Raw genomic sequence first — 144,179 nt, forward strand, 5'->3', positions numbered from 1 at the left:
CAGCTTAAGCCAGGAATGGTGGTTTGTGACAATGGCACCAACCTCCTCTCCGCCCTCCGACAGGGACAACTGACCCATGTGCCCTGTGTAGCTCACGTCCTTAACCTGGTGGTGCAGCGGTTCTTGGGCAGGTACCCCGGCTTACAGGATGTCCTGAAGCAGGCCAGGAAAGTCTGTGTGCATTTCCGCTGATCATTTAATGCCTGTGCTCGGCTGGCTGAGCTCCAAAAGGAGTTGAACCTGCCCAAGAACCGCCTTATATGTGACATGCCCACCAGATGGAACTCAACGTTGGCCATGCTGCAGCGGCTGCACACGCAGCAGAGGGCCATCAATGAGTACCTGTGCGACTACGGCACCAGGACAGGGTCAGGGGAGCTCGGTTTTTTCTCACCACGCCAGTGGGGCATGATCAGGGATGCATGCACTGTCCTGTCACCGTTTGCACCCAGTATGTACCGCTATATCCACCTACATAGCTCTTCTCTATTTGAGCCCACTTGCCATCTGCAGGAGTTATTGGAAGTTGTGTGTGCCTCCAGCACAGCACAGTATACATCTGTATATACCCCTTTATCTCTGATGTTCTATAATAAAGGCATCTGCAGGAGTTAGTGGGTGTTCTGTGTACCTTCAACACAGTACACACCGATTGTTTTCGGACGATTTTCGATCTTGCTGTTGTGTAGTGGTTGTTGTCTGCGTGCCCTGACCGCAGTATACACTGCTATATTCACCTCACCTATATAGCTAGTGATCTATCTTTTATAATAGAGCTTGCAGTCAGTAGTGTTAGGAGCTTGTGCGTGCTGTCTGTGTGCTCTGTACCCAGTACATACCGCTATATCCACCTACATAGCTCTTCTCTATTTGAGCCCACTTGCCATCTGCAGGAGTTATTGGAAGTTGTGTGTGCCTCCAGCACAGCACAGTATACATCTGTATATACCCCTTTATCTCTGGTGTTCTATAATAAAGGCATCTGCAGGAGTTAGTGGGTGTTGTGTGCCTCTAGCACAATATACATTACCCAACTGCTTTTTTACCCAACTCCCTTCAGGCCATTACCATGTCTGGAAGGCCAGCAAGGAGAGGCAGACAGGCGCGAGCCGATAAAAGAGGGCAAGCAGGCTCTGTGTCTAGAGACAACAGTGCTGGTCGTGGACGCGGTGCATTGTCATCAGCACGTGGCCATGGGACACGCTTGTCCTTCTTTTCGGCAGCTGGACATGTTGAGCCGCAACATGCCAATGACTTTGTAGAGTGGATGACCAAGCCCTCTTCATCCTCCTCATCCTCTCTCACCCAGTCTCAGGGTACTAACAAAGCACCTGCCAACGCATCGTCTTCCCTCCTCTCAATGTCATCATCAGTGACTCCTTCCCTAGACCCACCACGTCCTCCTGAGGAGTCTCCTGAACTCTTTGAGCACAGTGTTGGGTACATGCTCCAGGACTATGCCCAGTGTTTTGTAGGCTCTGATGATGACACTCAGCTAGAGGAAGGCAGTAGCGTGAGCGCAGAGAGAGGGGATGCTCAAGAAGGACAGCAATCTGGCAGTCATGTTCCACAAGCTGCAGCATACTGCCAGGTTTGCTACAGCGATGAAGAGGGAGGGGATGATGAGGGCACTGACTCCACGTGGGTGCCTGGAAGGAGGGAGGAGGAGGAGGAGGAGGCACATGTCCAACGAGGCAGGATGCTCTCCGGGGGCCAGCTTAGGGGCAGCACACCGACTGAATCACACCGCAGAGCTCCGCGTGTGCAGGGCGCTGCCTCTGCGCGTTATTCTAAAAGTTCTTTGGTGTGGGCCTTTTTTGAGATGAGTGCATCAGATCGCACCGCTGCTATTTGCAACATATGTCTCAAGCGTATCTCGCGTGGCCAAAACATCAGCTCCTTGCTCCTCATCAGCTGGCATCTCCAACCCCACTAGACCTTCAGTCCTCTCTGAAACCTGCTCTGAGAGAAATGAAGGTGTAGAATTAGGTGTGTCACAGCCAAGTGCTTCCGGGAACTCTGCTAGCGGTACACCCACGTCCGATTATAGCAGGCAAATGTCCCTGCCCCAGCTGCTGGACCGGCGAAAGAAGTTCACTCCCAGCCATCCACATGCCCAGCGGTTGAATGCTAGCTTGGCTAAATTGCTAGCACTTCAACTGCTGCCTTTTCAGTTGGTAGACTCGGCCCCCTTCCGTGAGCTTGTACAATGTGCGGTTCCTCAGTGGCAGGTCCCCAAACGCCACTTTTTCTCACGGAAGGCGATTCCGGCTCTCTACCGGCATGTGGAAGGCAATGTCCTTGCCTCACTGGACAGGGCGGTCAGCGGTAAGGTGCATATTACCGCTGACTCATGGTCCAGCAGGCATGGACAGGGACGTTACCTGTCTTTCACGGCCCATTGGGTCACTCTTCTGGCAGCTGGGAAGGATGCAGGACAAGGTGCAGTAGTTTTGGAGGTTGTTCCACCACCACGCCTCCAAAATGCTACTATTGGTTGTGACACACCTCTCTCCTCCACCCCCTCCTCTTCTTCTTCCTCCATGGCCTCTTCCAGTGCTCTGTCCTCAGAACCAGCGGTGCTTCGTAGGCATTCCAGGGGCTACGCAAGTACGCAGGCAAAACAATGCCATGCCGTGCTTGCGCTGGTTTGTTTGGGGGACAGGAGCCACACTGGGGCGGATGTTTTGTCAGCTCTGCAGGGGCAGGCCGAGAGGTGGTTGACGCCACGCCAGCTTAAGCCAGGAATGGTGGTTTGTGACAATGGCACCAACCTCCTCTCCGCCCTCCGACAGGGACAACTGACCCATGTGCCCTGTGTAGCTCACGTCCTTAACCTGGTGGTGCAGCGGTTCTTGGGCAGGTACCCCGGCTTACAGGATGTCCTGAAGCAGGCCAGGAAAGTCTGTGTGCATTTCCGCCGATCATTTAATGCCTGTGCTCGGCTGGCTGAGCTCCAAAAGGAGTTGAACCTGCCCAAGAACCGCCTTATATGCGACATGCCCACCAGATGGAACTCAACGTTGGCCATGCTGCAGCGGCTGCACACGCAGCAGAGGGCCATCAATGAGTACCTGTGCGACTACGGCACCAGGACAGGGTCAGGGGAGCTCGGTTTTTTCTCACCACGCCAGTGGGGCATGATCAGGGATGCATGCACTGTCCTGTCACCGTTTGAGGAGGCCACAAGGATGGTGAGCAGTGACAGTGCATGCATCAGTGACACTGTACCTCTTGGAGCATACGCTGCATGGAATAATGGACAGGGCACTAGAGGCAGAACAGAGGCAGGAAGAGGAGGACTTCCTTGCCTCTCAAGGCCCCCTTTATCCAGACAGTGTTCCTGCTGTGCCACCCATCACACAGGAAGAGGATGAGGAGGAGGAAGAGGAGGAGGAGGATGATTGTGTCAGCATGGAGGTGGAGGCTGGCACTCAGCATCAGCAGCAGCAGCAGCAGCAGTCTTGTAGGGATGATTTACAGTCCCAAGAAACAGGTGGACTTGTACGTGGCTGGGAGGAAGTAGCTGCGGATCATGTTGTCCTTAGTGACCCAGAGGACTCCGGACCGAATGCCTCAGCTAACCTACGCTGCATGGCCTCCCTGATCCTGCAAAGCCTGCAGAAGGATCCTCGTATTCTTTGGATCAAGGAGAGGGACCATTACTGGCTGGCCACTCTCCTTGATCCACGGTACAAGGGTAAGGTTGCCGACCTTATCTTGCCTTCGCAGAGGGAGCAGAGGATGAGACATCTCCGGGAGGCCTTGCAGAAAGGTCTGCGCAACGCGTTCCCAGAGACTGGGAGGTTACAAACTCCTGGTCCTGGACAACGTGTTGCTGAGGCATCGGTCAGAAGGAGCGGTAGAGAAGGTGGCCGTCTGACTGATGCTTTCAGACAATTTTTTAGTCCGCAGCCCCAAGGTATGATCGGTTCCAGCACCCATCGCCAGCGTCTGATTTACATGGTGCAGGAATACCTAGGGGCAAGGTCAGACTTGGACACCTTTCCCACCGAAAATCCTCTGGCTTACTGGGTCTTGAGGATGGATTACTGGCCAGAGCTTGCACAGTATGCAATTGAGCTACTGGCCTGTCCTGCATCCAGCGTTCTTTCGGAACGCACCTTCAGTGCTGCTGGTGGCTTTGTTACCGATCACAGGGTGCGCCTGTCCACCGAATCAGTTGATCGACTGACCTTCATCAAGATGAATCAGTCTTGGATCACCCACAGCTACCAAGCACCTGAAGCTGATGTAACAGAATAATTTTTTTTTAAATATCACATCCCTTCAAGACTGCCTATGCTGATGCTGAGTGACTGTCCTGTTATGTTGATTGTCTATCCTCTTCCTCCTCCGCTGATATGTTGGAAGAACATTTCTGGTTCTGGTTGATGCCATCAGCCCAATTTTTCTGCCCCTGTTTAACAGGGGCGTTTAAGTACAATTTTTGATGCAATGCTTTGCAGCAGGGCTAATTCCTGCAATCAAACAAGAGTATATGGGAGAGGTTGCAGTGTGGTGGCACCAGCACCAGTGCCTAAGGCCCAATTTTTATGCCCCTGTTTAACAGGGCCGTTTAAGTACAATTTTTGATGCAATGCTTTGCAGCAGGGCTAATTCCTGCAATAAAAGTAGAGTATATGGGAGAGGTTGCAGTGTGGTGGCACCAGCACCAGTGCCTAAGGCCCAATTTTTCTGCCCCTGTTTAACAGGGGCGTTTAATTACAATTTTTGATGCAATGCTTTGCAGCAGGGCTAATTCCTGCAATAAAACTAGAGTATATGGCAGAGGTTGCAGTGTGGTGGCACCAGCACCAGTGCCTAAGGCCCAATTTTTCTGCCCCTGTTTAACAGGGGCGTTTAAGTACAATTTTTGATGCAATGCTTTGCAGCAGGGCTAATTCCTGCAATAAAACTAGAGTATATGGGAGAGGTTGCAGTGTGGTGGCACCAGCAGCAGTGCCTAAGGCCAAATTTTTCTGCCCCTGTTCAACAGGGACATGTAATTACAATTCTTGATATAATATTTCACAGGAGGGCCCCTTCCTGTGCCCACCCAGAGTAACGGTGAGGACTTATAGTGTTGTGGCACCAGCACCACAACCACCAAAGGTCAATTTTTCTACCACTGTTCAACAATGGCATGTAATTACAATTCTTGATATAATCGTTCACAGCAGGGCGCTCCAGCGCCCACCAAGAGTCACTTTGAGGGCTTACAATGTTGTGGCAAAACCAACACCTTGTTCCGCCATTTCTGCAGAGCATATAGGGCAGGCCCCTACTTTCAAACATCCAATTTACAAACATCTCCTACTTGCAAACGGAAGGAGACAACAGCAAGTGAGATGAAAAAAGATGGACGACAAAACATATTATACAGGGGTGATAACCCTTCCCTATGTTTTCCAAAAAGCTTAAAAATAGTTTTTTTGACTGGAGCTACACTTTAAAAATGTACCAGTTGAAAATTACAAACAGATTCAACTTAACACAACAAACCTACACAGTCCCTGTCTTGTTTGCACCGCCTGTATACTGCTGTTCTGAGTATATAGGGCCTGGGGGCCACACGCATTTCCTTTTTTTCATATGGGTACAGGGTTCCCCTTAATATGCGTACAAGACCCAAATAGGCTGGTAATGGGCAGGGAGGGCTACCCATGCCATTTTTTTCAATGATTTTCAACCATATTGCAGGAACCAGATATAACATTAAAACCGCAAGCAGTTTTAAATGGTGTTATTTCCGTTTAATGTCATTTTGTGCAGGGACTGTTCTAAACACGGGAAACACGTGGCACTTCACAGGCATACTACAGGCACCATATTTAAAGGAATATTTCACTTTTTTTTCACTTTAATCGTCATTAAAATCAGTGCTCCTGCCAAAACTGCCATTTTTAAAAACATTTTAGGCATTGACCCATGTCCCCTGGGGCAGGAGCCAGGTCCCCAAACCCTTTTTAGGACAGTATCTTGCATATTAGCCGTTAAAATTAGCACTTTTAATTTCGAACGTTCGAGTCCCATAGACTTCAATGGGGTTCTAACGTTCGTACGAATTTGGGGTCCGTTCAAAAGTTCTGGTGCGAACTGAACCGGGGGGTGTTCGGCTCATCCCTACTGTAGATACTGGTGCACTGTATGTACAGGAATACCGGTAGATATTTTACTGGTTCTGTACTGTATGTGGTATAACAGCCACCTTACCAGCGATTTGCTGGTTGCTGTAAACAAATGATAGTCTGGTCAGCTCTCCCTGCCTGCCCAGCCCTCCCTGTCTCCAAGACTAATGCAAAACACGCCCCTTTCACTTGTCTGGCCCACTCTTGTATCCTATTACCGTACATCTGCCTCTCAGAACTAGCACATAGACGCCTGCGCCTCTTCACTCCAGTCCTCAGGAGCAAAAGCTCATCAGAGAAGAGGTATGGTAATAGGATAGAAAGGCAGGCCAGACGGGTGAAAGAGGCGTGTTTTTTGCCGCTGTATGTCTTTTTTTTTCAGCATCCCAGACGCCTGCAGCTTGTAGCTTGTAGCTTGCATACAGAGCGGATGCGACGGCGGCCGCGGCATTTTGGAGCTCCCTCCACGGCAACCGCAGAGGTTTCCAGTCCGCCCTATAAGATGACACCCGACGTATAAGACGACCCCCGACATTTGAGAAGATTTTAATGGGTTAAACAGTCATCTTATACGCCGGAAAATATGGTACTTTACAAATCAGGATCATTTCATCCTAGGAGAAGAGTGAGTGGGGTATGGTGGTGGGCAGAAATTCACAGCAGGAAAAGCAACTTCCTGTAGGGGCATGATATCATTCCTGTGTGCTGTCTGCCGCTTCCAGAACCAGACATGTGCCACGGGCACATACTTACACGCACACTGAGGTCAGGGATTTAGTTGCATTTGGCTGCAGGAATTTATTTTTTTCAGGAAATTAATAGTAAAGCAGATGCAGATTTCCAGCACTAGACTAACAAATGTTTCTAGTGAAAGGCAACTGGTGTTTGATAATAATTAAGGCCTTAATGTGTCATTGACATGAATCACTATTGAACTTAGGAATGTGTCTTTGCAAAGTTAAATTAAATAATTTCTTGGTTTTGCTTGGGGATAGAGTGCAGAGTGATTTTAAGTCTGGGCATTTTTTTGGGGATGTCTGCACCCCTGATAGAGTAAAGACACCTCCCAAATTTGTCCGGTTTCCCCTTCAAAATTATTCACTTCCTGTCACATAGCCAAACAGGAAGTGAGGGTAAAAACCTACCAATGTCCTTCCTCGGGGACACACAGGTCAATCTAAAAGTTTTGCCATTAGGTAAATTGCACTCTAGCATTTTGCTGTGTATACCCCAAATTATTAGGCATCTTGGACTTTGTGGTTTATTTACTAAAGGCAAATCCACTTTTCACTACAATTGCACTTGTTGGATATCTGAGGGGACATGCGAGGAAATTAAAAAAAACAGCATTTTTCTTCTACGTGATTGAATGATAAAATCTGCAGACCTTCCCCTCAGATTTACAGCGAGTACACTTGCATTGCAGATTGGATTTGCCTTTAATAAATCCAAAAATACCTAATAATTTGGGGTGTACACAACAAAGTGCTAGAGTGCAATTTGCCTAATGGGGACACTAGTTAGATTGACCTGTGTGTCCCCAAGGAAAGACATTGGTAGGGTTTTACTACTTCACTTTCTGTCACATAGCCAAACAGGTAATGAAGCCAATTTAGCAAAAAGCGACACAAAGCCAAACCTAAAAAAAGACAAGCAGGGGCTCTAACACTCACTTAGTTTCCCTCAAATGCCCCAATTAGAAAAGGATTGTCTTGAACTAGATTTTAGTTCAGTACTCTAAATCAGAGGTTCTCAACCCTGTCCTCAAGTACCCCCAACAGGCCATGTTTGCAGATTTACCTTCATCTTGCACAGGTTCTTTAAATCAGTCAACGGCTTGGTATTTTGGACAGCTATTTAGTGAAGATATGCTAAGACAAAACATGTCCTGTCGGGGGTACTTGAGGACTGAGGCTGAGAACCATTACGCTAAAATGGAAAATTGAATACTTACCTCTCTAACTTTCCTGTTTCCTATCCATGACAGCATATACACAATCCATGCATATGCTACCATAAAGTTTCCAGGAAAGTAGCTTTTAGACAAATCACACCTTTTTTTGTTTTGCCATGCCAATCAGCCTAGTTAAGCGGCAGCTGGGAAATATATTGCATGAAACTTGTTGGGGGGGGGGGCAGTGTAAAATGCATTACTTGGATTGTACATGCATCTGCAAAACAAATTAACAAAACATAAATTTGCTACAAAGTTTATTGGTCAACAAAACAGGACTTTGAAAAGAGCAAGGAAAGCAAAAAACACATGTATGTTAATTTGAGACACTAACAGAATATGGTTTTTGATGTCTGACCATTTTGCAAAGGAAATTTTACAGGAGTTAAAAGGACTGCACCCAATTGGACACAGTCTCTTAAGGATTTAAACATTTAGTAGTCACAACAGTTTGAGGAAGATTTTGTAATATAATGCAGAACAGACAATAAATCAAAGTGAAACTAACAACCTACAAACACAGATTGACAACATCAAAAATATTTCAGTGAAAAATATCCCCCCAATTAAATAAAATACTTGCTCTAATACATATCTGTTTTGCAAAAACATAAGGAACAAAATACAAAGAGAACACACACACACCAATGTCACCAATTTGGACAACCCTAAAAACGAAACAAGGAGAAGTGCCTTTAAGAATTCAAAATTGTTTAAAGGTTGTAACATGCGGGGGGGGGGGGGGGTCTTACTCTGCCTGTAAAGTGGGGCAACTGTGTCGCATGTATCCAAAATGCTGTTTCAAAGGTGTGTACGGCTTTAGGAGAAAACGTACAAATCTACATTGCAGCTGCAATGTTTTAACCCAAAACTAAAAATATTATGCCCCTCCCACACACTAACAAACCCCTAGCAAAACACACAGCAAGCTAGTCCATGAAAGAAGGGTGGATGCTTGAGGGCAGGAGGGGCTCGGGCACCCCAAAAGTCAACTACTTTGTTCCCATATTCAGGGGGACAAGGGCCTCTTCCACACAACCCTAGGCTGGGGTTGTGGGTGGGCTGCAGACAGGGGGCTTTACGGAATGTAGAAAGCCCCTTTAATCTAGTGGGTACAAGGTGGTTTGTGGTTGGTATTGGGCTGAGCCCAACATGCCCCAAAGGCAGCCGGCTATGTTGAGTGGATGTGGCCTTGTATGGTTCAGGAGGGGGGTTGAGCATTTGCTCTTCTCGCCCCTTTCCTAGCTGGCCCTGTTGTATGCTATGAAAGAGGATGTGGTTTGGATTGTTGAAGGCAGCTTACAGCCTTTGGAGAACAGAGTGGAGTGTGGAGTTCCCCTTTAAAATCAAAAGTTAGCCCATGGAAATCCAAGGGATTAGAGGGGGGAGACAAGAGCATCAGAAAATGGAATGTGGAGTTCCCCTTCCAAAGCAAAAGTTAGCCCATGGAAATCCAAGGGGTTAGATGGGTGAGACAAGAGCATTGGAGAATTGAGTGTGGAGTTCCCCTTTAAAAGCAAAAGCTAGCCCAAGGAAATCATATGTATTAGAGGGGGAATGTTAAATGCCCATTTAGGAGGAGCTAGAGGAGCGAGAGTCTTTTTACATAATTTTAGCAAGGTGCATGTCACATGTTGGCAACATAACTGCTAACATGACCTGTGTGCAAATCTCCTTAAAAAATACATAAAGGTGTACCAGCGTAAAAAAAAAAAAAAAAAAAAATTTACAAGTTTAATTCAACACACGCAATTGTATGTACGTTGCTTAACATTTACTACGATTTTGGCCGCGCAGTGAACAAACGCATTTGAACAAGTGCAAGAGGCGCTTGCACATTCACACTGCTTACATTGATCTCACGCAGTTCTAAACGTACTTGCAGGCACAGCAGGCAGGTATTTTGGGCATATTTGTTACTTGGGCAGTTGTTACTAAACTTCCTCACCTCACCGCATAATATTGGCACCTACATCTTCTGTTAATATTTAATTGAAGATTCTGTGCGCCATGTCCATAGTGGTGCTCAGATTTCATTCTCCTGTGCTCCGAGATCACTATAGTAAGTGGGGGATTCACATTCTGTTCTCGGTGCACTTTTTCGGAAATATGAAAATAAGCATTGCGCCTCGCCGTGCGCCTCTACTGATGGCACACTGCTTTTGTAAATCAGCCCCCCGTGTCACTTTCTTCTATGTTTTCACAATGACAATTTTGATTAACTGCTTGCCACCCGCCCACCGTCAAATGACGGCGGAGCGGCTCTCGTTCTGGGACAAGAACGGCCGCTCTCGGACGCGCAAGGCAACGCCTTGTTGCTAGGACATGGCGCGACCCCGGTCTCTGGAAAGAGCTGCGTCCGTGGCTTTTTAACCATGTGATCAGCTGTGTCCAATCACAGCCGGTCACATGTAAACAAGGAAGTGCCGTAATCCGCACTCCTCGCCTCACACTGATAGCTTGGGAGGAGAGGAGACCCAATCAGCGGTATCTCCTCACAGGGGACAGCTAGGAATGTAATCAGGGCACTGATCATCAGTGCCCTGATTACAATAATATAAAATAGTGTCACAAATCAGTTCCCACCATTGCCAGCTATCAGTGCCCACCAGTGGCAGCAATCAGTGCCCACCACTGCCCACAAGTGCCACCAATCAGTGCCCATTCACTATGCCAGTCAGTGCTGGCAATCAGTGCCACCTATCAGTCCCTGCCCATCAATGCCCATCACTTCTGTCACTCAATGCCCATCAGTGTCGCCCATCAGCGCCACCCATGAATGCCCATCAGTACCACCTATTCGTGCTACCTATCAGTGCCCACCAGTACCACCTATTCCCATCAGTGCTGCCTGTCAGTGCCACCTATCAGTGTCCATAAATGCAGCATATTAGTACCTCCTCATCAGTGCCATCTAATCAGTGGCCATAAGTGCCACCTCATCAATGCCCACCAGTTCAGCCTATCAGTACCGCCTCATCAGCGCATATCAGTGAAGGTGAAAAATGGCTTAGTTACAAAATTTACAGACAAAAAAAAAAGTACAAAACTTTTTTTTCCAAATTTTTGATTTTTTTTTAAATAAAAAACACTGCAGGGATTAAATACCACCAAAAGAAAGCTCTATTTGTGTGAAGAAAATGATAAAAAATGATTTTGGGTACAGTGTAGCACAATCGCGCAATTGTCATTCGAAGTGCAACAGAGCTGACAGCTGAAAAATGGCTTGGGCACTGGGCAGGAAGGGGGTGTAAGTACCCGCTAGGCAAGTGCTTAAAGGGTTTATTATATCTACTAAGAAATATCCACACTGGGCTTGTTGCTTCATTATTAAAACACAATCCTCAATGCTTACCATTAGTAAGAAATGGATAATGTAAACGTTACGGAAGACAAGAGTAGGTTAATGGTTTGCAAAGTGTTGGACTTTTGCCACTGGTTGTACCAATTTTCTATACACTGAATGCATGGATTAAATTATTGAACACTGATTGTCTTGCAAAGTTAAATATTCTCTGTCAAAAAAAGGGAGTGCAACAGAGAACCCTCTTGGGATGACATAGCATGACTTTGAGAGTCATGAATTTGAATTGACAACCATTTCAGCCTATGGAATATTTATTAGTTTTTATTTCATGGGTCTCTCTCAGATACTGTTATGGTAATACTGTTAGATAACATTGTTGGTTTCACTTTTGGAAACTTGCAAATATTCATTCATTTGAACTTCGCCTGCATCTTCTTGACTAATACCACTAGAACCTGTTGAGAATTGTTTTACATTCTGAGGATTCTTTCGCCTGCAAAGCATAAGTAGCCATGATTTGTAACCGTGTCCTATAAACACATACAACAGAGGATCCAGGCAGGTGTTCAGTACAGCTAAACATAATGATGCCACAACAGTCGTTTGGAGGACCTTGTGTAAGCTGCATTCATCTGGGTGGTGGACTAAATAATGGAGATGGACAGTTCTCTGAATGTGGTATGGGAGAAAACAGATACAGCAAACAAGCAGAACTAGGACAATCATAGTGACCTGCTTTCTGATACTTCTTTTCTCCATAGGCAAAGACTTGATGTGTCTGATGAGTAACACATTACTAATTGAAATTATCAACATTGGAAGAATAAATCCAACAATAACCGCATAATAGTTCATGTACATTATTCTTTGCCATGCCTGTACCAGAGCAGGCTCAAAGCACCTTGTTACTCCATCACGGTAAACAGTACCTAAAAGCAGGAAGGGAGAAGTGCTAGCACAGGTAAAAACCCATACGCAAGAACAGGTGATAGTTATTTTTTTCTTATTAACTGTTCCAGGATAAGCTACTGAGATGTACCGAAACACACTCAGGCAGGCCAAGAAGAAGATGCTGGAATACATGCTGAAATAGAAGGAGAATGATACAACCCGGCAAAGGAAGTCCCCAAATATCCAGACTGCCCCCTTCAGAAAGTAGATTATTTTAAGAGGCAGGAAGATTATGAATATTAAGTCAGCTATGGCAAGATTTAGTAAACAGATAGCAGAGGTGCCTTTCTTTTTTCTGATCTTGTAAAAGAAATATATAGCTGCTCCGTTAAACAGAAGTCCAACAAAAAAAACTATGATATAAATGGAGATGTACACCGGGTGCTTGAAATCATCTTCAGGAGGGCAAGGGTGACTGGTGTTGCTCTGGTTGCCATCATCAATGTCCATCTAAAATAGGAAAATATTATACAGAAGTTTTGTTCAGTATGCAAATGCCATGTAAATGCTACATCATCATTACACTTCATACAGTGTTGCGCTATCCAGATAGTGCATCAATACTTCAATCAAATTAAAACAGATAAAGTGTTTAAACAAACATGATCCATGCAAATAAAATCGATTCATAAACATCCAAGGAAAATTCATATAAAAAAAGTGCACAGTGCAAAGCAGTCCATTTATATCTAGTCAGTGCAGATAGTCTATCGATTTGTATATGTAACGCCCAAATCCTATGATCCTGTGTGTGTGTGACCACTTCACACCAACAGGTAAAACCTCAAAAATGAAGGTCTGGCTGCGCTCTTTAGAGCATGAACACTGTAGCTCATGGCTATTTTATGTAGTTTGTAACACCTGATTTTTTTTTTATCCGGCAGTAATAGGCTCGAATTGAACAGCGGAAGTTGCAGCCTAAGACCCCTTTCACACTGGGGCATTGCGCTGGCAGGACGTAAAAAAAAAAAGTCCTGAAAGCAACTTCTTTGCAGCGCTGCAGGAGCGGTGAATACACCGCTCCTAAAGCACCCCTGCCCATTGAAATCGATGGGCAGCGCCGCTGCAGCAGGGGTTAAGAGCACCCCGCTAGCAGCCTAAAAGCACTGCAAAAACTACGGTAAAGCACCACTAAAAATAGCTGCGCTTTACCGCCGACGCCCGGGCTCTGGCAGTGTGAAAGTGCCCTTAAATCTATAGGTAAGTTTACTTAAGACTATCCACCTGTCAGCACTGCCCAAAATCTGGGTCAGACCCCTACAACTTATATGTTCCATGCTTTTGCAATCACTTCTGTCAGGACATTTTTATCAAGGTTTTTGCCCTTTATTGTTACGTCAACACGTTTCACAGAATATACCACTTTTCAAGACAAGAAGATGGTAGAATCATATAATGGAATGGCAGCATGATAAAATGGACAGATGCACTTACTAGGCCAGAGGAACAGGCTAGTCCAGCCTCTGAGGATATATAGGAGAACCCATCTAGATTTGTTATGTTTAAATGTTGGGCTATGTTCCTATATGCTGTATAGAGCCTGGACATCACTGGAAATGACCCTAACAGCTGACCTCCAGGGAATATAAGGTGCGTTTTGGGGTGCTCAATATTAAGCCCATATGGGGTTACCTTCACCATCCCTCTTCCCTCCTAGTTTTAAACGCTCCTGTCTATGGTCCACCTTTATGTGTTGGTGCACGAGTTTCTGTGATCCGTGTCCGCCTGAGAGACTTTGTACATGGTTGTTATACCCAACATTATATGATCCCACCACCGTCTTGTCCTGAAGAAGCTGTATATTCAACGAAACGCATGGAAGCAGCAATATGGGGAGGGGACCTTGATAGAATTTCCTCACATAAGCGATTGCAAAAGAATGCAACATATCAGTGCTGCAGCAAAATTACATTTCTAAAGGAAAAAATTTCATTTAAACTTGCTCATGGCTGTAATGTATTGCCGGCTCCCGGCAATATAGATAAAAATTAAGGTAAAAATAGGCGTTCCCCCCCCCCCCCCCCCAGGTCCTTTGGGTCTGGTATAGATTTTAAGGGGAACTCCATGCCAAAGTAAAAAAAAATAAAAAATCAGCATGGGGTCCCCTCCCAAAATCCACACCAGACCCTCATCCGAACATGCAGCCTGAAGGATAGGATAGGGGGGTGTGCGAGCCCTCCCTTCCTGAACCATACCAGACCACAATCCCTCAATATTGGGAGGGTACCTTGGGGTCCCCCCCCCCCAAAGCACCTTGTCCCTATGTTGATGGCAACAAGGGCCTCATACCCACAACCCTGGCCCGGTGGTTGTGGAGGTCTGCGGATGTCAGGCTTATCAGAATTTGGAACCTCCCTTTAACAAAGGGCCCCCAGGTCCCACCTCCCCCCAATGTACCCCTACCCATTGACCAAATGTTAAAAAGTAAAAACTGCAATAGACAGTTTTTGACAATTCCTTTATTAAAAAAGGTTAAAAAAAAGTGTCCCGAGATGTACATCCATCGTCAATCATGAAAAATAGAGAACATTTTTTTTAAATACTCTGCCTCCATGGAGCTCTTGCTGACTGCTGTCTTTTTGCTGTTACAGCTGTTATATAGGCAAGGGCGGGACCACATGACGTCAGAAGGGGTGGGGTCACTCGGTTATGTCACCAGGTGGCCTATAGAGACAGCAGTCGGCAGGACGCCTCCCATCGAGGCAGAGCTTTTTTTTTCTATTTTTTTGGGCCTGTGGGGCAGCGTTATTGAAGATAGATGGACATTGCAGGACAATTTTTCTCTTCTTCTTTTTTAATAAAGGAATTGTCAAAAACTGTATTGGGGGTTTTTACTTTGACACTTTTCTTTTGGTGAATGGGTAGGGGTACAATGTACCCCTACCCATTCACATGGGTGGCCTTGTTAAAGAGGGCTTCCAGATACTGATAAGCCCCCTACCCACAGACCCCCACAACTATCAGGGTAGGGTTGTGGGGACGAGGCTCTTTGGGAAGGGACCCCAAAGAACCCTCCCTATGTTGAGGGCAAGCCGCCTGGTATGGTTCAGGACTGGGGCGCTCACTCATCGCCCCCCCTTTCCTGTTCTGCCAGGCTGCTTTCTCAGATAAGGGTCTGGTGTGGATTTTTTTGGGGGGACTCCATGTGTATGTATGTATGTATGTATGTATGTATGTATATATATATTTTTTAATTTTGTTGTGGAGTTTCCCTTAACCACCTCGCGCCCGCCCTATAGCCGAATGACGGCCGTAGAGCAGGCGCTTTCGTCCGGGAGGACGTCCTTTTGTTTACTTCCGCAATGCGCGCCGCCGCGGGCGCGCATCGCGGAAGTTTTGTGTTCGCTGTGTCTCCCGGAGACAGGCAAACACAGATCGCCGTGAACGGCCAATCAAAGCGGCCGTTTACAGCGCGATCGCAGCTGCCAATGGGAGAGGATCTCAAATGTAAACATATGAGATCATCTCCCATTGTTGTGTCTCTCCCTCCTCACACAGAGACAGCGTGTGAGGAGAGAGAGGATCTGTGAGTGTGAAATTGTTACTGTGAATAAAATCTGTCAGCCCCAGTGCCATCTGTCAGCCCAAGTGCCATCTGCCAGTGCCACGTTCCAGTGCCATCTGCCAGCCCCAGTGCCAGAGCAATTAGCCAGAGCAAATAGCCAGCCCCATCTGTCAGTGCCATCTGCCAGTGCCACGTGTTGTCAGTGCCACGTGTCGTCAATGCCACCTGCCACGTCAGTGTCACCTGTGATCAGTGCTGTCAGTGTCATCTGCCAGATCAGCGTCACCTGTCAGTGTCATCTGCCAGATCAGCGTCACCTGTCAGTGTCATCTGCCAGATCAGAGTCACCTGTCAGTGCCATTTGTGATCAATAAAAATGTCACAAAGATTATATTCAGCTGAGAAGGCATATGATATTCTTGCAGCCGACGAGAGCAACAGGGAGGTTTCTGCTTCGGATTCCTCCTCATATTCAGATTGAGTCTGACATAGACTACGAGCCTGTCTTCAGCAGCAGTACAATGACAGCCTCAGAGGAGGAAAATGATAGTCCGCCTGTCAGACGAAGGCATACTGGTGAGGAGGCGGTACCATCCACCAGCACCGCAGAGCCATCCACCGGCAACCCAGTGCCATCCACCGGCACCACAGTACCTCGGCAAAGGCCAAGTACCAGTGTGTCAACTCGGCCCCAAAGGGTTAGGCCCCATGCCAGCCTTCCCTATTCCCTCCAGAACCCCTTGTGGCTTCCTCCTAACTCAGGAGAAGCTAACGTTCCCCCTTTCACTGCCAGTCCAGGTGGACACACACAATTTTTCCCTGATGGACTTTTTTACAGAGGACATGCTTGAATCCATTGTGGTCCAGTCCAACCTATATGCCCAACAATTTATTGAAAGCCACCCAACGTCCTCTTATGCCCGTCCCTATGAGTGGAGAGCCCTAACAGTGGAGGAGTTTACAAAAATGTTGGGCCTCACATTTTGTATGGGACTAAACAATAAAAATAAAATACGTGCATATTGGTCATCTTGCCCCATCTATCACATGCCCATCTTTTCCTCAATAATGCCCCGGACCAGATATCTCATGATAAGGAGATTCCTACACTTTAACGACAATACCCAGTGCCTTCCCCGGAATGACCCAAATTTTGATAAACTTTACAAAATTCGGCTGCTAATAAATTATTTTTCTGAGATCTTCCCCCAGTTGTTTACCCCAGACCAACACATATGTGTGGATGAGTCCCTGATCAAATTTTCTGGCAGGCTGGGCCTAAAACAATTTATTCCCTCCAAAAGGGCCCGCTATGGAGTGAAAATTTATAAATTGTGTGATCGAGCCACAGGGTATACATATTCCTTCATGGTATACAAAGGGAAGGCCACCCAGCTACATCCCCCTAATTGCCCCGAATACATCGGATCGAGTGGGAAAGTTGTTTGGGAACTCATAAACCCACTCCTGGAGAAAGGCTACCATCTTTATGTGGATCATTTTTACACAAGTTTACCCCTGTTCCGCAACCTCCATAGAAAGCAAACTCCAGCATGTGGCACCGTAAGGACGAACCGGAAGGGCTTTCCTCAAAGCCTCGTCAACAAAAGGTTAAGAAAAGGCGATATGGCCCAATACAAAAACCCACTTGTATCCATGAGTACAACATGTTCATGGGGGGTGTCGACTTGAACGACCAGATGCTCGAACCCTACCTTGCCACGAGAAGAACATACAAGTGGTATAAAAAAATTTCAATTTATTTCTTTAATTTGGCCATATACAACACGTATGTAATCTATCGTAAATCCACATAAAGACCCATACCCTTCCTTGGCTACCAGGAGGAAATTGTCACTGCCCTTCTATACCCCAATGGCCCACCACAAAACATTTGATCCGATGTAATTAGCAGACTCTCTGAACGCCACTTTCCTGATAAAATCCCTCCCAGACCAACAGGCCGAAGACATCAGAAAAAATGTCGGGTGTGCAGCAAACAAGGATTGAGAAGAGACACCACTTATCATTGTGCCCAATGCCCTTCCCAACCAGGCCTCTGCATAGGTTACTGTTTCCGCCGTTACCATACTTCAGTGAATTATTAGTGAAGTATGGTAACCATAACCCTCACTTCCTGCCATTTACCTTCACACCCCTTATGCCTCTGCTTGCTCTGTAACTGACCCTGGCTTGTTATTCGACCACGCTTCTGCCTACTGATTCTGTTCATGCCTCTGCCTGATCTGGAACTGACCCTGGACTGTTATTCGACCACGCTTCTGCCTACTGATTCTGTACATACCTCTGCCTGATCTGAAACTGACCCTGGACTGTTTGACCATGCCTTTTGCCTGCCTCTTGGACTGATCTTGTACCCTCTCAGTGGACTAGTGGGATTCATAACAGGGGTCTCACATATGTGAGGGGCTCCAGAATAGTTTTTTTAGATGAAGAAAATTTCCTTTGTTTTCTCATTCCTAGATTAGGGTCTGGAGACTCGGAGGCTTCAAAGAGATTTGGGTGGGAGAAGCCTCTACCCCTATCCCCATTCTGTCATGAACAAGGCCCTACTTCTGCCTGCTGCCTGTAGGACCTATACCATCATGCCTCTGCCTGTCGCATGAACTGACCACACCACATGGATGGACCATGTTCCTGCCTACTACCAGGACCAATATTTTGGCAATGCTGACGATCTCTGCCTGCACTGACCTTGGACTGTATATGGACAGTATCCCTGCCTGCTGCCTATATTGACTATGGACAGTATACCTGCCTGTTGCCTGGAAAATTGTGTTTACTTTTGCTGACCAAGTCCCTGTCTGCTGCCTGGACCAGTGCTATCATCCTGTGGACAACTGCGCTGCTAAAACCACAGGTAATCTTTTGTTTACTCTTTTCTCAGCAGAATGTATTTTGGGGTGTAATTCTTGGTATGTGCATGCTATGTGTCCCTGGAATACCTGATGGTGTTCCTTGCATGTTGGGCCTCTGTATGTGGCCAAGCTGTGTAAAAGTCTCACACATTTGGTATAGCCATACTCAGGAGGAGTAGCAGAATGTATTTTGGGGTGTCATTTTTGCTATGTACATGCTATGTGTTGGAAATATCTTATAAATGGTAAACTTTGCGTAAAAAAAAAAAATGCGTTTGAATTTTTTTCCACATTTTCCCGAAACTTCTGGAAAAAAAGAAACCATTCAAAAGACTCAATATGCCTCATAGATTATACATTGGGGTGTTAGCTTTCCAAAATGGGGTCACTTTGTGGGTATTTCCATTGTCCTGGTGCTCCAGGGCCTTCAAAAATGTAATAGGTGGTTGAGAAATTAGATGTGTAATTTATGCTCCTAGAACGCCTGATGGTGCTATTTCAATATTGGGCCTCTGTATGTGGCCAGGCTGTGTAAAAGTCTCACACATTTGGTATCGTAATACTCAGAAGGAGTAGCAGAACGTATTTTGGGGTGTTATTTGTGGTATACACATGCCATGTGAGAGAAATAACCTATTACATTGAAAATTTTGTGAGGGGAAAAAAAAAAAAAAAAAAAAAATCTTCATTTTGCAAAGAATTGTGGGAAAAAGATGACAACATCAAAAACCTCACCATGCATCTTAGTAAATACCTTGGAATGTCTACTTTCAAAAAAGGGGTCATTTGGGGGGTATTTGTACTTTCCTGGCTTGTTCTGGTCGCAAAAAATGAGATAGGCCACCAGTACATCAGGTGTGATCAATTTTTTATGATTCGCACCACAGCTTGTGGACTCTCTAACTTTCACAAAGACCAAATAATATCCACTAATTTGGGTTATTTTTACCAAAGATATGTATCAGTATAAATTGTGGCCAAAATTTATAAAAAAAAAAATTATAATGTGCAAAATTTTATCACAGAAACAAAGAAATATGTGTTTTTTTTCAAAATTTTCGGTCTTTTTTCATTTATAGCGCAAAAAATAAAAACCCCAGAGGTGATCAAATACCACCAAAAGAAATCTCTATTTGTGGGAAAAAAAGGACACAAAATTAATTTGGGTACAGTGTTGCATGACTGAGTAATTGTCATTCAAAGTGTGAGAGCACCAAAAGCTGAAAATTGGTCTGGGCAGGAAGGGTGTTTAAGTGCCCAGTAAGCAAGTGGTTAAAATCTATGCCAGACCCAAAGGGCCTGGTATGGATTTTTTTTGGGGGGGGGGGCACACTGTTTTTTTTTTTAATTTTTGCCATGGAGCTCCCCTTAAAAGCTATACCCAAAGGGCCTGGTATGGGCTTGGGGGGGAAGTGGGTGGGACCACCCCTAATGGCAATATGGGTGGGTGCTAAAATCTACAGCCAAGTTGCCCAAAATGTGGCCATTGAAGGCAAATATGAATTCTAGATGTTTACTGCAAATTCTTCATTGCACAATTTCAAATCTCATGCCTAATTACTGGTATGTGGACTTTTTAGCTTAAAATAATTCATATATATATACATTTGTTGCATTCCAACAACCCATGGAACATATATTAACCACTTCAGCACTGAAAGGATTTGTCCCCATTATGACCAGGCCATTTTTTGTGATACTGCAATAATTTAACTGACAATTGCACAGTCGTGCAAAGCTGTACCCAAACAAAATTGTCGTCCTTTTTTACCCGCAAATAGATCTTTCTTTTGGTGGTATTTGATCACCTCTGTGTTTTTTACTTTTACAATTTAAAAAAAAAAAAAATGTTAAACTTTCTGCTATAATACATATCCTCCAGCGGCTTCTCTCGCTAGCATTTTGCACAGCGGGAGCTGATCAGTGGGTCCGATGTCTGTCAGCACCCACTGAACAACAGGCAGATTGCCATTCTGTCATTACATAAAACATGGATCCTGTGTTTCTGAAAAGCAGGAACATAGATTAATGCCTTTCACTAGTAAAAGCACCTCCCACACTACAATGAAACATTAGCTAGGCACACAACCCTTTGGCTGGGAAGGGGTTAACATCAGGGGTGATCAGTGTCATTGGTACAGTAACAATGCATATTTCTAGCACTGATCACTATATCAATGTCACTGGTCCCCCAAAAAGTGTCAAGAGTGTCAGTTAGGTGTCCGATTTGTTCGCCGCAATATCGCAGTAGAGCTATAAGTTGCTGATCACCACTAATACTGGTAAAAAAATAAAATCAAATAAATAAAAATATCCTATAGTTTGTAGACTCTATCTTTTGCGCAAACCCATCAATATAGGCTTATTGGGGGTTTTTTTTCTCACAAAAATATGTATCAGAATACATATTGGCCTAAATTTATGAAGAAATTAGATTTTTTTTTTTAAAAATTTATTGAATGTTTTATAGACATAAAAAATATTATTTTTTTCAAAATTGTCAGGTTTTTTTGTTTATAGCGCAAAAAATAAAAACCGCAGAGTTGATCATATGCCACCAAAAGAAAGCTCTATTTGCTGGGAAAAAAAGGACAAAAATTGTATTTAGGTACAGCATTGCATGATCGCCCAATTGTCAGTTAAAGTAATGAAGTGCTGTATTGCAAAAATGCCTTAGTCGGGGGGGGGGGGGCGGGGGGGGGGGTTAAAAATAATAATTTTGCATTATGTTTTAAAGAAAATGTACTTGAGTTCCTATGTCAACTCATACAGCTATCATTTTGAGAAAATTGCTTCAATGAAATGTTAATTGTAGTTAAGATTTGTTAATTATAGCCTCTCCAAGCCCTTGAGATTTTTCTCAGGAAGTTTTTCTTAAAATAAAATAGGAGTTTAAAGTGGTTGTACACCCTGTACAACCACTTTTACCTACAAGTACCGTAAGCCTATATTAAGGCTTACCTGTAGGTGCTGGAAATATTTCCTAAACCTCCACAGTTTAGGAGACATTTACAATAAAGCCATGCGCCATTGCTTTTCTTTAAGTCAAACCTGAACACTTCAGTGTTGCACAGCAATTTTTTTTTCATAGTATGCATAGATGTTGCTATTAAATAACATTTCTAATCATATGAAGTTAATCACAAGGGTCCCCCTTTACACTAGAGTCCACAGAGTTCCCCTTTTTCATCTGAATCTGCAGAGCTCCCCTTTTTCATCTGAATCTGCAGGAGCTTCCCTTTTACATCTGAATCTGCAGGAGCTTCCCTTTTACATCTGAATCTGCAGGAGCTCCCCTTTTTCAGCAGAATCTGCAGGAGCTCCCCTTTTTCATATCAATCTGTAGAGCTCCCCTTTTACATCTGAACTCGCAGGGTTCCTTTTCACTGTAAGGGGAGACTCTGCAGACTCTGATGTAAGGGAGAACTCTGGGGACTCTAACATAAGGGATGCTCTGGTGTACGAAGAGGACTCTGATGTACAGGGGAGCACTGTGGACTCTGGTGTAAAGGGGAGCTCTGATGTAATGAGTGCTCTGAGAACCCTGATTTACCTTAGCGTACTAACTTAGAGGCAGGAGAGAGAAGGGGGGAGACTTAGTCTGGTATGAATGATGTGCCCGGGTCTCAGACAGTCTGAAACCCGGACACATGATTCCAAACCCAACCTGTCCGGGTGAATCACGAACAGGTGGCAACCCTAGGGCATGCGCACTTTAGAAAGGGCAGATCCCGTTACGCGACCCTGGCCAGTCACAGATCCGGAATTCGCGGCCCCGGAATGTAGAGTGGTGAAGATGGTAGCTTGCTGCTAGTGGGGACAGCGGTGACATTGCAGGCTTTGGTTTCAGATAAGTGACACATAATGGGCTACTATGCGATGCACAGTAGCCCATTATGCTTTAGCTTTGCAGGGAAATAAAGAGGAAGTAAAACTTATCAGGATTTACTTCCTCTTTAATTGCAGGATTGACCTGTTAAAATTGTACACTTGTTTTGTGCCTGTTATGCTTTTATAAAGATACGCAGTATAATAACTTGTGACTAGGGATGAGCTTCGTGTTCGAGTCGAACATACGTTCGACTCGAACATCGGCTGTTCGTCCGTTCGGCGAAGTCCGAACATTTTGGTCCGTTCGCGCCAAATTCGTGTGGCGCTCACGGCCCACAATGCACTGCGATGGCGCAGTGCATTGCTGGCTCATGATTGGCCAAGCATGCACTGTGACCCCGCATGCTTGGCTAATCGCAGCGCCAGCAGCGAGGAGAGCCATGATTGGCCACAGGCAGGATACCTGTGGCCAATCATAGCTCAGGCTGTGTAGTGCACGCCCCACACTATATAAGGCTGCCAGCGCGGCGGCCTTGTGTAGTGTGTTGGCGTCTGAAGCAGTGGGTGTTCTGTGTACCTTCAACACAGTACACACCGATCATTTTCGGCCGATTTTCGATCTTGCTGTTGTGTAGTGGTTGTTGTCTGCGTGCCCTGACCGCAGTATACACCGCTATATTCACCTCACCTATAAAGCTAGTGATCTATCTTTTATAATAGAGCTTGCAGTCAGTAGTGTTAGGAGCTAGTGCGTGCTGTCTGCGTGCTCTGTACCCAGTACATACCGCTATATCCACCTACATAGCTGTTCTCTATTTGAGCCCACTTGCCATCTGCAGGAGTTATTGGAAGTTGTGTGTGCCTCCAGCACAGCACAGTATACATCTGTATATACCCCTTTATCTCTGGTGTTCTATAATAAAGGCATCTGCAGGAGTTAGTGGGTGTTCTGTGTACCTTCAACACAGTACACACCGATCGTTTTCGGACGATTTTCGATCTTGCTGTTGTGTAGTGGTTGTTGTCTGCATGCCCTGACCGCAGTATACACCGCTATATTCACCTCACCTATATAGCTAGTGATCTATCTTTTATAATAGAGCTTGCAGTCAGTAGTGTTAGGAGCTTGTGCGTGCTGTCTGTGTGCTCTGTACCTAGTACATACCGCTATATCCATCTACACAGCTCTTCTCTATTTGAAACCACTTGCCTTCTGCAGGGGTTATTGGAAGTTGTGTGTGCCTCCAGCACAGCACAGTATACATCTGTATATACCCCTTTATCTCTGGTGTTCTATAATAAAAGCATCTGCAGGAGTTAGTGGGTGTTGTTTGCCTCTAGCACAATATACACTACCCAACTGCTTTTTTACCCAACTCCCTTCAGGCCATTACCATGTCTGGAAGGCCAGCAAGGAGAGGCAGACAGGCGCGAGCCGATAAAAGAGGGCAAGCAGGCTCTGTGTCTAGAGACAACAGTGCTGGTCATGGACGCGGTGCATTGTCATCAGCACGTGGCCATGGGACACGCTTGTCCTTCTTTTCGGGAGCTGGACATGTTGAGCCGCAACATGCCAACGACTTGGTAGAGTGGATGACCAAGCCCTCTTCATCCTCCTCATCCTCTCACCCAGTCTCAGGGTACTACCAAAGCAGCTGCCAACGCATCGTCTTCACTCCTCTCAATCTCATCATCAGTGACTCCTTCCCTAGACCCACCACGTCCTCCTGAGGAGTCTCCTGAACTCTTTGAGCACAGTGTTAGGTACATGCTCCAGGAGGATGCCCAGTGTTTTGTAGGCTCTGATGATGACACTCAGCTAGAGGAAGGCAGTAGCGTGAGCGCAGAGAGAGGGGATGCTCAAGAAGGACAGCAATCTGGCAGTCATGTTCCACAAGCTGCAGCATACTGCCAGGTTTGCTACAGCGATGAAGAGGGAGGGGATGATGAGGGCACTGACTCCACATGGGTGCCTGGAAGGAGAGAGGAGGAGGAGGAGGAGGAGGAGGCGGCACATGTCTAACGAGGCAGGATGCCCTCCGGGGGCCAGCTTAGGGGCAGCATACCGACTGAATCACACCGCAGAGCTCCGCCTGTGCAGGGCGCTGCCTCTGCGCGTTATTCTAAAAGTTTTTTCGTGTGGGCCTTTTTTGAGACGAGTGCATCAGATCGCACCGCTGCTATTTGCAACATATGTCTAAAGCGTATCTCGTGTGGCCAAAACATCAGCCGCTTGGGCACCACATGCTTGACCAGACATATGTTGACCTGCCATGCAGCTCGTTGGCAAGCGTACCTCAAAGACCCACACCAAAGAACAAAGCGGACCTCTCCTTGCTCCTCATCAGCTGGCATCTCCAACCCCACTAGACCTTCAGTCCTCTCTGAAACCTGCTCTGAGAGGAATGAAGGTGTAGAATTAGGTGTGTCACAGCCAAGTGCTTCCGGGAACTCTGCTAGCGGTACACCCACGTCCGATTATAGCAGGCAAATGTCCCTGCCCCAGCTGCTGGACCGGCGAAAGAAGTTCACTCCCAGCCATCCACATGCCCAGCGGTTGAATGCTAGCTTGGCTAAATTGCTAGCACTTCAACTGCTGCCTTTTCAGTTGGTAGACTCGGCCCCCTTCCGTGAGTTTGTACAATGTGCGGTTCCTCAGTGGCAGGTCCCCAAACGCCACTTTTTCTCACAGAAGGCGATTCCGGCTCTCTACCGGCATGTGGAAGGCAATGTCCTTGCCTCGCTGGACAGGGCGGTCAGCGGTAAGGTGCATATTACCGCTGACTCATGGTCCAGCAGGCATGGACAGGGACGTTACCTGTCTTTCACGGCCCATTGGGTCACTCTTCTGGCAGCTAGGAAGGATGCAGGACAAGGTGCAGTAGTTTTGGAGGTTGTTCCACCACCACGCCTCCAACATGCTACTATTGGTTGTGACACACCTCTCTCCTCCACCCCCTCCTCTTCTTCTTCCTCCATGGCCTCTTCCAGTGCTCTGTCCTCAAAACCAGCGGTGCTTCGTAGGCGTTCCAGGGGCTACGCAAGTACGCAGACAAAACTATGCCATGCCGTGCTTGCGCTGGTTTGTTTGGGGGACAGGAGCCACACTGGGGCGGATGTTTTGTCAGCTCTGCAGGGGCAGGCCGAGAGGTGGTTGGCGCCACGCCAGCTTAAGCCAGGAATGGTGGTTTGTGACAATGGCACCAACCTCCTCTCCGCCCTCCGACAGGGACAACTGACCCATGTGCCCTGTGTAGCTCACGTCCTTAACCTGGTGGTGCAGCGGTTCTTGGGCAGGTACCTCGGCTTACAGGATGTCCTGAAGCAGGCCAGGAAAGTCTGTGTGCATTTCCGCCGATCATTTAATGCCTGTGCTCGGCTGGCTGAGCTCCAAAAGGAGTTGAACCTGCCCAAGAACCGCCTTATATGTGACATGCCCACCAGATGGAACTCAACGTTGGCCATGCTGCAGCGGCTGCACACGCAGCAGAGGGCCATCAATGAGTACCTGTGCGACTACGGCACCAGGACAGGGTCAGGGGAGCTCAGTTTTTTCTCACCACGCCAGTGGGGCATGATCAGGGATGCATGCACTGTCCTGTCACCGTTTGAGGAGGCCACAAGGATGGTGAGCAGTGACAGTGCATGCATCAGTGACACTGTACCTCTTGTCCACCTCTTGGAGCATACGCTGCGTGGAATAATGGACAGGGCACTTGAGGCAGAACAGAGGCAGGAAGAGGAGGACTTCCTTGCCTCTCAAGGCCCCCTTTATCCAGACAGTGTTCCTGCTGTGCCACCCATCACACAGGAAGAGGATGAGGAGGAGGAAGAGGAGGAGGAGGATGATTGTGTCAAAATGGAGGTGGAGGCTGGCACTCAGCATCAGCAGCAGCAGCAGCAGTCTTGTAGGGATGATTTACAGTCCCAAGAAACACGTGGACTTGTACGTGGCTGGGAGGAGGTAGCTGCGGATCATGTTGTCCTTAGTGACCCAGAGGACTCCGGACCGAATGCCTCAGCTAACCTACGCTGCATGGCCTCCCTGATCCTGCAAAGCCTGCGGAAGGATCCTCATATTCTTCGGATCAAGGAGAGGGACCATTACTGGCTGGCCACTCTCCTTGATCCACGGTACAAGGGTAAGGTTGCCGACCTTATCTTGCCATCGCAGAGGGAGCAGAGGATGAGACATCTCCGGGAGGCCTTGCAGAAAGTTCTGTGCAACGCGTTCCCAGAGACTGGGAGGTTACAAACTCCTGGTCCTGGACAACGTGTTGCTGAGGCATCGGTCAGAAGGAGCGGTGGAGAAGGTGGCCGTCTGACTGATGCTTTCAGACATTTTTTTAGTCCGCAGCCCCAAGGTATGATCGGTTCCAGCACCCATCGCCAGCGTCTGATTTACATGGTGCAGGAATACCTAGGGGCAAGGTCAGACTTGGACACCTTTCCCACCGAAAATCCTCTGGCTTACTGGGTCTTGAGGATGGATCACTGGCCAGAGCTTGCACAGTATGCAATTGAGCTACTGGCCTGTCCTGCATCCAGCGTTCTTTCGGAACGCACCTTCAGTGCTGCTGGTGGCTTTGTTACCGATCACAGGGTGCGCCTGTCCACCGAATCAGTTGATCGACTGACCTTCATCAAGATGAATCAGTCTTGGATCACCCACAGCTACCAAGCACCTGAAGCTGATGTAACAGAATAATTTTTTTTGAAATATCACATCCCTTCAAGACTGCCTATGCTGATGCTGAGTGACTGTCCTGTTATGTTGATTGTCTATCCTCTTCCTCCTCCGCTGATATGTTGGAAGAACATTTCTGGTTCTGGTTGATGCCATCAGCCCAATTTTTCTGCCCCTGTTTAACAGGGGCGTTTACTTACAATTTTTGATGCAATGCTTTGCAGCAGGGCTAATTCCTGCAATCAAACAAGAGTATATGGGAGAGGTTGCAGTGTGGTGGCACCAGCACCAGTGCCTAAGGCCCAATTTTTATGCCCCTGTTTAACAGGGCCGTTTAAGTACAATTTTTGATGCAATGCTTTGCAGCAGGGCTAATTCCTGCAATAAAAGTAGAGTATATGGGAGAGGTTGCAGTGTGGTGGCACCAGCACCAGTGCCTAAGGCCCAATTTTTTCTGCCCCTGTTTAACAGGGGCGTTTAAGTACAATTTTTGATGCAATGCTTTGCAGCAGGGCTAATTCCTGCAATAAAACTAGAGTATATGGGAGAGGTTGCAGTGTGGTGGCACCAGCAGCAGTGCCTAAGGCCAAATTTTTCTGCCCCTGTTTAACGCTCCAGCGCCCACCAAGAGTCACTTTGAGGGCTTACAATGTTGTGGCAAAACCAACACCTTGTTCCGCCATTTCTGCAGAGCATATAGAGCAGGCCCCTACTTTCAAACATCCAATTTACAAACATCTCCTACTTGCAAACGGAAGGAGACAACAGCAAGTGAGATGAAAAAAGATGGACGACAAAACAAATTATACAGGGGTGATAACCATTCCCTATGTTTTCCAAAAAGCTTAAAAATAGTTTTTTTGACTGGAGCTACACTTTAAAAATGTACCAGTTGAAAATTACAAACAGATTCAACTTAACACAACAAACCTACACAGTCCCTGTCTTGTTTGCACCGCCTGTATACTGCTGTTCTGAGTATATAGGGCCTGGGGGCCACACGCATTTCCTTTTTTTAATATGGGTACAGGGTTCCCCTTAATATGCGTACAAGACCCAAATAGGCTGGTAATGGGCAGGGAGGGCTACCCATGCCATTTTTCTCAATGATTTTCAACCATATTGCAGGAACCAGATATAACATTAAAACCGCAAGCAGTTTTAAATGGTGTTATTTCCGTTTAATGACATTTTGTGCAGGGACTGTTCTAAACACGGGAAACACGTGGCACTTCACAGGCATACTACAGACACCGCCCAGGCACCATATTTAAAGGAATATTTCACTTTTTTTTTTCACTTTAATCGTCATTAAAATCAGTGCTCCCGCCAAAACGGCCATTTTTAAAAACATTTTAGGCATTGACCCATGTCCCCAAACCCTTTTTAGGACAGTATCTTGCATATTAGCCGTTAAAATTAGCACTTTTAATTTCGAACGTTCGAGTCCCATAGACTTCAATGGGGTTCTAAAGTCCGTTCGAATGTTCTGGTGCGAACCGAACCGGGGGGTGTTCGGCTCATCCCTACTTGTGACTAATAAGTAATTAAATAAAGCATTTTATGTGAAAAGGAAGAATACTGCACCTCCAGTATGACAAAAAAGTAAAAATTTTTATAATATACCATGGTTGCAATAGATCAGTATACACAAAGCTAATACTTCATTTTTTTGCAGATTTTGTGAGTTGAATCCCTCACTTCATCATCTCTTTTCATAGGCAGCAATGGGGAGATTAGCCTCTTTATGGTCATTATGAAGTCATTCAAAACTGAACTCTCTATATGCAAAAAGAGGGTAAGAACCCCTGTAATGACTTTGCAAGTAGGTGGAAATAAAGACCAGAACTCCCAAAATGTCACTCTCAGTAGCTGGTGCAAAGTGCTCGCTGTGAAAACACAATTCTTAGTTGGGATTCACAAAAATGCTAAAATTACCATTAAACTATAATATATATGTTATTCTATAACTATATATATAATACATTTATTTATTGTGTGTGGGGTTTTACTCAATATTACAGTATGCATTTTTTTGTTTTTTAAACTCATACTAAACTCCCAAACTTATTTGAATAATCAAATGTTTGTGTAATTATTACATACACATCTTTATATTCACAGTTTATATATTAATCAGCTTTCTTATGTTGTTAATATCCTATACTATATACTGTTATTATTCATGTCATTGAACATACAATAAAAACTTTTGACAAGGAAAAAAAAAAAATTACCATTTAACTTAAATTGCATAAATATAACATAATAATAATAGATGCAGTCATGAAGGAAAAAAGAAATCAGCAGGTAAACATTAATTGAAAGACCGCATTACAAAAACAGTATTATATAGAAGCCGTTTCTCAGTAATGCTTTTAATAAATTAGAGACTTACTTGTGCCCTCTTGTGGAAGTAATGGTCTGTCTTCTATCGATCACTAGAAAGACCTGTTTAAAGAGAAAATATTATTAATTTTTTTTTTTGGTCAAGTTATACATTAAAAAAAATACCTAAAGAAGTTCTTAAGAGAAATGAGTGAACCTCCAAAATTGTGTGGTTCCTTGGAAAGTATCGCACAAGCAGCGGTGCTTTAGCTGAGATGTGACAAATCAAATGTTCCATAAATGTTTGGAGGAAGAGAAAAACAAGTATGAGGAAATCGCTTTTTAATATATTTATATATCTATCATTCGAGTCCACATATGGCAACTTCCTCTTCGGGGAGGAAATTACTTAAATTCCTTTTATACAATACCACAAGTTTTTAATTTTATTTCCAAGTCTGTATCTGTAAAGGGTTATGGGAAAAAAAAAAAAAACTAGTGCTGACACATCCTGCTTATTAATAGAAAAAAAAAAAACCAGCGTGCACATTTCTTTGGAACTTCCAGAAATAAATAAAATCATTCAGTGAACCACAACATTTTAAAATGTGCTCTCAAATTACTTAAATCGAGTTTAACCACTTAAGGACCGGGTCTCTTTTTCAGACTCTGTGTATACATGTTTAAAACAGTTTGTTTTTTTGCTAGAAAATTACTTAGAACCCCCAAACATTATATATTGTTTTTTTTCTAACACCTTAGAGAATAAAATGGTGGTCATTGCATTACTTTTTTTCACACCGTATTTGCACAGCTCTCTTACAAGCGCATTTTTTTTTGGGAAAAAATTCACGTTTTTGACATCAGTAAAATTAGCCCAATTTTTTTTAATATTGTGAAGGATAACGTTATGCAGAGTAAATTGATACCCAACATGTCACGCTTCAAAATGACTCACTCGTGAAATGGCGTCAAACTTTAACCCTCAAAAATCTCCATAAGCGACATTTAAAAAATTCTACAGGTTGCGTGTTTTGCATTACAGAGGAGGTCTAGAATTATTGCTCTTGCTCTACCGATCGAGGCGATACCTCACATGTGTGGTTTGACTACCGTTTTCATATGCGGGCGCTACTCACATATGGGTTCGCTTCTGCGCGAGAGCTCGTCGGGACGGGGTGTTTTAAAAAAAAAAAACATTTTTTATGAATTTTATTCCTATTACAAGGAATGTAAACATCCCTTGTAATAGTAAAAAAGCACAACAGGTCCTCTTAAATATGAGATCTGGGGTCAAAAAGTCCTCAGATCTCATATTTGGACTTAAATGCAATAAAAAAATAAATAAAAAAAAATTGTCATTTGAAAAAATGACATTGAAAAAATTAGCCTTTAAGAGGTATGGGCGGAAGTGACGTTTTGATGTCGCTTCCGCCCTGCTATGGTATAGAGACGGATGGGGGCCATCTTAGCCTCACTCATCATCTCCATACCACAAACAAGGCAGGTCCCGATCGCCTCTGCTGCTACAACGGCTCCGGTAAGCGGCGGAGGGCGTGGGAGAGCAGCGGGGGGGGGGTGCCTCCTCTCCCACCGCTGATAACGGTGATCTCACAGCGAACCCGCTGAGGAGACCACCATTATCGTACACACGACCGGCACCTGCAGAGATGGATATCTCGATTGTGGCAGCAGCTGCTGCAGTTACCGAGATATCCCTCTTCAAAAATTGGACGTACATCGGCGTGCGCCGGTCGTAAAGTGGTAATACAATTTCACATTATTCTGACTCAAATTGTAATAGTGACTTCCTGAGACCTCCATACTTTGCCTGAATATTACAAAGACAATCACTGCAGACTATCTCAGGTAGCTGAACTCACACCACACTACGACAATAAGAAAGGAATTAAAGGGGTTGTAAACCCTCGTGTTTTTTCACCTTAATGCATCCTGACAGTCACCGGCCCCCTAGCCCCCCGTTTTACTTACCTGAGCCCTGGAATTTCACCTGGCGGAGCTGCGCTCTTCCTTTGTCTGGGGTTCTCGGCTCTTGATTGGATAGATAGCAGCGCAGCCATTAGCTCCTGCTCCTGTCAATCAAATCCAATGATCCGGGGCCAAGTGTGACATTCGTGTCTATGGACGCAAATGCTGGACTCGGAAGCACGCCAGCAAGTTAACCCCCCGGTTATCTGATAAGAGGAGGAGCTGCGAGAGCCGCCGGGGGACCCCAGAAGTCGGTGTTTGGGGCACTCTGTGCAAAACGAGCGGCACAGTGGAGGTAAGTATGACATGTTTGTTATTTAAGAAAAAAAACATGAACCTTTACCATCACTCTAAATTACATCATACAAAAGAGAAGGATTACAGAAAACTTGTACAGTTAATACAATGATCACAAGGTGGCTGCATAGCCACAATTAAATGATAAGGTCACCTTTTAAAGAAAAATAATAAATGCACATTTTTTTGCAGATAAAAAAAAAATGTGCATTTGTTATTTTCTGTTTCTGGAGCCTCTAAAGCAGGGATATGCAATTAGCGGACCCAGCTGTTGTAGAACTACAAGTCCCATGAGGCATAGCAAGACTCTGACAGTCACAAGCATGACACCCAGAGGAAGAGACATGACGGGACTTGTAGTTTTGCAACAGCTGTAGGTCCGCTAATTGCATATCCCCGCTCTAAAGCATTGCACCAGCGATCAGCAGATTGCTGCTGCCATACATGTCTCCTGCAGATGCCTGTACATCCCTTACGAAACAAGCAGATACAATCTGACAAGAAGAGAAAATGAACTACCACAGCGCTCTCCAGCACCGTGGTAATTTATTGAAAGCTACAAGCAAACACTCGCAAAGGGGGGTACCTCAGTTTTGTAGCAAAGCAATAAGAAACCACGTAAAACCCAAGAAGGGGGGAGCTCTGTGTCCCGTGATGTACTCTCAAGAAAAGGATTTTACAGGTAAGCTGTATATAAAAATCCTATTTTCTTGATCATACATCACAGGAGCTTCATTACATAGTGGGATGTCCCAAAGCAATGCTCAGTTTGAGGGGAAGGAGACATAGATCAGAATTATAGACAGCCATGGACCAGAGGATCTAAACTGCAGCCTGCAGTACACTGCGCCCAAAGGCGGTATCCTCTTGCCCTCTGACATCCACCTGATAAAATCTGGTGAATGAGTGGACTGATGACCAAGTCGCAGCCTTACAGATCTGAGCCAGAGAGGCCTGGTGATGCACTGCCCAAGAAGCACTTACAGCCCTAGTTGAGTGCGCTTTCACTTGAAAAGGAGGACTCTTCCCCTTTACACTGTAGGCCTAAAGAATAACCTGTCTAATCCATCTTGAGAGAGTGGATTTTGATGCCGCTTTGCCTTTCTTAGGGCCTTCTGGCAAAATAAACAATCAGTCTTTCTTATCTGAGCAGTTGCCTGGAGATAGATACCGATTGCCCTTACCACATCGTAGAATGTGCAAAGACTCTTCTTCTGCGGACTGTGGATCTGGAAAAAAGGATGGTAGGATTACATCTTGATTCAAATGGAATCCTGAAACCACTTAGGTAGAAAGGACCTTGCTCGAGAGAGCTGCCAGCTCTGACACTCTTCTAGCCGAGGATATGGCTATCAAGAAAACAACCAATTTTTTAGTCAAAAGAACTAACGAAGCCTGGTGCAATGGTTCAAATGGTTGTCCCTGCAATGCCGAGAGAAACAAATTTAGATCCCATGGGCATACCGGAGGTTTGACTGGCGGCCTTAACCGCATAGCCCCCTGAATGAAAGCCCGCACAAGAGAATGTGATGCAAGTGGCTTCTGGAAAAACACAGACAAGGCTGAAATCTGCACCTTGATAGTGCTTACGGACAAATTTATTTCTAGGCCTGACTGGAGAAAAGCCAAGATACTGCTAATGACATACCTTCTAGGATGCCATCCCCTGGGTTCACACCAGGAAACATATGCCTTCCAGATTTTGTAGTAAATAAGCCTGGAGGCCGGCTTTCTGGCATTGACCAGAGTAGAAAGGACTGGCTCCGAGAGTCCACGGTCTCTCAGAATGTGGGTCTCAGCAGCCAAACCGTTAAATTCAGACTGTGTAAAGCAGGATGGTAAATTGAACCCTGCAAGAGCAGATATGACCGGAGAGGAAGGATCCAAGGTCTGCCTACTGCCAACTTCATGATCTCTGCGTACCAAGCTCGCCTGGGCCAAGCCGGGGCTACCAATAGAACCGACTTTGTTTCCCTCTTGACTCTTCCCAGGAACCGTGACAGAAGTGGGTATGGTGGGAAGGCATAAATTAGATTGTACTGATCCTAGGGAATTGTCAGAGCATCTGACCCCTGAGCAAATACATCTCTTGTCCTTGACACAAACTTGTCCAGCTTCCTGTTGAATCTGGACGCAAACAGATCTACGTCTTGAGTGCCCCATTTGTGACATATGGTCTGAAATATGTCAGGGTGTAGAGCCCATTCTCCTGGGCATAACTGTTGGCGGCTTAGAAAGTCTGCTTGCCAATTTTCCACTCCTGGAGTGAAGACTGCAGAAAGGCATGGAACATGCCTCTCTGCCCAAGCAAGTATGCGATTCACCTCTCTTTGTGCATCCAGACTCCTGGTGCCAACCTGGTGATTCATATAAGCCACAGCTGTGGCATTGTCGGACTGTATTCGAACAGGGAGACCCTGTAGTCTGTAGGACCAGTTCATGAGGGCCACATAAACTGCCCGAATTTCCAGAATATTTATGGGCAGTAGTTTTTTGGTCGCAGACCATTTCCCCTGCGTGCATACTTCTTCCAACACTGCTCCCCAGCCTATCAGGCTGGCATCTGTAGTTACAATCTTCCATGGAAGAGGAAGAAAAGTTTTGCCTTTCAGCAGATTCTTGTGCCTGGGGATGGATACATAGGAAGGTCCAAGGCCTGGGGCTTCTTGTTCCAAGCCGCAAGGATGCATCTCTGCAAAGGCCTTGAGTGAAACTGGGCGAATGGAACGGCCTCGAAGGAGGCAACCATTTTCCCTAACAGTCTCATACACAGCCGAATGGGAGAAGTCCTTCTGCCCAGTATTAGGTGCACCAGAGCCCCTATAGCCATGGCCTTTGGCCTTGGTAGAAACACCCTGCCCTGAGCAGTGTCAATGACCATGCCCAGATACTCCAACCTGGTAGCAGGCTGCAGGGACAACTTTTCTAGGTTTATAATCCAACCTTGGTGTTTCAGTTGTTCTAATGTTTTGATAACACTGTGGTTCAAGAGTGCTACTGTTCGCTCTATGAGTAGCAAATCGTCTAGATAAGCTATCACGGTTATACCCTGAGCTCTTAGGTTTGCCAAGAGAGGGTCTAGAATCTTTGTGAAGACTCGAGGAGCTGTAGCAAGACCGAAAGGCAGGGCCACAAATTGAAAATGGCGCTAATCTACCGCGAACCTTAGATACTTTTGGTGTGCGGGAAATATTGGCACATGAAGATATGCATCCTTGATTCTATTGATGCCATAAACTCCCCCCCCTTGCAGGGAAGTGACCACAGAGTGTATTGACTGCATTCGGAAAGACCAAATGTGCAAAAAACTGGTTCAAATCCTTTAGATCCAGAATAGGTCTGACGTCTCCATTTGGCTTTGGAACGGTGAAGAGATTTGAGTAAAAGCCTGAACCCTGTTCTTTAGGGTCCACTTCCACTATCACCCCCTGGGATAGTAAGCGATCTAAGGCCAGAAGTAGCGGTCTTTGCTTTACTGGATCCTTGGGGATCCTTGACGTTAGGAAGCGAGATGGTGGAATCTCCTGGAACTCTAGTTTGTAGCCCAGAGATATTGAGGAGGTTACCCACTTGTCCCGAATCTCTTCCTGCCAGGCTTCTGCAAACTGCAGGAGCCCTCCCCCCACTCGGCCGAATGGGGGCGCCCCTTCACAAGGAAGCTTTTGGGCTCTGCTTGGCAGGCTTTTGCCCCCAATTCTTTTTCTGCTCCTGGGCGTGACCTTGGGCCTTTCCTCTAGAGGGAGGTTGGAAAGGCTGTCGCCACTGCTTAGAGCTTGATGCTCCGGGAGAAAGAGAACCCCTAAATGATGGAAGTTTGTTCTTTTTGACTGGCAGGAGAGTAGATTTACCCCCTGTAATCTTTTGGACGAATTTATCCAATTCTTCCCCAAATAAGTGTTCCCCTTTAAACAGGAACCCAGTCAAATATCTTTTACATGGCAGCTCAGATGCCCAATTCTTGAGCCACAAGGCCCTTCGCATGTGTACCAATAGGAGAGACAAACGAGATGCTTGTTGGACAGAATCCAAAACCGCATCAATCATAAAACACTGAATTTGAGGAATTTCTGCATAATTCTCCACTTCCTCACTGGGAAGAAGGCCAAGCATCTGCTTAACCTGTTCCTTGAGGAACTGACACAACCCCACAGTTGCGACTGTAGGTTGCACTACAGCGCCAGTCATGGAAAAGGAGGCTTTCAATAACGTTTTCAGCTTCTTATCAGTTGGATCCTTAAATACCTCAGCATTATCCAAAGGACAGTTCAGGTTTTTATTCACACAAGAAACAGCCGCATCGACAGATGGGACCCCCCATTTCTTGGTGAAACTTTCCTCCAGAGGATAAAGCATAGAAAACCTTTTAGGAGGAGCAAACAGTTTATCAGGATGTCCCCAATCCTCATACAACAATTTATCCATTAAGGGATGAATTGGAAAGGAAAAGGCAGTCTGTGGGATTTACTGACCCCCAGGGAAGAAACAGAGGATGTAGCGGCCTCAGCAGTGGGCATTCTGAAAGTGGTACGCACCAATTCAGTGTAATATTGAACTTGCTTTCTAACTGCCTGGGAGGAGTGGACTCTCTCCTCTTCCTCATCCGACTGCTCTTGATCCCTATCCCATGACGGGGATCTCTCCTCATTGTCAGAGGTGTCATCTGAAAGAGGAATTTCAGCAAAGGGAGGGTATCTACCCCTTTTTCTGCTATCTTTCAGGGAAGCTGAAATAAAATTCATAATTCTCCCTTCAAAACCCTCCAATGTAGCCTTAAGGGAGTCTTCAGTGACATACGCTGGGGCTGAAACATTAGGAGAGGCTGCAAAACCCGACAGGGGCACTGACTCATCCTGTGAGGCTCGCTCCAGTCTTGCAGAGGGGGATGGTAATCTACAGGCATCTTCAGGACCCCTAGACCTAGGCGGTGATTTGCCAGTGCCCTTGTTACCTCCCTCTGAGACCCTCTTACGAGGAGACATAGTCCTAAGCTACAAAGCAGAGATACTAGTACAAAGTGCAATCACTGTTGTGCTACAAGTCTCACAATAAATATATATGCTTAAACTGCACAACCTGATGCTGAGTAGGTGTCTTAGGTTTGCCTGGATCCAACCCTTTAGGATGCTTACTGCCCACAGCTCTGTGTCCTCCAGTTACAGCCTCCTGGCGTTCTGGTCTTTTAAAATTGCCGCTTTGGCGCCTGCGCAGTAAGCTACGGCCCGCAACCACACCCCCCTCTTCATTTAATATGGGAGTGCGCCCAGCGCGCGCACACAAGGACTGCCGGCGTTCGAGGGAGGGGGAAGAGGACCACCTACAGAGCTGCGCGGGACCCCCAGACTACGTGGGACCTCTTTTTTTTACCTGTATTGTGGCAGAGTCTGCAGCGGAGGATGTGAGCCATCCGGAGCCTGGCTTCACTGAGCATGTATACTTGGAAAGGCATGTAAGTATGTATAAGGCTGCTCTTACTCCCTATAGTGGTGGAAACCAGGTAAGACATTCAACTACTCACATGAAGAAATCCATACCATATGATTTATATAGGATTAACTTATCTTACCTGTCCTCGCCGCAGGAACTGCTGAAACAGACAGATTCCAGCCTTCACCCAATCACGGCGGGCAGTGTTGTGCCAAACTTCAGGATTTTTTGGGTTCCTTCTCAGAGGAACCTCTTACCTGAACCTTGTAAAAGACTCTGCCAGAAACTTTCATGCCACTGTTTAAATAGTACACCAAGTCTGGTTTTCCCAGAGCCCAGTCTTCCAAAGGAGAGGACTTACAGGCAAAACCTAATTTCTTTCGGATGACGAGGCCCAAGTACCAGATCATCTTGGGAGTCAAATATCGGCCCGAGATATGGATCCAGTTATCATAGCTCTAGGCCCCTGCAGGGACCTGCATAGAGCTTTCTTCATAGCACATGTTTTACGTGACCAACCACCTTAGACACTGGCGAAAAAACTGGGGTGCCTCCCATATGGGAGGGGTTATATAGGGGAGGAATTCTCCTTAATTGGGGTTAGCCAGTGTCCAATCACCGAAGGTGCCTATATAGCCCACTATGTAATGAAGCTCCTGTGTCCCGTGATGTATGATAAAGAAATGTATTTTCCAACTTCCATACAGCGTCAGTAACCAGCCCATGGACATGTTTTTGTTGTTTTATTGGGAAAAATCAACTTGGATAGTGATGAGGGATTATGGGATGCCCAAAACTGAATTTAGCAACAACTTGAAGGACAACATCTTTATGTACACTAGACTGTACTGCCTCCGGAATAATGGCAGTCCTTATTGGATAAGTAGAAAGATAAGTAGAAAATCTCCCCTGTATGTAGAAGCTCTATGTCCCCTGCAGGAACACTGTGTCTCCTTGGTAGAAATAGCAAAGTCCCAGGCTGTATGCAGAAAATACCAGCCAGTCTGGCTGCCCTATAAAGTGTCCCAGTGCAAGGAATTCAGGTTAGCTGTGACACTGTCCCAAAGAAACCATGATGAATATTGTGTCTGGCAGCCTTCTACCACGTAGGGCCTGGGGGTGTAGAGGTACTCATACTGTCCCTTGAATCCTACTGCTTGATCTTGGTTAAGACTGTTGTTCAGAACTTGTATGGGACAGATCTTCCCATGCTAAACAGGCTGTCTCTTGGGTAAGACTGAAGGGTAGTGAACAGGGGCGGACTGACCATTGGGGCACTCGGGCACTGCCCAAGGGCCCCATGCCACTAGGGGGCCCCATCAGGGTTGCCAGCCTCAATAAAACCAGGGACAGTATGTGTCTGTGTGTGTATACTGTATGTGTGTGTGGATGTGTATACTGTGTGGCCCCATAATCTCCTATTGCCCGGGAGCCCCATAATCTTCTATTGCTGGGGGCCCCATAAACTTCTATTGCCTGGGGGCCCCATGAGTTCTCAGTCCGCCCCTGGTAGTGAGGATCCCACGCTCCAGCTTCCTCTCCTTCCTCCAGCTCCGGCCTAGAGGCAGAGCCATAATGTACAGCATTTCCTTTGAAACATGGCCAGAAAGCATAGAAGGGTCAATAAGGGGGCTTTTGGCTAAGCCAGCCCTCTCACTATAGAAAGCAGCCATGTTGTAAATGTAAAGAAACTGCTGTAGGGAGAGGATATGGAAAGATCACACATCACATAAGGAGTGGGTCTTTTAGAAAATTGAAACAGAGCTTTACTTTTCTAAACTGTGGAAGTGAGGTCTTATTTGCCACCCCACCCCAAAGTTTCACAGTTCTTCTCTTAACCCAAAAGTCCTTATTAGGACTATTACTTGTTGCAGTAATAAATTAAGAGCTCTTTAGCTGTCTTTTTTTTTTTTTTTTCTTTTTTTGCGAGTGTGCCAATTTTTGGATGCTTTCTTTTTTTTCTAAAACTTTGGCTTATGGTCGAGTTAATGAACGCAGTCACTTTTATTTATTTATTTTTTTGCTGCAAGGACTTCTGTTTCAGGGTGTGGTGTTTTGAGGTTTTTTTGTTTGAGGATGTATTGTTTTTTATTTTATGTTGATAGGGCTTTTTTTTAAATTTTGCGGAGGGAGCTAAGAGGGAAAAAAATAAAGGAAGTGTATGTGGACAGATTAACCACTTGCCAACCGCCGCATGCAAATGTACATCCCTACTTTGGGGACGGATATCGTTGTTATGGCAGCAACTAGCTGCCATAACCCCAGTATCCCCGTGTTTGGCCGGCAGTCGGCTACAGGATAAATGTGGTCTCTGCAGAGGATTCCCCACGAGATCACTTTTATCGGTGCCCTCTGCCACTTACTGGAGCCAGTGGCAGCAGCGGAAGGGATCACATCTGTCTCTTTGCTAGGCATCTTCGCTTTGACAGTTCTTTTATAACTGAGGGCGGGGCCACACAGTGACGTTGCCAGGTGACCTCTGACACACGGGGACATCCCTATGGCTTCCCTGTAGCATCAGAGGAGGCGGGGCCACCTGGATAAGCCCCCACCCGCAGACCCCCACAACCACTGGGCAAGGGTTGTGGGGATGAGGCCCTTGTCTTGTCCCCATCAACATGGGGACATGGTGCTTTGGGGGGCTACCCCAAATCACCCTCCCCATGTTGAGGGCATGTGGCCTGGTGTGGTTCAGGAGGGGGGGCGCTCTCTCACCCCCCCTCTTTTCCTGCAGCCTGCCAGATTGTGTGCTTGGATAAGGGTCTGGTATGGATTTTTGGGGGGACCCCACGCCATATTTTTTTTACATTTTGGCACGAGATTCCCCTTAAAATCCATACCAGACCTGAAGTGCCTGGTAGGGAATTTGGGGGGACCCCCAAGCTTTTTTTTTTTTTTTTGGTTCAGAGTTCCCCTTAATATTCATGCCAGACCCAAAGGTAATGGACTGTGGGGGAATCCCATGCTGTTTTTTTTCAATGACTTTTATGTATATTGCCGGGACCGACAATTCGTTATAGCCAGAAGTACTTTTAAATGATTTTTTTCCTTTAGAAATATCATTTTGTGCAGGGACTGTTGTAAACACGGGAAACATAAGTCACTTTACAGGCATACTATAGACACCCCCCAGGTACGAAATTTAAAGGAATATTTCACTTTTATTGTTTCACTTTAAGCATTATTAAAATTACTGCTCCCGAAAAAATTTCAGTTTTTAAAACTTTGTTTTGCATTGATACATGTCTCCTGGGGCTGGACCAGGGTCCCCAAACACTTTTTATGAAAATACCATGCATGTAAGTCTTTAAAATTAGCACTTTCGATTTCTCCCATAGACTTTTAAAGGGTGTTCCGCGGCTTTCAAATTTGCCGCGAACACCCCAAATTGTTCGCTATTGGGCGAACACCTGATGCTCGACTCAAACATCGGGCTCATCCCTACCTACATCCTCAGCCAATCCCCAGATGACGTCCGCTTGTGACAAAACGCTGGCGTAGGGAGGTGCTCTGACGTCATCACATTTGCCTCGTTGGAGGTGTAGCTCTGCGGAGGACAGCGAGCAGGGAGAGTGTTATGGGACACCGATGATTTTATATTGCACTATATTGCAACTTTCTTGTAAGTGCGATTTATTTATTTCTATAAAATTCTTTATTTACCGTATATACTCGAGTATAAGCCGAGATTTTCAGCCTCTTTTTTGAGGCTGAAAGTGCCCCCTCGGCTTATACTCGAGTCACCGCTGTCTGACTGCTCGATCAGCGTATCGAGCAGACAGACGGCGGACATTAAAATTTAAAAGCCGCGCCTCCTTCTCCGCCTCCGCCTGTGATAGGCGGAACACTGAATTTCCCAGCAGTCAGTGTTCCACCTATCACGGACATCCGCTCATTCTCATACTACGGACGAGTATGAGAGGATGTCCGTGATAGGCGGAACACAGGCTGCTGGGAAATTGAGTGTTCCGCCTATCACAGGCGGAGGCGGAATTTTGAATTGTAGAATGGCCGCCGAGAAGAGCGGCGATCCATCGGCACGGCACGGGACGGAGGAGGCACGGGACGGAGGAGGCACGGCACGGGACGGAGGAGGCACGGGAAGGAGGAGGCACGGCACGGGACGGAGGAGGCACGGGAAGGAGGAGGCACGGCACGGGACGGAGGAGGCACGGGACGGAGGAGGCACGGCACGGGTCGGAGGAGGCTCGGGACGACGGCGGCTCGGGACGGAGGCTTGGGACACAGGTAGGCTGGACACACACACAAGGCTGCACGGACACACACACACACACACACACACACACACACACACACACACACACACAAGGCTGCACGGACACACACACACACACACACACACAGGGATGGATGGATGGATGGATACACACACACACACACAGGGATGGATGGATGGATGGATACACACACACACACACACACACACACACACAGGGATGGATGGATGGATGAATACACACACACACACACACACAGGGATGGATGGATGGATGGATGGATACACACACAGGGATGGATGGACACACAGGGATGGACGGACACACACACAGGGATGGACAGCCATGTCTCACCCTCGGCTTATACACGAGTCAATAAGTTTTCCAGTTTTTTGGGGGTAAATTGGGGGCCTCGGCTTATATTCGGGTCGGCCTATACTCGAGTATATACGGTAAATACTACACAATGGGAGCTTTTATTATTTATATTCCCTGAGTGGTACCGATCCAGGATCAGCTGTATTGCGGCATAGGTTTTTGGGAGACTGAATTCCCTGGGCTTTCTGAGACCATTCTATTGGTCTTTGGAGTCGGTAAGGAGAATATTTGCTCAATTCCTAGGTGTTTTTCCACTTGGAAAAGGGATTTCATACTCACTGATCTTCATTGGCAATTCACCTAAGGACTTGTATCTATGGACTGATTTTCACTATACTTTCACTTTTTGGAACTCTGCCTTAGTTTTCACTTTTAGCATTTTTTTACCAGATATATCACTTTAAATAATTATTTCTTTGATATTTATTATATATACTTAATTCCAGTGTGCAAATCTATTATATTTAAGCAGAGTTTGTTAATTAATCCAGCATATTTCTTGATATATTATTATTTATGTAAATTTTTCTTTTCACTTTTGTTTTATCACTTAGCGCTGCACTTATTTTTTATTCATCCCTACCCCTGACCCTTGCACTCTGTGTATTATGCACTCCTGACCCTTGCACGCTCTGTGATAACCACTCCTGACCCTTGCGCTCTGTGATAACCACTCCTGTGTTACACAGTCTTGTCCCCTACACTTTGTGTGCTACACACTCCTAATGCTTGCACTTTGTGCATTACACACGTCACACGCCTGATATCTGCACTAGAAGGATTGATTCCCACTCAGAGGTTAGTTTGGATACCTAGAAATCTGAACACAATTTTGGACTACAAATTATACAAATTAGTAGAATTGGTGTAATTGCAAATACTGCTAGCGTTATTTCTACTTTATTTTATGTCTTTGTATTCTGTTTTGCTCTTTTTTCTTCAAATTATAACATGTTTATAGATGTAGATTTATTATTAGTAGTACACCGTTGTAGACTTCATTCAGTCAAAATCTGGATCTTGTTTAGATCTAATGGACAGCAGAGTAGTTTTATAACTTTGACACATGTTACTAATATTGATGTAAATAAATGATTATCTAATCAAAAGAATTTTGCTTTTGCTGTACAGATATATCTGAGGAGTTCTGCTGTGGCCAAGCATCCATCAATGATATTTATTTTGGTAGTCTCTGTATTCCTTTGGCATTTCAGAAGTTTGCCCCCTTTCATGCCACATTTGGCATATAATATTTTGTGGGGGGGGGGGTACCTGGTTTTTACAGGTACTTCCTGTCCCACATTCTTCTTCTGTTACTTGGGCGAACCCTCCTCTCCCTCTAGGCGGCCCCTCCCTCTCTGCAATCTTCTGGGACACGTCACAGGTCCCAAAAGACTAGGAGAGCGCAGTGCGCCCGGCTGCAAAGCCTTAAGCTATCACAGCTGGTGTGCCCACAGTAGCAAAGATGGCACCACGGAGAGGAGGCGGAGAGGAACGAGGCTTCGGGCGACCGTATCGCTGGATCGTGGGACAGGTGAGTGTCTGTTTAATAAAAGTCAGCAGCTACATTTTTTATAGCTGCTGACTTTTAATAAACTTACAAAACAGTGGAAATCCGCTTTAATCATCAAACTGGGGATCAAGATGGTGCAGCACTGGTCTCACACTACCATTCTGATTGGGTCCCAAACATGTGATCGCTATGACAGGTATTCACATGTGTTTGTTTACAAACAAGCCTGTCAGCAGCTACAGCCCTTTCCCACTGTGTGCGGTGACTGTTTTTTTTCCCCCTCACCAGATCAATGGCAGTTACCATTGGCAGTTATCACAAGGGCACATAGAAAACCATTTCTTTATATGAGCGCCTTTCACACCACAATTCTGGTGTGATGTGAGGTGTTGCCCGCTGCAGAGAAAAGCAGATAATGTACTGGTGTTCACCTGATTTCAGCACTGTTCTCTGCACCGTGGCTCCACTGTAGTTGATAGACATAAATGAAACGTCTCTGACATTTCTATAGAGTTGAGATAAAACAGCATCTTGTGTTACAATGTAAGGCACTGCTCTGTGGTGCTGGCACAGAACAGACACCAATCTGCATGCCAGAATGGATTGTTTTAGCTTGCAGGCATATGTGAATGAGCCCTCATTGCGTCTTCCACAGTGATTGGCACAGTGATAGCTGCAGCTAAAGCTGGCCAGGCAAATTTAAATTTAGCTGGTTTAGAAAGGACTTCATTCAGTCTGTGGCCATCACTGTTTGACAGAAGTTGATCATTAGTTCAACTTCTTTTAAAGGGACGTGCTGCAAAACTTTGTAGATCAGCGGCTGCAGCCCCTGATCAGTGAATTCTTTCTGTTTTGTATCCTGCTGTCAGAATACAATATCCCGCCGGGGGAGATTCCTCAAACCTCCTTGTTCGTGTGGATGGAGGAATCTGTACGTTCTTTTTCATTCAGCAGACTGAATGAAATGAACCACCTATGGCCAGATTTACAGGCTGCAGCTGTGAAAAGGAAAAAATATTCAGTATTAAACAAATAATCAATGAGAAACTGTTACTCCAGGAGAATTTTCAGCATCCAAAATTTCTGGATGTGTTATTCCTGCTATGTGTTGGTGTTCCTTTTGCCAGGCCCTGTTCTTGGGCAATCAACATCTAACTTGACACATTCCATGATTAAGGTAACTGAGTTGCCCATGAGGATACTACAGTATTGCTGGTTGTGCTCATGACATTCATTAGAACAGAACAACTAAGCTGCTTGGATAAGCTGTAAAACGTCTTAATCATTACAGTACAGTACAGAAGTCCAGCTGAATGTCAGTCACCATAGCTCCCAACTGTCCCCCATTTTGAGAGACTGTCTCTGATTTGGAGCAATGTCCCTCTGTCCCTCATTTGTCCCTCATTTTAGTCTGATATATAGAGATGTATATAAAATTCCAAAAGCCAATATAAAAAGGAATACAGGGAAAAGGAGGGAAAGCTTGTTTTAAAGAGGAAGTAAACCCTGATGAGTTTACCTCCTCTTTGATTCCCTGCAAAGGTAAAGCATAATGGACTACTATGCATCGCATACTAGCCCATTACGTGTCACTTACCTGACACAGGAGCCAGCAAAGTCACCACTGTCCCCTGTAGTCCAGAGCATCCATCTTCTCGGTGGGTCTCGCTGCTCTGCCGCTGTCATTCGGCGAAGCTGCGATGACGTCACTCCCGCACGGGAGCCGTCACTCGCGGCATATCGCTGTTGACAGGGGCACGCTCAGCGATGCCTGTCTTTCGGCAAATATCTCCTAAACCGTGTAGGCGGTACCATTTGCTATGGGGGGGCGCACTGTGCAGGTGAATTTCTGCCGCGGCCGCCGCCCACCAGTGTTTACAAATGAATTCACCTATGTCAGCGCCCAGCAGCACTGTACAAATTGTGTGTGCTGAGTGTGTGCGCTCCTGGCTGCATCCTCCAGTCCCCTCCCTGAAGCTCCCTCAGCTTCACTGTTTACTCCCCCCCTACGGAGGAGTCTCGTAGTCCCTGCCAGTGGCATGATGTCACTCACGGCCGGAGGCGAGGGAGGAGGAGAGGAAGAGAGGAAACGCAGGGAGCTGTGTAGGACTCAGCATGCTGTGACCGAGGAGGAGCTGCTGCCTGACTAGCTAGAAGGAAGCTAAGCAGCTTAGTGTGCTAGCTACAGTCCAGTGTCCTATCATATTGTGTCCCCCATTGGATAGTGTCCGCTGTGTACTGCACATGCGCAGTACACAGCACAAACATATTCCGAAAATAGCCAAAGATGAACGGCGCCTACGCCGTGAGTCCAGGTTCTAGCCCCACCATCCAAGTGGACACGGAGTTAGAATATAAAAGAGCCGAGCGCAGCGAGGCCGTGCCCAAAGCGTGGCGAGCGAAGCGAGCCCGTAAGGGACCCTCTAATATCGGCAGCTCTATGTCCACTTAGATGGGGGGGTTACCACCTCCACTCACGGCGCAGGCACCGTTCATCTTCTGAGATTTTCCAAAGATCCTTCTGCTCCGTACTGCGCAAGCGCTGCGCCTGCGCAGTACGGGGCGGACACTATCCGATGACCGGACTGAATATGCCAGAACACCTGCCCATAGGTACTTTTTTTTTTTTTTTTTTACATAACAGACTTGCTGTTCACATAATATGCCTCTCCTTTTATGTGCCTCTGTTAATGTCAGTAATTTAGCAACAAAAGTTTTAATTACTGTGAATCCAGATGAAGAATGTCATATACAACCTGAGACTGCATTAAAGTATGAAGTGTTTTGTGCTGATACAGCTATTAATCAGAACAAATCTAGAAGAAGACATTTAGAAAAAAAAGTGCAAAGTGTTCAGTGGCTGTGGTGGAATGTACAGGACTAATAAATCTCAATTATACACATTCACAGCAGGCACATATACAGCTCTCCCATCAGAAGCCATGATGCTGTCTCCCAACCAGACACAGCAATCAAATCATTCTTTTACCTGAATACAGCCACATATAGATAGATACAGTCTCTTGCAAACAAATTAGCAACAAATTTGGACACAGGTCAGGCCGCCTGTCAGCAAAGTCTATTTATTAGTTATTTGCGACCTGTGTGCCTGTAATACTAAGCAGCAAACTGAAACAGATTTGCGCAGTTCTACATCAGAATAATCACTGGCGATGAGGCTGATTTTTAACTTGTAACAGCTGCACAATTACATCTGAAATGTAAATATGACTTTTTTTTTGCCATAGTTTTATCAGTCTAGTGTGGACCAATGTAAGCATGTATATGTAATTCCTAGCAGATCCCTGTGAAAGCTGGAACTCACTGTAGGAGGTACCGCTACTTCAGTGTATGCTGCCAGCTTCCAGGGTCAAGTGCTGAGTGGCTGCCTTGCTGCATAGTGATAATTAGCATTCACTGAGAATAAGGCAAAGTGTTCTGTGAATGGAGCCTGAGCCAATCGGGCAACCCTCTGTGTTCACTGTGCAGAAGCCGCTCGGCATAGGATCCAAAAACATGTGCCTAACACTAGAGTAGCGGTGCCTATTACAGTGATTTCCAGCTTTCACAGCGATCGGCCAAGTATGCTACATACATACTTTCATTGATCCAGGCTGGACCTAAACTTTAACTTGAAGTGACCAGGGGCAAGTTTTATTCTGTTTTAACAAATACATTTTAAATAGTAACAAAGGATTGTAGCTACTTGCGTATATGGTAATGTGTAAAGTGCAATAACTTTCATATACTGTTGGCAGTCGCTTGTGTGTTTGTCATTAAGGTTTACAGTTTTTACCTTGGTTTTAATACATTTTACTGCGGAGTAGATACTAGCATTCTCAGATTACATGCCTTTACTGCACCTTCTCTCTCAACCTATGTGATAACATTCTGGAGTAAGGTGACCAGATTTTTTAAATGAAATCCAGGGACATACTTTTTTTTTTTTTTTTACTAGTAATGGCAGCAATCAACGACTCATAGCGGGGCTGCGATATTGCGGTAGACAAATCGGACACTAATGCCACGTACACACGTCCGGTTTTCCCCCCCGGAATAAACTCCGAAGGTTTTTCCAACAGAGTTCCGATAGAGTTCCACTGAAACTGTCTTGCATACACACGATCACACCAAAGTCTGACCATCTAGAACGCAGGGACATACAACACGTACGATGGGACTAAAAAAAGGAAGTTCAATAGCCAGTAGCCATCTCCTACTTGCTTCAGATTATTTCTTAAAAATGGGGGGGGGGGGGCAGTTTTCCATCTCCGCCCTGGGCACCAAATGGCCTTGTCCCAGCACTGGTGACAGGGGTAGTTTCAAGGCCTCCCTCCTGCTGTAACTAGTGAGTGGGTTCATTATAGGTCAACTAGGTCAGAGGGTAAGCTGGAATATTCTAGTTTTAGGGTTCTGGGTTTTATTGGATAAAAAAGATCACATGACCCATGGAAGCTTCTGGAACCTTGTGGGTCCCCTATAAAAAGGGTTCCCTCACATGGTTTGTGGCCAGTCGCCTGAGGGAAAAACATCCAGCGGAGCTTGGGGCTATAATACTGAGTTTTAATACATAAGCTGGTTGGATTTTTTCCTTTCAGCGACATGAAGACGCTTTTAAGACAACTTCTGGAGCACGCGAAAGCCGAGAAGGGAGGAGAGTGGCTGCGGCAGTGCATTGCCTTACCTTCCGATCAAGTGATGAATGATGGGTCTTCCACGGGAGAGATGACAGAGCCAACAGATGCAGCCGCCATCCTACATGAAGAGAAGTTGTCTGAAGTGGAGTTTCCGGTTCCAGGACGGAGGGGTATCGGCGTCACCGAAGATGTAATAGAAGGAGGAACAGAAGGCAGAGCAGAAGACCGAAGACTGGGAGGAGCGGTGGGTGGACTGAAGGGCAGAGCAGAAGGTGAACGACTGAGCAAGCGACAGCGTGTTCGGCGCCAAAGATTCTCCCCTTCTCCACCCAGACGCGTGTCATCTGTCAGAGCGGAGCCGGCCCATCACAACAAGCGGCGCCTCGCGCAGAATGATTTGGTGGGTGGAGCCAGCAGGGGCAGATGGTTGCCTAGTGACAGGATGCTTTCTGCCTAGCAGCAGATTTCTAATTCTATTTCCACAGGTTCAGAGCAGGGAGTTGGCTACACCAAGTAGCTCAGCAGTGTCCGCCCAGCAGAGAAACACTCCAGTTGGGTACAACATTCCAGTGCTCTGTTCACCTCAGCAGCCAAATCCAGTTGGGAATTTGGTTTCCTCAAATGCTGGTGAGTCTCAGCAAATACGTTTATTATGTGAATTGTCATCCTCTCTTTCTAATCTAGTATATAATTACATTCCAAATCTGCTAGTTTGTCTTCTCCAGAAAAGGGGTCTTCTGATCCTGCTGCTTCAGTTTGGGCAGCTGGCTCAGGTAGCAATAATTAATTTTTATATCAAGGTTTAATTGCTTGCTCCCACTACTGAAAGTGAGAAAGTGGTGTCTTTTAATCATGGTTTAATCCCTGAATCTTGTTTAAAGAAAATACCCCCTGTGTTGTCTCCTTTAGGTTTCCACCTTCCTTTTTAGGTATAAAAGAAAAAAATATGGAAGGGTGAATTTGTGGATGTTTTATCCCATTTACCATCAGTCAAAGAATTCATTTTAGAATTAGAGAAAAAGGACGATTGAAATGAGGAAGGTAGATGCAGGCCAGTAGCAAAATATTTTGCTAATCGGTTACAGGGGATGTGTATATATGCTAGTGTATTATGTGAGAGATTTCCGGAAAAGAGCTTTTTTTGGTACACTTATGATGAAGCATTCTGCCAACAATTGGCAGTACAGTCGGGTTTACAGTGGGGTACAAAAGATGTTGGTCTTTGGCTTAATCTTTTTATTCCTCCTTGACCCAGAATTTCTAGACCATCATTACCTCCTACTAATACTAGCACACCTATGTAATACAAAAAAGGCATATGTTTTGCTTTCAATGATAGCATGTGTAAATGGCATGCTAATTGTAAATATAAGCATGAATGTGCTTTACACTCCGGTTCACATCCAGTGTCTAAATGCTTTAGAAAATTTTCATACAATCATCAGTCACAGTCTAATAGGGAGCTTTTTCTTAAAACCAGCCACCCCAGTGAAATTGGAAAGCATCCTCCCCTGGCTCCAATGTTACCCAAATCAACAGAAAGCAGCGCTACTAATTGATGCATTTTCAAATGGTTTTCTTCTTCCACCATTTAAAGATTCAGGGTGTTCTATGGTAAAAAAATCTTTCTTCAGTTTTGGATCTATCACAAGTAGTGGCAGAAAAGTTAGAAAGAGCTACGGGAGGGCAAGATTTCAGGTCCCTTTGATTATCCGCCCTTCAAAGATTTTCGATTATCCCTTCTGGGGCTGGTACCTAAAAAAGAACCTAATTCTTACTGTTTAATCCATCATTTATCTTTTCCTCTGGGTTCTTCTTTAAATGACCAAATTGATAATGATCTTTCTTCAGTTAATTATACCTCTTTTGAGTGTGATACAAAAAATGTGACTATTGGGTGACAAAGGTTTATTAGCTAAGGCTGCTGTAAAAGCAGCTTTTCGGGTTGCTCCCGATACATCCCAGTTGTTTCAATTCCTTGGGTTTTCATTTTGGCCGTAAGTTTTATTTTGACAGAGGTCTTCCAATGGGGTGCTCCCTTTCTTGTTTTTATTTTGAATTATTTTCCACCTTTTTAGAATGGTTGGTTTTGGTCAAGTCAGGTTCTCCTTTTTTAATACATTACCTTGATGATTTTCTCTTTATGGGGGCCGCAAATTCTATTTCCCTGTTAACGTTTTTTGTGAAACTGGTGCTGAATTCGGGGTTCCTTTGGATGGGGAAATAACAGTTTTGCCCACAACTTGCCTTGACTTTTTAGGTATTACAATTGATACTGTGGAAAAAGAGTTTAGGCTCCCTTAAGAAAAAATTAAAAACATTACCAAGCTGCTGTTGTCATTAATCAGAAAAAAAAATGTTGTTTAAAGACATGCAGTCATTATTAGGACATTTAGCTTTTGCTACTCGGCTATGGTCAATAGGTAGAATATTTTCTAGAAGGCTTTATATCGCTATTTCCATTTTCACATATAAGGTTGACCACCGATTTAAAAGAGGTTATGTTGATTTGGTTTAATTTCTTAATTGATTTTAAGGGAAAGACATTTTGGAAAGAATAATTCATTGTAGATAGTGACTTTCATTTGTTTACTGATGCTGCTGGTTATTTCTTCTTCTTTGTTTTTTTTCTCTTCTGTGCTACTTGGTATACCGGTGTTTTTGTTTAAACTTTTGGGTCAAGGCACAATATATTCTAGGTAAGGAGAATAGACTTGCAGATGCACTTTCTCTTTGCAGATGGAATGTTTATTTTTCCTGTTGCCGACGGCAGATACCCAAGGTACGCCATGCCCTCAACGTCTATGGGAAATTAGTTTGTTTCTGACTGTATTAAACAATCACTAGCTTCTTCTTTGTGGGTTGGTTATAAATCTCCTTGGATGTTATGGTTGCAAATTTTGAACACTAATAACATGGACATGTTTTCGTGTTCTGAACATATAGTTTTGTTATTTTTGTAATCTCTAATGAGCAAACATTATTCCTGGTCTCATATATACAAGACACTGTCAGGAATTTCCATTCTTCAAAAAAGAAACAAACAATCTGACGTCTTGTTTGAGTTTCTTTACAGTTCGTTAAACATTGAAGTATACAAGATGGGTAATTTTTCCCCTGACGACAGGAGTCCTGTTACCTCTGATGTTCTTCTTTATGCATGAGGCTATACTTTTTAACGCTGTTTTTACTTTAGCTTTTTTCGCAGCATTGCGCATTTCTGAAATAATTTTAGTTAATAAAAAGAACCCTACGGGGTTGCTGCAACGACCTTTAGTTATGGAAGAAGGTAAGCTAAAACTCTTTATATGTTCCAGCAAAACTGATCAATTGGGCAAAGGGGCCTGGCTTAGTTTACCTTCATGCCCTGGTTCACCAATTTGCCCTGTGTCTGCGTATGCAGACTTATTTAGCCACTCGCTCTGATTGGGGGAGTCTTCTTTATTCATGCAAATAGTTCACCTTTAACAAAAGTCCAATTTAATAGGGATTCATCTAAATATAGCCAGTCTTTGCAGTTAAATGATAATATTAAGATCTCATTGCATTTTTTCAGAATTGAAGCTGCTATAGAAGCTGCTAGAATTGGTCTTGATTGCAAGGATATTAAAACACTGGGCAAATGGAAATCTGATTCCTATAAATTGTATGTTTGGCCTTAACATTTTATTTGATTGTTTTATAGGTCACCCGAGAGTGGTCTTCCTGATTTATTCATTTATTGGGCGCACAAGAGAGCTGCATCTTGCTCATAATCTACTAATCTAGGATTGGATCCTTCTTTTCAAGTTTATTGGTTTGGGAGACTGGGTATGTTATGGGAGGAATTGGTAATTGAATTTGGTAGGATTCTGTTAGTTGTCCTGCCCCAGATATTCTTTTAATATATTTGGGAGGCAATGATGTTGGTCATCAGAAAACCCTGGATTTAATTTTGAATATTCAGCAAACTATCTTTTCCTGATTTAGTGGTATCTTTTTCAGAAATTCTACCACAGGTGCGGTGGATTGAATCCTTAATGCTAAAACCATTAGAAAGAGTATGTAAGAGAATTAATAAAGCCATGGTAAAGTTCATGTTCCCAGTCTACGGGTTGTCGTTTAGACACGTTGACCTAGAGGGTGGGCTTCTGGGCCTATACTGGAATGATGGGGTTCATTTGTCGGAAATTGGCCTGGACATACTGAATTTAGATTTCCAAATTAGTATAGAATTGACCGCAGGCTTTGGAGTGGTGTGACAGGTGGGGTGTCTTAAGATAACACCCATCTTTTGGTTGGGGAAAGTTGTTGATGATAAAAAATGAAATATAAAATTTAAGTATTGAAAGTTTATTTCAGCTTGAGTCAGGGTGGCTGAGCTGGGTGTTTTTAGAAAAAGTGTTATATGTATTAATGCTAATATACAATTTTATTAAGTTATATGGTATTAAAATAAAACAATGATAAATAATCCGTGGCCAACATTATATATTACAATATATATATAAAAGATCTTAATCAATTTTTGGTGTTGTGTTTATTTATTATGTCCATGTCATACTGTCTACGATCCCATAGTAGTGGTAAAAAAGCACTTGTGTGTTTAACCAATCTTGTTTTTTGTACAATTCTCCTTTAAGGGACGTGTCAAAGGGTGTGTCCTATGCATGCATACTTTTGCTGTTAGGTGTCCCTCATTCCCATCTCAAAAAGTTGGGAGGTATGGAGTCACCACCACTTGTTTAGTTAACATACGTAAAGTAAATCAGTCATACAGTAGAGTGATTGTCAGGTTAACTGATACATACTGACACTGCAGATCACAGAGGAAAGGGGATATGAAAAAGAGAAGCACTAATATTTTTTATACAGAAAATTATGGGAACCTTCAGCTGGTAAAGAGAAGTTAATGGGTAGACCCCATGACTTCTGTGGTAGCAGCAGAGCAGACAATTGTAATCTTAGCATCCCTGTAGTTACACTCAAGCTCAAAATTATGATGGTATTAATTTTATTTGATGCCTAATTGTAGCCATTGTTGGATAATGTGGGGAAGAGTTAACATTTCTCTCTTATTTCTGTCCATAACCTAGTTACAGAGATTTTTCCTCCATGTACAGGTAACACCAGGAGTAAGAAATGAGGGGAGCAGTTGTCAATGGAACAGGAAAACATACACATCAATAAAATCATTGTCAGTAATTCTAATCCTTACCCCATCTATTAACAATATTGTTGTGTAGGCAGGTGCAACCTGGCCTCCATCCAGTTGGTGGGGCTGTGCCACTGTACAGATGAAGTGTAGTCTTAAAGTGGTATTAAACCCCAAACCAAAAATGTGATATATGGCAGCTTAACAAACATTATATGTGGGAGCTGCATTAGTATTTTTTTGGGGCGTCTTTTCCTCCTGTTTTCACTTGGAGGTCTGGCCAGTAACATACTCCCTGTATTAGACTGCCCCCACTCTGGATGAAGGAGCACTGGGACAGCATTGTACAACTGGATGTACAACTTGATTTCAGTACACCAACAAATTTAACCCAAACTCACACTCCAGTTAGTTACACAAGTAGTTACAACAGAACGTCTAAAGAAAAGAAAGTTTAAAAAGGCAAACTAATACAACCATCACATATAATAATTGGTACGCTGACAAAAAATAAATGTTTGCTTTTGGGTTTAATACTACTTTAAGAGGAAAATTGTTAATTTACAGACTCGGCAGTTGCCACTGGGGTTGTAGCTGTCTGATTGGGCACTGCTATTTCTGGTGACCCCTGGCTGTCATCTTGGTGTGGGACTATAAATTAAGGTGCCCGCACCATTTGGGCACCCCTGGAGCGAGTTGATAGGTGAGGAAGAGACACCACTTGGACAGGTTTAGTTATCAGTGCAGGGAAAGGTTCCTGCATGAGTAGCATCAGTGCAGGGACACCACTTGTTCTCCACGGGCATTCTGGTATCTAGAATCGAAATCGGGGAGTCTCTTCAGCAAAAGACTCCCCGATTTCTGGTCTACTTGACACCGGAGTTTGCCATCCCTCTAGCAAAAGCTGTCCTCTGGTAAAACAGGCTAAGGCCCCATACACACTATTAGATTTTCTGCAGATTTTTGTCTTCAGACTTGCCAAAATCATGTAGTGCAAGGGCCTGCCTGATTGCATACAAATTTAAACTCTTAAGGTTTGACCTCATATTATATGGTTTTGGTAAATCTGAAGACACAAATCTGCAGAAAATCTAATAGTGTGTATGGGGTCTAAGTCTGGAACAATAAAGCTTCAAAACTGTACAATTTCTACATAATCTGTAAACTGTGTGACATTGCTGGGTGGGTAATCTACTGCTGCAGTACTGTGCCACTGCCAAATAATCTGTAGCTGCAATACTGTGCCTTTGCTGTATGTTATATTACAACTGAATGAACATCCTACCGCTTGTTAAAGTGTTACTAAACCCACAGCAGTAAAATCAGTGTGTGTGTATGCAGTAAAGCACGAGAAAATGTGTTTAGCTGTTTTATATTTACTAAAGCTATTGCATTCCATGTTCTCTGTACTGTGGGAGACCAGATATAGTGAATGCAGGGTCTTGTGTTTAGTAACACTTTAACTAACAGTGCCTATAACTACTATCTGCAAATACCTCTGTTAACCCTATTATAATATACACAATATTATTCCACATCATGTGTGTGTGATCTCTCCCAGGTTGAGTACCACAGTCCTTGGCCCCACATACATTTGTGTCCTGCATAATGAGAGTAGTAGTTATAGAGTGCTTTATTAACAGGTTCAAGTATCCATAAAACATGTGCAGCCTTCTGAGTATATCATAATTAGAACAGGAACTGGAACTAACTTGTACAGAGTATAGAAAGTATTATACATGTAATAGATTTAAATAGTGACATCTACAGGCCAAAATTATGAACAGCACAAATGTGTTTTGTTTTTGTCTGTATCCCTGTTGGAAAGGTTTATAATTTTATGTTCTGAAATGTTTCCAAAAGGGACACAGACAACTAAATAAACTTGAGAAGAGGCTGTAGCCCTTCTCCACTCTATCCAAAGTGTAAGGATTAAGGGGTGTCTAAACAAAATGGTTGACCGTATGTCTTACTAAATACTTGTATTTCTCTATACTTCTCAGTAAAATAAGGACTCGTCATCTATTGTCACGTACTCATCAAGAAGAGGCCGCATCAGCCCTAAAAAGCAGTCTACGCCCAGAAGATTGTCTTATCAGCTGATAACACCCGGAGAATTGTCTTTTCTTTGCAAAAATGTTTTTTTTTTATATTGCTGATGTTTGCCCTTTTCTGTCTATAAAAGAGAAGTAATAAAGAGCTCAGAGTCAGAGAGAGTCAGAGTTACGACGGACTTCTGAGCAGAAATACTGAATACCTCCGTGTCTCTTTGCTTAGATAAGAACTCTAACTAACAATTGGGAAACGGTAACATAACCTGACAAATAGGTGACTTGTTGAGGTCACACCTAACATTTCTGGCGCCGCGAACAGGGACCTGCAGAAAGAAACTACAAGAGGCGAACGAACATAAGGACGGAACGAAATGGTCGGGCACATCAAGAACCACAGACAAATCCTGCGCAGGTAAGAAAAGCTTTATTTTCTTATAAACTCTGTGCTTCTTAGATTTGTGCCCACCTGATCTGTCTGAATTGTTCTTCAGGTAAACACCAACCTCTGTAGTAAGCGGGTCTTGAACTTAATATTTTGGCTTATGTTACCGTTGTTTCTTGTCTGTCTACTTGTCATCTGTCTGTTGTGACTGAGATAAGCCCTGTTTGTATGGTGTGAATTGAAACATATATCATCCCAATGGGTAACGGAATGCGCCCTTAACTCGTAAGAGTACTTTGGGGGTCCGACACTTAAGTTTGATATACGCTTTTTGATTCATGAGCCTAAAAACGGGTTGAAAGTATAAGTCCTGACTGCCTCGATAAAGCAGGAATAAGAAACGAATGCTGAGAGATTCCATGGTAATGGGAAGGGAATAAAGGTCTCCACAAAGTCCCGGAGACCTAGTCATATGTGTTTGGCCACCAAAAGGGAATGCTTGTATATGTTGTAGCCGTCAGTCTGGTCATAATATTTGTCAGTTGGCTAGCATATAAGGTAATTCGATTTCAGAAATCTCATCCAGGAGAGGTTTTTAATATTTTGGCACCCTAGGAGGAGAAGGCAACGAGACACTTAGTAAGTGATCCAAACGCCACCTAGGCAGGACTGTCAAAATGGGCCAGACACATGGTAAACCCCAGGAGGAATCTCAGAAATGTTATGCTGTTAAAGACATAATTACAATGTTGTATGGGAAGGATAAGGCACAGGGCACGAATAGGGTTCTCAAGAAATTTGGAATGGATGGAGAAAATGGATTAAGTGTAGAAGGTTGGGAAGAAATAAAGAAAGACAGACAGGGAGAGATACTGCAGAACAGATGGGTATCACAAATACAATGTTTAATTAAGGTTTCCAACAGGGCTGAAGAGGAGGGATGGGAGTATTGTCAGGAAAAGGGTGGATGGGATATGAAGGTCCGACACAAAAGTCTTCCTTCTGCTCCCGGTGATAGGGTAAATACGGGAGATACTCCACCTCCTTATAACACCACCACACCAGGTAATGAAAGACCAAAACTTTATCCTTCCTTAAGAGGAAGAGGATGGGTATGCCGAGTATGCGGTATCCAGAACCCAGACTGGGCACAGGAATGTGTGCATTGCGGCGCTCAAAGACCAGAGCCCGTAGCTCCAGTCCATAGTCGGACTAGGGTAATACAAGTAAATAATCCAAATGCGGGTCAAGCAGGACAGCCACCTACAGTGACCCGACAAGTCGTTCTGAGGACATGGACACCTTGGTCGGCTGACACTCTTATGGCATTAATACAGAATGCTCCTGATCCCGTAGCAAAACCTGCCGCATTCTGTAGATTCGTGACACAATTACTAGACACACATGAAGCAGCTTGGCAAGATGGGGAAGATATATGTAGACATAAAATGACACTAACGATGTTTAATCAATTTATGAATGAAATTGCTCCACATAGACCACAAGGGGATCCTACCACAGATCCACCAGGAATACACCCCCGTCATATAGACTCTAGACCCCTGTTTATTGCTCAGTTACGAGAATTTTGCCAAGGGAAACAGCAGGAAAGGGGTTCGACAGCGCCCATAAAACAGGCCCCAGGTCAGACTGTTACAGAATTTTACCTCAACATGGAAAGCATGATGGCTGACGAAGGTCTAGATTTAGCCTTACCCATCACCATTAGGGCTTTCAATCGACAGTTTATGGAAGGACTAGTACCCCAAATAGGTGACAAACTGAAGGCATGTACTCCCGAATGGAGAGCCATACGGGACAGAGGAACATTGTTGCAGAAAGCACAAGGCATAGAGGCTGATTTAGCAGAAACTAAACCCAGAAGGACACCGGGAGTTAACACTGTTGCCCGGGTCAATGAAGGAGGGAATTCCTCCCGTAAACCTCTTACCTGTTATTACTGCAACAAGGTGGGCCATATAAAAAGAGACTGTAGGAAAAGGATAAAAGACGAACAGGAAGGAAACACGGACAGAGACACGAGGGACTACAGACAGAGGCGTACCAATGATAGGGACGATCCGACCGCATGACTTGCCCCAGTCCTAGCTGAATCAGAGAACAAAATGCTCCACATGTTGATGAAGGTGGAAGGTAAACATATTCCTTGTTTGGTTGACACAGGAGCGTCACGCAGTCTGTTGTCTGATTCAGTAGTCCCTCCACACATGACGTCCCGTGACACCATACCCATAAGTGGTTATGACGGTCTTTTGTCCGATGCCCCACTGACTGACTAAACCTTAAAAAGTAAAAATAGGGGGAATGGCTACCACCTGACACTTGTGTATTGTTGCAATATGTAGACTTGTTTAAAAGCCACTCTATCATTGTTACAATTCCTGGCTGAAAAAGGGTGCAAGGTGAATAGAACTAAGTTACAGGTATGTCAGAAAAAGGTTGTCTTTTTGGGCCACTGTATATCCCAGGGTACTCGACACCTCACTGAAGACCGAGTCCAGGCCATAAGACAAATGAATGTCCCACGCAACTTTAAGCAACTTCGTATGTTTCTGGGAATGGTGTCATATTGTAGACAATGGATACCACATGCCAGTTCTCTGATGCAGCCATTATATGATTGCTTGAAAATAGTACCCTATGTACTCACAGAAGCAGGTCATGAATCTTTTAGCACCTTAAAAAGGTTACTAATTTCGGCACCTGCGATCGGGATCCCTGATTATACCAAAACATTTCATTTGTACATTGCTGAAATCACGGGACACGCAACAGGGGTGTTGACACAACAACACATCAAACAAAGGCCGGTAGCATACTTCTCGGCGGCTCTCGATCCTGTCTCTAGAGGATCACCGTCCTGTGTACGAGCAGTTGCAGCAGTGTCAATTATCATTGACAAATCCTCAGAAATTGTCTTAGACAATCCTGTAGTGGTACATACCACACATGACATACACGCCATCTTGTCACAGGTCCAGCCAAAACACATATCAATGGCAAGGCAGCTGCGTCTACAATGCACCTTGCTCCTACCCCCCAATGTTACCTTTCAGCGATGCACTTCTTTTAACTTAGCACAGCTTTTACCATTACAGACAGATTTGACAGGGGGGAGTAATGATGATAATGGTGTAGACACAGCACAAGATACTCAGGATTCTGACACACTTTCGTTTCAGGACATAACATCTGATGAACACGATTGTTTTCAACTTATGGAACAAGAAACCACGGGGTTCCCACATGTCACAGACATACCCATTGCAAATGCAGAACACACACTGTACATAGATGGTAGTAGATTTGCCGATGACAAAGGTAAATATCACACAGGTTATGCTGTGGTAACGGACACACAGGTAATTGAGGCAAAGTCACTACCAGCACACATGTCGGCACAAGAAGCGGAACTAACCGCTCTAGAGAAAGCCCTAGAACACTTAGAGGGACAAGAAGGGAACATTTACACTGATTCCGCATACGCCTACGGTGTTGCACATGATTATGGCCACATATGGAAAGCTAGAGGTTACCTTACAGCAGCAGGCACACCTGTTAAACATGGTGAAGGAATCAAAAGAGTCCTGAACAATCTTAAAAAGGTTAAAAGAGTAGCCATCATGAAGATAGCGGCACACACGAGCGCAAAAACAACTGAGGCAAAAGGAAACGCATTTGCAGATTTAACTGCAAAGAAGGCAGCTCTAGGGGAAGTAAGCCCTGAGACCTTAGCCACGGTACAGGTGAGTATGCCCGAAACCACATGGCAGCAGCTAATCGAACTACAGGAACAAGCAGGGGCTATTGAGAAGGACCGTTGGGTTAAGGAGGGAGCTGCACCAGGCCTTGACAATGTATGGAGAGAAGGAGACAAAATATGTCTACCCGCTTCTCTATACCCCGCAATGGCAGCGGCTGTCCACTTACCCACTCATGTCAGCTCCAATTCTATGTATAGGATTGTAAGCCAAGGATGGCTAGCCCCTGGATTCAGTAGTACTGCAAGGAACTACTGTGCTGCATGCCAAATCTGTCTGATTAATAACCCAGGACAGAGAGTGAAAACCCCACGTAAACATCAGGTCCGGGCCCAATATCCCTTTCAGAGACTGCAGATTGACTACATACAAATGCCTAAGAGCGGCCCCTTTGAATTTGTTCTCGTGTGCATCTGCCTATTTTCAGGCTGGCCCGAAAGTTATCCTGTGAAATCAGCTACGGCAAAAGCCACCGCCAAGAAACTGATTACTGAGCTGATACCTAGGTTTGGTCTCCCAGAAACAATAGAATCAGATAGGGGGACACATTTCACGGGAGAAATAATGCAAAATGTGATGGCAATGTTAGGGGTTCAACAAAGTTTTCATACTCCTTACCACTCACAGAGTTCAGGATCAGTAGAAAGAGTAAATGGTACAATCAAGCTGAAAATACAAAAAGCTATGCAGGAGTTGAACAAACCATGGCCTGAGTGCCTACCCTTAGCTTTGTTCTCTATTAGGTACACCCCAACAGGAAAAACAGGGTTATCCCCATATGAAATACTGTTTGGAAGTGCACCTAGATTAGGTTTATATTTTCCTCAAAGTATGCAATTACAATGTGATAGGTTAACTACGTATGTAATACAGTTGCAACAGCGTCTGACTAAAATCCACAAGAGTGTGTATTCTTCTCTTCCAGACCCTAATTCTGTCACAGGTACTCACGATCTACAACCAGGAGACTATGTGTATGTAAAGAAACATACCAGAAAGACACTGGAACCAAGGTTTGAAGGTCCTTTCCAGGTGCTATTGATTACAGCAACCTCAGTGAAATTGGAAGGGAAACCTACCTGGATCCACGCTTCTCACTGTAAAAAGGAGCCAGTTGGCAAATGACAACATGTATCTTTTTATTGTTTCAGTAATTCTGGCTAATAGTTTGGTTACCTCACAGAATAAAATACATAAGGATGAAGGATTTTCTAAAAAAATGTTATTACTGAAGTTTAAATATGCTTATGCCCAGAAGTCAGGATATGAGAAATGTTGGATTTGTAGCAAATTACACCCCAGCACAGCAAGTATACCACTGATGGCAGTTCCTATAAACTATACTGATCTTGCTAACAGTAGCATTAACATAATTAGAACAAATACCAGCGAGACAGTAATGTTTAAGTCAAATGGTCTCGCCTTTCCCCCTGCCTGGTGTTTCAACTTAGGGAACACAACGGGAGGAAATGGAGAATGCCAAGACAGCAAGTTTAATTTGTCCATTGTCGTATTAAATGGAAGCTTCTATCCCAGTAATTCCAGCACACACCAGACATTATCTGACTTCCTCACTAACATTGTGGATAATAATGTTAGGTGGTTAGTATCCAACTTATCCCTCTATGGATACACCTCTCGTTATAGAAATGATATCAGTTCAAGATCAGTAGCTCTAGGAAATAATATATATATCTGTTGTGAGGATAAATGTTATACTTGGATACCTAGAAGAGCTCAGGGATGGTGCTACCTCGCAAGTTTAGTACCAGTAATGGGAGTAGTAGGTGATGAACGAGGTGATCACCTATTAGAAGCTAGCATGCACCCTAGATATCCCCTCAGGTATCGTAGTAAAAGAGAAATATTCCTGAAGAAGGACATGGCATGGGCTTGGTTCCCGTCCTGGACAGGATGGGGTATAGACTTAATGAAAAGACTAAATAACTATACAGGAATTATTAATGATGTTTTGGAGAAAAACTCTGATGACATTACTAAGTTAAATCTGGAGACCAGAGCCATCAGACAACAATTAGAATTACATGAATTAGCAATTGAAAGTATGAGTGCAGCACTGACAGGACTCTGTGAAACTACTGAGGACTATGAGTGCTGTACTTGGATACATAACACCAGCATTGAGGTACCTGACTATTATGACATCATTGCACAACACCGTACGGAAGTAAAGAATTTACAAGAGAAGGCCCGAAATATTGGTCGCGACTGGGATCCGTTTGGTGGAACTTTTAGTTTCTCAGGGTTATTCTCTTGGGTTAAGAAGGCAGCAATGACGATTATAGTGGTGCTCTTATTCGTATTTTTCTTTTATGCATGCTTTAAACTGCTCATGTGCTTTTGCAAGAAAGCCAAGGTAAATGATGCGGAAAAGATGGAACTTTTGTGAAGATAGGTAGATTTAGTTTCTTGACATCACCCATCTGTCAGAAAAGCCACTCTTCCTGAATTTTAGATGTTGGTACTGTCCAGGGGGATGGGTGTATACCCCTCTGACAACTCGCGGTCAGGGAGAGTACTCTGGATATAGGCTGACTAGAACTTGTTCAGGTGGACCCAGGGCAAGAGGGAGGGGTGATGTCAAAGGGGGAAATGTAAGGATTAAGGGGTGTCTAAACAAAATGGTTGACCGTATGTCTTACTAAATACTTGTATTTCTCTATACTTCTCAGTAAAATAAGGACTCGTCATCTATTGTCACGTACTCATCAAGAAGAGGCCGCATCAGCCCTAAAAAGCAGTCTACGCCCAGAAGATTGTCTTATCAGCTGATAACACCCGGAGAATTGTCTTTTCTTTGCAAAAATGTTGTTTTTTTATATTGCTGATGTTTGCCCTTTTCTGTCTATAAAAGAGAAGTAATAAAGAGCTCAGAGTCAGAGAGAGTCAGAGTTACGACGGACTTCTGAGCAGAAATACTGAATACCTCCGTGTCTCTTTGCTTAGATAAGAACTCTAACTAACAATTGGGAAACGGTAACATAACCTGACAAATAGGTGACTTGTTGAGGTCACACCTAACAAAAGCTAACATTTTGGCCAGAGCACAGGTCTTCAAAAGTTTTTAACACAAGGGCCACATTGTATATTTTACAAATAATTGTGGGCCAAAAAAAGTCCTCAGAGTTCCTCTAACATCTGGGTCCCTATCAGATTCACTCTTACTTTAGGGTCCTCATCAGAGTCCCCCCCCTTAACTCTGTGTCCCCATCAGAGCCCCCCTCTTAGTTCAGGGTCCTCATCAGAGATCCCTTTAGCATCCGGGTCCCCATCAGAATACCCCACAGTGTTGCCAACCCCTGAAATAAAATTTACTGTCAGGATGCCAAAATTTACAAACGGCACACATTTTTTACTGGAAAAATCCTGAAATTTACTGGCAGACGCATTTTTTACTGGCACTGAAAAAAGTACCTAAAATGATTTTTTCACTGCTAAACAGTGCAAATATCAATATTTAAACTATAAACATGTAGCTAGTGATATTAGAAATGTGTTTAAAGCGGTTCTGCACCTAAAATAAAAATATTAAAAGCCAGCAGCTACTAATATTGCAGCTGCTGACTTTTAATAAAATCACACTTACCTGTCCCAGGGTCCAGCGATATCGGCGGCAGATGACGAGCGATCGCTCGTCTCGCTGCTGCCCCCACCACCATCCTCTGTCAGGGAATCGGGAAGTGAAGCATTACAGCTTCACTGCCCGGTTCCCTACTGTGCATGCGCGAGTCGCGCTGCGCGTCTCTTATGGTCCCCCGCTGTGTCTCTGGGAACTGTGTGTTTCCCAGAACACAACGGGGGGGCGGGGCGTCTGCGGGGGTCTGCGGCGGTCTGGCCGGAAGTGGGTGCAGATACCTGGATTATCCAGGTAACTGCACCCCCCTCCCCCCTGAAAGGTGCCGATTGTGGCACCAGAGGGGGGGGAGGGATCAGATTAGCGGAACTTCCCCTTTAGGGTGAAGAACCGCCTTAAGTTAAACAAAAGTTAAAAAACAACTTTCTCCATTTACATGAAGGTAAGGTTACTGTAACCCAGCCAACACAGAGTTCTCCCTTACATCAGAGTCTGCAGGATTCCCCCTTACAGTGAAATGGAACTCTTATATAAACGGGAACGCTGCAGATCATGCTCTAAGGGGGAACTCTGATGTAAGGGCGGGGCTCTAGTGACCAGAGACCACCTTCCGCAGTTTGAATACACTAAGGTAAGGGGGGGGTGTTACTAATATAAGGGGAACCTTGGTATCAGTGCCCCCTTACATTATTGTATTCATGGCCCCCCTTACATCAGCATCCCCTTTCAGACTGGCCTGGCGGAACTGTCACTGACCTCCGCTCAGGTGCACCATGTAAGGCTCAGTCAGATGGCTCCAGCTTCACGGTTCTGGTTTTATCCTATATTCTCCTCTCCACAGTCCACATGTCTGAGTTCTCTTGTGACCCCCATCCTGGCGGTGTTCCCACTCTTGACTCCTCTCCAAACTCCCCCTCAGAGACTGCAAACATGATACAAAAGATGGTCAGATGCTGCAGAGATTATACAGGAGGTGGAGGACAGAAGCTGCGGACATGGTACAGGAGGTGGAGGACAAAGGCTACGGACATGGTACAGGAGGTGGGGGACAGAGGCTGTGGACAAGGTACGGGAGGTGGGGGACAGAGGCTGCGGACATGGTAGGATGAGGATGACGCCCTTTACCTGATCTCTACATATCACAGATGGCACAGGAAATAACAGGAAGTGAGGGGAATCCCCTATAAGACAGGTGTCCCCAATGGGGGATTTGCCCTCACTTCCTGTTTTGGTGACAACGGGGAATTTTTGTGTTTCCATAAAAAGGAAGGTGATCCCCCAACACAGAATTAGAAGGGGGTGATCACACAAAGGTGTATACTATCCCCCCATATTACCTGTATATCACACACAGGTGTATACCATTCCCCCCATATATCATACTCACCCCGGCCTCTCTTTACGGATGGAGATCTCTCATGCGCTCTCTATGGAACTCTGTGTTGCACATGTCTAGAGGAGGTGTCTCCTGGGTAACGGGAAGGGGGGTGTAGCCTCATGTAGTGGGAGGAGCCAGGGCCGGTTGAAGGAATTTGGGGGCCCCAAGCAAAATAGACATGGAGGCCCCCCCACGCACGCACGCAAAGCCTACAGGAATCACAGGAAAGCGATACAGTTTTACACTTTATATAAATAAAAAAGGTTTAAAGTGCAAATACTGCCGGTGCATATAACTGTGGGATGGACAGGGGGACCGTGGGATGGACAGGGGGACCGTGGGATGGACAGGGGACCGTGGGATGGACAGGGGGACCGTGGGATAGACAGGGGGATGGACAGGGGGACCGTGGGATGGACAGGGGGATGGTGGGGGGGGGCTGCTGCAGCTGTAGCGAGAGGCAAACAAGTGGGAGAGAAGAGACAGTGAATAACTGGACAGAAGGGCTGGGTGTGAGGAGTCCTCATGTGTGCAGTGATGCAGGAAATATCTTCAGCTCTGAGGGGTTCATGCTGGGACCTGCAGTTCTTCACTTTTGGGGGGAGTCACATGATCATCCCCCAAAAGTGAAGGATTTCAAGTCCCAGCATGAACCCTGCCCTGCTATCTAAGGATGTGTCCTCCTTCCATCCAGGGTGTAATCTCATCTGTCAGTGTCCTCTCCTGCATCCTGCCCACCCTTATCCTTATCTGCCTCCTCTGCACAGTGCACTGAGAGGCTTGCTATCTCCAGGGACAGGCTGACACACACACTCTGGGTTTCTTTAAAGTGCTGACAGTTCAGCACAGAATTCTGGCTGCTGGGGGAGAGTTGACAGGATTTTAACCCAATGGATCTGTGATGATGATGTTGAGTGAGCATTTTACATGGCTTTCTTCACTAACACTGCAATCGGTCTGTTTCAAGTGTTTCTTCTGCAGCAGCATGCCGCTGCCTGGCTGCACTTGAGGACGAGAACATACAGGGAGGGAGGAAGTGGGTGGAATAGGTCTCTGCCTCTCCCCTGCTCGTGACATCACTGGTTGCTACACGCCGAGCCGGTGTTCTGGCAGATAGTGTCCTGCCATCATATAGTGTCCACCCCGTACTGCGCATGCACAGTATGGGGCAGAAGAAGCTTCAGAAAATTTCCGAAGATGAACGGCGCCTGCGCTGTGAGTGGAGGTGGTAGCCCCACCATCCAAGTGGACATAGGGTTGTGAAAATTAGAGGGCCCCTCGCGCTTCGGACTCGACCTCGCTGCGCTCGGCTCTTTTATATTCCTACTCTATGTGTCCACTTGGATGGTGGGGATAGAACCTGGACTCACGGCGCAGGCGCCGTTCATCCTCGGCTATTTTCGGAATCTGTGTGTGCTGTGTACTGCGCATGCGCAAGACAGCAGTGTGGTGGGTGGAGCTTCAAGCAGCCACTGAAGCCTACGTGTAGGCGCTGGGATGTGCTGTGGCTGTGCTCGGGCTTTTGGTCCAGTAATAGTAATAGTCCAGTAACACCGCGTGACTCGTCTCCCATCCCCGACCCACCGCCGCTCAGGTCTCTGCTCTCCAGTCCACGAGGTTCCTCAATCTGCCCGCTTGGCTCCTGCCTGTTGATTAGGCTGGGGGCGGCGTTGGCGGGAAAATGCACTGATATCACTGGCTGTGCAGGCTGCAGTGGTGGTGGGCTGGGCAGAGGCTGCTCTTCTCTGGGATTTCCGGAATTGCCAATGTGCAGTTCTGACCCGAGCCGATCGCCGCCATATTTACTGGCACTTTTCCCTTACTATGGGCTTTTGCAGGCACCATAAAAATGCCTTGTTTTTACTGGCTGCCCATAAATCTACAGGCGGTTGGCAACACTGGTACCCACTTACATTAGAAGCAGACATCATAGGCAACTCTAATTTTAATTAATTTTTTAATTTTAAAATACTTTGTGTACAGGAAGATTTATCATAATAAGGACAAAAAACACAGCCAATAAGGTGTTGTTCATTAATACAAATATTTATGTATTTGCTTAGCTAGCTACAACTTTAAAGCCCCATACTCACTATCAGATTTTCTGATGATTTTTGTCTTCAGATTTACCAAAACCATATAATATGCAATCAGGCAGGCCCTTGCACTACATGGTTTTGGTAAATCTGAAGACAAAAATCAGCAAAAAGTCTGATAGTGTGTATAGGGCTTTAGTTTGTGCAGTCTATTCAAAGCGGGGCAACCCAACAGTTCTTGCAGAGAATGCAGTGACAAACATCAATTACACTGCAACACTACACTACTAGTCTACTCGTCTACTAGTGGCGGCCGGTCCACAAGGTGCGCCCCCCCAGCCCACGGAGCTGCCCCCCAGCTCTCACCTTCTGTGTGGCCGTGCACTGTACAGGGTGCTGGACCAATAGGTTTCTACCAGGTCCTTCACCCCCTCACAGGCATGTGACCACACCCGAGGCCCATTTTGGCCAGTTTTATTCTATCCTCCCACCCCGCAATGGCAGCGAATCAACATCGGTTTCTGGCTTCCCAGCCAATCAGAACCCGGAAAAAAGACCGGGTGAAGACAGAAGCGGTGGTGCCAGACAGTCCAGGGGAGCTTTGCTGAGTGCAGACCTGGAGGGGGCTGTCCGTGCAATACAACTGGTTAGGAGGCATTACACTATGGCAAATGACAAGTTTTCAGTGTGGTAAACAGGGTGGGTATTGGTGCTCAGTGCGATAGACAGGGTTGTAGTGAGATGGAAAGGGGCTTAGTGGCTCTCAGTGGGGATATGGGAGGCATTGGTGCTTAGTGTGGGGGTGGGAAGATCTTTCACTTATGTGGTTGGGAATCCCCAGCCATGTAAGCAAAGGAACCAGAGATTGTTAAAAAAAAAAAATAATTCATGTCTCCCCACCCTAATTCGTCCAAGGGCCTTAAGGTGTAGTATGAATTGTAGGGAGAACCCCATGCAATAACCAAGGAAAAAAGGAGTGTGGCCCCTCAAAAAAAAAAAAACACACCAGACCCTTATCTGAGCACGCAGTCTGGCAGGCCAGTAAAAGTGACAAGCGTGTGCCTCCCCCCCCCCCCCCCCCGAATCATACCAGACCACACACCCTGTCCGTATTTATATATGGTCAATTACATAAGACCACACCCCTTTGTTTATATAAGTTATCATCCATTGGGATGACAGCTGATATAAACAATGGGACCAACTGCTGTAGATCTACATTGCTGCAAGACGTGATTGACAGTAGATATACATTGTGGGACTTTTTTTTAAACTAAAGGACTCGTCAAAAACTGTCTTTCTTTATTTACATTTTACATTTTTTTGTGGAAGCCTAGGGGTACTATGTATCCCTTGCTCATTCACATACTGTATGGGGGCCATATCTAGGGGCTTGATTTTTGAAGAGAGCTTCTAGATCCCGAGAGGCCACCTACCCGCAGACCCCCACAAACAGGGTTGTGGGAAAGAGGCTCTTCTGCTCATCAACATGGGGTGCATGTTGACAAAAAGTATCTGAAAATAAGATGCAGAAGATTAGCAACACAGAGCTGATTTGCGCAGAAAAAAAACAAACAAGCAATTTATGCTTGTTTATTTTCGTTTATGGCATACTGTTCTTTAGCAAACAAAATTTTGTCCAGGTTTGTTTTAGATTTACTTTAAAGCACCACTGTGGGCTGCTGTTAAATTTACTCATGCAGTGGGACCCCCTCCTCACTGTATTGGTTAAGCTGTAACTAAAGGCAATTTTATTTTAAATTGTGGAAAGAGTAAGTGAGGGTTATAACCCCTGTCAGTTTTTTGCCATCTGTGTACCATAGGGGAGATTTCCCTTTAGTTTTTGTCCCATAGCCAAAACCGGAATTGAGAAGAATTCCCTTCAAAGTGAGGGAATCCCGGTGTGTCACCAGGGTCACCAGAAATAATTTCCTCATTGGATGGTTTCCCCTCTATTACTATTCTAGCGTCAACCTAAAATGTGGAATTTTCTTTTCTTTAAAATAACATGTTAGATTTACCTGCTTTGTTCAATGGTTTTGCATAGAGCAGCCTCAAAATTCCTCTTCTGGGGACCCCCGCTGGTACCCTGGGCTTCTCCCCTCTGCTGAGTGCCCCCATAGCAAGCTGTTTGTTATGGGGGCACTTGTACATGCCTGCTCCTGAGCTGGCCATGTGTGTCCATTCACACACAGGGCGTGGCGCAGACCCACCCCCTGCTCTCTGCTCACTGGCTGTTATTGACAGCAGCAAGAGCCAATAGCTCCCGCTGCTGCCTATCTGTCCAATGAGTAAAGAGAGGCCAGAAAGAGAATGCATTAAGCTTTAAATCCTTGTAGCTTTAGAACCATTTTAACTTTGCTGCCTCGTTCCTCGTAGCTCTCTGACATCATAACTTACACCGCAGCCCTTCATTGTGCTAGAAGTCACCAAGGAACTGTCCGCCTTCTGGGGATAACAGCAGCCTGGAGTGGGGCATTAACCTTTCACACTGGGGCGCTTTGCAGCAGGCGCTACAGCGCTACAAATAGTGCCTGCAAAGCTCCCTGAAAAAGCCGCTGCTTTGTCTCCAGTGTGAAAGCCCCGAGGGCTTTCTCACTGAAGCAGTGCGCTGGCATGACGTTAAAAAAAGTCCTGCTAACAACATCTTTGGAACGGGAAAGGAGCGGTGTATACATCGCTCCTGCCTATTGAAATCATAGGCGCTCTGCAGAGAAGCCATTTGTGGTGGTTTTTAACCCTTTCTTGGCCACTAGCGGGGTAAAACCGCCCCTCTAGCGTCCGAATGGCGCCACAGATCTGACAGTAAAGCGCCGCTAAAAATAGCGGCACTTTACCACCGACACACCTCCCGCCCCAGTGTGAAAGGGGCCTTATCCTACCAGGGGTTTCGCAAAAATTTTAAAAAAGAACACGGAGCAATGAGAAATGCTGCTTTATTCTGTCTAGATTGAGAGTGCAGACCCCAAAAAGTGCTGCTTAACCACTTGCCGACCGCCGCACGACGATGTACGTCGACAGAATGGCACGGGCAGGCATATGGGCGTACCTGTACGTCCCTGCCTTCCCGCGGGTGGGGGGCCCGATCGGGCCCCCCCCCGGTGCCTGCGGCGGTCGGTATTCGTTCGGGAGCGATCCGGGATGAGGGGGCGGCCATTCATTCATGGCCACCCCCTCGCGATCGCTCCCGACGAATGGAAATCCTTCGTGACATCACTTCCTCTCCTGTAATGTAAACACAGGAGAGGAAGTGATGTAATCTCTCCTCCGTGTCGGTATTTTTCGTTCCGACACCGAGGAGAGAGGATCGGTGAGTTGCACCAACACGACACTTCACAGTAGAACATGCCAGGCACACTCACACCCCCCCTTTACCCCCCGATCACCCCCCCAATTACCCCTGCCCCCCCCAGTCACAGTGACACCAATGCATTTTTTTTTTTGCATTGGTGTCATTTGTGACTGTAATAACTGTTAGGGCAGTTAGGGTTAGCCCCCTTTAGTTCTAATGTACCCCCCTAACCCCCCCCAATAAAGGTTTAACCCCGTGATCACCCCCCGTCGCCAGTGTCACTAAGGCTGGGTTCACATTGCAGCGGTTTATGAGAACGGATGTGATTCGCACCGCACTGCAGTGCAAATTACATCCGATCTCTGCGATTCGAGTTCAGCCATTCGCCGCACCCGCCGCACACGCCGCAAATTCGCACGGGACCCTTTTTTTGGTCCGCAGCAGAATCGGATCGCATGGGTGTTCACACCATGCGATCCGAGTTTGCAGATCGCACTGCGATATGCGAACTGATCTGGGGGTGTCATTAACATTTCACTGACACTCCCAGCAGTTCGCATAGGGCAGTGTGAACTGCCGCCGGGAGGCATGCGATGCGGGAACCCGCCGCGGATTCATGGCGTTCCCGCATCGCTCCAGTGTGAACCCAGCCTAATAAGCGATCGTTTTTCTGATCGCTGTATTAGTGTCACAGGTGACGCTAGTTAGGCAGGTAGGTATTTAGGTTCGCCGCAGCTTTTTATAGCACCAGGGACCCCCATATACTACCGCATAAAGCCCCCTGATTGCCCCCTAGTTAACCCTTTCACCAATGATCACCATATAACTGTTACAAGTGACGCTGGTTGGTTAGTTATTTTTTTATAGTTTCAGGGCACCCGCCATTTATTACCTAATAAAGGTTTAACCCCCTGATCACCCGGCGGGTGTCATTTGTGACTGTAATAACTGTTAGGGCAGTTAGGGTTAGCCCCCTTTAGTTCTAAGGTACCCCCTAACCCCCCCAATAAAGGTTTAACCCCGTGATCACCCCCCATCGCCAGTGTCACTAAGGCTGGGTTCACATTGCAGCGGTTTATGAGAACGGATGTGATTCGCACCGCACTGCAGTGCAAATCACATCCGATCTCTGTGCGATTCGAGTTCAGCCATACCGATAGTATGGCTGAATTCGCGTTGCACCCGCCGCACCCGCCGCAAACTCGCACGGGACCCTTTTTTTGGTCCGCAGCAGAATCGGATCGCATGGGTGTTCACACCATGCGATCCGAGTTTGCAGATCGCACTGCGATATGCGAACTGATCTGGGGGTGTCATTAACATTTCACTGACACTCCCAGCAGTTCGCATAGGGCAGTGTGAACTGCCGCCGGGAGGCATGCGATGCGGGAACCCGCCGCGGATTCGTGGCGTTCCCGCATCGCTCCAGTGTGAACCCAGCCTAATAAGCGATCGTTTTTCTGTTCGCTGTATTAGTGTCACAGGTGACGCTAGTTAGGCAGGTAGGTATTTAGGTTCGCCGCAGCTTTTTATAGCGCCAGGGACCCCCATATACTACCGCATAAAGCCCCCTGATTGCCCCCTAGTTAACCCTTTCACCAGTGATCACCATATAACTGTTACAGGTGACGCTGGTTGGTTAGTTATTTTTTTATAGTTTCAGGGCACCCGCCATTTATTACCTAGTCCCACTAGTGTACCCCTAAATTTAGGGGTGTCTACTTTCCAAAATGGGGTCATTTGGGGGGGGGGGTTTGTGCCATCTTGGCATTTTATGGCCTTCAAAACTGTAACGCCCTTAGAAAGCCTGAAGGCGGTGCTTGGTTTTCGGGGCCCCGTACGCGGCTAGGCTCCCAAAAAGTCCCACATATGTGGTATCCCCGTACTCAGGAGAAGCAGCAGAATTTATTTTGGGGTGTCATTTCATATATGCCCATGGCATGCGTGAGCAATATATCATTTAGTGACAACTTTGTGAAAAAAAAAAAAAAAAAGTTTGTAATTTTCCCGCAACTTGTGGCAAAATATAAAATATTCCATGGACTCAACATGCCTCTCAGCAAATAGCTTGGGGTGTCTACTTTCTAAAATGGGGTCATTTGTGGGGGTTTTGTGCCATCTTGGCATTTTATGGCCTTCAAAAGTGTAATAGGTAGTGAGGAGTGAAGTCAAATATTTACGCCCTTAGAAAACCTGAAGGCGGTTCTTGGCTTTCGGGGCCCCGTACGCGGCTAGGCTCCCAAAAAATCCCACACATGTACATCGTACTCAGGAGAAGCAGCAGAATTTATTTTGGGGTGTCATTTCACATATGCCCATAGCATGTGTGAGCAATATATCATTAAGTGACAACTTTGTGTAAAAAAAAAAATATATATTTTTTTTTGTCATTATTCAATCGCTTGAGGCAAAAAAATAAAATATTCAATGGGCTCAACATGCCACTTATCAATTTCCTTAGGGGGTCTACTTTCCAAAATGGGGTCATTTGGGGGGGTTTTGTACTGCCCTGCCATTTTAGCACCTCAAGAAATGAGATAGGCAGTCGTAAACTAAAAGCTGCGTAAATTCCAGAAAACGTACCTTAGTTTGTAGATGTGACAACTTTTGCGCAAACCAATAAATATACAGTTATTGACTTTTTTTTTACCAAAGACATGTGGCTGAATACATTTTGGCCTAAATGTATGACTAAAATTGAGTTTATTGGATTTTTCTAATAACAAAAAGTAGAAAATATCATTTTTTTTCAAAATTTGCGGTCTTTTTACGTTTATATCGCAAAAAATAAAAATCACAGAGTCAGTCAAATACCTTTAAAAGAAAGCTCTATTTATGGGAAGAAAAGGACGCAAATTTCGTTTGGGTACAACATTGCATGACCGCGCAATTACCAGTTAAAACAGCGCAGTGCCAAAGTGTCAAAAGACCTCTGGTCATTTACCAGCAAAATGGTCCGGTCTGAAAGTGGTTAAGAGTGCCATCTCCTTTTACTCTCCTAACTGGATGGAATATGGACAAAATCAAGTTCAGAATTTACATTTCTAATTCTAACCCTGCTCAAGGAAAAACTGAATCTTCTTTGAGGCTGGGTTCACGCCTATGAGAATTGGATGTGGGTTTCCCCACATTCAATTTGCACAAGGAGATTGCGACCGGCTCTCTATGCAGCTGGTTAACACATCTCTGCAGCGGCTCCGATGCAATTTGCACAGGAGCCCTGTGGGTCTTTTGGTCCGTTTCATGTTTTTGCGTTGCTTGGTCGTGCGACATTGTACACAAACAAAATTTATATCGCTTTTACCCCACAAATAGAGCTTTCTTTTGGTGGCATTTGATCACCTCTGCAGTGACTTCTTAAAAAGTGATGTACACCTACGGCCAGGGCCGGACTTTCAATAGGGCTTGACGGGGCTCAAGCCCATGGGCCCCGTCCAATAGGGGGCCCCGCGAGCCCCACGAGCCCATACTTTGCACTAGGCGTCCGCGCTATAGCAGGCTACAGCGCGGACGGCAGTTGCTGGGAGGACGTCTTTGTTTACTTCCCCTGATGCGTGCCGCGGGCGCGCATCGGGGAAGTTCTGTGTTGGCAGTGTCCCTTGGACACAGCCAATCACAGATCATGCTAAATGGCCAATCACAGCGGCCATTTAGCACTGATCTGTCCAATGAGAGATGATATCATGAGATCATCTCTCATCGCCGGCTCTCCCCCTCACAGAGACAGCCTGTGAGGAGGGAGAGTGGCGTCCAGCCTGTCACTGTGAGTAAAAAGATAAAAAAAACAAACAATGTAAAGTGCTGTCCCCAGTGCCATCTGTCCCCAGTGCCACCTGTCCCCAGTGCCATCTCTCTGTCCCCAGTGCCACCTGTCCCCAGTGCCATCTCTCTGTCCCCAGTGCCACCTGTCCCCAGTGCCATTTGTCCCCAGTGCCACCTGTCCCCAGTGCCATTTGTCCCCAGTGCCACCTGTCCCCAGTGCCACCTGTCCCCAGTGCCATGTATAAGTGCCATCTGTACTCAGTGCCATCTGTCATTAGTGCCACCTGTCACCAGTGCCATGTATAAGTGTCATCTGTCATCAGTGCCACCTGTCCCCAGTGCCACATATAAGTGCCATCTGTCATCAGTGCCACCTGTCCCCAGTGCCACCTGTCCCCAGTGCCACCTGTCCCCAGTGCCACTGCCATGTATAAGTGCCACCTGTCCCCAGTGCCATCTGTCCCCAGTGCCACGTATAAGTGCCATCTGTCCCCAGTGCCACCTGTCCCCAGTGCCACTGTCATGTATAAGTAAGTGCCACCTGTCCCCAGTGCCATCTGTCCTCAGTGTCACATATAAGTGCCATCTGTCATCAGTGCCACCTGTCCCCAGTGCCACATATAAGTGCCATCTGTCATCAGTGCTACCTGTTCCCAGTGCCACCTGTCCCCAGTGCCATCTGTCCTCAGTGTCACATATAAGTGCCATCTGTCATCAGTGCCACCTGTCCCCAGTGCCACGTATAAGTGCCATCTGTCATCAGTGCCACCTGTCCCCAGTGCCACCTGTCCCCAGTGCCACTGCCATGTATAAGTGCCACCTGTCCCCAGTGCCACGTATAAGTGCCATCTGTCCCCAGTGCCACTGCCATGTATAAGTGCCACCTGTCACCAGTGCCATCTGTCCCCAGTGCCACGTATAAGTGCCATCTGTCATCAGTGCCACGTATAAGTGCCATCTGTCATCAGTGCCACCTGTCCCCAGTGCCACTGCCATGTATAAGTGCCACCTATCCCCAGTGCCATCTGTCCCCAGTGCCACGTATAAGTGCCATCTTTCATCAGTGCCACCTGTCCCCAGTGCCACGTATAAGTGCCATCTGTCATCAGTGCCATCTGTCCCCAATGCCACCTGTCCCCAGTGCCACATATAAGTGCCATCTGTCATCAGTGCCACCTGTCCCCAGTGCCACCTGTCCCTAGTGCCATGTGCCATCTGTTATCAGTGTCACCTGTCATCAGTGCCACGTATTAGTGCCATCTGTCAGCAGTGCCACATATTAGTGTCATCTGTCATCAGTGTCACATGTCATCAGTGCCTCATTTTAGTGCCATCTGTTATCAGTGTCATGTGTCTTCAGTGCCATGTATTAGTGTCATCTGTCATCAGTGCCACGTATTAGTGCCATCTGTCAGCAGTGCCACATATTAGTGCCATCTGTCATCAGTGCCACATCAGTGCCACGTGTCATCAGTGCCACATCAGTGTCACGTGTCATAGTCCTGGTGCTCCTGGGCCTTCAAAAGTGTAATAGGTAGTCAAGAAGTTAGATGTGTAATTTATGCTCCTAGAACACGTGATGGTGCTCCCTGCATGTTGGGCCTCTCTATGTGGCCAGGCTGTGGAAAAGTCCCACACATGTGGTATTGTAATACTCAGGAGGAGTAGAATGTACAATTTATCTTGCACTACTTTGTTCAGTGAGTTATTTTGTTATATTCTTGCAATTGATTTGTTATGATTGCAACCTTACAAGGTAGTTGATTGTTTTTCAATATGTTTTCCAGGTAAATAAGTGTTTTATGTTCTCATTCTGACCAAGACATTTGTGCATTGCAATAAATACTTGATCACTTTGAACTTTTTTAATCATTATTTATTTATTGGAAAAAAAACTTTTCAAGCTTCAATCAGTAATAGATTATTACTTTGTTTAGCATTTAACACTGTCTACGGTACCAGTCACCTTTTAAAAGTAGCTTGGCACTTCAAATAACGATTGGATCGATTATATTGTTACGGCACCAGATGGCGAGAAATTAATATAGAAGGTAGGGCCCGAAAGTGACTCAAGCCCAGGGGCCCCCAGCACCCTAAGTCCTGCCCTGCCTACGGCGATTTGCGCAGCTGTGCCAACCTGCCGTAGTATAACTGTGGCGGCTGGTTGGCTAGCGGTTAAAGTGTATCCTCTTGTATCCTCTTGTAATCATCTTTGCTGTCAACACTATCCCCACCATCATCATCATTATTATCCCCACCATTTATTTACTTTCTCTGCAGCATTGTTTCTCAACTCCAGTCCTCAAGGAGCCCCAACATGTTTTTTCGTAATTACCACAGCAATTTCATCTGAGGGAAATCCTGAAAACATGACCTGTTGGGGCGCCTTGAGGGCTGAAGTTGAGAAACACTGCTCAACTGTTATCATCATGATCATCACCATTATCCTCACCATCATCATCACCCCCCTTTATCATCTTCATCTTTATCCTCTATACTGTCATCACCATCCTCAGCATCATTATACTCATCCTCCTTATCTCGCTCATTTTTATCCTCTCTACTGTCATCACCACGATCATCATCATCCTTGCCATCATTATACTCATCCCTATCATTTTCTTTATCATCATCCTTACCATCACTTTCCCCATTAATTTACATTATCATTGTCATGCCTGTCATTATCTTTCCATCATCATCCTCATCATTTTCCTCTCTACTGTCAAACCCTGCTCAAGGAGAAATTGAATCTTCTTTGAGGCTGGGTTCAGACCCATGAGAATTGGATGTGGTTTCCCCACATTAAATTTGCATATGAGGAGATTGTGATTGGCTCTCAATGGAGCCGGTTAACATATCTCTGCATCGGCTCCAGTGCGATTTGCACTGTGGGTCTTTTGGTCCCTTTTCAGGCAAAAATTCAGGCTGAAATCAGACCTGAAACTGTGACTGGAGACGCAATGGACTCCTGCTGTGAGCCGCTGCGTGTTATAGTATGAACAGAGCAGAAAAATAATAAGTGAAAAGGGAAGGAAATAAACATGTTAAATAACAACAACTTGTGTAAGACACAGTCTGAGCTAACAATGATCAGGGCTTTAGAATCTGATGTGAATTTTAAAGTAATACAGAAAAAAGTTTCTGACATTGCTGAAACTTGGTATCAGCCAAATAATTTTTTGGTGTGTCCACTTTACGCTGCTACATAGTAAGTGAAAAAAACAAAAAAAATATTACTTTTCAAAATTATATGTTTTGTCTGTGGACCTGCCTTCATCTCTAAGCCCTTGTACACACGATCGGACATTCCGACAACAAAATCCGTCGTTGTCGGAATATCCGATCGTTCGTAACGTGATGACATTATTTAGTTATGACGGGACTACGTTCAGGCTAGTAGCCAATAGCTTTGGTCTAGGAATTTGATCTGAGCATGCGTGGCACTTTGTCCGAACGGAATTCTCTACAAACGATTGGACAAAGCCCAATCGTATCATGTTGTTGGAAAATTTTATAGCCCGGGTCTAAAACTTTGTCGGTCGGATATTCCGATGGAAACAGTCCGATGGAGCCCACACATAGTCGGATTATCCAACAACACGGTTCGATCTGACATTTTCCATCGGAATGTCTGACCGCGTGTACAAGGGCTAAGACTGTGCAGGTGCTACAGTGTGCCACAAGTATATGGGTGTGCTATGTGTAAAAAGCAATAAAAAAGTAGTAATAATTTGATTTAACTTTTTTTTGGAATTAGTTAATTAAAACATAATTTCCAATTGTATGATTAGGTTATTGCACTTTGGAAATTGTCATGGGTCTTTGCATGGCCTTAAAGTGATTGTAAAGGCTTGTTCTTTTTTAAATAACAAATATGTTATACTTACCTCCTCTGTAAAGTGGATTTTCACAGAGCAGCCCAAATCCTCCTCTTCTTGGGTCCCTACTTGCTGCTCCTGGCCCCTCCCTCCTATCGAGTGCCCCCACAGTCAGCAGTTTCCTATGGGACACTGGAGCCGAGTCACAGCTCCTTATGCCCATTCAGACATGGCGCCCCACCCCGGCCCCACCTCCTCTCTCTTGTGATTGGCTGACTGACTTTGACAGCCATGGGAGCCAATGGAGCAGCTGCTGTGTCTTAGCCAATTAGAAGGAGTGTCCCGGATGGCTTAGACATTTGTGGACATCGCTAGAGAGAGAGATGGTAAGTAATTAGGGTGGTGCGGGGGGGGGGGGGGGGCTGTTACACACAATTTTTTTATCTTAATGCATTCCTCAGCAGGGGAATGACAGGTCTGTGTCCGCTCCACTGATGTAGAGCAGACACAGACACAGCTTGCTCTCCTCTATGGGCTGCTGGATGGAAACGAACTGCCATTCCGTTTCCATTCAACTTTCATCTGATCTGATCTTCTGGACGAATTTACAACAGATCCCCATCTGTCTGTTTTTAGCAGGATATGATCGGATGTCGGTGGCCGCTTCATAGAGAACAATAGATGGTCTGACCAGGTCCGCCTGAAAAACTCACAAGTGGACCCCATTGGTCCATCTGTGTGGAAGGGGTCTAAAGGGGTCTAACAGTCATCATCATCATTAGGGTGTTTAGCGTTGACTCTTCTTATTTCACGTTGAAACTTAAAGGGGCAGCACACCTTGTTTGGATTACATATTTTAGCACATTTTGTATTCAGATTGTTTTTGGTGCTGCAGTCACATTTTTTGTGACCAACATCAGCAGGCACCAATAGCTTCCACTGCGGCCTCAATTTCCAGTGAGGAGAGAGAGAGAGAGCCTCTGCTCTTGGGCACAACGCTGATGGGGCTCAGGTAAGTATGAGGTGGGGATGGGGGCCGTTACTACACACAGAAGATTTTTTTTTTACCTTAATGCATTCAAGTAAAAAACCTTCTACCTTTAGAATCACTTTCAGTCTTGCACAGTTGTACAAGTTCCCATCCTGTGCAGAAATTGATTCATTTCACTGAACACTTTGAGCTTCCCACGGTGTGCATTACAAGCAGCAGCAAGTCAGATAGAGCCCACCTCATTTCCTGGCTTGAAGACGACAAGCACCATCTACCCTACCACTGACCCTGGCCCACTCCTTTAATTTACTGGATTTCAGTTCTCTAATTTAGTCTCAGCATTACATGTGGGTGTTACCTAGGGCAGTATGTATGCAATTAAAGCCTGTCTGTTAACTTATATATCTCTAGTCTAGACAAACATTCACCCACCAAAAAATCTGCATAACTCATGCAGAGAACCTGGCCACTGTTTGCATTAGGGATAAAGGTGTACCGAGGATGGGTGCTGTGATGTTTTCAGGAAGTTGTGTACAGTACTAGGGATGAGTGCTTTAATGATTATTAACAGGTTGTTCATCGAACCCATTGTATAAATTTAAAGGCTAAATTCATCTTTAGTAACATTATATGTTTACACCCTAAATATGGATTACTATGCACCAGTCTCCACACCCCCTGGTCAGTCCCATGACATCAGATAGGGGTCCTTCTCCCCGAACCCGCTCTCACAATTTAAAAACAGTGCAGGCTCCACCCACACAGCTGCGTCATTCATTCACATGAATTTGTGAATGAACAAACTACAAGTCCCATCTGCAACCACTGCAGATGGCTTGTCAGCAGCGGCCAGTCCATAAGGGGCGCAGGGGAGCTGCCCCCCTAATCTCTATATGCTGGCCCCTAATCTCCATATGGGGCAACGGATGCATAGAGTTCTGTAATGTTCTTTCTTTGTTTTGTTTTGTTTTTTATGAAGCACATGATTAGAGCCGGAGGCTCTAATTGGCTTCAAATAGGTTGGGGTCGGGTTGAGGTCAGAGCACTGCGCCCCAAGCCCACCCACTTGTGACACTAGTGAATCAACATTTGCTATTGTCTTCCTGCTTCTCCTCTCAGCCAATCAGGACACAAAGCGGGTTTTAAGATTGGATTGGCCAGGAGGAGAAGCGACCAGATTGGTTGAGAGGAGAAGCCGGGGAAGCTGCCAAAGCTGCCCATTACCTGGAGGGGCTTAGTGCAGGGCTGGCGAGAGGGTGGGGGTGGGTCGTTTGTTTGGTGCCACCCCTAAAAAATGGAGCACCAGCCGCCACTGTGGCTTGTAGTTCTCAATGAACTGCAAGGGCGCTAAAGGGCGCTCTTGTAGTAAATAATAAAGCATTTTTTTTTTTTAAAGTGAACTTATCCTTTGAATCCGAACCCCAGTGAAGTCTATGGGGGAAGGGAATCTTGAAAATTACTTCTGGCCTTTTCCAAGACTAATAGGCCAGGAGGAGTTGTCAAACAAATGGCATAGGGGAGCTGACAAGTGCCGTGGGAGACATGTGGCAATTTAAAAAAAAAATGACAAAAAATACCATGCAGCACAGAGGGACCTGATGCAACACCCAATTTTTTTCGCAGTGGTAATAGGACTGAACTAACCATTGGAAGTAGCATCCACAACAGATCTAAAAGCTAAAGGAAAGTTTATTACACAACTAAAGCTAAAGCCATCAACGTCTGTACCAATTGGCCAGTAGCAAAACAGTTCCATATGATAGCTATTTCACAGTACCACACTGCATTGTCTTTAACACCTTTCAGCCCGGGCCAATTTTGACATTCCCCTCCTACATGTAAAAAACATAATTGTTTTGCTATAAAACTACTTAGAACCCCAAACATTATTTATTTTTTAAGCAAAGGCTCTAGAGAATTAAATGATGGGTGTTGCATATATTTATGCCACACTATATTTGCGCAGTATGCAAATGCAAATTTTTGGGAAAAATACACTTTCATGAATATTTCACAAAAACAATATAATACCCAATTTTTTTGGTAAAAGAAAGGATGATGTTATGCCAAGTAAATAGATACCAAACATGTCATGCTTTAAAATAGCTTGTACCTGTGGAATGGCACTAAACTATGGTTCCTAAAAATCTCCATATGCAAAGCTTTAAAAGTCTTTACCAGTTTACAGTTACATAGGAGGTCTAGAGCTAGAATTAGTGCTCTTGCTCTGAAGTTTGTGGTGATGCCTCATCTGTGTCGTGCAATCACTGTTTACTAATGCATGTAGGACTGACGCAGGCAGTCGTATTTGAATGCGAGCACAGGGGTGCTTTAAAAAATTTGTAATTATATTTATTTTATTAACATTTTTTCACACGGTTTCTTTTTTTTATTTATTTTTTACTTTTATTGCTACCCCAAGGGATAAACAACATCTCTTGAGATAACATGGGCCGTGACAAGTCCTCTTTATGGAGATATCTGGGGTCTATTTGACCTGAATGCCAACATGTACTGTGACATACTGAAGCAAAGCATGACCCCTCCTTTTGGAGACTGGGCCGCAGGGCAGTATTCCAACATGATAATGACCCAAAACACACCAAGATGACCACTGCCTTGCTAAAGAAGATGAGTGTAAAGGTGATGGACTGGCCAATCATGTCTCCAGATCTAAACCCTATTGAGCATCTGTGGGGCATCCTCAAAACGGAAGGTGGAGGAATGCAAGGTCTCTAACATTCACCAGCTCCATGATGTCATCATGGAGGGGTGTAAGAGGACTCCAGTGGCAACCTGCAAAGTGCTGGAGAACTCCATGCACAAGAGGGTTAAGGCAGTGCTGGAAAATAATGGTGACCACACAAAATATTGACACTTTGGGCCCAATTTAGACATTTTCACTTAGGGGTGTACTAACTTTTGTTTCCAGTAGTTTAGACATTAATGGCTATGTGTTGAGTTATTTTGAGGGGACAGCAAATTTACACTGTTATACAAGCTGTACACTCATTACATTGTAGCAAACTGTCATTTCTTCAGTGTTGCCACATGAAAAGATATTTTAAATTATTTACAAAAATGTGAGGGGTGTACTCACTTTTGTGAGATACTGTATATATACTGTTTGTGTTTCTCTTTAAACCTAAGAGAAAGCAAAAAAAGGAATAATGAAAACTTAAAATGAAATAAAAAAAATAAATAAAACACCAGAAAGATTCACAGTAATGTATCAAAACACGGCACAGTGAACTATGAGAAAAGATAGACTTGGAAGCTCCATGACCCTTCCTTGGGATGCTAGCAAAAAAATGAAGCCTTGCCTAATGGGGAAAGGTTATGCCTGGGAGGTGAGGGGACTACCTGTCTTGTTTTATTGCGAATGTCCAGTCATCTGAAGGTGGCAGTAAAATCCTTTTTATAATGAATACGAAGACGCTCTGTGTCCCATGACGAAAGTACAATGTATGTCATGGTTCCCCGCCATAGGAAAAAACAATTCTTATCTATAGATTTTTCTGAGCCTAGGTTCACACTGGTGTGGTGCAGGGAACCAATTGTGATTCAGAGAGGTATTCCTGTTCAAATCACATGCAATTCTTTGCAGTGCGATTTGAGCCCATTCATTTTGTATGGCTCAAATCACACCCCACCCGCACGAAAAAGGTGCATGAACCTTTTTTTTGGCACATTGGAATTGGATCACAGGGGTGTTTACACCCCTGCGATCCGATTCTGCCAATCATACCGCGTTTCGAAAAAACACTTTTGAGGCGTTGTTAACTTAACATTGACTTCCGTAGAGGTTCACATGAACGGAGTGTGATTGTGATGGGGTGCTGGAAATGCAGAGAAATCGATGTGAATCCCGCATCACATCAGTGCAAACCTAGGCTGAAAGAACAAATGTATGTGCTGACCAATCAAATTCTATGTTTAATGTTAATAGCCCTTACCGAAAAATGCTGATTGCTTACTATGGGCAACACTGATAGTTTATATGTTTAAACAGGAAAGCACCTATTCCTGTTATTGCCAACAAACATAAATATATGACTAGCAGGAGAATAATGTTGCACTGAGGATCACACAGGCTTCAACAAGAGAATAATGCCAGGAACTTAGCTGATGTCATTTTAATAGCTGTGTATAGCACATATGACATTTCCAGAAAAGGGATTGCTACATGGGTGTACCTGGGCATGATTCTGCTTGAATGGAAAAGACTCAAGCTGGGCAACTAAATATAAACACACAATCCATATGTACTGTATACTTACAATTTCAGACACATGCAACATTTTTTACAATTTACTGTTCTCATTTCCCATTTCTCATGTAAGGAATCTTGAGAATTCACCACACAATGCAATATTGTATTTTGTCCATTAGAGAGCAGACATTTTTCACTTTTATGCTGCGTACACACGAGCGGATTGTATGGCGTACTTAGTCCATCATACAATCCGACGGACAGTCCGTCGTACTTTCCACTGAACGGACTTGACCACACACGGATGCACAAACAGTCCGTCGAATGCTTGCGCGATGACGTGTACAGCACGTACAACGGGACTAGAAATAGGAAGTCCAAGACACAGCAAAGCACCCTTCCGCCCTGTAAATCCTTTCTGGGCATGCATCATTCTTAGTCCATCCGACTAGCATACTGACGACCGTATTGTCCGCTGAAACCAAAGTACGACGGACAGAATTTAGAAAAAAACGAAATTCTTAGTACTCCGGACTGCACGCTGAAAAAGTCCGCTGAAGCCCACACACGAGCGGACTGTCCGCTGAAATGTGTTTCGACGGACTAAGTACGCCATACAATCCGCCCGTGTGCACGCGGCATAAGGCTCGATTCACACCTATGCATTTTTTTGCACTTTTTGCATTTTGCAGATTTGCACTACAGAACGTGTTCCATAGAAAACCATGTTAAATGGACTGTAGTGCAAAATGCAAAAAGCACTAAAAAGGCATAGGTGTGAATCAGGCCTTACTTACGGATATTAGTACAAAGGGCCTGCTTAATATTTGTGGAAAGCTGGCATGTCAGGATGAACGATGGCTTGTTCATACCAGGTGCGTTGATCAGCACTGATCAATGAGGGCTCAAATTATTTTTTTAATGTTCCCCGTTCGCACCATACATGTGCGGTGGTGTGTGTTGCATAAAAGTGCAAAAAACAAACAAAAAGAAATCAGTAAACTGTAACATTGCATCACACTGCTTAAACACAACACATACCAGCAGATGTGCATTATACCGAAGCAAAACATGCCCCAGCGAGTGTGAAAAAGCCCTAACTAAAGTGTAACATAATTGTTACACATGTTTTGGGGTCATACTTTACTACTATTTAAAGCAGATGTAAAGCCAAACTGAATGACATTTAATTTGCTTGAAGCTGGCCTATCCCAGATCCACTTTAGCTCCCTAACCTCTCTGTCTCCTCTGCAATAAAAATTACCATTTTTGTTTTGTTTTATTTTTATTTGTTTACTCCATTTTTTTATTATTTTGGCCCAGCCTACCACCCACCACCATTCTTGCTTAGGTGGGAATGACATGTTTCTGCTCTTTCCCTTCTTCTAGAAAATTCTTGTCACATAACCCAGGAGGCTGCAGGAGCCTCAACACAGCTCTCAGTTGGAGGAGCTGGCATGTTTCATCGGGAACTGGCTACCTGAACTCAGAAGAGGCTTCCAGTGACAGGAGGATAAAGATGGTGGCATAGCATATCATAGCAAGACAATGCTGGATTCGCTGGGCAGGCGAGTATGTGTATTGAGGATAATCCATTTTAAGAGGTAAGGAGGGGGTTAAACACAGAGGGGGAAGTAAAGTTCCTCTTTAAACACTATGCATCATAAAAAATTCAATTGTTTCCCATTCTTTGTTGCATCTCAGTCCTGCTGATCTCCTGCAGCCCGTGATGTATACATGCATTCTCTCCAGTGATGGCTGCACAGCATTTCACATGGCCACAACAGTGGACCATGTCTATATGATCTATGCTCATATGAGAAGCCACTTGTAGGTTCCATCAAAAGCCTATGTGACATATATAGCTAGACCCAATTTTCTACAGCAAAAAAAAAATTAAAAAATCCTTCCTATTAGTTTATTGAAAGGTGCAGAATTAAAAATACTGATAATAACTTTTGAAATTATATTAACATGTTAAAACGTATATGAGATTTTATTGATTAGGTTTACATATACGTTAGTCATGGGTCCCTAACTCACTATCAAGAACTTTATTATGTTCTTATTATTACTATTGTTTAATATAGAACCATTACCTTCTGTGCTGCTCTACAAAGTAACAGAAATAACAAGGAAAGGTAGCATAGCTAATGCCATACATAAGATGTTCAAAAGAGTTCTAAAGCAATAAGTAACTGTAGGAGAAAGAGATCTGTTTATTTAGTATATTTCATCTGACTGCAAACATATCTGACTTACACAGTTGTCAATACCTTGCACAAAAAAATAGGCATATATGCATAATTAATGGTTAAAGTTAAAGTTTAGATATGACAATTTTTACAGTTACATTGGCCCAACTTGGAGCAATGTAAGTATATATTTGCCAAAATTGTGCAATTTTCTGGAAGCTGGAACTCACTGTAGTAGGTACTACTACTGCAGTGATCTCCACTAGCTTCCGAGTCCTTTGCCGAGTGGTTTCCCTGCCATTATGAACACAGGTCACCATTCAGGCAACACTTTGTATTTACTCAATGAATGCATACCATCCTCTGATTGGGCAAGCTGGAGAGTGGGGGCAGTGACATGATCTCCACCTCATCCAGCCAGGGGAAACTTTGCTTGTTTGTATAAGAGCAGTGGGTGCTTGTCGGTGTGGGACAACGTGTGAGTTTCATGCTATAACACCTGCAACAGTGTAAACCTAGCTTTCAGCTTTTACTAGCTACTAAACCATTGGGACAAAAAACAATCAGCAATTCTGTACATATGTTTTTAGGGGCACACACACAAAAAGTAAACCCATAGCTCCCAACTGTCCCTGATTTGGAACACCACTGTAAAGGGGCATTCATCCCACTGACCTTCGATATAAGGAGCATTCTTCCCACTGACCACCACTGAAAAAGAGCATCCTTCCCAAGTTCCCACTAATCACCATTGTAAAGGGATATTCTTCCCACTGACCACCACTGTAAAGGGACATTCTTTCCATTGAACTCCACTGTCAAGGTGCATGCTTCCCAGTGACCACCAAAGGGACATTCTTCCTACTGACTCCCAATAAATTGGTTTTAGCAGGGTTTACCTATGACTTGAAAATTATTGTAAGGGTTCCTCTGTGGTAAAAAAGTTAAAAAAGACTGCTCTAAGTCAAAAACTTGCCAATGATACACTGTACATATACTGCAACAGTGCAGTATATGTCAGGCCAGCTGTGTAGAATCATGTATATACAGTATCTCAGAAACGTGAGTACACCCCTCACATTTTTGGAAATATTTTATTATATCTCTTCATTAGGGATGAGCCGAACACCCCCTGGTTCGGTTCGCACCAGAACTTTCGAACGGACCCCAAATTCGTACGAACGTTAGAACCCCATTGAAGTCTATGGGACTCGGCCGTTCGAAATTAAAAGTGCTAATTTTACCGGATAATATGCAAGATACTGTCCTAAAAAGGGTTTGGGGACCTGGCTCCTGCCCCAGGGGACATGGGTCAATGCAAAAAAAAGTTTTAAAAACGGCCGTTTTGGCGGGAGCACTGATTTTAATGACGATTAAAGTGGAAAAAAAAAGTGAAATATTCTTTTAAATATGGTGCCTGGGGGGTGTCTGTAGTATGCCTGTGAAGTGCCACGTGTTTCCCGTGTTTAGAACAGTCCCTGCATAAAATGACATTTAACGGAAATAACGTCATTTAAAGCTGCTTGCGGTTTTAATGTTATATCTGGTTCCTGCAATATGGTTGAAAATCATTGAGAAAAATGGCATGGGTAGCCCTCCCTGCCCATTACCAGCCCCTTTGGGTCTTGTACGCATATTAAGGGGAACCCCGTACCCATATTAAAAAAAGGAAATGCGTGTGCCCCCCAGGCCCTATATACTCAGAACAGCAGTATACAGGCGGTGCAAACAAGACAGGGACTGTGTAGGTTTGTTGTGTTAAGTTGAATCTGTTTGTAATTTTCAACTGGTACATTTTTAAAGTGTAGCTCCAGTCAAAAAAACTATTTTTAAGCTTTTTGGAAAACATAGGGAAGGGTTATCACCCCTGTATAATTTGTTTTGTCGTCCATCTTTTTTCATCTCACTTGCTGTTGTCTCCTTCCGTTTGCAAGTAGGAGATGTTTGTAAGTTGGATGTTTGAAAGTAGGGGCCTGCCCTATATGCTCTGCAGAAATGGCAGAACAAGGTGTTGGTTTTGCCACAACATTGTAAGCCCTCAAAGTGACTCTTGGTGGGCGCTGGAGCTCCCTGCTGTGAACGATTATATCAAGAATTGTAATTACATGCCATTGTTGAACAGTGGTAGAAAAATTGACCTTTGGTGGTTGTGGTGCTGGTGCCACAACACTATAAGTCCTTACAGTTACTCTGGGTGGGCACAGGAAGGGGCCCTCCTGTGAAATATTATATCAAGAATTGTAATTACATGTCCCTGTTAAACAGGGGCAGAAAAATTGGGCCTTAGGCACTGGTGCTGGTGCCACCACACTGCAACCTCTCCCATATACTCTTGTTTTATTGCAGGAATTAGCCCTGCTGCAAAGCATTGCATCAAAAATTGTACTTAAACGCCCCTGTTAAACAGGGGCAGAAAAATTGGGCTGATGGCATCACCCAGAAACAGAAATGTTCTTCCAACATATCATCGGAGGAGGAAGAGGATAGACAATCAACATAACAGGACAGTCACTCAGCATCAGCATAGGCAGTCTTGAAGGGATGTGATATTTCAAAAAAAATAATTCTTATACATCAGCTTCAGGTGCTTGGTAGCTGTGGGTGATCCAAGACTGATTCATCTTGATGAAGGTCAGTCGATCAACTGATTCGGTAGACAGCCGCACCCTGTGATCGGTAACAAAGCCACCAGCAGCACTGAAGGTGCGTTCCGAAAGAACGCTGGATGCAGGACAGGCCAGTAGCTCAATTGCATACTGTGCAAGCTCTGGCCAGTGATCCATCCTCAAGACCCAGTAAGCCAGAGGATTTTCGGTGGGAAAGGTGTCCAAGTCTGACCTTGCCCCTAGGTATTCCTGCACCATGTAAATCAGACGCTGGCGATGGTTGCTGGAACCGATCATACCTTGGGGCTGCGGACTAAAAAATTGTCTGAAAGCATCAGTCAGACGGCCACCTTCTCCACCGCTCCTTCTGACCGATGCCTCAGCAACACGTTGTCCAGGACCAGGAGTTTGTAACCTCCCAGTCTCTGGGAACGCGTTGCACAGACCTTTCTGCAAGGCCTCCCGGAGATGTCTCATCCTCTGCTCCCTCTGCGAAGGCAAGATAAGTTCGGCAACCTTACCCTTGTACCGTGGATCAAGGAGAGTGGCCAGCCAGTAATGGTCCCTCTCCTTGATCCGAAGAATACGAGGATCCTTCCGCAGGCTTTGCAGGATCAGGGAGGCCATGCAGCGTAGGTTAGCTGAGGCATTCGGTCCGGAGTCCTCTGGGTCACTAAGGACAACATGATCCGCAGCTACCTCCTCCCAGCCACGTACAAGTCCACGTGTTTCTTGGGACTGTAAATCATCCCTACAAGACTGCTGCTGCTGCTGCTGATGCTGAGTGCCAGCCTCCACCTCCATGTTGACACAATCATCCTCCTCCTCCTCTTCCTCCTCCTCATCCTCTTCCTGTGTGATGGGTGGCACAGCAGGAACACTGTCTGGATAAAGGGGGCCTTGAGAGGCAAGGAAGTCCTCCTCTTCCTGCCTCTGTTCTGCCTCAAGTGCCCTGTCCATTATTCCACACAGCGTATGCTCCAAGAGGTACAGTGTCACTGATGCATGCACTGTCACTGTTCACCATCCTTGTGGCCTCCTCAAACGGTGACAGGACAGTGCATGCATCCCTGATCATGCCCCACTGGCGTGGTGAGAAAAAACCGAGCTCCCCTGACCCTGTCCTGGTGCCGTAGTCGCACAGGTACTCATTGATGGCCCTCTGCTGCGTGTGCAGCCGCTGCAGCATGGCCAACGTTGAGTTCCACCTGGTGGGCATGTCACATATAAGGCGGTTCTTGGGCAGGTTCAACTCCTTTTGGAGCTCAGCCAGCCGAGCACAGGCATTAAATGATCGGCGGAAATGCACACAGACTTTCCTGGCCTGCTTCAGGACATCCTGTAAGCCGGGGTACCTGCCCAAGAACCGCTGCACCATCAGGTTAAGGACGTGAGCTACACAGGGCACATGGGTCAGTTGTCCCTGTCGGAGGGTGGAGAGGAGGTTGGTGCCATTGTCGCAAACCACCATTCCTGGCTTAAGCTGGCGTGGCGTCAACCACCTCTCGGCCTGCCCCTGCAGAGCTGACAAAACATCCGCCCCAGTGTGGCTCCTGTCCCCCAAACAAACCAGCGCAAGCACGGCATGGCATCGTTTTGCCTGCGTACTTGCATAGCCCCTGGAACGCTGGTTCTGAGGACAGAGCACTGGAAGAGGCCATGGAGGAAGAAGAAGAGGAGGGGGTGGAGGAGAGAGGTGTGTCACAACCAATAGTAGCATTTTGGAGGCGTGGTGACGGAACAACCTCCAACACTACTGCACCTTGTCCTACATCCTTCCCAGCTGCCAGAAGAGTGACCCAATGGGCCGTGAAAGACAGGTAACGTCCCTGTCCATGCCTGCTGGACCATGAGTCAGCGGTAATATGCACCTTACCGCTGACCGCCCTGTCCAGCGAGGCAAGGACATTGCCTTCCACATGCCGGTAGAGAGCCGTAATCGCCTTCCGTGAGAAAAAGTGGCGTTTGGGGACCTGCCACTGAGGAACCGCACATTGTACAAACTCACGGTAGGGGGCCGAGTCTACCAACTGACAAGGCAGCAGTTGAAGTGCTAGCAATTTAGCCAAGCTAGCATTCAACCGCTGGGCATGTGGATGGCTGGGAGTGAACTTCTTTCGCCGGTCCAGCAGCTGGGGCAGGGACATTTGCCTGCTATAATCGGACGTGGGTGTACTGCTAGCAGAGTGCCCGGAAACACTTGGCTGTGACACACCTAATTCTACACCTTCATTCCTCTCAGAGCAGGTTTCAGAGAGGACTGAAGGTCTAGTGGGGTTGGAGATGCCAGCTGATGAGGAGCAAGGAGAGGGCCGCTTTGTTCTTTGGTGTGGGTCTTTGAGGTACGCTTGCCAACGAGCTGTATGGCAGGTCAACATATGTCTGGTCAAGCATGTGGTGCCCAAGCGGCTGATGTTTTGGCCACGCGAGATACGCTTGAGACATATGTTGCAAATAGCAGCGGTGCGATCTGATGCACTCGTCTCAAAAAAGGCCCACACCAAAGAACTTTTAGAATAACGTGCAGAGGCAGCGCCCTGCACAGGCGGAGCTCTGCGGTGTGATTCAGTCGGTGTGCTGCCCCTAAGCTGGCCCCCGGAGGGCATCCTGCCTCGTTAGACATGTGTCGTCTCCTCCTCCTCCTCCTCTCTCCTACCAGGCACCCATGTGGAGTCAGTGCCCTCATCATCCCCTCCCTCTTCATCGCTGTAGCAAACCTGGCAGTATGCTGCAGCTTGTGGAACATGACTGCCAGATTGCTGTCCTTTTTGAGCATCCCCTCTCTCTGCATTCACGCTACTGCCTTCCTCTAGCTGAGTGTCATCATCAGAGGCTACAAAACACTGGGCATCCTCCTGGAGCATGTACCCAACACTGTGCTCAAAGAGTTCAGGAGACTCCTCAGGAGGACGTGGTGGGTCTAGGGAAGGAGTCACTGATGATGACATTGAGAGGAGGGAAGACGATGCGTTGGCAGCTGCTTTGCTAGTACCCTGAGACTGGGTGAGAGAGGACGAGGAGGATGAAGAGGGCTTGGTCATCCACTCTACCAAGTCGTTGGCATGTTGCGGCTCAACATGTCCAGCTGCGGAAAAGAAGGACAAGCGTGTCCCATGGCCACGTGCTGATGACAATGCACCGCGTCCACGACCAGCACTGTTGTCTCTAGACACAGAGCCTGCTTGCCCTCTTTTATCGGCTCGCGCCTGTCTGCCTCTCCTTGCTGGCCTTCCAGACATGGTAATGGCCTGAAGGGAGTTGGGTAAAAAAAGCAGTTGGGTAGTGTATATTGTGCTAGAGGCACACAACACCCACTAACTCCTGCAGATGCCTTTATTATAGAACACCAGAGATAAAGGGGTATATACAGATGTATACTGTGCTGTGCTGGAGGCACACACAACTTCCAATAACTCCTGCAGATGGCAAGTGGGCTCAAATAGAGAAGAGCTATGTAGGTGGATAAAGTGGTATGTACTGGGTACAGAGCACGCAGACAGCACGTACAAGCTCCTAACACTACTGACTGCAATCTGTATTATAAAAGATAGATCACTAGCTATATAGGTGAGGTGAATATAGCGGTGTATACTGCGGTCAGGGCATGCAGACAACAACCACTACACAACAGCAAGATCGAAAATCGTCCGAAAACGATCGGTGTGTACTGTGTTAAAGGTACACAGAACACCCACTAACTCCTGCAGATGCCTTTATTATAGAACACCAGAGATAAAGGGGTATATACAGATGTATACTGTGCTGTGCTGGAGGCACACACAACTTCCAATAACTCCTGCAGATGGCAAGTGGGCTCAAATAGAGAAGAGCTATGTAGGTGGATATAGCGGTATGTACTGGGTACAGAGCACGCAGACAGCACGCACAAGCTCCTAACACTACTGACTGCAAGCTCTATTATAAAAGATAGATCACTAGCTATATAGGTGAGGTGAATATAGCGGTGTATACTGCGGTCAGGGCACGCAGACAACAACCACTACACAACAGCAAGATCGAAAATCGGCCAAAAACGATCGGTGTGTACTGTGTTGAAGGTACACAGAACACCCACTGCTTCAGACGCAAACACACTACACAAGGCCGCCGCGCTGGCGGCCTTATATAGTGTGGGGCATGCACTACACAGCCTGAGCTATGATCAATCATGGCTCTCCTCGCTGCTGGCGCTGCGATTGGCCAAGCATGCGGGGTCACAGTGCATGCTTGGCCAATCATGAGCCAGCAATGCACTGCGCCATCGCAGTGCATTGTGGGCCGTGAGCGCCACACGAATTTGGCACGAACGGACCAAAACGTTCGGACTTCGCCGAACGGGCGAACAGCCGATGTTCGAGTCGAACGTATGTTCGACTCGAACATGAAGCTCATCCCTACTCTTCATGTGACAACACTGAAGAAATAACACTTTGCTACAATGTAAAGTAGTGAGTGTACAGCTTGTATAACAGAGTAAATTTGCTGTCCCCTCAAAATAACTCAACACACAGCCATTAATGTCTAAACTGCTGGAAAGAAAAGGGAGTACACCCGTAAGTGAAAATGTCCGAATTGGGCCCAATTAGCCATTTTCCCTCCCCGATGTCATGTGACTAGTTAGTATGTCAAGGTCTCAGGTGTGAATGGGGAGTATGATGTGAAAATTTGGTGTTATCGCTCTCACTCTCATACTGGTCACTGGAAGTTCAACATGGCACCTCATGGCAAAGAACACTGAGGATCTGAAAAAAAGAATTGTTGCTCTACATAAAGATGGCCTAGGCTATAAGAAGATTGCCAAGACCCTGAAACTGAGCTGCAGCACAGTGGCCAAGAACATACAGTGGTTTAACAGGACAGGTTCCACTCAGAACAGGCCCCACCATGGTCGACCAAAGAGGTTGAGTGCATGGGCTCAGCATCATATCCAGAGGTTGTCTTGGGAAATAGACGTATGAGTGCTGCCAGCATTGCTGCAGGTTGAGGTTGAATGGGTGGGGGGTCAGCCTGTCAGTTCTCCGACCATACGCCGCATACTGCATCAAATTGGTCTGCATGGCTGTTGACTCAGAAGCCTCTTTTAAAGATGATGCACAAGAAAGCCAGCAAACAGTTTGCTGAAGACAAGCAGACTAAGCACATGGATGTGGCAGCAACCAGGTGAGGAGTACAAAGACAAATGTGTCTTTCCTACAGTCAAGCATGGTGGTGGGAGTGTCATGGTCTGGGGCTGCATGAGTGCTGCCGGCACTGGGGAGCTACAGTTGATAGAGGGAACAATGAATGCCAACATATATTGTGACATACTGAAGCAGAGCATGATCCCCTCCCTTCAGAGACTGGGCCGCAGGGCAGTATTCCAACATTATAACGACCCCAAACACACCTCCAAGACGACCACTGCCTTGCTAAAGAAGCTGAGGTTAAAGGTGATAGACTGGCTATGCATGTTTCCAGATGTAAACCCTGTTGAGCAGCATCTGTGGGGCATCCTCAAATGGAAGGTGGAGGAGCACTTTGCTATGTCGTCATGGAGGAGTGGAAGAGGACTCCAGTAATGGTGGCCACACAAAATATTGATACTTTGGGCATTTTCACTTAGGGGTGTACTCACTTTTGTTGCCAGCGGTTTAGACATTAATGCCTGTGTGTTGAGCTATTTTGAGGGGACAGAAAATGTACACTGTCATACAAGCTGAGTCTCATGGAACACAGCTCTATGAGTGAAAACAACACAGAGTTGTATTCAGTGACGGGGAATCTAGTTAGTTTTTCACAAAAACAACTAGATCCCCAGTAAAAGAAGCACACATTACACACACAAACACTTGTTAGGCACATATTTAACCCCTTGTGCACCCTAAATGTTAACTCCTTCATGCCCAGTGTCATTAGTACAGTGACAGTGCATATTAATAGCACCGATCACTGTAATAATGTCACTGGTGAAATCAGTTGGTTCCCACAAAGTGTCAGTTAGTGTCATATTGTGCTCAATCCCGCTATAAGTCACTGACCATATTACTAGTATAAAATAAAAAATTCCAGTATATATCCCATAGTTTGTAGATGTTATAACTTTCACCAATCAATATACACTTGTTGAGATTTTTTGTTTACCAAAGACATGTAGCAGAATACATTTTGCCCAAATTTATTAAGAGACTTGATTTTCTTGTCTGTATTTTTTAATTTATAGCACAACAACTAAAAAATCCAGAGGTGATCAAATACCACCAAAAGAAAGCTCTATTTGTGGGGAAAAAATGATATCAATTTAATTTGTGTACAGCGTTGTATGAAAGCGCAATTGTCAGTTAAAATAACACAGTGCTGAAAAGTAAAAAAATGGTGGTTACAAAAGTGGTTAAAAAGTCTATCACATAATCAATTTACATAAAAACTAAACTACAATTTAAATAGGGTACTGTTTCATTTAGTTACATTTGCTTGCAAAATGTTCTTAATAATGATTAATAATAACAAACAGTATTCTTTCTGTTGGATTTTTCTCTGTATATTACAAATATAAAACAAGCAAAAAAACAAAAAATAAAAAAATAAAAAAGGAAAACGTACTTGCCTCTGTTTGCTGGTCTGTGGTTAGCCTGGATCTGATGAAAATTCAACAGCTCAAGTTTTGTTCTTTTAATTCTGTGTTTACCACACCCAGGAAAAGACAAGGAGGGGCAAGTACGCCATGGTGTGAAAGAGATCGTATATTTTTCTGTGCTACATAGAATTTGTATACGCTGTATATTGTTATTATGGTGAGGGTAAAGTGGGGAAGTGATAGAATCTTTGGCAGATTCTCATTATTCTCTCTGCATCTTTGTTCTGGAGATTCAGGGCTTTATTACATTTCATCATTCTTATGCAAAGCTTATGTTAATGTGTTTTTCATTATGCTAGCTTATTCATTATGAATGGGCTGCCACTGCACCACAATGGATAAAAAAAAAAGGATTTTTATATACAGTTTACCTGTAAAATTCTTTTCTTGAGAGTACATCACGGGACACAGGTGCTCATTACATAGTGGGTTATATAGGCACCTCTGGCGATTTGACACTGGTTAACCCCAATTAAGGAGAATTCCTCCCCTATATAACCCCTCCCATATGGGAGGCACCTCAGTTTTGTAGCAAAGCAATAGGAAACCACGTAAAACCCAAGAGGGGCGGGAGCCTTGGTGTCCCGTGATGTACTCTCAAGAAAAGGATTTTACAGGTAAGCTGTATATAAAAATCCTACTTTCTTGATCATACATCACAGGACACAGGAGCTCATTACATAGTGGGATGTCCCAAAGCAATGCTCAGATTGAGGGGAGGGAGACACAGATCATAATAATAGACCGCCATGGGCCGGAGGACCTAAACTGCAGCCTGCAGTACACTGCGCCCGAAGGCGATATCCTCTTGCCCTCTGACATCCACCTGATAGAATCTGGTGAATGTGTGGACTGATGACCAAGTTGCAGCCTTACAGATCTGAGCCAGGGAGGCCTGGTGATGCACTGCCCAAGAAGCACTTACAGCCCTAGTAGAGTGCGCTTTCACTTGAAAAGGAGGGATTTTCCCTTTAACACTATAGGCCTGAGAAATAATCTGTCTAATCCACCTTGAGAGAGTGGATTTTGATGCCGCCTGGCCCTTCCTAGTGCCTTCTGCAAAATAAATAAGCAATCAGTTTTCCTTATCTGAGCCGTTGCTTGAAGATAGATACTGATTGCCCTTACCACATCCAAAGTGTGCAAAGATTCTTCTTCTGCGGACTGTGGGTCCGGAAAAAAGGATGGTAGGATTACATCTTGATTCAAATGGAATCCTGAAACCACCTTAGGTAGAAAGGACCTGTTGGGGCGCATGACCACCCGGTCCTTATGAACAATTAGATACGGCTCTTTGCTGGAGAGAGCTGCTAGTTCTGACACTCTTCTAGCCGTGGATGTGGCTACCAAGAAAACAAATTTTTTGGTCAAAAGAACTAATGAAGCCAGATGCAAAGGTTCAAAAGGTTGCCCCTGCAAAGCCGAGAGAACCAAATTCAAATTCCATGGGCATACCGGAGGTTTGACTGGCGGCCTTATCCGCATAGCCCCCTGGATGAAAGCCCGCACCAGGGAATATGAAGCAAGTGGCTTCTGAAAAAACACTGACAAGGCAGAAATCTGCACCTTGATAGTGCTTACGGCCAAATTCATTTCTAGGCCTGACTGGAGGAAGGCCAAGATCTTGCGAATGACATACTTTCTAGGATGCCATTCCCTGAGTTCACACCAGGAAACATATGCCCTCCAGATTTTGTAGTAAATAAGCCTGGAGGCCGGCTTTCTGGCATTAACCAGAGTAGAAAGGACTGGCTCCGAAAGCCCACAGTCTCTCAGAATGTGGGTCTCAGCAGCCAAACCGTCAAATTCAGACTGTGTAAAGCAGGATGGTAAATTGGACCCTGTAAGAGCAGATCTGGCCGGAGAGGGAGGATCCATGGTCTGCCTACTGCCAACTTCATGATCTCTGCATACCACGGTCGCCTGGGTCAAGCCGGGGCTACCAAAAGAACCGATTTTGTCTCCCTCTTGACTCTTCCCAGGAACCGCGACAGAAGCAGGCACGGGGGGAAGGCATAAATCAGATTGTACTGATCCCAGGGAACTGTCAGAGCATCTGACCCCTGAGCAAGTGTATCTCTTGTTCTCGACACAAATTTGTCCAGTTTTCTGTTGAACCTGGACTCAAACAGATCTACGTCTGGAGTACCCCACCTGCGACATATGTCCAAAAACACGTCGGGGTGCAGAGCCCATTCTCCTGGGCACAACTGCTGGTGGCTCAGAAAATCCGCCTGCCAATTTTCCACTCCTGCAATGAAGACTGCAGAAAGGCATGGAACATGCTTTTCTGCCCAGACAAGTATGCGATTCACCTCTTTTTGCGCAACCAGACTCCTGGTACCGCCCTGGTGATTGATATAGGCCACTGCTGTGGCATTGTCGGACTGAACCCGAACAGGGAGACCCCGTAGTCTGGAAGACCACTTTATGAGAGCCATATAAACTCCCCGGATCTCCAAGACATTTATGGGCAATAGCTTCTTGATCATAGACCATTTCCCCTGCGAGCACGTCTCCTTTAACTCTGCTCCCCAGCCTGTCAGGCTGGCATCTGTCGTAATAACCTTCCATGGAAAAAGAAGAAAAGTTTTGCCTTTCAGCAAATTCTCGGTTTGTAACCACCAGACGAGACTCTTGCGTGTCCCTGGGGATAGACGCATAGGAAGATCCAAGGATTGGGGCTTCCTGTTCCAAGCCGCAAGGATGCATCTTTGCAGAGGCCTTGAGTGGAACTGGGCAAATGGAACGGCCTCAAAGGAGGTGACCATTTTCCCTAACAGTCTCATGTACAACCGAATGGGGGAAGATCTCCTGCCCAGAATTAGGCGCACCAGATCCCCGATGGCCAAGGCTTTTGGCCTTGGAAGAAACACCTTGCCCTGAGCGGTGTCGATTAACATACCCAGGTATTCCAACCTGGTAGCAGGCTGTAGGGACGACTTTTCTAGGTTTATAATCCAACCTAGGCGTTCCAGGTGTTCTAGCGTTCTGGAAACACTGTGGTTCAGGAGCGCTACTGTTTTCTCCATGAGAAGCAAATCGTCTAGATAAGCCATGACGGCTATACCCTGAGCTCTTAGGTTTGCCAAGAGAGGGTCCAGAATCTTTGTGAAGACTCAAGGGCCCGAACGGCAAGGCCACAAATTGAAAATGGCGCCGCTCTACCGCGAACCTTAGATACTTTTGGTGTGCGGGAAAAATTGGCACATGGAGATATGCATCCTTGATGTCTATTGATGCCATAAACTCTCCCCCTTGCAGGGAGGAGACCACAGTGCGAATTGACTGCATTCGGAAGGACCGGATGCGTAAAAAATGGTTCAGATCCTTCAGATCCAGGATAGGTCTGACACTTCCATTTGGCTTCGGAACGGTGAAGAGATTTGAGTAAAACCCTGAACCCTGTTCTTTTGGGTCCACTTCTACTATCACCCCCTGGGATAGTAAGTGATCTAAGGCCAGAAATAGTGTTTTTTGCTTTACTGGGTCCCTGGGGATCCTTGACCTTAGAAAGCGAGAAGGTGGAATCTCCTGAAACTCTAGCTTGTAGCCCAGAGATACCGAAGAGATCACCCACTTGTCCCGGATCTCTTCCCGCCAGGCTTCCACAAACTGCCGAAGCCTTCCCTTCACTCGGCCGAGTGGGGGCGCCCCTTCACAAGGAAGCTTTTGGGCTCTGCTTGGCAGGCTTTCGCCCCCAAGTCTTTTTCTGCCCCTGGGCCCGGCCCTGAGCCTTTCCTGTAGAGGAGGGTTGAGAAGGCCGTCGCCACTGCTTAGAGCTTGATGCTCCGGGAGAGAGAGAATGCCTAAATGATGGACGTTTGCTCCTTTTGACTGCAAGGAGAGTAGATTTACCCCCTGAAATTTTTTGGACTAATTCTTCTCCAAACAAACATTCCCCTTTAAATGGGAACCCAATCAAATGCTTCTTGCATGATAGCTCAGCTGCCCAATTCTTTAGCCATAGGGCCCTTCGCATGTGTACCAACAGGAGAGACAAACGAGATCCAAAATCGCTTTAATCATGAAACACAGAATTTGAGGTATTTCTGCATAATTCTCCACTTCCTCACTGGGAAGGAGGCCAAGCATCTGCTTAACATGTTCCTTGAAGAACTGACACAACCCCACGGCTGCAACTGTAGGTTGCACTACAGCGCCAGTCATGGAAAAGGAGGCTTTTAATAATGTTTCCAACCTCTTATCAGTTGGATCTTTAAATACCTGAGCATTATCCAACGGACAGGTCAGGTTTTTATTCACGCAAGAAACAGCCGCATCGACAGATGGGACCCCCCATTTCTTGGTGAAACTTCTTTCCTCCAGAGGATAATGCATAGAAAACCTTTTAGGAGTAGCAAACAGTTTATCAGGATGTCCCCAATCCTCATACATCAATTTATCCATTAAGGGATGAATTGGAAAGGAAAAAGCAGTCTGTGGGACTTTCCTGACTCCCAGGGAAGAAACAGAGGACGTAGCGACTTCAGCAGCAGGCATTCTGAATGTGGTACGCACCAATTCAGTATAATACTGCACCTGTTTTCTGAGCGCCTGGGAGGAGGGGACTCTCTCCTCTTCCTCTGATTCCTCCGACTGCTCAAGATCCCTGTCCCAAGGTAGGGATCTCTCCTCATTGTCAGAAGAATCATCTGAAAGAGGAATCTCAGCAGAGGGAGGGGACCTACCCATTTTCCTGCTATCTTTCAGGGAAGCAGAAATAAAATTCATGATTCTCCCTTCAAAACCCTCCAATGTAGCCCTAAGGGAGTCCTCAGTGACGTATACCGGGGCTGAGACACAAGGAGAGGCTGCAAAACCTGACAGGGGCACTGACTCATCCTGTGAGGCTCGCTCCAGTCTTGCAGGGGGGGATGGTAACTTACAGCCATTTTTAGAACCCCTGGACCTAGGCGGTGATTTACCAGTGCCCTTGTTACCTCCCCCTGAGACCCTCTTACGAGGAGACATAGTCCTAAGCTACAAAGCAGAGGTACTAGTATAAAGTGCAATCACTGTTGTGCTTAAAGTCTCACAATAAATATATATGCTTAATACTGCACAACCTGATGCTGAGTAGGTGACTAAGGTTTGCCTGAAGACCCTCCTATACGGTTTGGATCCAATCCCTTGGGATGCTTACTGCCCACTAGGGATGAGCTTCGTGTTCGAGTCGAACATACGTTCGACTCGAACATCGGCTGTTCGCCCGTTCGGCGAATTCCGAACGTTATGGGCCGTTCGCGCCAAATTCGTGTGGCGCTCACGGCCCACAATGCACTGCGTCATCGCAGTGCATTGCTGGCTCATGATTGGTCAAGCATGCACTGTGACCCCGCATGCTTGGCCAATCACAGCGCCAGCAGCGAGGAGAGCCATGATTGGCCACAGGCAGGATGCCTGTGGCCAATCATAGCTCAGGCTGTGTAGTACACACCCCACACTATATAAGGCCGCCAGCGCGGCGGCCTAGTGTAGTGTGTTGGCGTTTGAAGCAGTTAGTGGGTGTTCTGTGTACCTTCAACACAGTACACACCGATCGTTTTCGGCCGATTTTCGATCTTGCTGTTGTGTAGTGGTTGTTGTCTGTGTGCCCTGACCGCAGTATACACCGCTATATTCACCTCACCTATATAGCTAGTCATCTATCTTTTATAATAGAGCTTGCAGTCAGTAGTGTTAGGAGCTTGTGCGTGCTGTCTGCGTGCTCTGTACCCAGTACACACCGATATATCCACCTACATAGCTCTTCTCTATTTGAGCCCACTTGCCATCTGCAGGAGTTATTGGAAGTTGTGTGTGCCTCCAGCACAGCACAGTATACATCTGTATATACCCCTTTATCTCTGGTGTTCTATAAAAAAGGCATCTACAGAAGTTAGTGGGTTTTTTGTGCCTCCAGCACAATATACACCTGTATCTACCCTTTATTGCTGTTCTCTAATAGAGTCATCTGCAGGGCTTAGTGGGTGTTGTGTGACTCAATTACAGTATAGCCCTTTATCTCTGGTGTTCTATAATAAAGGCATCTGCAGGAGTTAGTGGGTGTTGTGTGACTCCAGCACAATATACACCTGTATCTACCGTTTATTGCTGTTCTCTAATAGAGCCATCTGCAGGGCTTAGTGGGTGTTGTGTGACTCCATTACACTGCTGTTTTACCCAACTCCCTTCAGGCCATTACCATGTCTGGAAGGCCAGCAAGGAGAGGCAGACAGGCGCGAGCCGATAAAAGAGGGCAAGCAGGCTCTGTGTCTAGAGACAACAGTGCTGGTCGTGGACGCGGTGCATTGTCATCAGCACGTGGCCATGGGACACGCTTGTCCTTCTTTTCCGCAGCTGGACATGTTGAACCGCAACATGCCAACGACTTGGTAGAGTGGATGACCAAGCCCTCTTCATCCTCCTCATCCTCTCTCACCCAGTCTCAGGGTACTAGCAAAGCAGTTGCCAACGCATCGTCTTCCCTCCTCTCAATGTCATCATCAGTGACTCCTTCCCTAGACCCACCACGTCCTCCTGAGGAGTCTCCTGAACTCTTTGAGCACAGTGTTGGGTACATGCTCCAGGAGGATGCCCAGTGTTTTGTGGGCTCTGATGATGACACTCAGCTAGAGGAAGGCAGTAGCATGAGCGCAGAGAGAGGGGATGCTCAAGAAGGACAGCAATCTGGCAGTCATGTTCCACAAGCTGCAGCATACTGCCAGGTTTGCTACAGCGATGAAGAGGGAGGGGATGATGAGGGCACTGACTCCACGTGGATGCCTGGAAGGAGAGAGGAGGAGGATGAGGAGGAGGAGGAGGCACATGTCTGAATCACACCGCAGAGCTCCGCCTGTGCAGAGCGCTGCCTCTGCGCGTTATTCTAAAAGTTCTTTGGTGTGGGCCTTTTTTGAGACGAGTGCATCAGATCGCACCGCTGCTATTTGCAACATATGTCTCAAGCGTATCTCGCGTGGCTAAAACATCAGCCGCTTGGGCACCACATGCTTGACCAGATATATGTTGACCTGCCATGCAGCTCGTTGGCAAGCGTACCTCAAAGACCCACACCAAAGAACAAAGCGGCCCTCTCCTTGCTCCTCATCAGCTGGCATCTCCAACCCCACTAGACCTTCAGTCCTCTCTGAAACCTGCTCTGAGAGGAATGAAGGTGTAGAATTAGGTGTTTCACAGCCAAGTGCTTCCGGGAACTCTGCTAGCGGTACACCCACGTCCGATTATAGCAGGCAAATGTCCCTGCCCCAGCTGCTGGACCGGCGAAAGAAGTTCACTCCCAGCCATCCACATGCCCAGCGGTTGAATGCTAGCTTGGCTAAATTGCTAGCACTTCAACTGCTGCCTTGTCAGTTGGTAGACTCGGCCCCCTTCCGTGAGTTTGTACAATGTGCGGTTCCTCAGTGGCAGGTCCCCAAACGCCACTTTTTCTCACGGAAGGCGATTCCGGCTCTCTACCGGCATGTGGAAGGCAATGTCCTTGCCTCGCTGGACAGGGCGGTCAGCGGTAAGGTGCATATTACCGCTGACTCATGGTCCAGCAGGCATGGACAGGGACGTTACCTGTCTTTCACGGCCCATTGGGTCACTCTTCTGGCAGCTGGGAAGGATGCAGGACAAGGTGCAGTAGTGTTGGAGGTTGTTCCGCCACCACGCCTCCAAAATGCTACTATTGGTTGTGACACACCTCTCTCCTCCACCCCCTCCTCTTCTTCTTCCTCCATGGCCTCTTCCAGTGCTCTGTCCTCAGAACCAGCGGTGCTTCGTAGGCGTTCCAGGGGCTACGCAAGTACGCAGGCAAAACGATGCCATGCCGTGCTTGCACTGGTTTGTTTGGGGGACAGGAGCCACACTGGGGCGGATGTTTTGTCAGCTCTGCAGGGGCAGGCCGAGAGGTGGTTGACGCCACGCCAGCTTAAGCCAGGAATGGTGGTTTGTGACAATGGCACCAACCTCCTCTCCGCCCTCCGACAGGGACAACTGACCCATGTGCCCTGTGTAGCTCACGTCCTTAACCTGGTGGTGCAGCGGTTCTTGGGCAGGTACCCCGGCTTACAGGATGTCCTGAAGCAGGCCAGGAAAGTCTGTGTGCATTTCCGCCGATCATTTAATGCCTGTGCTCGGCTGGCTGAGCTCCAAAAGGAGTTGAACCTGCCCAAGAACCGCCTTATATGTGACATGCCCACCAGGTGGAACTCAACGTTGGCCATGCTGCAGCGGCTGCACACGCAGCAGAGGGCCATCAATGAGTACCTGTGCGACTACGGCACCAGGACAGGGTCAGGGGAGCTCGGTTTTTTCTCACCACGCCAGTGGGGCATGATCAGGGATGCATGCACTGTCCTGTCACCGTTTGAGGAGGCCACAAGGATAGTGAGCAGTGACAGTGCATGCATCAGTGACACTGTACCTCTTGTCCACCTCTTGGAGCATACGCTGCGTGGAATAATGGACAGGGCACTTGAGGCAGAACAGAGGCAGGAAGAGGAGGACTTCCTTGCCTCTCAAGGCCCCCTTTATCCAGACAGTGTTCCTGCTGTGCCACCCATCACACAGGAAGAGGATGAGGAGGAGGAAGAGGAGGAGGAGGATGATTGTGTCAGCATAGAGGTGGAGGCTGGCACTCAGCATCAGCAGCAGCAGCAGTCTTGTAGGGATGATTTACAGTCCCAAGAAACACGTGGACTTGTACGTGGCTGGGAGGAGGTAGCTGCGGATCATGTTGTCCTTAGTGACCCAGAGGACTCCGGACCGAATGCCTCAGCTAACCTACGCTGCATGGCCTCCCTGATCCTGCAAAGCCTGCGGAAGGATCCTCGTATTCTTCGGATCAAGGAGAGGGACCATTACTGGCTTGCCACTCTCCTTGATCCACGGTACAAGGGTAAGGTTGCCGACCTTATCTTGCCATCGCAGAGGGAGCAGAGGATGAGACATCTCCGGGAGGCCTTGCAGAAAGGTCTGTGCAACATGTTCCCAGAGACTGGGAGGTTACAAACTCCTGGTCCTGGACAACGTGTTGCTGAGGCATCGGTCAGAAGGAGCGGTGGAGAAGGTGGCCGTCTGACTGATGCTTTCAGACAATTTTTTAGTCCGCAGCCCCAAGGTATGATCGGTTCCAGCACCCATCGCCAGCGTCTGATTTACATGGTGCAGGAATACCTAGGGGCAAGGTCAGACTTGGACACCTTTCCCACCGAAAATCCTCTGGCTTACTGGGTCTTGAGGATGGATCACTGGCCAGAGCTTGCACAGTATGCAATTGAGCTACTGGCCTGTCCTGCATCCAGCGTTCTTTCGGAACGCACCTTCAGTGCTGCTGGTGGCTTTGTTACCGATCACAGGGTGCGCCTGTCCACCGAATCAGTTGATCGACTGACCTTCATCAAGATGAATCAGTCTTGGATCACCCACAGCTACCAAGCACCTGAAGCTGATGTAACAGAATAATTTTTTTTGAAATATCACATCCCTTCAAGACTGCCTATGCTGATGCTGAGTGACTGTCCTGTTATGTTGATTGTCTATCCTCTTCCTCCTCCGCTGATATGTTGGAAGAACATTTCTGGTTCTGGGTGATGCCTAAGGCCCAATTTTTCTGCCCCTGTTTAACAGGGGCGTTTAAGTACAGTTTTTGATGCAATGCTTTGCAGCAGGGCTAATTCCTGCAATCAAACAAGAGTATATGGGAGAGGTTGCAGTGTGGTGGCACCAGCACCAGTGCCTAAGGCCCAATTTTTCTGCCCCTGTTTAACAGGGGCGTTTAATTACAATTTTTGATGCAATGCTTTGCAGCAGGGCTAATTCCTGCAATAAAACAAGAGTATATGGCAGAGGTTGCAGTGTGGTGGCACCAGCACCAGTGCCTAAGGCCCAATTTTTCTGCCCCTGTTTAACAGGGGCGTTTAAGTACAATTTTTGATGCAATGCTTTGCAGCAGGGCTAATTCCTGGAATAAAACAAGAGTATATGGCAGAGGTTGCAGTGTGGTGGCACCAGCACCAGTGCCTAAGGCCCAATTTTTCTGCCCCTGTTTAACAGGGACATGTAATTACAATTCTTGATATAATATTTCACAGGAGGGCCCCTTCCTGTGCCCACCCAGAGTAACGGTGAGGACTTATAGTGTTGTGGCGCCAGCACCACAACCACCAAAGGTCAATTATTCTACCACTGTTCAACAATGGCATGTAATTACAATTCTTGATATAATCGTTCACAGCAGGGCGCTCCAGCGCCCACCAAGAGTCACTTTGAGGGCTTACAATGTTGTGGCAAAACCAACACCTTGTTCCGCCATTTCTGCAGAGCATATAGGGCAGGCCCCTACTTTCAAACATCCAACTTACAAACATCTCCTACTTGCAAACGGAAGGAGACAACAGCAAGTGAGATGAAAAAAGATGGACGACAAAACAAATTATACAGGGGTGATAACCCTTCCCTATGTTTTCCAAAAAGCTTAAAAATAGTTTTTTTGACTGGAGCTACACTTTAAAAATGTACCAGTTGAAAATTACAAACAGATTCAACTTAACACAACAAACCTACACAGTCCCTGTCTTGTTTGCACCGCCTGTATACTGCTGTTCTGAGTATATAGGGCCTGGGGACCACACGCATTTCCTTTTTTTAATATGGGTACAGGGTTACCCTTAATATGCGTACAAGACCCAAATAGGCTGGTAATGGGCAGGGAGGGCTACCCATGCCATTTTTCTCAATGATTTTCAACCATATTGCAGGAATCAGATATAACATTAAAACCGCAAGCAGTTTTAAATGGTGTTATTTCCGTTTAAGGTCATTTTGTGCAGGGACTGTTCTAAACACGGGAAACACGTGGCACTTCACAGGCATACTACAGACACCCCCCAGGCACCATATTTAAAGGAATATTTCACTTTTTTTTCACTTTAATCATCATTAAAATCAGTGCTCCCGCCAAAACGGCAGTTTTTAAAACTTTTTTTTGCATTGACCCATGTCCCCTGGGGCAGGAGCCAGGTCCCCAAACACTTTTTAGGACAGTATCTTGCATATTAGCTGTTAAAATTAGCACTTTTAATTTCGAACGTTCGAGTCCCATAGACTTCAATGGGGTTCTAAAGTTCGTACGAATTTGGAGTCCGTTCGAAAGTTCTGGTGCGAACCGAACCGGGGGGTGTTCGGCTCATCCCTACTGCCCACAGCTCCTGTGTCTCACACTTACAGCCCCCTGACGCTCTGGGCTTTTAAAAACTGCCGCCTGGCACCTGCGCAGTACAGCGCCATGAACACCGACGTGCACGGCTCACAACCACACTCCCCCCCCTCCATTAGCCCGGGAGCGCACTCAGCACGCGTGCACGAGGTCCGCCGGAATCCAGGGGGGAAAAGGAATCTACATCAGAGCTGCGTGGGACCCCCAGACTACGTGGGACCCCTGTATTACCTTATTGTGGCAGGGACTGCAGTGGAGTCGTGAGACCTCTGGAGAACCAGGCTTCACTGAGCGTGTGTACTGAAAGGCATGTAAGTATGCATCAGGCTGCTCTTACTCCCTCTAGTGGTGGAAACCAGGTAAGACATACTACTACTCAAATGAAGAAATCCATAATATAATTATATATAGGATTAACTTCCCTTACCTGTCCTCGCCGCAGGAATTGCTGAAAACAGACAGATTCCAGCCTTCACCCATTACGGCGGGCAGAGTTGTGCCAACCTTCAGGTTTTTTTGGGGTTCTTTCTCAGAAGAACCTCCTACCTGGACCTTGTAAAAGACTCTGCCAGAAACTTTCATGCCACTATGTAAACAGTACACCAAGTCTGGTTTTCCCAGAGCCCAGTCTTCCAATAGGAGAGGACTTACAGGCCAAACCTCATTTCTTCGGATGACGAGGTCCGGGTACCATACCATCTTGGGAGTCAAATATCGGCCCGAGATATGGATCCGGTTTGTTGTAGCCCTTAGGCCCCCGCAGGGACCTGCACAGAGCTTTCTTCATAGCTCATGTTTTACGTGACCAACCACCATAGACACTGGCGAAAAAACTGAGGTACCTCCCATATGGGAGGGGTTATATAGGGGAGGAATTCTCCTTAATTGGGGTTAACCAGTGTCCAATCACCAGAGGTGCCTATATAACCCACTATGTAATGAGCTCCTGTTTCCCGTGATGTATGATCAAGAAAATTACATAATCTTGTTTTTGCAATATAGTGCTCCACAACTCATGGTTTATGTGCTTTTCTGGGCTGTGGTGCATTGAGCTTTGGGCTAGACTGCAGAATGTGTTGGGGTGTCACTCACAATAAATGGCACTGGTACATTGCCATACGTGTAATTGGTCCTTCTTTGTGCCAATGACCGCCATCACCATTTTCAATAATTCTATATTGTAGTAAAAAAGGCTAAGTTGCATCAAAATAAAATTCTTTGACATTATATGAGATATTATAGAACAGCAGTTTTGTTATAGAGTTAAAGTGGAAGTAAACTCCCCTATCGTTTGCAGCCAAGGAAGCTGCCATCTTTGCCTCTGTTTAATCTTCAACTGCTATAGTGTTGCACATGTGATTCGTTATGACACCAGCCATTGGATGGTTTGATAGTTTGGCTGAGAGCACAGCCAATGTGCAGTTAGCATTCCCGGCATGCCTTTTTTTTTTTAACTGTTTAAATCCATGGGTTTACTTCCACTTTAAGCCTCGTACACACAATCAGATTTTCGTATGAGCGTTCGTCCGTTTTTTTGTTGCATGCTAGTCTCATGTCGAAAGAGGCTACTCACCAGAATACAACTTCAGAAGTGACGTAATGTGTTGAATAGTTTTGTATGTATTTCTTTCGTTTCTGAGCATGCGTAGTCTTGCTCTAACGATTTTTTTTCATACAAAAAGCGTACTGGTTAAACGAAAATCGGACGTTGAGTTCACATACAACAAAAATGTTATAGACCGCACGTCCAGCTTTTGTCTGACGAAAAACCGGAATTGGCTGTCGAAAGCACCGTACTAACGATCCGAATATTGGCAGATCGTTTGTCGGACAAATTTTACTTCCGATTTTTGTATCGTGTGTACGGGCCTTTACTTTCTGTTTGAGGTGATTGTAGCTGTATTACTGCACTTGCGACAGAAACAATTGAGTACTGTCCATGATACTTTTTTTATTTGCACTTACATACAATTTTCAGGAGAGGGTTTCGGGGTATGTCCCCTTCTTCAAGGTCCCAGCAATAGGCGTGTGCACAGGGTGTGCCAGCTATGCCTGGGCACACCCTAATCACCCTGTATTGTGCAGATTTCCCCTGTTAAGACCCCTAATATTGCACCAAAGACCCCTAAAGGCTTCAAAAATGTTTCAAGATAAAGGTTGGTGGGGGCATGATAGTCACAGAGGGGATAGTAAAATGTTTAGATAATGAGTAAGGAAACCCACATCTAAATTTATGGTTCTGAATTTCTCCTTAACAACTAGAGCATTGAGGTCTTCTATAGTGTGGTCTAGTTGTGAGAAATGATTGCCCACAGGTATATAGAAATCAGGGACATGCAGTTAGGGGAGGAAGGTGAGGCAGAGTTAAAAAAAAAAGTTGATGTCCTATCCCACCACTGGTCAAATCTATGGTTCCGGAGATACGGGGCTCCTTGTGCAGACTGTCAGAAGGTAAATACAGAGCAGCCAGTTTAATTACAAGCTGGCATACTCTGTTTGCAGCAGACAGAGGATGAGCACACAGTGCCTCTCCTCACTTCTTGTCAGAGGCACTGGGCTCATTGGACAGCTTGGAATCTTCGACCGATGGTAAAGTACCATTGGCCCAAGCTGTCCAATGAAAGTGCTGCAGTGGAGGCTGGCCTCTCACTACAGTGTCATAGAAGGGGCGGCATGTGTCTAAAGGACAAATACTCCCTTACAGCCCAGCCCTCTTAACTAGTAGGAAAAAAACATGTGTTTATGTGTATAAGATTTACCCATAATCCCATGTTTTTCTCACACAGTTAAGAGGGGGCCACACGCTTCTCCCGGCTGCTGAACAACCTGTGGACTGGAGGCTTCCAATCCATTATCAACTTCTAGGGGTCTCCGAACTCAAAGACGAGGTGAGTGTTTGGGGCCACAATTGGGGGTGGGACAGTGTTGGAGTGTGTATATAATCAGCGGGGTGTCCGTATTACACGTGGGGTGTATATTATTTATGGGGTGTCAGTATTGTATCTGGGCTGTAAATAATTTAGTGGGGACTAATAGTATATGTGGGGTGTATGTTATCAGTGGGTCAGTGGGGGGGTAGTATTATATGTGGGGTGTATATTATCAGTGGGGGGCAGTATTATATGTGGGGTGTATATTATCAGTGTGTATGATGTAAAGGGGGACCTCTTTGCGGACTCTGATGTAAGGGGGAACCTCTGTGCGGACTCTGATGTAAGGGGGAACCTCTGGGCGGACTCTGATGTAAGGGGGAACCTCTGGGCGGACTCTGATGTAAGGGGGAACCTCTGGGCGGACTCTGATGTAAGGGGGAACCTCTGGGTGGACTCTGATGTAAGGGGGAACCTCTGGGCGGACTCTGATGTAAGGGGGAACCTCTGGGCAGACTCTGATGTAAGGGGGAACCTCTGTGCGGACTCTGATGTAAGGGGGAACCTCTGTGCGGACTCTGATGTAAGGGGGAACCTCTGTGCGGACTCTGATGTAAGGGGGAACCTCTGTGTGGACTCTGATGTAAGGGGGAACCTCTGTGCGGACTCTGATGTAAGGAGGGGATTTCTGGGGACCCTTAATGTAAGGGGAGGCTCTCTGAAGACCCTGATGTAAGGGGAGGCTCTCTGGGTACCCTAATGTAGGGGGAGGCTCTCTGGGGACTCTGATGTAGGGGGAGGCTCTCTAGGGACCCTGATGTAGGGGGAGGCTCTCTGGGGATCCTGATGTAAGAGGAGGCTCTCTGGGGACCCTAATGTAGGGGGAGACTCTCTGAGGACACTGATTTAAGGGGGGCTCTCTGGAGACCCTGATGTAAGGGTAGACTCTCTGGGGATCCTGATGTAAAGGGAGGCTCTCTGGGGATCCTGATGTAAGGAGGGGTTCATTCTGTTCTATATTGTTGTACTTATTCTTTGACTTTTTGTTTAAAGGAGGGAGGATTGTATTGGGAGCACTGCAGTGTCAGGTGTGACTGTGTGGCAATAGCAAATGGTTTACATAGCTCACGGCATCACAGGTCAGGTAGAGGACCTCTTAGCAGAATTTTGCTTAGGGCCCCAGGGAGGTCAGGACTAAGGATGAGCCGAACACCTCCCGGTTCAGTTCCCACCAGAACCTGCGAACAGACCTAAAATTTGTGCAAACTTTAGAACCCTATTAAAGTCTATGGAACTTGAACATTCAAAATCAAAAGTGCTAATTTTAAAGGCTAATATGCAAGTTATTGTCCTAAAAAGTGTTTGAGGACCTGGGTCCTGCCCCAGGGGACATGGATCAATGCAAAATAAACTTTTAAAAAGTCAGTTTTTTCAGGACTAGTGATTTTTTAAAGTGAAACAATAAAAACGTAATATTCCTTTAAAGTTCATACCTGGGGGGTGTGTATAGTATGCCTGTGAAGGGGCACATGTTTCCAGTGCTTAGAACTGTTCCTGCACAAAGTGTAATTTCTGCAGGGAAAAATCATTTAAAATCAATTGCGGCTATAATGAATTGTCGGCTCCCCATAATACAGAGAACAGTCATTGAAAGTCATTGAATAAAAATAAAAAAATGCGTGGGATTCCCCCCAAATTCAATTACCAGGTCTTTCAGGTCTGGTATGGATATTAAGGGGAACCCCGTGCCTGGGCACACCCTGATCACCCTGTGAGGCACAGATTCCCCCTGCTGATATTGCACCAAAGCCCCCAAATGGGGATCTTAAAAAAATTGCAAAAAATAATAAAATTAAATAATCAAAATGCTCTACTGACACCAACCTCTGCCCTTCTGACAATTCCACTGCTCTACTGACACCATCCACTGCCGTACTAACACCATTCTTGTTTTAATACATTTAATACATTTGGAGTGCACACCCTAATGCAATAGGCTGCGCACGCTGATCATCTTAATCCAGTCAGAGCAACCCCCACACAGCAAGCACCAGCTATGCAAACAATTAACCCTTTGATTGCCCCTGATGTTAACCCTTTGCCTGTGTCATTAATACAGTAATAGTGCAAATTTTTAGGACTGATCACTGTAATAATGTCACTGGTTCCCAAAAAAGCGTCAAAAGTGTCAGTTGGGTGTCCGATTTGTCTGCCGCAATGTGGCAGTCCCGTTAAAATTGCTGAGCGCTGCCATTTCTAGTAAAAAAATAAGAAAAATGCCATAAAAATATCCCATAGGTTGTAGACGCTATAATGTTTGCGCAAACCAATCACTATACGCTTATTGTGATTTTTGTTAACCAAAAATAAGCAGCAGAATACATATTGCCAAAAATTGATGAAGAAATGTGATTTTTTTAAAAAAAAATTATTGGATGTGTTTTATAGCAGAAAGTAAAAAAAATATATATTTTTTTCAAAATTATCGCTCTTTTTTGTTTATATTGCAAACTCCAGGCAGATATAAAAGATTACAAATGAAAGACACTCTTTACTCATTAATACAACCTTAACAACCAAAGTGTGTGTTTTTTTTTTTTAATGCATACAGAATCGATACCCAAATTTAACGTGGTATCAGCCTGCTGCAGTCTCTGTACAGTAGAGCTCAAAACAGGGGAGGGAGAAGTTGCACAAGGAGCCGTTGGAAGAAAGAGCAGAGTGACAGAGATAAGCTCATATGTTGTCCAGCATCCTGATAGGAAGAAAGAGTAGAGTGACAGAGATGAGCTCATCAGTGTGCCGCTTCCCCTTTCACTGTCCAGGCTGTGGGTGAAGCGTAGACTGTTGCTGAATTGCAGCAGAGAATTACCACGTCTCCTGCCCTTCCTGATAGGGCTGTGTGATGTGGCAAAGCTGTGTAAATCTCAGGACTAAGTTCAGCATTAGGAAGTGCTAATTAACCTTTCTAGTATGAGGATCTGAAACAGGCCAAAAGAACAGAGGGGAACAAAACTACAGCCTGATTTAAAAGCTGGATCTTGCTTTTTGCGTACGCAGTCATGTTGGAACTGGAAGGGGCCACCCCCAAACTGTTCCCACAATGTTGAAATTGTCCAAAATCTCTTGGTATGCTGACACACCCTCACCATAATCCACCTTTTCACCAAACGATTTGGATCAGTGCACAAAGCAAGGTCCATAAAGAGATCGATGAGCGAGTTTGGGGTGGAGGAACTTGATTGGCCTGCACAGAGTCCTGAGATCAACCCGATAGAACACCTTTGGGATGAATTAGAGCAGAGACTACGAGCCAGGACTTCTTTTCCAACATCAGTGCCTGACCTCACAACTGCCCTTCTGGAGGAATGGTCAAACATTTCCATATTTACTTCTAAACTTTGCGGACATCCTTCCCAGAAGAGTTGATGCTGTTATAGCTGCAAATGGCGGGCCAACACAATATTGAACCCTACGGAATAAGGCTGGGATGCCATTAAAGTTCATGTGCGTGTAAAGGCAGGCATCCCAATACTTTTGAGAATATAGTGTATATTTTACCAGCTTGATGCCATGTCATCATAGTTATGCAGTTGTCCCAGATTTGGTGGAACCATGAACCATGTAGCTGGGTTGGTATCGTGTTCAAGAAAAGTTCCAGTGTCTGAGGAGCGCTTGCTCCCTGCTTAAAGGATCAGTTTACTTTTCAGGAAAAAAATAATAAAAACATATTTTTGCAGAAAATAATATGCACATTTATTATTTTCCCCCAATGAATATGCAAAGCATTGCACCAGTGGATCGTGGATGTCATGCAACATCAGGCTACTGCAAACAAGTCCTACAGCTTTCTGCCCGTACCGCTGTACGGGCTTTCTGTTAGAAAGTTGCAAGACTTGTGAATGAACTATGAGGGGTGCTCATCAGTGCCCTTGTTTCGTCACATTCGGCGACCCATCACATTTGGCTAAGGAAGTGACGTTCCGTTGAGAAATTCTTCACTGCGCATGCGTAACTTGTCCATATCATTCATCAGATTAAGCGACCAGTCAGAATGTGTAATGGAAGTGACCTTTAGTCGCCGCCATCTTGCTACACCCCTCACTGCTCTACAGTAAGGATACACTGAGAAGGGGGAAACGGACATCTTGTTACACCCACTGGAGTTTTCCATTTTACACTTATTTTTACCAGTAAAGTGAGTTTATATAGTGAAATACAGTACTTGGAACTCCATCTGACTGGTTAGAAGTTGAATTTTAAAAGCAGCGAACTTCTGTCAGATCAGCAAACCTGTGAAGTGAGCAGGGATGCCGCTGCTTTTAAAATTCAAGATCTAACTAGTCAGACAGAGTTCTAAATAATGTATTTCACTATAGAAACTCACTTCAATGAATGACATAGCTATGCTAGTGGAATTTGAAATGCGACAGTGGGTGCAGGTAGAGGAGTAAGGGGGGTAAGTGGGACACCGGCTGGAACATGTTACACCCTAAAAATACAGGTTTAGCAGGTTACATGTTCCAAAGGTAAACCTGTTCTTTAATGTTTCATCCCTTCCCCATTCTCTCTGATTTAGAACATTGAGTAGGATAAGCACAGGGTGGAAGCGGCATAAGCCACCATGGCTTGAAATGATAAGGGCTTATCAGAAGTTTGCCTATTGCTATAATATATTTACTGTGCTGTGTGGAAGGCCCCCAAAGGGTGATGTCTGTACAGCTAAAGCTTGCTATGCATTTTCTGTCAGATCTGTACATTATCTGCGGAGTATTCATTCCAAGTTTGTAAATGAAATATTCATTCTCTATTCCTTGCAATATACGCAATAAATCACGCTCTGTCTTTACATGTTTTCAAGCATGCTTATTGTTATTTGTCAGCTACCGTACTTGTGAGTGGTTGTGGCACTATGCCAGCACACACATTTCCATTAGTTTATATCTCCTGAGTAAAATGTTTCATTTTCACATTTTTCAAATGGAAATTAGGCATGCATAACATTTGGTTTCATAATAGATGTTAGTTGTTGTTCCTAAATAGCTGGCACAATAATTTACAACAGTTTAATGTTTCAAATTTGGATTTTTTAGCTGGAAAAGCTAATCTGTTGCTCCAGCTACAACAACAAAACAAGCTAGAAGGAGAATGTCATCTGTTTATGCTGCATGCAGGAGGAAGCATTTCCGTTACTATTCTAGTCTATTATCTCCCACAGATCACTAGGACTATAAACTAAGTCCTAGTGATCCTTGGGATAAAAAGGGAAGTAGGGCCAAAGCCAGGGGCGGACTGACCATTTGGGCACTCGGGCACTGCCCGAGGGCCCCATACCACTAAGGGGCCCTATCAGGGTTGCCAGCCTCAATAATACCAGGGACAGTATGTAAAAATCTGTGTTTTTTAAAAAAAATCCCAAGATTATAGCCTCTCCAGTACTTTTTCAGTGTGTGTATGTGTATTCTGTGTGTGTATACTGTGTGTGTATGTGCGTGTTTGTATACTGTGTGGCCCCATAATCTATTGCCTGGGGACCCCATAATCTCCTATTGCCTGGGGGGCCCCATAATCTCCTATTGCCCAGGGGCCCCATAATCTCCTATTGCCCAGGGGCCCCATAATCTTCTACTATTGCCCGGGGGCCCCATGAGTTGTCAGTCCGCCCCTGGCCAAAGCTCTTTTGATCATACTTCTTCTGTGGGTCAGCCAACACCAAGCTGCTCCAGCCCTCTGGATGTATCCTAACAATGATGTCAGGATCTAACCAGATGTCTAATCGGCAGCTGGCTCAGGCTCTCAGTCTGCTGCTGAGAGCCTGAGCCAGCCGCTCCCATCACCTACTTGCTTGATACTCCAATGAGCACTGGAAGAGCATAGTAGAGAGCAGTGACCGACAATCACCGCTCTGTGCTCCGAGAATTGAGCAATCAGTGGTCATGTAATCACTCAGTTCTCAGGCTTAGAGCCAGTGGGGCACACACACACTACAGCATCACGCCCATGCTACAGCCATATAGGTGAGTATACATGTTTTTTTTTTTTTCGTTTCCTGAACTACTCCTTTGTCCTGTATGAGACTTGTATACAAATAGCTGAGAACAGAAAGGTTACAGTTTAAGCACTGGAATGTACATGGCTGTATCATCTCTTTGTCCTAAAAGAACCTGGATGATTCCTAAATGATTCCATGGCCCTGGTTTCCCAAGTAGAAGTAAAGGCAAAACTTTTTTCTCATTTGGATAAAGTAAGGGAAAGTTATAGGCCTTCATGTTTTTTTTCCACCCATCTGTGTCTAATTGGAGAGATTTGCCTTCACTTCCTGTGCCATTCCACTTCCTTGTTCCAGTGCAGTTTACTCTGAAATCAGAAAGTTCAGTCAATTCTCCCATACTCTCCTGTAGGTACCCCCTACCATGGGTCCTCATCCAGCGCCTACTTCAGCCCTGTCCTGAAAGGTTCTCTCCTGCCCAGGTTACAAACCTACATAATGTAAGTCAGATATGACCTGTTCCCATGTCCCTTCTGACTAGAGTTCTCCCACTATGGTTTATAAAAGGGGTACTGACTTCAACCACCCAGGGGTGGGGCCTTGCTAAAAGAGAAACTTACCCCTGCTTACAAGAGGATCTTTGGTGCCTCCATTTGAATTTAGGAGCTGGCTGTAACTTCCTGATGAGCCACAGCTGACTCCCCACTGCACATGCACAAGACTGAGTATCACAGAGAGACTGGTCCTGCAGTCCCCTGGAATGTATGACATGATCCCAGGAGGCTATGGGCGGGTGGCATCATGCTTGGCTACGTGAGGATTGAGGAAATGAGAGATGTCACCATAAAAATGGTACTCAATAGATAGATAGAAAATATAAACTACAGATATTTAAATGAATGTTTTATATGTGGAAATGGAAGACATTTAATACAGCCCTATAGGCTTTAAAACAGTGTGCACACATATTAAATTGGTCATCCATAAATATAAAAATGAATATTATCACACTATATCATTTTTTGTGGCCCAGCTGTGATGCTGCTGGTAATAACGGTCATGCACAGCTGCTGCTGATACTCTTCTCCCTCTTCTATGCCACAACTGGGTTGTGCAAAAAGAGAGGAGAGGAAGAGAAACAAATATTGTCACAGGCTGCATGCCTGCAGTCACCTCTATGGAGAGCCTTGGCCATGAATTCACCAGAAGAGAGGGAACTGGTTACAGCTGCAGCCCGAGAAAAGCTGACCATGGAGTCCAGAGGGAAGTGTGCTGTTTTGGAGGAAATTTATAAGACTACAAATCCCAAGAGAACTGGGATAAGCAAATATTGTATAAATAAATAGAGCCATGTGTATTCGTATATGGATCTTGTCATGCTTCGCATATTTCTTCCAGATCTGTGCAGTAATCCAGGGTAAATCTGCATTTTTACAGGAGCTTTCTGTAATAAAGACTGGTTGCAGCTGCTCTTGCTCTTTTTCTGGGTGGTTGGTCTTGTCCCTGCCCCCTTTTGTATTTTTCTACAGGCACTATCTAGTGGGTGGGCCGATTGGGCTCCTCCCAAAGATTTGCTTTCTGTACAAGCTATGAAGATCACAATGATAAATGCCACTGCTACGTTTAAGCAATATATTTCAATTAACGTTTTTATGCCTATAATTCAACTTTAATGTTTGTATTTTAGTTTTGGGTGAGCACTGGTAGGTTATGTGTCACCTTCTTAAAGCGGAGTTCCACCCATTTAAAATTCAGTAGCTACAAAAAGTGTAGCTGCTGACTTTTAATAATCAGACACTCACCTGTCCCATGGTTCAGCGATGCGGGCGAATGAAGCCCCCCAATCCTCTCCCCGGCGCCGGAATAGTTACTGTGGGCACCCGGCTGTGGCTTCACAGCCGGGCGTGCACTGCACATGTGTGAGCCGCGCTGTGACGTGTCCCAGAAGATCGCAGGGAGGGAGGGGGAGAGATGATCTTCCTTCGGGCGTTGCAGTGCTAGGGAGGAAGTGGGAGCCGAGTGCCTGTAAAAAACAGGTACCCGTTCCTCCTCCAAAAAAATGACATGCCAAATGTGGCATGTCAGGGGGTCACCCACGCTTAAAGTGGAAGTTCCATTTTTGGGTGGAACTCTGCTTTAAAGAGTTTGTTACCCCAATACTTCATATTCCTGATATGTGCCTGCTGTACTATATACTTGTATGAGAAAGTATTCTGTTCTCTTTGTATTGCTTCCTTTATGTGAAATCCCTGGTGTTCTTGCCAGTTCCTCTGCTTTCCTATTAAAAACTGACCACACTAAGCAGGAGAACACAGCGTGGTCAGTTCTCTAGCTATGTTGGAAACTCAGGCTGCTCTTCTCCATTGATCAAACTTGTCCTAGCATGCCCCTGGTGCATAGCCATTCACTGCAAAGCTTAGTGTGCTGCCGCTTCTCCTCCCCCAGCTCTTAGCCCTTGTACACATGGTCGGACATTTTGACAACCAAATCCGTCTAATTTTGTCCGTCGGATCTTGTCCGAAACTGTTGCATACACACGGTCGGACAAAGTTGTCGAAAAATCCGATCTTTCAGAACGTGATGACGTAATTTCGTTACGATGGGACTACATTCAGGCTAGTAGCCAATAGCTTTGATGTAGGAATTTGATCTGAGCATGCGTGGCACTTGGTCCGATCGGAATTCTCTACACATGATCGGAGTATGTCCTATCGGACCAGTTTGTCGGAAAATATTTCCAGCTAGTTTGAAAATTTGGTCCGACGGATATTCACGACGGAAACAGTCCAATGCATACCACACACAGTCGGATTATCCGACAACACGGTCCGATAGGACACATTCCGACGGATTCTCCGACCGTGTATACAAGGACTTATACAGCTCAGCACAGATGGAATGTAAACACTTATAATAAAGAGAAAAAAAAAAGTTATTTATAATGTTTTTTTTTATGTCTATACAAAAAATGTTTTGCCTTTCCTTTCCGTTTTAAATTGAATGGGTTTTTTTTTTACAAGGTGATCTATTACAATAACTTTAAGTCACTTGAAAATTTAGTTTTCTTTCTACATAGCTGTATTGAAGGTGTTTTGGTATAGCTGGATTCCACAGTAATATAATAATTCTGTGGAGAATCTGTCAAGAGAGCAGGACACCATCTGACTTTGTAAAAGAAGCGAAAGTTCTAATGATGATGGCTTCCACCAAAGCTTCCTATGGTTTTTATATTGTGGTGGATGTCTTTGTTGACCAATAGGAAGTGAACGAGGAAACTATACAGAAACCATGCGAGATCTGGTTGGATTTTCTTCTAATATACCTCAAATAGTATTTTGTGATATTCAGTAGTGTCCTCAAGAACTTTGAGAGAAACAGAGCAGTGCCGCTCTAAGCATATTAACTTTTTAACAACAGCTTTAATTTACTTTATGATGCACTCACACATGGGCGTCCACAGAACTTTTTTCAGGGGGGGGCATCATTTTAGGGTCACCCATGCACCTCCACTTTTCGACTGTCATTATCACATTATCATGGTCAGAGACTGCAGACGTAGTACAGTTCCTAAGATTAGTAATGGATAATGACCAACAGGCCCTTTTACCAGACCCAGCGAAATTACAGCAGTGATCCCTCCGGCTGGACGATCGATCACTCTAGGTCCCCTGGGGGCGACTCTGGTCAGTAGTGTAGCATGTCTGTACCCTGGTCTCTCTGGCTTCCACCTGGCACACTCCTCATTCTTTGTCCTGTACCACTCTCTCCCTCAGTTTTTTTCCAGGCTGCAGTCTCTCAATCTCTCTCTTGATCGAGCTGTAGTCTCCTCCCTGTGGAAAATGGGGCTACATGTCCCATGATGCTCTCCTCTCCTGGTCTCCTTTGATTGGCCTTCAGTTATGGCCAATAGGGAAGGAACGGAGCGGGCAGGAAGCCCCGATAGTGACGCGACTGTGCTAAATTTAAGATCTGGACCCCAATTCCATGGGGGGGCACTTGACCCCCCTTGCCCCTACCTGCGGACGCCCATGCACTCACATTATGTCAGTGATAATCAGGCATTGGATTGTGGTGTAGTTAAAGAGGTTCCTCAGCTGTGCTGTGTAGTGCTTTCAGTTCTTACAAGCTGGGCAGCGGTGATACCACAGACCCTGGTCACTCCAGTGGCGTTCGTCGATGCGAGTCTGGAGGGTGTCATGGCAAGCTCATCAGCCGGTAACTTCCACAGGGCATATCCGATGCTGAGAGTAGGTGGGCATAGCTATAGCACGTTCGGAACATCATCAGGCATTCTCATTGCCTCAGAGTTGCTTCTGCTCTCCTGAGTTGGCTGCCGCTTTCTATTTCTGCCAGTACTAAATGCCTGGACTTAAGGAAAATGGATCATAAACCCTCCCAACCAAAAAAAATCACTATCAATCACCACTAACATTTATCCATCCACTTATTTACCTATATATTTATTTTAAAAGTGGTTCCAGCTAGCGCTCCATCCCATACTCTTTTATTCCTCAAGAACTTTGACTTCCTTGCTGCTCATTTTCATCTAGATTTTTAAATCCATCTGACTGACTGTGTTGCTGCAGAATAAAAAAAGGATCAGTGGCCACATCAGTTTTTGACTTTCCAATCTCTAATACATACAGTGCAAAGGTTGGGGTAAAATGGTGCATAAGAGGCATCCATAGCAATAACAAAAAGATCTGCACTGTGTTATATATCTTTTATCTCAGCAGAAGAACAGAGCATCAATAGGAAGCACAGGGACACCATAACAACATATGTAGCAGGTACCTTTCGAGGCTGATTGAATCCAGGAGGAAGAAAGCTGCCTGCTAGCAGCTGCGTGGGCTTCTCACCCCCCTTCCTCTCCTCTCTCACAGACATAGAAGCGCAAAACTGTTTACTTTGTAGCTTCTCTATTGTAAGAGACAGAGCCAATTATCAGGGAGCAGCAGCAGAGAACTGTGGAATATGAAGTCCAAGCACAAGGCAGCCTGGCTGACTATGTAAGGGGGCAGGACTGCAAAACCCAGGCTGCACTGCAGAGATTCAAGAAGAGACTATTAAAGTGCAGGGTGGACCAGGCCAAGAAGGCCTTGTTTCCTGGATCCCTTCGGGAGAGCAGTCTTTTGTTGCTGTGTGAGGGGCACACAGCCTGCAGCTCCGGCCCAGGGGGACAGAACCCTGCATGCTTCCAGAAGGATGCTCTGCAGCAGCACGGAATGTCACAGAATCGGATCAGCAGACTGAAAGCCATCGCGACACATCTGCAGCCTAGAGAATCGTTTGATCGCACTTTGGAGGACCGCTGAATGCATAAAGGATTGGTGAGGGGGCTTTGTCCAGGAATCTTATTGCCTTCCATAAAACACCACACTTGAACACTGTGCACAGACACCTGTTATCCGGATCACATAGAGGAGTTCTATATCACAACACCAGCTATTTTGCATTGCTCCCCATCACTCTGTTAGGTTGAGGGACCCTTGTCCACAGAACTCCAACATGCTGGTGAAGAGAACAAACGCAAGGCCTTGCTCTTAGATCATTATTGTTGTTGCTCTTAAAGGGGACACGTCACTTGTTTTTATAGTACTTCATTGTGTGTTAGTATTGAAGCTACTATAGGCCGGCCTGGGGTTCCCCTTTAGCCATAGTATTCTACATCAAGCAATAGCTTGTTTGGGGAAGCCGTTTAATCTGTGTACGTTATTATTCTTTTATTGTTGCAAAATGTTATTGACTGTTTGAGAACTGTTTCAACCAAGTCCTAGCTACTTATACAGGACTTGGCTGACTAATATTACTTTAAACTTTTCTCTGGTCCAAGTAAACTTGAGAGAGCAGAACTGTGTCTATGTGTTATTACTGTGTTATTTCATTAATCACATTGCTAGGTGTGCCAGAAGGGCTGGGACAGTTCTTTGCGGTTGAGAGGCAGAGTAACGGACTGAACAAGCAGAGCAGCTCTTTCGGGGGTATCGCTACACGTGGAGGCTCGTATCCAGGATTTTCAGTTTCTCTGTAATCAACTCCCCTACAAGCACCAGGCTGGACCTTGCCGCTGCTATCCAGTGGTGTGAGGAAGAAGGTGCCTGCTCAGAGTCGAGCATGGTGATTGAACTCCCTGGGGAGGCCTGGGCTGAGGAACAAATCAACCAAACTGTGAAGACGCTGTCCCCACACAGGAAGGTGTGGGTGATTGCTGTCATACCAGACCATGGGACATATGCACTGTATTGCCCTGTACACATGGTCAGACTTTCCAACGGAAAATGTGCGATCGGATCATGTTGTCAGAAAATCCGATTGTGTGTGGGCTCCATCGAACTTTTTCCGTCGGAATTTCCGACACACAAAGTTTGAGAGCTGGATCAAAAATTTTCCGACAATAAAATCCGGTCGTTTAAATTCCGATCGTGTGTAGACAATTATGGACAAAGTGCCACGCATGCTCAGAATAAATTACGAGACAGAAGCTATTGGCTACTGGCCCATTTATAGTCCCATTGTATGTGTTCTACGTCACCGCGTTCAGAACGATTGGATTTTCCGACAACTTTGTGCAACCTTGTGCATGCTAGACAAGTTTGGGCCAAAATCCATCGAAAAAATCAGACGGATTTTGTCGTCAGAAAGTCCGACCGTGTGTCTAGGGCATTAGAGTGGAGACAAGGAGTCCCTGAAAGCTCCAAAGGTGCCAGTGTGCAATTGGCCAACAAGACGAAGCTTGGTATAATCCATCTGAAGGTTCCAGATGAGGGTCCTACCAGCTCCAGTCAGGCTGAGTCAACTACAGAAGAATTCCCTCCCTGTCATTTCTGGCAATGATCGGGCTGGAATTTTCCACCGCCATGGGAGAATTTGTATCAAAATACCAAAAGAGCAATCCAGTGTGTTCTGGGGCTTAATACCAGAAGCTGAGGATCCTCTCTGGAAAACAGCCTGTGCCCACTGGAGAGGAAGAATATGAAGTCTGTATGGAACAGGCTATGCAGGCCATAGAAGAGTGGGACCTGCCAGAGGCTCAAAAGAAACAACGCATCAGTGAGAGTTTGCAAGGAGCCTTTGCTTATGATTACCTGGCCATGTTACAGGAGGAGTTTGAGTGGACAGAGAAAGCAACTGCAAAGAATTTGCAACATTGGCAAAAAGAATGTTGGGACTTTATATGATGCACAGCTAAGAAAATAAAAATTAAAATCACGTAATCACGAGCTCCAAAAATATAAACATTAGGTCGAGAATGTAACATGATAATATGGTTCAATATAATCTGAGTAATTTATTATACATGATAATAACATATTTCATAACAAAAAAATATATAAAATAATAATACAGAATGATAGTTATCTTAATATAAAATAGTAATGTAGTAATAATTCATAAACAACATGATGAAGTTGATAATGGTAAAATATAAATCCAATCTATGAGTAATAGAAACATTGGTACACGGTAATGTAATTATATCAATTCATAAACAACAATCATGTAATCAGTAAGAAAGATAAATAAATAAAGTAGATCAAAATAATAAAAATGATAATAGAGTTAATATCACTAATTGCAGATTCTCAGGATCACATGATGTTGGAGATGTAGCATAAGGCTAAGGCTCTACGCGTTTCGTGGGGACTCCCACTCGTCAGGAGCAGTAAGCAAGTGCAACAATCTATGATAAAAGGTATAAAATTACAAGGTGAGCATTTGCTGGACAAAAAGGAAGGAAAGGCAAGAGTATAATAAACGCTCTTACCTATAGTTACATAAAAGTAAAAGGGTAATATGATTCAAGGTAGAGGATGCCATGAGGGAAACAGGGCCTCCCCCGGAGCTGAGGTTACACAGATGGGGCCACATCGAGGCACAGGGCAGCAGCAAGAGGAACATGAATGTTTGATGCTGGAATGTGTGGATGCCAATGACTGTAAATATTCTGTGAAGAGAGTGATTATGATAAGTGTATACAACTATCCATGTGCCAAAACTAACAAAAAAGTGAAAAAACTAATAACCAAAAAAGAAATGAATAAATAATTCCTGAAAAAATGTGTTATGTACCTTACCATCTCAGTAAGACATCATGAAGGCCAGTGAATGTGAACAAAAAAAAATAGTAGTATTATGTGTGCTCCATCAGCACACTGTCCTGAAGCCAAGAAACGGCCACAGTGTGCCGCCAACACCATGCAGCGTTATGAAGCAGAGGGAGGAGGAGCAAAGCCAACCCCTGGACAATGTCGTCACTTAATATCATCATTAATATACCTCCCAAAGAATATTAGGAGGGGAGTAAATGTATTGTGATGGTATATGCTGTATATTGATGTTCCTACATGCCTATCATTTTACGACCTATTATACGTATACTCCATCACTTAAATTTTCCAAAACAGAAGTCACATTTTTTTTCTAGATGTTGCACTTAACTGTTCTGCGCACCACAATAAGAATTTGGTAGATGTAATTTGGACTGAGCAATTGGATTTTGACATTTTTACAGATTCAACTTTATGTGGTGGAATCTTTTGTTAGATGAAGGCGCCCTCTTGTGTTTATTTTGTATATGTGCATTAGGATCTCAAGACCTAAATTTTATAGGAGTTGCATTCATCTTCACCCAGTGTCCAACCACCTCAATATGTCCCACAATTGGCGGTCAGGGTCAAGTCAGCTCAATAACTCATTTAGTTGTTGGATATTGCAAAATGATACCTATTACAGTAGCACAATGGTACTTTGCTGCCGTCTACTCTTACCCTTGTGTTGAGGAAGGGGCAGACAGCCAATGACTAAGTTTTCCCTCTGCAGCTATGCCTCCAATGTGACAAAAAGGTTGTCAAGGTATAACCTCAAAATACTGTATTTGGGATCTCTCCAAAATCGTGGCAGTGGGTTACCCGACATTCCCCTTGTATTAGGGAGGGGAGAAACCTCTCTTTTGAAGATGCCAAATTTCTCCCTCCTTATCATCACCAGCACCCCAACCCTCTTCCTTACCACTAGCCACCCTACATCTTGCATTCTTTCTCTGCCTCCTGCTGCTTCATGTCATTCCACATGCTGGTTGGTAGAGAGAAGGAGAGACCTTCTGTGCAAATATTGTCAACTGGCGTGTAGGTAGCCTCCTCACATACAACAGTTAACTGTGTCAGGACAGCCTTGCTGGCTGAGAGGAGAAGTGGGACTACAATTGTATCATACTTACTTTCTCATGCAGAAATATCATATTATATTCAGAATGTGTTTGTGTTTTTCTGCTGTTTTATGAAACCCTGTTGAGACTCTAACGTGTCTCCAGCAGCCATCTTGGAGAAGCCTCATGTTCTGATTGGTACCAAGATATCTTAAGATTTTGTCGACCATTTTATGTTAGCTTCCATATAAAAGAGAGCCTAGCCACCTTTTTGAGAGACATGTGGGGAATGAGTGAGGGAAAGGTATACTGCCTGTAAGGGAAAGCTAGGCCTTACTCAGGGAGAGTATTCCAGCCTAAAGGGACAGCACAGGGTTCCTCAGGAGTTCTGCCTATGAACACTACTGCATCTGTGGAACCTGCTTATGGACAGCAGCCTATGGCAAGTAATCAAAATGTGCCTTGTATACCACTGTGCCTGAAGAGAGGAATAATAACTACAGTGCCAGTTTACTGTGCTGCATTCTGTATCTTTGGTGAATGGACCGTGGATCTGTGCCTTATATGCTAAGAGAACTGTTTATGCCACTTTTGTAAATATCATTTTCCACAGTTGCTTATCTGCCAATTAAAGTTACTTCATTTACAATACTACGCAGTGGGGCTGATTTACAAAGGGTTTACGCCATGAATTGCGACGCGCTCCGATGCGCAACAGCCGTTTTCATATTCACAAAGTATTTGCGTCTGTAACACAGCGCAATTCCCCATTTACTATTAGCATCCCGGCGCACAGGCGGCCACAATCTGTGCACCGCTATAGACCTGGGGCACGCATTCTTCAACTCAGAATTAAAAGAAGGTGGAAGTGCCAATATTATGGGGGTGATGTGAGGAAGTAGAGTTATAACTGTCCAAGTAACAAATATGGCCAAAATAGAACGGAAATGTAACTTTTTCTGAGCAAGCTTGCTGCACCTACAAATACACTTGGAACTGCTCTAGGTCAATTTATGCACTGCGCAAGTGGCATTTGCACACGTTCAAGTGCTCTGGTTCACTGAGCCGGCAAAATCTTAGTAAATGTCAAGCCGTGTAGATTCATTTGCATAAGTTGAACAGGCGCACTTGATTTTTCTAACTCGACTTTTGTTTTTTTTGCGCTGGTTCACTTCTATGTTTTTTTTAAGGCCATTTGCACACAGGTCATGTTAGCATTAAGAAAAAAAAAAAAGAAGAAAAAAATGCATAGGGGTCCCCCAAAATTCCATACCAGGCCCTTCAGGTCTGGTATGGATATTAACGGGAATCCCGCACCAAAAAAATTGGCGTGGGGGTCCCCCTCAAAATCCCCAAAGCATCCTCCCAATGTTAAGGGCATGTGGACTGGAACGGGTCAGGAGGGGAGGGGCGCTCTCTCGCCCCCCTTTTCATGCGGCCTGCCAGGTTGCGTGCTCAGATAAGGGTCTGGTATGGATTTTGAGGGGGACACCCATGCCATTTTTTTCTTTGGCACGGGGGTTCCCCTTAAAATCCATGCTAGACCTGAAGGGTCTGGTATGAATTTTGAGGGGGACCCCCATGCCATTTAAAAAAAAAAAAACATTTGGAGCGGGGTTCCCCTTAAAATCTATGCCAGACCTGAAGGGCCTGGTATGGATGATTTTGAGGGGGACCTCCACGTCTTTTTTTTTTTTTTTTTGGCGTGGGGTTCCCCTTAATATCCATACCAGACCTGAAGGGCCTGGTATGGTCCTGGAGGGGAACCCATGCCGTCTTTTGGCCTGTGGGCGACTTAAAGTCTTAAAATCGCGTTGTAAGTCACCCCAAGTCGTGATGTAAGTCGCTCCAAGTCGCGCTGTGATTCACACTCAAGTCGTGTCCAAGTTGCCTCCCAAAGTCACGCTGGAAGTCGTGTTGCCCCTGTGTGAATGGACTGTTAATGATACGGCGTGCGCTATTATCAATGGAAGATTATTATCGCGTGCGCCGGCATATTATAATCTATTGCGCTTATGTGTGCGCCGGTTCATACACTCACTTAATAATTTGTCTGGTGCACAAATGAAGGTATGAACTGGCGCAGCGCATTCATCTTAGTAAATCAGCCCCAGTGTGTTTACCTCTATATTACAGCCATGCTAATTCTCCTGCCTACAGGCGTATGGAGTTTTTTTTACAAAATAATGGTGTAGCACAGGTCAAAATCCTGCATAAGTTTTTTGTCAAAGCTGGTATGATGATGCTGAGCCTTGGGGTTATTTAGGGCCATGTTTACTGCAGCTGCAGGACTGCAGAGGTTTGAAGATGGCTGCTCTGTGCTTCTTTAGAATGAAAATGCTGCATGATTAGCACTAGAAAGACAAGAGGGAAGCCCGGAGCGTAGGACACGCAGGGGAACGTAGAGCAGGGCTGGGCATGACGAGGTGCCCAGTCACACCCAGGGGGAGGAGTTTCCGGGTGGGGGAGCGGCCATACTTAAAAGGGGGCGGAGCTGGGGGAAAGCCAGTCGGAGGCCAACGTGCGAGGAGGCGGTTTTTACACGCCGCTCCTCGTTCCACCGGTGCCATGGACGTCGCGGGACTTCTGGATCAATTGCGGGCGGCGGCGGAGGCGAGGGGGCCGGCTTGGCTCCAGGCCCAGGTCGCGGCGGCGCTGGCGGGGGGCGGCGAGGTCGGGCATGGCCAGCGGGAGGCCGCGCGCGGCCGGGTGTCTCGGCCGCCGCTCCGTTATTCCCCGGGGGGACGGGGGGCCCGCGAGGCTGGCGGGGAGCCCGGGAAGCGATGTGTCGGCCCCGCAGGTGAAGAGGGGCTTCTATTCGCCCACCGGTGGACTGAGAAGGCCTGCTCGCCGGCCTGCAAGTTCGGGAGGCGGGGCCACGGGCCAAGATGGTGCCGATTCTCCACCGCATGGCGGTCGGCCTGGACGGGATGATCCCCCAGCATCTCTGCATGGGCTGAGGGGGCGGATTGGGGGGAAGCACAAAGAGAAGAGCACCGGAGGTGGGAAGGCGCGGGGGGGGCGGTGGACGGCGGTGGCCAGCATGGGGGGGTTGTGGCTGGGGGTTCAGCTCTGACGGGGGGGGTGCGGGCCTGGGTCGGCGGAGGGCACGTGGGGATGCGGGCCCGGGGGGAGCTTTGGGGGGACCACCGCTGCTTTCAGGCTCCCCCGCAGCCCTGCACGGGCGGGGGGGAGCGGATAGAAGGAGGTCGGCGCCTCCGGCCGCAGCTGCGGGCCGGATCTCGGGAATCGCGGCAGGGAGGCGGACGCCTCCGGGCAGTAGCCGGCGTGGATCCCGGATTCAGAGCGGTGCCGTGGACGGCCCTTCTGTGCAGCAGCCCAGGAGTGAAGGGACCCCTGCAAGGAGCGGTGCGTTGTCGGTGTGCCGAGGAACCGAGGGTGGCCGCACGGCGTCCAAGTCTCCATCGCCTGGGGGGCTGCAGTCGGCAAGCGGTCCGGAAGAGGATGGACGTTCCGAGGGAGAGCTGTCGGAGGATGGTGAGGTGTCCGGACGGTCGTTCCTGCGCAGGCGGTCGGCGCAACGGCTGTGGGGACGGCTCCCAGTCAGCCCGGTAAGTCGTGTGACAACTCCGTTTTTACTAATGCATTGCAATGTTTGTTGGGGGTGGTTTCGGGGGTGGGGGCCCAGCGGTCCCCCCGGCTGCGCGGGTGGCTGCCACGTGCCAACCGCGGGTTGGGACTGGGACGGGGGCCCCGGGATCTGGGGGTCAGTTGCAGGAGCTGCTGGAGGGTTTGAGGGCGTTGGTGGGTCGCTTTGATGGGGGTACGGGGCAGTCCGTGGGGGGGTTCCTGGGGGTGGGCCGGTTCTGGGTGTGGGGGTGACTCCCTCGCGGGGGGCGGAGGTTTCGTCCCACCTGGGTGCGGCGGCTGCTTCCCCGGGGGCGCCGGCGGTGGCGGACGCAGGGGTTGGTTCCAAGGGGTCCGCGGAGCCGTCCGTTAGGTCGGACATTGTGCGGATAGTGGACGCGGCAAAATGTGAGATGTACGTGTGCTTCGAGGGGCCCTTGGGCGCACATTTGAAGCAGGAGGTCAGGGATAAAATTGTTAAGGGGGAATACGTGGAGATATTTTCGCTATTGCCCCTTGGGAAGTTTAACTTGGATCGGGTGAAGCCGGACGATTCCAAGAAGGAAGATGAGGAGACGAGGCATAGATTGATTCCGCGAACGTTTGCCAACTGGTTGCAAGCATTCGCGATCATGGCCAGCGTCATAGGAGAAAAGAACCCCGAGCATTGCTCGGCGTTGTTTTGTTATATGGATGCTATCGGGGAGGCTTACAGGGTCTATGGGGGTACTGCTTGGTTGAGGTACGACGAGCAGTTCCGCCAGCGTCGGGCGGTCCGGCCCACGCTGCTTTGGGACCATAAGGACATTAGCCTCTGGATGAGGCTCATGGCTGCGGCGCGGACGCCTTCGCAGTTATTTCCAGGGGGGGCCGGGGGTAGCCACTCCTCGGGATCGCCGGCCAGAAAAAAGTGGGGAATGTGCTGGCAATTTAATGAAGGCACGTGCAAATTCGGGGGAACATGCAAGTTTAAGCATGAATGCTCTGGGTGTGGGGGAGCCCACACTTTCGCTCGGTGTTTTAAGAAGGGGAGACGTCCCGGAGAGCCTGCTCACAAGAGGGACGACTCCGGTGATGTGGGAAAGGATGCAGCCTTTCCTAAATAGATACCCGGACCGGGCTGTGGCGGGGTTGCTTGGGGCGGGCTTCCGGCACGGTATTAGGATTCCTTGTGGGTTGTCGGTGGTCCCTTTGCAGGCCGGGAACTTGCGGTCGGCGTTGCAACATCCTGGGGTGGTGTCGGAAAAATTGGCGAAGGAGGTGGCATTGGGGCGCGTAGCGGGGCCGTTCACGAGTAAGCCCCTTGTGGATTTGGTGGTGTCACCATTGGGGGTGGTCCCCAAGAAGGAACCCAACAAGTTTCGGCTGATCCACCATCTGTCCTTTCCGAAGGGGGGGTCGGTGAATGATTTCAGCGACCCGGAAGCGTGCGCGGTGTCCTACACGTCGTTTGATGCTGCGGTGCATTGGGTACGGCGTTACGGGAAGGGGGCGTTGATGGCAAAGTCGGATGTGGAGGCGGCTTTTCGGTTGCTGCCTGTGCACCCCGAGAGTTTTTCGATTGTTGGGATGTTGCTGGCAGGACCGGTTTTATGTCGACAAGTGCCTGCCCATGGGTTGCTCCATTTCTTGCGCGATGTTTGAGGCGTTTAGTTCGTTCTTGGAGTGGGTGTTTCGGGACGTGTCGGGTGTAGAGTCGCTCATCCATTACTTGGATGATTTCTTGTGTGTGGGCCCTCCCTCTTCGAATGTGTGTGCGATTTTGCTTTCTATGTTGCAGCACATGGCGGAGAGGTTCGGCGTGCCATTGGCGGCCGATAAGACGGAGGGTCCTAGGACTGAACTGAGCTTCCTTGGCATCGTGATCGATTCCATGGCTAGGGAATGCCGGTTGCCTGAGGATAAGTTGGTGGACTTGCGCAGGGTCATCAGGGAAATGCAAGGTCTGCGGAAGGTTCGCTTACGCTCGTTGCAATCGCTGCTGGGCAAGCTTAATTTTGCTTGCCGGATTATTCCCATGGGGAGGGTTTTCTGTAGACGGATGTCTGCGGCGACGGCGGGGGTCGCTTCTCCAACTCACTTCATTCGCCTCACCAAGGAACACAGGGAAGATCTGAAGGTGTGGTATCTGTTCTTGGCTGAGTACAATGGCAGGGCGATGTGGATGTCGGGCCCGGTGAGCAATTTCGATGTGGAATTGGTCACCGATGCGGCGGGGTCCACGGGGTACGGGGCCTTTTTCCAGGGACGATGGAGTGCGGAACCCTGGCCACGCTCCTGGGTCGCAGCGGGCCTTGTGCGGAATCTGGTACTGCTGGAACTGTTTCCGGTGGTGCTGGCTTTGGAATTGTGGGGGGAGTCGTGTCGGAACCTTAAGCTTAGGCTGAACTGCGACAATATGGGGGTGGTGCAGGTCATCAATAGTATGTCGGCGTCTTCACAACCTGTCGTTCGGCTGATGCGACAGTTGGTGTTGCGTTGCATGCAATTGAACGTGTTTCTTTACGCTGTGCACATCCCGGGGGTGGAGAACACGCTGGCTGGTGCTTTGTCTCGCTTTCAGTGGGACAAGTTCAGGGCCTTGGCTCCGGAGGCGGACGAAGAAGGCTGGGATTGCCCGGGCTGGATGTGGGAGCTGGTGTTGGAACCGCCGCAGGATGGATCCGGAGGTCGGTGAGTGGCGTGACGTGGGGGGCCTATACGAGAGTGTGGCAGGAATGGTCGGCACTGGTGCAGGAGGCGGGAGTGGAGCAGGATGGGCCGGCCGTGCAGCTTTTGGTCTTGTATTTTGTGTCCAGAAATATGGAAGAAGGGCGCTCGGTGTCATCTATCGAGAAGAAGCTGGCGGGTTTGGCATTTTGGTTCAAATTGGGCGGACAGGCTGATTGGACGAAGGGTTTTTGGGTGCGGCAGGCGCTCAGGGGTTACCGGAAGGCTCACCGGCGACCGGATACGCGTCGGCCTATTACTTTTGCTAATTTGCTGGCCCTGTTACAACATTTGGGTTCGGTGTGTTCATCCTCTTATGAGGTGTCGCTGTTTTCGGAGGCCTTTTCGTTAGCATTTTTCGGGGCGTTTCGAGTAGGGGAACTGGTTAGCCCGTCTAGGGCTGTGGCGGGGGGGGGGTGTTGGTGGAAGATGTGTTCCTCGGGGTGGATAGGTTGTCGTGGTGCTGCGGAAGTCGAAAACTGATCAACGGGGAAAGGGGGTTCGGGTGTGTTTGTTTGCGTTGCCTGGGTGTGCAGCGTGCCCGGTGGAGGTGGTGGGGTGTTTTCTCCGTAGGAGAGTGGTTGGTGGTGGGCCGTTGCTGGTGCACGAAGATGGGTCTTGTTTGTCTAGATTTCAATTCGTGGCGGTCTTGAGAAAATGTCTTGGCAACTTGGGGATGGACGGTTCGGCATACGCCTCGCACTCCTTCCGGATCGGGGCCGCCACAGAGGCGACCAGGTACGGGTTGGACGAGGCGGCAGTGCGTAGGTTGGGGAGATGGCAATCGAGGCGATTCCGCAGTTACGTTAGGCCAGGTTTGGTTTGGGAATTAATTTTCTGTGAAAAAAAAAAAAAGGGGTGTTGTGATGGGGGTGGGGGGTGTTGCTTGCTGTGTTCCTCTGGGGTTGTCCGTTATTTTGTTTGGTCTTTTCGTTTCAGATGGAGGTTACCCACACCTTGTCTGGATCGTGGGACATTCTTATGTTTCCTGGGGAGCCAGGAGAGGGGACGCCAGACCTGAGGGGAGGCAGTTGGGGATATCTCGGATGGAGGCTCAGATCAGGTGGCTGGGTAGGCCGGGGATGATGTGGGGGGGGTTGTCCCGGAGGTTAAAAAATATGTGCGGTTCAGCGGGCCGCCAGATGTGTTGGTGATACACGCGGGGGGGAATGATTTGGGGGTGCGGACGGTCAGGGACCTGATCGCGGACGTAAAGTCGGATCTGGGGTACCTGCGTTCGGCTTTTCCGAACACATTGTTGGTGTGGTCCGATATGGTGGCTAGGACCGTGTGGCGCATGGCTAGGTCTGTAGACAGGCTCAATAAGGCCAGGATTCGGGTTAACAAGGTGGTTGGGAGGTTTTTGGTCCGGGAGGGGGGTTTGGTGGTCCGTCACAGGGAGCTGGAGCAGAATGTCGGCCTTTACCTACGGAGGGACGGAGTGCACCTTACCGATGTGGGACTTGATCTGTGGTCCCTGGGATTGCAGGGGGGGATACAGCAGGCCCTGCGGGTGTGGAGGGGCCCTCTAGGTTGAGGTGTCATCCTATCGGGCTGTGGCGGTGTTTTGTTTGTTGGTCAGTGACGGGAGCAGTAACGGAGGTGACAAAATGGGGGTGGGGGGCTCATCGGTAGTATGGCCCCTCCGGTGTATTCATCAAATGGTTGGTGAATACCAGTGGTTGCACTGCGGGAAAAGGGGGTGTCTCCGAGCGGCACAGCTGGAGGCCTATAATGGTTAATAAAGGTCCCGCAGTGTACTGGTGTGGTTTAGAGGGATATATATATATATATATATATATATATATATATATATATATATATATATATATATATATTCGGTGAAAGAGGAGATAGCTACGTCACTGACCAATAAACGTGGGTTGAAACATGTTGTTTATCATGGTTGTTATTACTTTGTTTTATAAAGTTATTTTGGAGTTTTATTTTATCTGGTTAATAAAAGGCTGTTATGGCCATTTATACTCCATAAGAACGGTGTGGTCTCTTATTTTAAAGAAGGTAAAGGGGTATGATGGATCCGTAACAGTTAGAAGGAAGTTATCTGGGATACTCTAGTCAAGGGAAGCCCGGAGCGTAGGACACGCAGGGGAACGTAGAGCAGGGCTGGGCATGACGAGGTGCCCAGTCACGCCCAGGGGGAGGAGTTTCCGGGTGGGGGAGCAGTCATACTTAAAAGGGGGCGGAGCTGGGGGAAAGCCAGTCGGAGGCCAACGTGCGAGGAGGCGGTTTTTCCCACCCACCCTCCCTGTGTGTTGGATTGTTTAACCTTTCTTTGTTTTGTCTTGCAGGTATGGTGGAAGGTCGTCATGACAGCTGGGGGGGACGTTGGGCGGTGTTTTGTTTGTTGGTCAGTGACGGGAGCGGTAAGGGAGGGGACAAAATGGGGGTGGGGGGCTCATCGGTAGCATGGCCCCTCCGGTGTATTCATCAAATGGTTGGTGAATACCAGTGGTTGCACTGCGGGAAAAGGGGGTGTCTCCGAGCGGCACAGCTGGAGGCCTATGATGGTTGATAAAGGTCCCGCAGTGTACTGGTGTGGTTTAGAGGGATATATATAGAAAGGCCAGTATGGTGGCCTGAAATTATGGGAGGAGCCCGGTGGAATATATAACCAGCCCGCTCGCCTGTCCTCCTCGTCGGTTCCGGTGCGCGATACCTGATACGTCAGATATCAAGGGCCGACTATCCAGATCAGACGCTGCGAGCCTGTTCGGCGGTTCCCGCGTTTTCGTCTTCAATTCGACAATCCCGTCTCGTCCATCAGCGTCCGTAGATTCGTCGTCGCTATACCCATCGAATTTGTCGCTCGGGCCGGCTGTCGCAGGTAGGGCTCGGCACCCTCTTTTCATTACGTTTTCGATGTACCGTTATTTTGCTTGTACGCACGAGCCGCTCTGTTCTGTCATATCGAATGTTTCGGTGGCCTCGTACGCTCGTCACTGTATGCTACTTTCGACGTAGGCGCTGTCATCATTCGACACGTTCGATTACGCCACGTCAGGCGATTCATTCGTAGCTACGGCATTTGAAACCGTTCGACTGCCCGTGCATTTCTATTGTAGCGGTCGAATCGTTCGACCCACAGCCGACTGCTTGTTACGACAAGGCAATCAGTCCGCACGTTTCGCTTGCTCTGCTCCAGTTCGAATGTGTCTCTTCATTTCTTGCAATTATGTTATGTGTCTCATTTCACCTCGTTCAAACATTTCAGTCCCAGTCATTTCTGCTGCTCCAATATCATTTCTGTCACTAGTCGCGCTCCGTCGCGAATCCTGTCGCACCGCTGGTGCACCGATTCGCTTTGAAGTGCCCCAGGGTTCGGCCTCATTTCTGTACATGCTCCAGAGACTGAATCACTTGCAGGTTCACGCTCGGTCCCTGATTCTTGTCTTTGTCATGGCATATCATTTCTGTCACTTATTACGCTCCAATTCGAATCCTGTCGCATTCCCCTATGCACCGATTCGTCCTGGTGCACCCAGCTGCTACGCCTCATTTCAGTACATGCTCCAAAGACGGGATTCATTTCTTAGGTGCATGGGCTCGTCTTCTGATTCCAGTCTTTGTCATGGGTTTCATTTCATTTCACCTATCACGTTCCGGTACGAATAGTCATGTTCATGGACCAATTCGTCTCGGCGTGCCCCAGGAATGGCCTCATTTCAGTACATGCGCCAGAGACGGATTCATTATTTGCTACCATCGGTCCACTCGTTGAATCTTGTCTCTGTCATGGGATATCATTTCTGTCACTTATTACACTCCAATTCGAATCCTGTCGCATGTTACTATGCACCGATTCGTTCTGGCGTGCCCAGCTGCTACGCCTCATTTCAGTACATGCGCCAGAGACGGATTCATTATTTGCTACCGTCAGTCCAGTCGTTGAATCTTGTCTCTGTCATGGGATATCATTTCGGTCACTTATTACGCTCCGATTCGAATCCTGTCGCATTTATTTATGCACCGATTCGTTCCGGTGCGCCCAGCTGTTACGCCTCATTTCAGTACATGCTCCAAGGACAGGACTCATCTGTTTGGTTCAAGGGCTCGTCCTCCGATTCTTGTCTTTGTCATGGGTTTCATTTCATTTCACCTATCACGTTCCGGTACGAATAGTCACATCTGTGTACCAAATTCATCCCGGCGTGCCCCAGGAATGGCCTCATTTCAGTACATGCTCCAAGGACAGGATTCATCCGTTGGTTCAAGGGCCTCGTCCTCTGATTCTTGTCTTTGTCATGGGTTTTCATTTCATTTCACCTATCACGTTCCGGTACGAATAGTCACTTCGGTGTACCAAATTCGTCTCGGCGTGCCCCAGGAACGGCCTCATTTCAGTACATGCTCCAGAATCCGTTTCGTGCTCAGTCGCAAAGTTGTGGCATGGCGATCCGGATCTCTGTCATGGCAGCTTCTCTCATCTCACTATCACATGCCGCTCCCCGGTTTGGGTCCAGTTGATTTTTAAGGTTTGGATGCCTACCAGGGGGGCCTTGCTCCTCGGCCTCATTTCATTATAAAGTTGCCTCAAAAAGGAAAAACAGCTTCGTTTAGGCGTGTTGCGTTGTTTTTCTCCACATTCAAGCGTAAACTTCGTGCAATCGTCGTAAATACACATCCAAGCGTAGACTTCTGGCAATCGTTGCAAGCACGCATCCAGAGATAGACTAATCGCAATCATTGTACTAGCACGCATACGAGCAGAGACCTCTTGCAGTCGTCGCAAGCACGCATTCGAGCCTAGACCTCTTGCACTCGTTACAAGCACGCATTCGAGCGTAGACCTCTTACACTCATTACAAGCACGCGTTCGTGCATAGAGCTCTTGCAGTCATTGCAAGCACGCATTCGAGCATAAACCTCTTGCGGTCGTTGCAAGCACGCATTCGAGCACAAACCTCTTGCTATCGTTGCAAGCACGCATTCGAGCATAAACCTCTTGCAATCGTTGCAAGCACGCATTCGAGCATAGACCTCTTTCAATCGTTGCAAGCACGCATTCGAGCATACACCTCTAGCGATCGTTGCAAGCACGCATTCAAGCGTAGACCTCTTGCAATCATGACAAGCACGCATTCAAGCATAAGCCTCTTGCAATCATTGCAAGCTGATGTCCGGGCACAACTTATGGCAATCATTGCTGGCAGGCACTTCTGCCTGCTCAATAGGTTGCTTTGGGGGAAGCCTGGATACCTTCCTAAATGTTCGTTGTATTACAGGGTACTTATACTTATAGGCATAGTTGATCCAGGGAAAATCCGATTGCCTCTCGAGGGGTCAGGAAGGAATTTTTTCCCCTACTGTAGCAAATTGGCCATGCTCTGTTGGGGTTTTTTTGCCTTCCTCTGGATCAGCTGCGGGCGTAGAATTGGGGTGTCGGGTGGTGTGATACCTTATTATTTCAATTGTGGTTGGACCGGATGGACTTCTGTCTTTTCCGGCCTAGCTACCCACGAAGCCTACTGTAAATCCTTGCAATCGCTGCAGGCACGCGTCCTAGCATAACGTCTTGCAAATCATGGCAAGCACGCATCCTGGGTAACATCTTGCAACCGTCGCAAGCACGCGTCCTAGCATAACATCTTGCAATCATGGCAAGCACGCATACTGAGTAACATCTTGCAACCGTCGCAAGCACGCGTCCTAACATACATGCAAGCATAACTCCCGCAGTCTTCGCAGTGCACATGCGGTAACGCGAATTGCTCACAGTCACCACGTACACATCTCCTCCGACAAACTCCCGGGCAGTTGTCGCAAGCACACGTGCAAACACAACCTTTAGTCATGCCAAGGCTCGCGACTTAGCATAACTTCTTGCAATCGTTGGTTGCAAGCACGTTCTCAGTGGTACGCTAACTGGCTACACCTCATTTTCAGCAGCACTTAATTGGCCACTCGTCTCCTGTGGCCTTTCTTACAAGCCACTCACTGTCGCCTGTCTGTCTGTCTCTTCCTTGGGGCAGTTGAGTTCAACCTCCGTCCGCACCAGCATCATGTTGTCATACGCGACTGACTTCTTCCTGTAGCACGCCCAGGCTATTTCTAGCCAGCGTTCAACATTTCTTATTCTTACAATGCTCAGAGAACCATCTGTTGTTACAGCCCATACAGCAAGATCCCCACTACGATGCGTCCAGAGGCGTCAGCCCATAATCTTCGGCTGATGCTCGCCCATTACAACTGCCATCTTTACGGACATATAATATCCTCGCATATTCCCCAGTTTAGTCATCCAAAAGACACCTACAGCCCCTTCACGGCATGTCGAGCGTCCCTATGCACGTCATCCTTCAGGGGTCGCGCCTCTGTGTCACGCCGATTGGTCTTACTGTCTCTCTCACAGGATCCAGAGCAAATCCTCAGCCGGGTCCCCGCGGCAATAGCAGCCCTTGCTATGCGGGAGGAATTCCTATCGTCTGGGAGTGACGTCTCTCTGTTCATTCCCTTCGCGTCCTCCCTTTCTCCCCAGGTGATGACTGACGCAGCGGCCTCCACGGGCTTGCCGCTGATTTTTGGCCACCTCTGGCTCGCAGCTCCCTGGCCTCCCCAGTTACTGGCAATTCCGGGCTGCGCCAACGCGCCCTCTCTGTTGGTTATGTACTTCCTACGTCGACTGGTCCAGCTCTTGTTGTTGTTTCAGTTCTACATCCATTCTTCCTTTATCCCCGGTAAGTTCAATCAGGCAGCGGACGCCCTCTCCCGCTTTAACCTTGTCGCGTTTTCATTCAGGCACCCGGAGCCGGACCAACATCAGCAGCTATCCCGGACTGGTCTCAACTGACTCTGGATTAGCCCCTCACCTCCTAGCGGCTACCCAACTCGTTTGATCACTCCCTTTCCCGCAATACCCTCAAGGCCTATCAATCAGCCTGGAGGGCCTTTAACCAACTTCGTCACGTGTCACAGTACAGAGACGTCCCGTGTCAAGCAAGTCACAGCCTTCATTTCCTACTGCCACTCGCAGTTGGCGTCGTCCTTTAATACGATCCGGCTATACATGACCGGTGTACAACATCTTACGTCCCTCCAGGACCCTACCGTACCCTTCTTATTTTACCACGCCGTTCGGGCTGTTATGCGCGGTATCCAGGAAGCGCCAGCCGATGACCGGCACCAAAACGACCGCCTATCTCAGGAGACGTTTAGGAATACGTCAGATTTCCTGGCTACTTCACCTTTTCGGTCTCCACATTGGTGTCATTTACAAGCAGCCATACACCTGGCCTTCTACGGCTTCTTACGGCCAAGCAAGTTTACTTGTTGTAGCCTCACGGCACGCATGCTGTACCAGCACCACCTGGTCCGATACGAAGACCATCTCGCCTTACACTTAGCGGTCTCCAAGACGCAGCAGCTTGGCTCGGGTTCGGACATACACCGCTATAAGTCCAACAACCGTCGGTACCCGGTCGCCATTTTCACGCGCCTGTCGGCCCCTTTTGGCTGATCAACCAGGAGTTAGTCCTCTTCTGCCATTTCTCACTAAACCTCTGAACGCTGCCCGGTGGAACATGTCAGGATACTCCCGGGTGTCCTTCACCTCTGTCCTACTCACATTATCAAGAAGTTGGGCTGATGGAGGTCCACCTGTTTCGCCCGCTACATACTCAATCCGCAAGCGGAGACGACCCAGGCCTTTGTCGAGCGCACCCAGTAACAAACTTGGATCAATAAAATACAACCCCTACCTGAATGATTTTGCCCCCTTATTTTGGTATACCGTACGTCAGATCAGGGCACACTTTCAGGTCCATTTCAAGTAAGCGAGTTTATGTTAACCTTGTTTGTCATCCTTAACCATGTCGGTCAGAGGGCTCCACACCATAAATAGAAAGGCCAGTATGGTGGCCTGAAATTATGGGAGGAGCCCGGTGGAATATATAACCAGCCCGCTCGCCTGTCCTCCTCGTCGGTTCCGGTGCGCGATACCCACCCACCCATCCCCTTTTTCAGGGCATTTCTCAGCATCATACTCCTCATGAGAGTACTCATTTCACTCCATTCACATTCATTTCATTTATCACCCACTTTCTATCTAAGGTATGCCCCCTTATTTTGGTATACCGTACGTCAGATCAGGGCACACTTTCAGGTCCATTTCAAGTAAGCGAGTTTATGTTAACCTTGTTTGTCATCCTTAACCATGTCGGTCAGAGGGCTCCACACCATAAATATATATATATATATATATATATATATATATATATATATATATATTCGGTGAAAGAGGAGATAGCTACGTCACTGACCAATAAACGTGGGTTGAAACATGTTGTTTCTCATGGTTGTTATTACTTTGTTTTATAAAGTTATTTTGGAGTTTTATTTTATCTGGTTAATAAAAGGCTGTTATGGCCATTTATACTCCATAAGAACGGTGTGGTCTCTTATTTTAAAGAAGGTAAAGGGGTATGATGGATCCGTAACAGTTAGAAGGAAGTTATCTGGGATACTCTAGTCATGGCTACTCTGCAGTCTTCAAAAGAAGGGGGAGGAAATGGAGATATGAGTTCTGGGAATGCGGGGTAGTGGTTTCAACATTTTTCATGCACTCTTTTTTTAGCTATTGTTAAACTTTTAAGACCATGCACTGTGGCACTTCAAAAATGAAGCTCACAAGCTTTTGCCACTGGCCAACTTGTACTGATTCATTTACATATGAAGAAAACACCTTCATAATAACCTCCCATACCCTCCCTCTGTAGCCATTATTCTTTGGCATGCAGCAAGACAGGAATGACACAGGAGGAAGTATGACACATTTACACCTTTCACCACCCACAGGAAGGCCCAGAAACACCCAAAGTAACCCTAGGACCCACCCACATCAACTCCCACATCTGGTACAAGTGACTCCCATAGCCTTCCCTGAAATGACAGAGGCTCAAAGGATCATGAGACATGAAGGGTCAGGACTGGAAAAAGAAGGAAACAGGAAGTCAGAGAACATTAGAATTCAGCCAGGAGGAGAAGTGACATCACAGACACAGAAACCTGCTATATCCGTGAAGATCATACTGTTCCATAACAAAGCATACCACAAGCTGCTTAAAGATATCTCCCATGTACATTAGGGGTGTTGAATATAATCAAAGCATCGATGCATTGCGATTCAGATGTTCACAATGCTGTACTGATGCTGCGAGTTGGCCGAATCGATCTCTGATGATGTCATCCTTCGCTCCGTGCGGTGCTCTGCCTTTCTGGGAAAAACACAGAGGCAGAGTCAGCATAGTGGATAAAGCCCCCTCCCCTTCACTAAAGCAGAAAGTCAGCTGATGAGCTGACAGCCAGTACAGTTCAGGGGGTAGGAGCTTGAGGAGAGGCTTCACTGGAGGCACCATAAGGGAGAAAACACACAGAGCAGCATAGAGAAGGGGAAATCAACGAAGGATGAGCCTGATGTTTGAGTCAAACCTAAGTTCGACCCGAACAATGGGTGTTCGCCGAACAGCGAACATTATGCGGTGTTTGCGGCAAATTTGAAAGCCGCAGAACACTGTTAAAGTCTATGGGACATTAACATGAAAAAACAAAAGTGCTCATTCTAAAATCTTATATGCAATTTATTGCCATAAAAAGTGTTTGGGGACCTGGGTCCTGTCCCAGGGGACATGTATCAATGCAAAAAAAGTTTAAAAAAAAACTCTGTTTTTTCAGTAGCAGTGATTTTAATAATGCTTAAAGTGAAACAATAAAAATGAAATATTCTTTTAAATATCGTGCTTGATGAATGTCTATAGTATGTCTGTAAAGTGGCACAGTTTTCCCATGTTTAGAACAGTACCACAGCAAAATGACATTTCTAAGCGGAGGTCCACCTTTGGTCAGGGACAGAATACAGCGGTACGCAAGCTCAGTACGTTACTGTGGCGACCGTGACTCACGGTCGCCATAGTAACGTACTGAGCTTGCGTACCGTCTGACGGCAGCCGACGAGGCACTGCGGTATTGGGGGTCAGAGAGCAGTCCCTGTGTTCTGCGTTTATACCAGCGGCTGCAGCAATAAGAGCGGCGTCCTCTTGCCATCAATTGTCCTCAGCAGTCTGAAGCTTGGTATCTTCCACCTCCACATTAGGTTCCGACATATCCATACATCATGGTTAACCCCGTGTTGTCAGGATTTGAAGCGGTACTGTGACTATGTATTATTTTCATTATCATCATTGCCATATTCTATGATGAAGTATATAGCATTTGATGAACTGGTGGGGCCACCCGGTGATGTAAATGGGTGACCCTGCCCCTCTGACACCATGTGATGTCAGAGGAAGGTGGGGTTGCCAGTTTACATCCCCGGGTGGCCCCGCCCTCAGCTATATAACAGCTGTCACAGAGAAAAAGCGTCACTCGGTGGGAGCCTCCCATGGAGGCGGAGCTGTTGCAGCTTTTTTTTTTTTTTTTTTTTTGGCTTGTCAGCGGCGTGAGATGGATTTACATCATGGGACATTTTTATTTTTGACACTTTTTTTTGTGAATTGTTATTAGTACAGTGACAGTGCATATTTTTAGCACTGGTCACTATTCTCCAAAAAAGTGTCAAAAATGTCAGTTAGATGTCCGGTTTGTCTGCCGCAATATTGCTTTCCCGCTATAAGTCGCTAATCGCCACCATTACTAGTAAAAAATATAAATAAATAAAAAAATCCCAAAGTTTGTAGATGCTATAACTTTTGGACAAACCAATCATTAATCAATGTACAATTATTGGGATTTTTTTACCAAAAATATGTAGCAGAATACATATTGGCCTAAATTGATGAAGAAATTTGATTTTTAAAAAATTTTTTATTGAATGTGTTTTAGACCAGAAAGTAAAAAATATTGTTCTTTTTTTTCAAAATTGGGACTGTAATGAAAGAAAGAGATAGTAAACATAACACTCCAAAGTCCATTCAATTTATTCAATTAAATGATGACTAGTAGTGTTATGTTTACATAAAGCCATATTGTGTTGCCTTGATCAAAAAATTGAAAAACATACATTAAATGGCATTAAATTGTTGCTGAATTTGATTATCTGAATGAAAATCAATCCAATCCATTTCAATTTTTACCTTTTTTATATATTAAATTTGATCTCCTTGATGTGAGCAATCTATAAATATCTGAAAATTTTTATAAAATGTCTTCTCAGTTTATGCTTTTTTTATTAACATGGAGATTAGCCAACGTTACATATTACACATGTACTGTATTTTGTATGAATGAAGATCAGAATAATAATGCAGGTTTTTTTTTAGAGTTTTTTTTAGAGTAGGTACATTTCCAGGCTTGGCTGTGTTTTGGTGATCTGGATTGGGAGTGACCTAGAGTAGTGCTGGGTGACTCACTGGTGGTGTCACTAGGACCTCCCACTTCTTTCTAGAATGTTCTGGTATTTTCTGGAAAGAGAGATGGGGAGGGGAGGTGGAGCCACCTGGGGTGTTCTAAGGAGCCCTGACCAATCTCCAGTCTGGATTGGAAGCGGTAAGGCCCCCTAAATACCCAGGGTCAACCCAGCTGGGGCTGGGGAGTAGTTGTATCGGGTGGAAGATGGAGATGAAGTGTTAGGCTGTTAGGGGCCTTTGAAGGAGCTCCCCAGTCTGGAGGGGGGTGACCTTGGACCTGGGCTTGGGTGTGGCCTTTGCTTTGGGTCTGGCTGAGCCAATGTCAGGCCTACGTTAGTCTGAAAAGAGAAAGGAAGCAATGTGCAGGAGGAGAAGAGGAGTACATACACTGTGATGTATATAGTAGTCCCAACTTTAACTTTAATCACCTGGGCATTTCATAAGTTCCCCATCCAAGATTAATTTCCCTCAATAAAACAAAAAAAAAGTGTAAGAACTGCTTTCATGTTTCTGAGCGAATGAAAAGTGTGTGCCTGGCTGGGCAGCAGCAGCTCCTACGGGGGTACAGCTACACTAATAATGGCAGCGATCAGCAACTTATAGCGGGACTGCAATATTGCGGCAGACAATCGGACACTAAGGCCTCTTTCACACTTGTTGCAGTCCCAAGTTGCAAGACAAGCCACACCCCATGATTTACTATTCATATCTGTGCGACTTCAAAGTGGTCCATGTATTACTTTGGTCTGATTTTGATGCAAGTTGAGGTCCATAGACCTCATACTTACACAGGCACTACCTGAAATAGCGTCAAAATTGCAGTCTCAAAATCATGGCAAAATTGCATGACTTTGAAGCCACGGTAGTGTGAAAGGGGCCTAACTGACACTTTTGACACTTTTTGGAACCACTGACACTAATACAGTGATCAGTACTAAAAATATGCACTATCACTGTACTGACACTGGCTGGGAAGGGGTTAAAAATCTAGGGTGATCACAAGGTTAACTGTGTGCCTAGCCAGTGTTCTTTGCAGGAACACAGAATCCATCCCTTCCCCCCTGTCAGAATGGAACTCTGCCTTGTTTACATAGGCAGAGATCGCCAGGTGTCGGCGGACATTGAACGCCTGACACCCACAGATCGGCTTCTGCTGTAAAAAAACGCGCAGCAGCCAGCAAGTGCAGGATCACGTATATATACGTGATCGGGTACACAGCTGCCACCATGTAGCAGCAAAAACTGCTACAGGGTAGTCAGCAAGTGGGTAATGTATAGGTTAATGACAGTCAAAATTTGAAATGGACAGTTTCCCTAAAGCCCAACTCCAGGCACAACAACAAAATTACCCTGTAGTTCCCCCTCTCTAGCACTGTAAGGGTTAAATGCTCATTAAGTGCCAGGGTACAGAAGAAGCTGTATTACTATTGTTTTCATCACTGTATGATTTTTTCCTCGCTTCTTCCATCCTGTCCTCTTCCCCAACACATGTCAATACAAGGGGTTTTCCGTATCTTCCTCAGGGAGCAATATGACATGTGTTGGAGAAGGGGACAGGACGGAATGCTAGGCAGTGACCCTGCCGAATACGATCAGCACACCACCCGTTATCGGCCATTGTATCCCGCTGATTTATGCTGTTTTAGAGTGGCGCTCTGACGCACCATAGTAATGTGAGTACCCTTTGTGGGATTTTAATGTGTTTATAAATAAACAAATTTTACATACTGCACTATGAAGTCCTCCTCTCTCTATTGATATACCGAGGCACAAGAGGGATTCTGAATATATTGCTGAACCATTTATAGACTCTAATGCTTGCATTGACCAAGCTTAAACAGCAAGGTCACGCTCTCTAAGGTGAGCGGCTAATACCTAGGGGGGACACCGGAGTGCTACAATTCATTGAGGGAACCATGAATGCCAACATGTACTGTGACATACTGAAGCAGAGCATGATCGGAGACTGGGCCGCAGGGCAGTATTCCAACATAACGACCCCAAACACACCTCCGAGATGACCATTGCCTTGCTCAAGAAGCTGAGGGTAAAGGTAATGGACTGGCCAAGCATGTCTCCAGGCCTAAACTCTATTGAGCATCTGTGGGGCAGCCTCAAATGGAAGATGGAGGACCGCAAGGTCTCTAACATCCGCCAGCTTTGTGATGTCATCATGGAGGAGTGGAAGAGGACTCCAGTGGCAACCTATGAAGCTCTGGTAAACTCCATGCCCAAGAGTGTTATGGTAGTGCTGGAAAATAATGGTGGCCACACAAAATATTAACACTTTGGGCCCAATTTGGACCTTTTCACTTAGGGGTGTACTCACTTTTGTTGCCAGAGGTAAAGACATTATTGGCTGTGTGTTGAGTTATTTTGAGGGTGCAGCAAATTTACACTGTTATACAAGTTGTACACTCACTACTTTACATTGTAGCAAAGTGTAATTTCTTCAGTGTTGTCACATACAAAGATATAATAAAATATTTACAAAAATGTGAGTGGTGTACTCACTTTTTTGAGATACTGTACATTCCTATCATCTGTTATCTTCTATAATGTATTGCTATTAACAAGTTGGGAATTAATTTATTCCTGTGCTTACTTTTTTTTTTTTTTTTGCTTTAAAGTATCAAAAACCCTTCAAGTGCTTATACTGGGGACAGACTAAACTGCATATTGGGATGATGGGATAATAGGCTGCAATACTCAGAACTCTCACTAGATGTCAATCTAATTCACATAGCAGAAGACTGTGACCAGCTCTCTATGGAGCCGGTTCATATCCCCTGGAGCAGCTCCGGTGCGAATTGCACTGGGGTCCTTTGCATCTTCTGGTCCGTTTCATGTCCGAATTCAGCAATTTTTTTAGATGAAATTGGATCTGAAGCAGTGAATGGGGACGTACCGGACCCCTGCTGTGAGCCGCTCTGGTGTGCAGTGTGAACCCAGCCTCAAACATTATATATATTTTTTGAAGCAAAGGCACTAGAGAATGCGTTTCTGGGTGTTACAATTTTTTATGTCCCATGGTATTTACACAGCAGTTTTTGCAATCTTTTGGGAACAAATATACCTTTTTAATAAAAAAAAAAACCCACAATATATAACCATAATCCTTATAAAATGTAAAAGATAATGTTACGCAGAGTAAATAGATACCAAACATCATGCTTTAAAATTGCGCATGCCGGTGCAACAGCAACAGACGGATTAAATGTTATTAGCCATATGTAACACTTTAAATCATTTACAGGTTACCACTTTAGATTTTCACAGGAGGTCCAGTGCTATCCGTGACTTGACGTTCATAGTGATACCTCAGATGTGTGAGTTGATCGTTGCTTGCGTTTCTGCGGCACCGACTTGTGTATTTGCATTTTTTTAGTCATTTTTTTATTTTATTTTACAC

General features: G+C 46.1%; 1 protein-coding gene across 5 annotated transcripts; it reads right to left on the reverse strand.

The window, feature by feature from the left end:
* Nucleotides 1-8,325: 8,325 nt before the first annotated feature.
* LOC143988506 (cysteinyl leukotriene receptor 2-like) lies at nucleotides 8,326-93,932 on the reverse strand. 5 transcript variants are annotated; one of them, XM_077488125.1, is made up of 3 exons: nucleotides 93,874-93,932; nucleotides 29,644-29,696; nucleotides 8,326-12,793 (listed from the first exon to the last, which is right to left on the reverse strand). In XM_077488125.1, exon 3 carries the CDS (start codon nucleotides 12,791-12,793, stop codon nucleotides 11,756-11,758), a length of 1,038 nt encoding a protein of 345 aa, XP_077344251.1. In that variant the 5' UTR covers nucleotides 29,644-29,696; nucleotides 93,874-93,932; the 3' UTR covers nucleotides 8,326-11,755. The 5 variants fall into 5 exon arrangements, with proteins under 5 accessions (XP_077344251.1, XP_077344255.1, XP_077344254.1 ...); XM_077488129.1 differs by having other exon boundaries at nucleotides 93,870-93,904; XM_077488128.1 differs by lacking the exon at nucleotides 93,874-93,932 and adding an exon at nucleotides 81,377-81,423.
* Nucleotides 93,933-144,179: the final 50,247 nt, after the last annotated feature.

Source organism: Lithobates pipiens, unplaced genomic scaffold (assembly GCF_037356315.1).
Source record: "Lithobates pipiens isolate NorthernLeopardFrog02 unplaced genomic scaffold, aLitPip1_a1.2 Scaffold_18, whole genome shotgun sequence".
Taxonomy (NCBI): Eukaryota; Metazoa; Chordata; class Amphibia; order Anura; family Ranidae; genus Lithobates; species Lithobates pipiens.

Coding starts and splice junctions, on each gene's coding strand:
- LOC143988506 (XM_077488125.1), bottom strand. CDS start 12,793: ATGGACATTGATGATGGCAACCAGAGCAACACCAGTCACCCTTGCCCT.